Genomic DNA, 144,179 nt, shown 5'->3' with positions numbered 1-144,179 from the left:
CAGATGCATGTTTCTAGGTTGAGGTAGAAGAGCCTCCTCTTCATCGGAACTTGTTTGTTCCTCCCCCTTTGGATCATAATATTTTTCCTCATCAGTGGTCAAGCCATAAGGATCCAAGTCCCCTTAGACCTTGGGATTAGCAAGGTAATATGCCACAAAGCTCTCCCCCTCTGAATCTTGAGAAGACATCTTGCCCTAAATCTACGGCACAAAACAGGCTCGAAACGAAAACAGAGGAAATCTGCGTGATGCAGGGGTCAGACCAAACGGGAGTATATATAACGATTTTTTCAGACCAGAAGGAGTACCCCGCACGAAAACGGAGTCCGGGAGGCGCACGAGGTGGCCACAAGCCCTCACGGCGTGACCAGGTGGTGGGCCCGTGCTGTGTAGGCTTGTCGCCTCCTCGCGCACTTTCCAGACTACTTCCAATTTTTGTATTTTTTCAAATATTCCAAAACGGAGAAAATTCCTACTGGAAAAGTTTTGGACTCTGTTTTCTTACCGAATCGCATAACTCTTCATTTTCGGAGTCTGAAACAGGCTGATAAATATCCCTTAGGTATTCTTCCGGAGTTATGGTATTGATAATATTGCTTTCAACATTTATGGGAGTACCTGAGATATAATGCTTGATTCTCTGCCCATTTACCACTCTCGGACAATTACCTTCCGTGTTGTTGATCTTGATAGCACCGGAACGATATACTTCCTCAACAACATAGGGACCTTCCCATTTAGAGAGAAGCTTGCCTGCAAAGAATCTTAAACGAGAGTTATATAGCAAGACATAATCACCTACATTGAACTCACGCTTTTGTATCCTCTTATCATGCCATCTCTTAACCTTCTCTTTGAACAGCTTGGCATTCTCATATGCCTTAGTTCTCCACTCATCAAGCGAGCTAATATCAAATAACCTCTTCTCACCGCAAGTTTGAAATCAAAGTTGAGCTCTTTGATTGCCCAATAAGCTTTATGCTCTAGCTCAAGAGGTAAATGACATGCTTTACCATACACCATTTTGTACGGAGGCATGCCCATGGGATTCTTATAGGCAGTTCTATAAGCCCACGGTGCATCATTGAGCTTCTTAAACCAATTATTTCTAGACCTGTTCACAGTCTTTTGCAGAATGAGTTTAATCTCTCTATTACTTAGCTCTACTTGACCACTGGACTGAGGGTGATAGGAAGACGCAATTCTATGGTTGACATCATACTTAGCAAGCATTTTACGGAAAGCACCATGAATGAACTGTAAACCACCGTCGGTCATTAGATATCTAGGGACTCCAAATCTAGGGAAGATAACTTCTTTCAGCATCCTGATAGAGGTGTTGTGATCAACACTACTAGTAGGGATAGCTTCTACCCACTTAGTGACGTAATCAACAACAACTAGGATATGAGTATAACCGTTGGATTTTGGAAAAGGTCCCATATAATCAAAGCCCCACACATCAAATGGTTCAATGACAAGTAAATAGTTCGTAGGCATTTCCTGACGTTTGCTAATATTACCTATTCTTTGACATTCGTCACAAGACAAGACAAACTTACGAGCATCCTTGAAGAGAGTGGGCCAATAGAAACATGATTGCAATACCTTGTGTGCAGTTTTATCTCCCGCATGGTGTCCTCTGTAGGCCTCGGAGTGACACTTCTGTAGGATCTGTCCCTGTTGATGTTTAGGTACACAACGTCTAATAACACCATCTACTCCTTCCTTATAAAGGTGAGGATCATCCCAAAAGTAATCTCTCAAGTCAAAGAAGAATTTCTTCTTTTGCTGGTACGTGAAACTAGGTGGTATGTATTTGGCAACGATATAGTTTGCATTATCAGCATACCACGGTGCACTACGTGAAGCATTGATGACATTCAATTGCTCACCGTGAAAGCTATCATCAATAGGTTGTGGGTCATCAAGAACGTTCTCCAACCTAGACAAGTTATCTGCTACTAGGTTATCAGCACCCTTTCTGTCGACAACGTGCAAATCAAATTCTTGTAGCAAGAGAACCCATCTGATAATTCTAGGTTTAGCGTCTTTCTTCTCCATAAGGTACTTAATAGCAGCATGATTAGTGTGAATAGTGACTTTGGAATCAACTATGTAAGACCTGAATTTTCACATGCAAACACGACTGCTAAAAACTCCTTCTCCGTAGTACCATAGTTTCTCTGGGCACTGTCTAGAGTTTTACTAGCGTAGTGAATAACATTCAACTTCTTATCGACTCTTTGCCCTAGAAGAGCACCAACAGCATAATCACTAGCGTCACACATGATCTCAAAAGGTAAGTTCCAATCAGGTGGTTGAACAATAGGTGCAGTTATCAAAGCCCTCTTAAGTATTTCAAAGGCTTCCTCACAATCATCGTCAAAAACAAAAAGAATATCCTTTTGTAAGAGATTGGTAAGAGACCTAGAAATCTTAGAGAAGTCTTTGATGAACCTTCTATAGAAACCAGCATGACCAAGGAAACTTCTTATACCTTTGATATATGTGGGGTATGGCATTTTCTCGATTGCATCAACCTTAGCCTTATCGACTTCAATACCTCTTTTAGAAATTTTATGTCCTAAGACGAAGCCTTCATTAACCATAAAGTGGCACTTCTCCCAATTCAAGACAAGATTGGTGTCTTTACATATCCGTAAGACTCGATCAAGGTTGTTGAGGCAATCATCAAAGGAAGACCCGTAAACAGAAAAGTCATCCATGAAAACCTCGACAATCTTTTCACAAAAGTCAGAGAATATAGCCATCATACATCTTTGAAAGGTGGAAGGTGCATTACATAAGCCAAAAGGCATACGTCTGTAAGCAAAGGTACCGAAAGGGCAGGTGAAAGTGGTTTTCTCCTGATCAGATTGTGCAACTGGTATTTGGGAGACACCAGAATATCCGTCTAGAAAGCAAAAGTGTGTGTGTTTGGACAGCCTTTCTAGCATTTGGTCGATAAAAGGCAAAGGGTAATGATATTTCCTAGTGGCTTTATTCAGTTTCCTAAAATCGATCACCATCCTATAGCGAGTAATAATCCTCTGTGGGATCAATTCATCATTATCATTAGGGACAACGGTAATGCCTCCCTTCTTAGGGACGCAATGCACCGGACTCACCCAATCACTATGAGCAACAGGATAAATGATACCTGCTTCCAGGAGCTTTAGTATTTCTTTTCTCACTACTTCTTTCATCTTAGGATTTAATCTCCTTTGATGATCAGCAACTCGTTTGAAATCAGGATCAGTTTTAATCTTGTGCTTGCATAGAGTAGGACTAATGCCCTTAAGATCATCAAGAGTATATCCAATAGCAGCATGGTGCTTCCTTAGAGTTTTTAGTAACTTCTTTTCTTCATGCTCTGAGAGGCTAGCACTAATTATAACAGGATATATCTCTTTTTCATCAAGATAGGCATACTTAACAGTATCAGGCAACTGTTTAAGCTCGAACACAGGATCACCCTTTGGTGGGGGTGGATCGCCAAGCAGTTCAACATGCAAATTATTCTTAAGGATAGGATATTGTTCTAAGACAACTCTATCTATCTCATCCCTTTCATCCATATGCATATCATTCTCATGCTCAAGAAAGTATTGCTCTAAGGGATCAGTAGGAGGCACGGCAATAGAGGCTAGGGAAATAGTTTCATCCCTACTAGGCAACTCCTTTTCATGAGGTTGTCTACCAGACTTAGAGCAATTGAACTCATGTGACACACCTTCAAAGCCAACAGTGACAGTTTCCTTCTCACAATCAATATGAGCATTGACACTATTGAGAAAGGGTCTACCAAAAATGATGGGACAAAAGCTATCTTGTGCGGTAGCAAGAATGAGGAAATCAGCAGGATACTTCGTTTTACCACACAAGACTTCAACATCCCTAACAATTCCCACAGGGCACATAGTATCTCTATTGGCAAGCTGAATAGTGAAATCAATAGGTTCTATCTCAACAGGTGCAATCTCATATTTGATTTCATCGTATAAGGATTGAGGTATTGCACTAACACTAGCACTCACGTCACATAAACCATGATAACAATGATCTCCTATCTTAACAGAAACCACAGGCATGCCAACAACAGGCCTATGTTTGTCTCTAACGTGAGGTTTAGCAATTCTAGCAGCGTCTTCACAGAAGTGAATATTATGTCCCTCAACATCATCGGACAGAAGATCTTTGATAATAGCAATGCTAGGTTCAACTCTAATTTGCTCAGGGGGTGTAGGTGTTCAACTCTAATATGCTAGGTTCAACTCTAATTTGCTCAGTTGAAGCTTTAGAATGATCCTTTATCCTAACATGGAAAGGTGGTTTCTCAATGTAAGCACTGGGAACAACAGGATCATTATAGGCAATGACTTTCTCTTCAACTGGAGTGGGTTTAACTACATTGACTTCTAAAGGAGGATGATATTTAAACCACTTCTCTTTGGGGAGATCAATATGAGCAGCAAAGGATTCACACAATGAAGCTACTATCTCAGAGTCAAGTCCATACTTAGCACTAAAGTCACAAAAAGTATTTGTCTCAACAAAGGATTTAACGCAATCAACGTGAAATTCATACCTGACTCCTTACCTTCTTCAAGCTCCCAATCTTCAGAGTTGCGTTTAATTCTCTCCAATAAATTCCATTTGAAGTCAATATCTCTCTTCATAAAAGAACCGGTACAAGAAGTGTCAAGCATGGTGTGATCATCATGAGAAAGCCGAGCATAGAAGTTCTGAATGATAATTTCTCTCAGAGCTCATGATTGGGGCATGAATATAACATTGATTTAAGCCTCCCCCAAGCTTGAGCGATGCTTTCTCTGTCATGATGCCAAACATTATAAATATAATTCAGATCACGATGTACTAAATGCATAGGATAAAACTTTTGATGAAATTCCAATTTCAACCGATTGTAGTCCCATGATCCAGTGTCATCACATATCCTATACCATGTCAACGCCTTATCCTTCAAATATAAAGGAAAGACCTTCTTCTTGACCTCATCCTCGGGCAAACCTGCAAGCTTAAATAAACCACAAACTTCATCTACATAGATTAGATGCAAGTCTGGATGTGATGTTCCATCTCCTGTAAAAGGATTAGCCAGCAGTTTCTCAAGCATACCCGAAGGAAATTCAAAGCAAATATTTTCAGTAGGTGCAGCAGGTTGAGGAGAAACTATTTGTGCTTCTGTTCGAGGTGAAGATACCCCGAACAAGCCCCTTAAAGGATTAGTATCCATAGTGACAAGTGAAAATAAATTTCAGCACACTATATGAATGTTTCCTTACCAAGTTCCACTTACCAAAGGCGCTTCACTCCCCGGCAATGGCGCCAGAAAAGAGTCTTGATGACCCACAAGCATAGGGGATCAATCATAGTCCTCTCGATAAGTAAGAGTGTCGAACCCAACGAGGAGCAGAAGGATCTGACAAGTGGTTTTCAGCAAGGTAAAATATGCACGCACTGAAATTGTTGGTCACACGTGATTGTGTGGTGAGATGATTCGTGGCAAGCAACAAGTAACAAAAGTAGCAATGGTGCAGCAAAGTGGCCCAATCCCTTTTGTAGCAAGGGACAAGCCTAGACAAAGTCTTATAGGAGGAAAAACGCTCCCGAGGACACACGGGAATTTATGTCATGCTAGTTTTATCATGTTCATATGATTCGCTTTGTTACTTTGATAGTTTGATATGTGGGTGGACCGGCGCTTGGGTACTGCCCTTACTTGGACAAGCATCCCAAGTTATGATTAACCCCTCTTGCAAGCGTCCACAACTATGAAAGAAGAATTAAGACAAAGTCTAACCATAGCATTAAACTAGTGGATCCAAATCAGCCCCTTACGACGTAACGCATAAACTAGGGTTTAAGCTTCTGTCACTCTAGCAACCCATCATCTACTTACTACTTCCCAATGCCTTCCTCTAGGCCCAAATAATGGTGAAGTGTTATGTAGTCGATGTTCACATAACACCACTAGAGGAAAAACAACATACAACACATCAAAATATCGAACGAATACCAAATTCACATGACTACTACTAGCATGACTTATCCCATGTCCTCTGGAACAAAAGTAACTACTCACAAAGCATAATCATATTCATGACCAGAGAGGTAATGAGTAGCATCAAGGATATGAACATAAACTCTTCCACCAAGTAATCCAACTAGCATCAACTACAAAGAGTAATCAACACTACTAGCAACCTTACAAGTACCAATCGGAGTCGCGAGACGGAGATTGGTTACAAGTCATGAACTAGGGTTTGGAGATGAGATGGTGCTGATGAAGATGTTGATGGTGATGAGTCCCCTCCGATGAGAGGAGTGTTGGTGATGACGATGGCGATGATTTCCCCCTCCGGGAGGGAAGTTTCCTCGGCAGGATCGTCCTGCCGGAGCTCTAGATTGGTTCTTCTCAAGTTCCGCCTCATGGCGGCGGCGAATCCACGAAAAAGCTCATCCCTAATTTTTTTCTGGGCGAAACCCTTCATATAGCAGAAGAAGGGGGCCAGTGGACCAGCAGGCTGCCCACAAGCCCTCATGGCGCGACCTGGGGGTGGCCGCACCGTGCAGGCTTATGGCCACCTGCTGGCGCCCCTCTGGCGCTTCTTCGGCCCAGTAGTTTTTATAAATCCGTAAAAAAAATCCTCGTTGATTTTTACGGCGTTTGGAGTTGCGCAGAATAGGTATCTCAACTTTGCTCCACTTTCAGGCTAGAATTCCAGTTGCCGGCATTCTCCATGTTCATGTAAACCTTGCAAAATAAGAGAGAAAAGGCATAAGTATTGTACCGTGAAGTGAAATAACAGCCCAAGAAGCGATAAATATCAACATGAAAACATGATGCAAAATGGACGTACCAGGTCTCGGCTGGCCAGCTGGCCCGCCGCGAGCCCGACGACCGGCTCCCATCCCACCCGGTTGTACCATCGTACACACACAAGACAAGATGAATGGTCAGAAGCTATGACAGCACCAGTATGTGCTGACATATATAGCCCTACTGCAGCGTGAAGATGGTAGGGTCAGCGAGGCTACGCGGACCCCGACCCTGACCGGGCTAGGCGGTCCTGTAGCCATGTTCCCCTCTGTCGCCTACGCCCTGATGGTTCGGCGCGTCGGCCGCTAATGCACACGGCCGGCGGGCCCCGCGACAAGAGTCAACCGCAGGTGGGCCCCGTAGTCGGCTCAAGAGGCTGGTAGCCGCCCCCACCTCATATCCTACAGTTATCACTGGATCATCTGGGTGCACTATAAAGCCCCATCCCTGCACACCGAGAGAGGCAGGCTCAGGAGGTTCACAACGATTCACACCCACCAGACACACGTAGAACACCATTGGAGGCAGCGAGACTAGCAGCCAGTGCTTTGTCTCCCTCCTCACGAACAGCTCAAGGAGCAACCTTTGTATTGTGATTCCCATATAGTCACACAGGCAGGACTAGAGGTTTTACCTCATCGGAGGACCCTGAACCTGGGTAAACATGCGTCATATGTATTGCGCCTACACCCGTTACCAGACGCCATTGGCGCCCATGGGCCCCAAACCATGAATTAAGCCACCCCATGGCATCTGTACCGGAAATACCACGGCACCGGCTCAAGGTTCAACACTTGTAATCTTTTACACCCCCATAAGAAAACACCAGCCTTCGGGCTCAAGACGTAGGGCTATTACTACTTCCGAGTGGGGCCTGAAGTCGTAAATCCGAGTGCATCCACTGCACCTAGCTAGACTTCGCTCCTTAGTTTGTACCCCTGGTACTATTGTGAGGATCATTCCCATGATAGCCGCTGCCGCCACCTCCCATCAGTCTATCTTCAGAGCTGTACTGACGCATCAACCTTGTTCGGTCTCGTTGTCATCGACGCCACCATGACGCGAGACAACGCCACCATCCTGCACTCGTCCATCGACACACACCCAACACTGAGACTCCGTTGCTCCAGGCCGCTGAGACCTACCGTTGTCGACGCGTTAGATGCAACGCCGCTCCTCCTTTGCGAACACCAACTGCAGCCACTGGTCCCATCCCCTCCACCTGTAGATCCTCTCCACTCCCAACCGATCACCAAGGCCCCTGGCAACACCTCCAAAAACGTCACGACACAAACACGCCGCTACCGCCAAATTCAAAGAGGATTGAAGGTTTTCACCCGGCAGGAGATCGGGGTGGGTAGATTGGGCCCTCTGTTGCGCCTTCATGAAGGAAAGCGACACCCATGGGCGAAGCTGTCGCCGGTCCGGCCAGACCGGCCAAGGTTTCCCTCGTACCCAAGGTACACCACCAGGGCTCACCATCACCGGAGCGTGCAGCCGCAAACCACTGAGACGACGAGAGAGGCAACAAGAGAAAGGGGAACCTCCAGATCTGATGCCGCTGCACCAATCCGCCTAGGATCACCGACCACCTGATCCAATCCCCGGCTGTCCACCTGCCCCGCTGTGCCAGATGAGGAGGCCGACCCAGGGGCCGACGCCCCGGATCCAAGACCCTCCGCCCGAGATCAGGTAGAGCAGAGCTAGTTTGTCGCCACAGCCGCCACTGGGTCACCAAACGGCTGTCACGCCACCGCACTCCAGATGAATGCCGCCATGGCTAGATCAGCGTCGCCGCCATCGATCGGGGCCTCATCCTCGAGATCTGGGATTCTGCGCATTCTAATCCTGAGTGAAAGGGCGACGCCTCCGTCGCCGTCGCACGCGCGGGCTTAGCCTAGCGTCGACCACCAACGAAGAGGGAGGGGAGAGCGGGTAGGAGGAAGGGACCAACGGCAGGTTCTTTTGTCCCCTCGATCGCCCGCTCGGTGGGCGACGGAGGAGCGAGGGGGCTTTCTTCCCTTTGGCAAGATAGATAGACCTCTAAAGATAACCTTTTAATAGTCTCCGAGTAGCAAACCAACATGTGATTGGATGGTTAGAGGGACAGTGGTATCCCCTATCCATGATGATTCAAGTCGTGGTGCTTGCATTATTTCTGAATCTGGCTCAGTCACTCGGAGATGCTCATAGGGATAGGGTGTGCATGTGTGTTCATAAGGGTGAGTGTATGCGCGTGTATGTGAACGATCTCATCTCTATTGTGTTAAAAGAATAGTCTCGGAGTATTAAAAGCGTGTCAACCATCTGATGTTAGCGGGGGGGGGGGGGTGCAACTGGCACGCATACGTAGCCGGTCGATTTCGAATGTCAATCGAACTTGGCACAAAGTCAAATATGCGGTCCCTCTCCAATCCGCTCTGAAATACCTGTACATCATCATTTCAATCGACACAAAAATAGTTGGATTCAACTGTGCAATGGCGCCGCATGCTGGTGTTTTCATGCGGCGGCTCGCATGCACATCCATCACGTAAAGATTCTCTCCAATGCTTGAAATTCAAAAGGTTTTATCTTTAAAACCATTAATTCAATCGATGATCTTTTTTCATCGTTGGCTTTGTCATGATAAGATCTTTGAAACTAGATCCCATGTCGACATGTTTCGATAATTGTTTTCCTTCCGTAATTGCCACATTGTTCTACTCATTTGCTATATTATTAACCACTTACTTGCCCAATAAAAATAACTTAATTGCCATATTTTTAATGTCGCTTCGTGCAAAGATTGTCGATCTCACGTGGTCATACTTATTTTTTTTGCTCGTACTTACCACATTTGTTGCACTTATTTTTCATATTAGTAAGTACTTCCTCCGTCCCAAAATAAATGACTCAAAAATGACTCAATTTTCATTTTTGAGTCACTTATTTTAGGACGAAGGGAGTACTAACTTGTCTGATAAAAAATAACTTAATCACCATATTTTTGGGAAATTACGTATAAATATGACATCTCGACATAATCGAACGGGCAAGCACAAACAACTTTTTTGGAACGATAACGTGCAAAAAATATGACAACTCAACATATTTAAAACCGACGACCACAAAAAATCTTTTTTGTTTTTGGTAATTGTTATAAATACGACAAATCGGCGTAATTAAACTAGCAAGCACACAAAATATTTTTCTGACAAATTGTATGTAAATATGACAAGTTGACATATTTAAAATGGCAAATCAAACCTATGACATACGTTTATATCATGTATAATAAAAACTGCTATAGGCAACAATCATTTATCAAACATGTTCGTCGGATTTAAGCAAGCGTAGTTGCAAAAAATATATACACACGTTTGCCAAGTTAAGTTAATTAAATGTGGCTATTAAGTGTCTCATAATCTAACAACTAAATAATAGTAATCGAACAACTACCGATGAAAAAAAAGTTATCGAAACATGTCGACGTGAGATCTAGTTATGAAGATCTTGTTGCGAGAAAGCTAACGACGAAAACGGGTCGTCAATTGGATTTATAGTTTAAGAGATAAAACTTTTTAAAAATTTAACATTAAAAAAATCTTTGCTGATGTCGTGTTGGTGTACTAGTTTGCATGTATAGATATTGTCTTTCTGTCCCGCGGCACGCCAACGCAGTAGAATTTCCCAAAATAGTTATCTTGTCCGTAGCATATTTCTCTGCTCTGGGGCGGAGCCTTAGATGATGATGACGCGAGCGTTGCAAGAGCATGACGTTGTCTCTGTAGCAGGTTCCAGAAGGCACAGTCGTGCTCAAACCTTTAAAAGCTGGACGTGGGCATAGTTCGATAGGAGACGTTGATGGTGCATGTGATGGCCCCTACTAGTGGGGAGATGTTAGGCGCATCGGGGAAAATGGCGCATCAAGTAAAGCAGGCCACTCATGTACGTGCCGACGGGCATATAAGCCAACCATTTTGATTCCCTTTAGCAATTGAAAAATCACATCGCTAATTTCTTAATACTCTCTCAGTTTCAAAATAAATGTCTTAAATTTAATAAAATTTTATACTAAAACTAATACTCATTTTGAGACGGAAAGAGTATAATTTTTTTAAAGATTTCATTGAAACACTACATATAAATGTATATAGATATATTTTAAAACATAGATTTATTTATTTTGTTTTATAGTACTCCTCTAATGAAATCTTAAAAAAAACTTATACGAATATTTAGGAACATGGCTAATGTGTGCTGCGTATTCTTAAACAAATGACGTGCACGTAGCGGTGCCGTATAAGACAGAGGAGATGTTTCAGCAAATGAACAGATTCTGCAGTAGCACCACGCTCAGTCATAGACAAATGAATAGCATCCCTTAAATAATGATACTGTAAGGGCGACATATGGGGCATGGGTATTTACTTGTGCCGTCAGACAAGATCCGATCTGATGCGCTTGATTCCAAAGATTTGGAGATCACATGCTGGCATGCAGCTTCAATCATTTGGAGTAGCACGTACGTGTATTGACCTCTCCTGTATGGCTGTATCTGCATGCAAATTGTGTGCAAGCTTTGCATGAACAAAAATGAGTGTGCGTTGCTTATCGTGAGCTATATAGTTCAGCAATCCAAGTTCTCCACTGGGTGGGAGAACCCGTCACGGATGATATACCCGGGACCGTATAGAATGATGCTTTCTTGACAAGTGCTCTACTCACAAGTGCTGTTTTCAATCCTATACGTAACGAACGCGTCAAAAGAAAAAAAATCAACTATGTAGCACGGGGTATTAAGTTTTTTTTACATGGTAATATGTGTGCCAATGATAGAAAAAATCAAATTACAAGGTACGTAAACACTGACCTTACAAGACCGAAAAGATAGAATAATCCTATGCAAAATACCATCAGTCTCTTTCCTTCGACGTCACCAAAGCGGCCACCAAAAAAATAGAAGTCAGATCACCTCCTCACCCGAGCTCGACGCGGCTCCATCGCTGATCTGCGGCTTTACGGACCTCCAAAGTAGTTTGCGAGAAGCAAAACCATTGCCGTTGAAATAATCAGACCGGGGCAACATGTCTCCGGACACGCCATCAAACTCCAGATCTGACACCCCCGCACGATGACAGCGTCGGAGGAGGAATCCAGAACTTTCATCCACCGACCACAAACCCAACACAAGATGTACCACCTTCCAGCTGTCACTTGCATAGACAACTGTCTACGCGTATTCCTCAGTGACAAAACCTCACTGCTCCACCATGACGTCGGCCAGAACGCCACAACAACGGGGACGGAGCAGAAGGAAAGACACACCTGATGGAGTCGCCGCCGCCGCCTCGTCGACACCATCCATGAACCCTAGCGTCGTCGATCTAAAGGATCGTCAAACACACGATGCCATCAACTCCGAGACACCGCCATGAAGGACATCGTTGATATGGGAATGAAGCTGAGGCAGATTTATTCGTCCGGGCGCCGCTCCCACCAGCCCAACGACGCACCACGACCTACAGATCCTAATCCTAACTACAGACCTGAGGATCGGGGTCTCCCTCGTGCCGCTCGAGCAGCAACCGAAGGGAGAGGGGCCAACGACTTGACCGGTTGAGATCCGGTGGAAGAAAGTCACACAAACTAAATGTCACCTGAAAATAACAAATGGTGGTATCGAACATAACTTGCATTTACATCAAATTTATTTGAAGTGCAGAGTCAATCATCTGTTCTTTGATTTCATGGATCCACATATGCTCCACTTGATGATTGAGTAGTTGCGCGTTCACGTGATGATTTTGGAGATTCTGATGCATCTACAGAAAGTTCATAAGCCGAACTTCATCTTGAACTTTCGGGATTTCAACTTGTTCTCCGGGTGCTTCAAAATCATTGGTTTGAGCTACACCATCATCCTCATCTTCGACGATCATATTATGCAAAATAACACAACAAGTCATCAATTGTCATAAAGTTTCTGATTTCCACATCAGTGCAGCCCCACACACAATTCTCCAACGCGCTTGCAGCACTCTAAATGCCCTCTTCACATCCTTTCTAGCTGCTCATGCATTGTTGCGAAGTGTTTTTGCTTTCTGCCGTGTGGTTCAGATATGATCTTCACAAACGTAGCCCGCTCAGGCTATATGCCATCGACAAAATAGAATCACATGTTGTAGTATCGGGCGTTGACGGTGTAGTTGCACCGAGGTGATTCCCCATTGCAAAGCCTCCTGAACGTTGGAGATCGTTGAAGTACATTGATGTCGTTGTGAGAACCCGATATTTCAAAGAAAGCATGCCAAATCCATAAGTCATATGATGCCACTATTTCTAGTATGATGGTGGCCTCTTTGGTATACATTCCTCACCGGACGAAGCATCGGAATCCATTGTTTTCCTAAAAAGTTGACCAAAAAATCCAATCAAACATATGTCAAACACATTCAGCGCAAGACAGAGACAGAGAGTTGCCGGACGTACCACAGTATCTTCTGGGCCAGCGACGCGTCCTCCGCGGCGTGGACGGGACAGAAGACTCATCTGACGGAGTTGGCGGAACAGAGGTTAGGAACGACGACGGAGTACGCGCGGCGGCCAGCTGCGCGACGGACGGCGTCGGGAGGAAGAAGACAGCAAAATAACAAATTAATCTCGTTGTTGTGCGGGATGATTTGATGCCATTTATGTTAGGGCCATGCCGTCAGGCCGACGTGCCGGGCGTGCCCGGACTTCCCATATCCGCTTCATATTTGGACTGAATACGAGGGGTGTCAATCAGTCCCGGCTTTTGAGGCCCCTTTAAACGGTCCCTTTGGTTTTTTTTTTGTGACCGGACGACCTATCCAAACGTTTGAGACGGATTAAAGAGTCCGTCTATAGATGCTCTAAAGCGACAACTGGTATTAACAAAGCCACACGAGATTAAGGCCCTGTTTGTTTCAGAAGTCCCAGGACTTTTTTTAGTCCCAACTAAAAAGTTCCTAGTCCCTGCCCGTTTGTTTTTATGAACAAAACAGAGACTAGAGGTCATTAAATAACACGCAAAAAGAACACGCTACCCCTAGTAATATACTAGAAGTTATTAAAAGACATGCTAAAAGTAGGGGCACTATTGGAAAAAGTGCCAAAAAAGTCCCCAAAAGACCCTCCCGTAGGTACTTCTTCCTTTAGTCCCATAATACCCCCTTTTAGTCCCTAAAAGTCCATCCTGTTTGTTTCACATGGGACTAAAAGGAATTTTTTTTAGTCTCTATACCAAAAAGTCCATGGAAACAAACACCCCCTGATTATCTTACCTACTAATAAAGCGCGTACTGCTTCTGTCGTCCGTCGCTGCCTGTTTTAAATTCGCGACCCAGTGTGTTTGGTTCATCTAGCGATCGGCCCCTTTAAATACACCAGATTGACAGTAGCCCGAGTGGCTAGAGCTTTCAACTTTCCCGCACGATACCCAAGTTCGACCCCCACCACCACCGAGTTTCTTCGTTTCTTTTTTCTACTTGATTTCAGGCTGACGTACGTTAGAGCTGCACTGTTGCAACTTCTGTTCAATTTTTTTAATGTTTCTACTTTTGTAGATTCAAATATATTTTTAAATATTTATATCTTTTAAATTCTAACTCTAAATTTCAAAAGTTATATATGAAGTAGCTTTAAAAATATATAGACTTCAAATATAATATTATTTTTTATGATAATTATTTTTGAAATTGTGTTTGCATCCTTAGTTAATACAGTACCCTTTTTATATGAGGCGTTTGAAGAACTTTGGCCCAACTATTTTATTTTTAACGTTTCTATTTTTTGCAGATTCAAATACATTTATATATTCATATCTTCTAAACTCTAACTTCAAATTTCAGAAGTTATATACGAAATAATTTAAAAAATATGTAGATTTCAAATGTAATCTTATCTTTCATGTTAATTATTTCCAAAATAATGTTTACATCCTTAATTAATACCTTTCTTTATATGGGGTACAATGTTTGTGAAAAAAATAAAATTTCATGATTTTGAAAAAAAAAATTGTGTATTATTTTTTGACTGCAATTGAAAAAAAATGTTTGCTAATTCAAAAAAATGTTCAAGCATCTCAAGAAATGTCCTATTTTTTAAAAAACATAATATGATCTGCATCATTGAAGATTATAATTGTTTTTCTTCTTTTGCAACCCACGGCCCCTTTTTGCTAGTCACACTAATCCACCGTAGCTGTAGTACCAAATTTAGCTAGCCTTGCCCAACTTTTTTATGATGTCCACTCAACAAATGCTTTCTCCGGCATGTATCGTGACGAGCACAATTAGCACAAAAGAAGGACGGCAGCGACGGAGCAACCACAGTTCCGTTTGGCCATAAGACAGTCATTCAGACACAGATCGATCTGGCGTTACATATAGGGCCAATCCGTTCCATCGTTTCCCAGGTCCACACATTTTTCATCTTTTTAAGCCACTGGTCGATCGAGTGCTCGACTCAGTCTCTCCGTACCGTACGTGCGTCCACCAAGGCATGGCCGGCGAGAGCGACGACCGGGGCGCCGCGCGCGCGCCGCATGTGGCGCTACTCTCGTCGCCGGGCATGGGTCACGTGGTGCCGGTGGCCGAGCTGGCGCGGCGGCTGCACGCGGAGCACGGCTTCACGGCCACCGTCGTCACCTACGCCAGCTCCGACTCCGCGGCGCAGCGCGCGTTCCTGGCATCCCTCCCGCCGGCCGTCGGCTCCGCGTCCCTCCCGGCCGTCCCGCTCGACGACCTCGTCGCCGCCGGCGCCGCCATCGAGACGCTGCTCTCCGTCGAGGCCCAGCGCTCTGTGCCGGCGCTGGCCAATCTCCTAGAGGGCCTCGGGAAGGACGGCAGCCTCGTCGCCTTCGTGGCGGACCTCTTCGGCGCCGACACGCTGCGCGCGGCGCGCGACGTCGGCGTGCCGGCGTACCTCTTCTTCCCGTCCAACCTCCTGATGCTCTCCCTCATGCTCCACCTCCCGCGCCTCGACACCGAGCTGGACGGCCAGTTCCGTGACCAGACAGAGCCCATAAGGCTGCCCGGCTGCGTGGCCGTGCCCGGCGCCGACATCCTGCAGCCGCTCCAGGACAGGACCAGCGACGCCTACCGCTGGATGGTGCACCACGGTGAGAGGTACCGCGACGCGGACGGCATACTTGTGAACACCTTCGACGCCATCGAGCCGAACGCGGCGGCGATCCTCCGGCAGCCCGAGCAAGGGCGTCCGCCGGTGTACCCAGTTGGGCCGGTCATACGGCAGCCTGACGACGGCGACGACGATGCCACCGGCTGTATCAGGTGGCTCGACGCGCAGCCCGACAAGTCGGTGTTGTTCGTCTCGTTCGGCAGCGGAGGCGCGCTCTCCGCGGCGCAGATGGACGAGCTGGCGCGCGGGCTGGAGCTCTCCGGACAACGGTTTCTGTGGATCGTGAGGAGCCCCACCGACAGCGGGGCCGACCCGGGTGCCAACTACTACGACGGGTCGAAGAGCAAGGACTATCCACTCAAGTTCCTGCCATCTGGGTTCCTTGAGAGGACCAAGGAGGTGGGCCTGGTGGTTCCATCCTGGGCCCCGCAGGTCAGGGTCCTCGGCCACCGGGCCACGGGAGCCATGTTAACGCATTGTGGATGGAACTCGGTGTTAGAGAGCGTAATGCACGGCGTTTCGATGATCGTGTGGCCTCTATACGCCGAGCAGAGACAGAATGCCGTGATGTTACATGAAGAAACCAAGATAGCACTAAGACCAAAGGTTCGAGGAGCAGATGGACTGATTCTTGGCGAAGACATCATGAAGGTTGTGAATGATATGATGACCAGTGAAGAAGGGGATGCGATGCGTATGAAGATGACAGAGCTCCAGAAGGCGGCGAGGGGTGGACTGACGGCAAATGGCATGTCACACAAGACACTTACCGAGGTGGTGAGGAAGTGGAAGGGAGGTGCATGACGATGCCATTTATCAAGGCCATCAGAGTCGTTAAAAGGGTTGATGTACGAGACCAATTGTGTGTTGTATATTCTCACATAACTCATAAAGCGTTTCGTCTGAAAAGGATGCGAAGCAAGCAACGATGATTATGTTATTATTCAGTGTAAATTTGGTTACATATCTTGTAATGTCAAGTTACCAATTGATTCTTTTTCATACAAACACAATATGTATTGATAACTAAGTAGCAAAGTATAAAATCACTCATAGGAAATATACAACATGCTATGATGTTAGTTTTCATACACCCCATATAGTAAGACAATTAATATATGTGCATACAACAAAGTATTATTTCAACCACTCGGTTATATTGCTTCATCCGTGCCGCCCATTCATGAGATATCTCTCATGTTCTTTCTCTAGTGTGGATCACATTGAACTAGATCAAGCATCTACGGGTTCCAAGTTGATAAAAGTCCATGCATTGACATTGAGATTTAATATATTCCCTTTTACTTGAACATATGGTCTTAAATTAGGGTTTATACTTAGCTCGTGTACCCATCAACCTTTACTTTACTTCAAGCATGACTATGTGCACCCACCAACCTTTACTTTACTTCAAACATGACTATAGATTCTCTTGTAAAAGATGTGCTCCACTACCTTTGTATTTATATGTGCTCTCCTAACAATGCTGAATTTGAGAGAGAACAATGGGAACTAGTAGTAGTTGTATGTGCACATCATGTTGGGAATGGGAGGCGTCGGGGAACACACATCCTCCAGCTCGTACCAAGACTGTTGATCATAGTAGTACATCACATGGCACGAAGGAACTGAATGTGGAAGGGCAATTGAGTGATGGAGTATGGTTGGAAACTGAGTTGTTCGCAGAGCAAGCACAACACTTGATTGTGGTGTTGTCATTACTCGGTGTGGTGGAGGGTATTGGAGCGACACACAAAGGATAGAGAGGTTGTGCCGAGGTAGTGGGCGGTAGGTCACTACTGCAGGATTGTCCAAAGGCGATACTACAATAAAAGACTCTTTGATGAAACTATGTGTGATGCATTAATCGCAAACGGTGCTATAAAAACTATCAAAAAGATGCAAAACATTTGTGATGGCAGAGACATCAAACACAATTCAGATTAGAATTGCGTGTGCGATGAGTAACATACGGTTCACTCCAATTAGCTGTTTGCGATGAGGCAGAACAACAGAAACGGGCATCCAGATGAAGGTGTGTGCGATATACAGCATACAGTTCACTCGTATGAACTGATTGGGATTAGGTAACACAAAAGAAACGTTCAGCCAGATCAAAGGTGTGTGCGATATACGACATACCATCAGTGGTGGACCCAGGAATTAAAGTTAGCTGGGGAAACATTTAATGTCTAATCTTTTCCCGGTACAAATGCAAGTCTATTCAACCAAAACTCATCGCATTCAACAACAAAAGAATTTAAAAAGCTCTTAAAAACTAGTAAAATGCTAACATGGACTCTTGCCGCTTGAAATGCTCGCTTATGCCAAATATGATCCCATAATTCCAATTTCCAAACGTGGCCGACAAAATTATGAATACATTAGCACAAGTGTGATGAGAGATGTATATTTGATATGGTCATATGATGGTAACTGGGTGGTAGTATACCTTTAAGATGTAATTGCATAATGAACACGAGCTTGTGGAGGTAGATGACCTCAATGGCTCTTCAAGGCATGAAAATGGATCATAATATGTTTATCACTAGTTTTAGCAAATATCTCGCGCTCAACAAAGCAAACCATCTAATCATTAAGCCAATCATCGCCCATCTCGTTTCGAAGATCCATCTTTATAATATTCATGGCTGCAAAAACCCTCTCAACTAATGCATTTGCCACGGGTAAGATCAATGCAAGTCTGATGGACCGATAAACCAAAGAAAATAAAATATGTTGTCTACTTGGAACCAACGTGAGAGCAAGAGAACTCAAACTATCGCAAGCCAAGAATTCAGTACTTCTTTTCATCACATCAATATATATGTTGAGTTGATCAGTCAACAGATAACGCTCTTGTGAAGATAAATCAATAGAGTAAATATTTGCAAGCTCAACTAGCTTATCATGATCAAAGTTTCTAAATGGGTCTCTAGGATCAAGGCAAGCAATGCACTCCAACAAGCGTGTAGAAGCTTCACTAAAACGATTATTCATCTCATCTATGTTTCTATCCAACACCTCAATGAATATAGTTACCTTGTAATCATGGATACAAGTAACCATTTTGCGTGATTTTCTTGGGTAACCCCTTGCTGAAATGTTATCATCCATATTGGGCACTATTAAGAGAGGCTCCCATCCGTCATCTCTCAACTTTTGTAATAGAGTTTTCACTCACACAATCATATTCATAGCACACACTATATTCTGATCTTTTTGTTGCAATGTTTGTGACAAATCATTGGTTAAACCAAGCACTCGAAGCACCAAATGCAAGATAAATGCTTGTGACAAATCATTGGTTAAACCAAGCACTCAAAGCATCAAATGCAAGATAAGAACAAATTCAAAAAATTCCATGTTTATCATCAAGCCAGAAGCCCAACCTCTATCATCTGCATCTGCTCCATCAAGAGAAATACCATGTAGCACTTGAACCACGGAATCTCACATTTGATAGATCCGGATTAGAGTCTTGTGTTGTGACCCCCATCGTGTATCACCGGGTCTTGCTAAACTTGTCTCTTGATGTTGGCATTTTCCACACAAAACCTCCCCATGCTCTAACTGTACAACCAGGTTGTCATGATGCTTCTGCAACAATGCATCTCTGTTTTTACACAAGGCACTTACCTACAAGAAAAGAGTAAGTGCGGTTAGAATTAAGAAGTAAAAAGCACTAACCATGTTGACATAAGCTATAAGAAGTAAGAAGCACTAACCATGTTGACGATCTTATTTGTATGGCCAAAGAAATCACTAACAACTAGAGCCCCCTTGAGAACAGCAACAACCACCAATTGAAGTTGGTGGGAAAAAAATGCACATAAAAAGCATACGGGTTGACATCCAGCCAAACACCCCACACCTTTCGACAAATATCCCTTCTCATTTCATCTCTAATTTCTGGAGTTGCATACTTCTCAATTTTCTTGCGTCTGCGGATCGAAATCCACATTAGCTAAAATAAATGATGGAGGAATGCCCTACAACATCAAATGGCACCAATTTCTTATTCAACATTCCAAGTTTCCAATTCCAACTAACATATCAAAGGAAGAATGCAAGAAGACTGGAAGAGGATACCTGCTTCTGCTGGTCGTCGGTTCCATGTGGTCGCTTCCGTTTGGTTGATCTGGCCATTGAAGTTGCTGCATGTGCCACTCGTGCAGCTTCTTCGACAGAAGTAGCCTCAGCCTCGGCTTCTTCGAGTTTGGCCGCAGTGGCTAGACCTACCAAATCCACATCCTCACTGGAATCCATCACTAGTAGTCTAGCACCGCCCCCACTGCCGCCCCTCGTCGCTGGCCCGACCTCTAGCACTAGCACGCCACACCTTGTCGCTGGCCCGACCTCCAGACTGCAACAGTTGTAGTGCAGGTGCACCACCGCCCCCAAATGCCGCCCCCGCCGCTGTCCCGACTCGCAGCAGTAGTAGCACTACAACAACATCCCCGCCGGTCGTCGCAGGCAGCAGATACGAAATCTGGCCCCAGCGCCCGGGAACCCTGGCCTCTGGCGACTGGCGGCGGCGCACGCAGTAGTCTGGATTGAGCATTGCATTTCTCTCAATCCTGTGTAAGTCCGGATCAAGTGTTTCTGAGATGGACATGTAGACAAAAAGCCCAGCCAACCGGCCCAAATCACTTCTTACCGCTTGAGAAAAGTATCATTTTCCGCCTCAAATCCTACCCGATAGACCGATTTCTCCCCCAAGTCTAAACCCGGATCAATCACCCCCTCAACTTTCTAAAACCGGTTCTAGAAAGTTGAGGGGTGATTGATCCGGTTTTAGACTTGAGGGGGAAATCGGTCCATCGGGCATGATTTGAGGGGGAAACAATAATTTTCTTTTACCGCTTCGTCCCTTCGTCGCTGGGTGCCGCGCATCCTCCCTCGCGAACAAAACGCCGCTGCCGCTAGATTTCTACAGATTTCGCCGCTGGTGGTAAAATAGGTAGGTAGGGGGAGACCCGGCGCCGCTGGCGACCCGGGGCGGCCGCCCCAGCTCACCCCAATGGTGGGTCCGCCACTGCATACAGTCACTTCGATAAACTTTTTGCGTTGAGCCAAGAGAACAGAAATGGTTCAAATTAACAAGATGTACTAATAAGAAAATGATTGCACAACCAAATTAAACATCCAATTACATACATGGCTAGTACACACATGACATTTCCACACACCAAAATAAACTATTACATGCATAATTAACCCAAATAAATGATCATCTAATCATCATCTACTTCTTCTTGTGACGCTTGCCGCCACTGCTCTACTAGGATAAACGGAACAATATTATTTACTGTGAATAGTGTGCTTTGTTGGTAGGAACACAAGTATATATATATATATATATATATATATATATATATATATATGGATCATAGCCTTGGGCGAGCAATGTGCCCGCACGCATCGTGCTATCTCGATGTTCTTTCTATGCTAACTTTCCATTAATTGATGGCGTTTTATGAACACGTCAATGTTTCTCGCCATTTCATCACTGGTTTCCTGCCGCCACCCAGAGATATTTGCGCATAAACCTAGGTGGCGCACGACGCGCCGAGGCAACAAGCACAACCAGTAGTACATCCAGCTTTGCATGCCAACCCACGGAAGCACCGCCTCTGCCATCAATCTCCTCGATGAGGAAAACGAGAATGCGCTGAGGGAGTCCAGGAATAAGGGGTCCTCGGGCCGCCGACCTATCTCTATGAGCTGGACTTCTCGGATACTTTAGGCAGCCGATGACATATACAAGGATGATTCCACAAGACTTGATGATTAAGACAAGGACTCATCTACACCGACGTAGCCGACTAGGACTCTTGTTATCCTAGGTCTACTGTGCATTATATAAACCGAGGCCAGGCAAGTCGATAGAGAATCTCATATTCATATGATCTTTACTCTTAGGGTTTAGACCACAACAAACGATCTTGAGGTAGATCAATTATGTACTCGATACTACATCATCAATACAATAAAAACAAGACGTAGGGTTTTACCTCCATCAAGAGGGACCGAACCTGGATAAAATATCGGCTCCATCGATCCAAGATCCACATTCCGTACCCCCTACCCGAGATCCTCTCATTTTGACGTCGACATTGGTACTTTCATTGAGAGTTCCGCCGTTTTAGCGACAGAAGGATTGATGGCTCGTTTGCAGATTGATTGCAGTTTTTTCCTGGATAGTGAGTTTTTGTTCATCGCCGATTCTTCGAGCGTCGCTTTGACGATTGGTTGGGTGGAATTGTGCATAATTGTTTCTACAACAACCCTGCAAAATTTCGTCGTGTTCCAATGGAGGAATCTCCGGCGATCTTCGGTATACCGGAGCCGTGTCGAATTTGGAGGGGAATCTGGATGAGTTTAGCGCAATGGATCAAGTATCCATCTCGGACATCTGTTAGAAAATCCCACCGCTCAACGGCTGCAGAATTCCTATATAGATCACCCTTCAAAATTTCAGCCCGATCCGATCGTCTAAATCCGGAAAACATCCGATGAGTACAACGAATTTTGGATCTATTTTCGAATCCAACCCGAGTTCATATTTCTTCATGAACGGGCTTTTGGACATCCTTTTTGAAGAAAGTTTTTAAGATATTATGTTTTGTTCTAAAACACATGCCCATAAATTTTAAGCCTTTTTTCAAGGTAATCTTCACCATTACGCTGGTGTTAAACCGGTCCGACAACGTTGCTCCACGACTATCGGCCTGCAGTAGACAGATCATCACTTTGTTGAGCCGAGGTCAATCTCATAAAATCAACACCTCTGCGATCCGACCAAGAGTTCGACATTGCGAGGAACGGATAATCTCGTCGCCCATGGGTTGCATGGGTCGGATGCGCCACTGCTTCATCAAGCCAGCATTGATCGCGTCACCAATTTCTCGCTTCTTCAAGCGAACGTTCAACATGTCGACCTGCCTCGACACGTCGGCTCGCATGAGGGCTCTAGCGCCACCTTACCGGACTATTACGTCACCTCGGCCAAACCGGGGGCTTCGTCATCTCTTCATCAACCTACTGCAGGGACTTCGACGTCATCGGCCAACTGATACGTCCATTTTGCATCATGCTTTTATGTTGACATTTATCGCTTTATGGGTTTTTATTACACTTCACGGTACAATACTTATGCCTTTTCTCTCTTATTTTATAAGGTTTACATGAAGAGGGAGAATGCCGGCAGCTGGAATTCTGGTCTGTAAAAGCAGCAAGTTTGAGACACCTATTCTGTGCAACTTCAAAAGTCGTGAAAATCAACGAGGAAATATTTTTGATTTTATTAAAAATACAGGGCGGAAGAAGTACCAGAAGGGAGCCACCAGGAGGCCACAAGCGTGCCAGGCGCGACCACCCCCTGGTCGCGCCTAGGTGGCTTGTGGGCCCCCTGTTGCCCCTTTGACTCCTATCTTTTTCTATAAGGAGGGTTTCATTCCAGAAAAAATCAGAAGGATGCTTTCGGGAGGAATCGCCGCAGCCACGAGGCGGAACTTGAGCAGAACCAATCTAGAGCTCCGGCAGGGCCGTCCTGCCGGGGAAACTTCCCTCCCGGAGGGGGAAATCGTCGCCATCGTCATCACCAACACTCCTCTCATCGGAGGGGACTCATCACCATCAACATCTTCATCAGCACCATCTCATGTCCAAACCCTAGTTCATCTCTTCTAACCAATCTCCGTCTCGCGACTCCGATTGGTACTTGTAAGATTGCTAGTAGTATTAATTACTCTTTGTAGTTGATGCTAGTTAGATTACTCGGTGGAAGATTATATGTTCAGATCCTTGATGCTATTCAATACCTCTCTGGTCATGAACATAATTATGCTTTGTGAGTAGTCACTTTTGTTCCTGAGGACATGGGATAAGTCTTGCTATAAGTAGTTATGTGAATTTGGTATTCGTTCGATATTTTGATGCGTTGTATGTTGTTTTTCCTCTAGTGGTGTTATGTGAACGTCGACTACATAACACTTCACCAATATTTGGGCCTAGAGGAAGGCATTGGGAAGTAATAAGTAGATGATGGGTTGCTAGAGTGACAGAAGCTTAAACCCTAGTTTATGGGTTGCTTCGTAAGGGGCTGATTTGGATCCACTAGTTTAATGCTATGGTTAGACTTTGTCTTAATTCTTCTTTTGTAGTTGCAGATGCTTGCGAGAGGGGTTAATCATAAGTGGGATGTTTGTCCAAGTAAGGGCAGCACCCAAGCACAGGTCCACCCACATATCAAATTATCAAAGTAGCGAATGCGAATCATATGAACATGATGAAAACTAGCTTGACAGAAATTCCCGTGAGTCCTCGGGAGTGCTTTACCTCCTATAAGAGTTTGTCCAGGCTTGTCCCTTGCTACAAAAGGGATTGGGCCACTTTGCTGCACCTTTGTTATTATTGTTACTTGCTACTTGCTACGAATCATCTTATCACACAACTATCTGTTACCGATAATTTCAGTGCTTGCAGAGAATACCTTGCTGAAAACCACTTGTCAGTTCCTTCTGCTCCTCGTTGGGTTCGACACTCTTACTTATCGAAAGGACTACGATAGATCCCCTACACTTGTGGGTCATCAAGACTCTTTTCTAGCGCCGTTGCCGGGGAGTGAAGCGCCTTTGGTAAGTGGAATTTGGTAAGGAAACATTTATATAGTGTGCTGAAATTTATTGTCACTTGTCACTATGTTAACTAATCCTTTGAGGAGCTTGTTCGGGGTATCTTCACCTCGAACGGAAGCACAAGGAGTTGATCCTCAACCTGCTGCACCTACTGAAAATATTTGTTATGAAATTCCTTCGGGTATGCTAGAGAAAATGTTGGCTAATCCTTTTACAGGAGATGGAACATCACATCCCGACTTGCATCGAATCTATGTAGATGAAGTTTGTGGTTTATTTAAGCTTGCAGGTATGCCCGGGGGTGAGGTCAAGAAGAAGGTATTTCCCTTATCTTTGGGGGATAAAGCATTGACATGGTATAGGCTATGTGATGATACTGGATCATGGAACTACAACCGATTGAAATTGGAATTTCATCAAAAGTTTTATCCTATGCATTTGGTACATCGTGATCGGAATTATATTTATAATTTTTGGCCTCGTTATGGAGAAATTATCGCTCAAGCTTGGGGGAGGCTTAAGTCAATGTTATATTCATGCCCCAACCATGAGCTCTCGAGATAAATTATTATTCACAACTTCTATGCTCGGCTTTCTCATGACAATCACACCATGCTTGACACTTCTTGTACCGGTTCTTTTATGAAGAGAGATATTGACTTCAAATGGAATTTATTGGAAAGAATTAAACGCAACTCTGAAGATTGGGAGTTTAATGAAGGTAAGGAGTCAGGTATGAATCTCAAGTTCGATTGCGTTAAATCCTTTGTTGTAACAAATACTTTTTGTGATTTTAGCACTAAACATGGACTTGACTCTGAGATAGTAGCTTCATTATGTGAATCATTTGCTGCTCACATTAATCTCCCTAAAGAGAAGTGGTTTAAATATCATCCTCCTTTAGAAGTCAATGTATTTAAACCCAATCCAGTTGAAGAGAAAGTCATTGCTTATAATGATCCTATTGTTCCTAGTGCTTACATTGAGAAACCACCTTTCCCTGTTAGAATAAAGGATCATTCTAACGCTTCAACTGTGATATGTAGGGGCTACATTAGAACACCTACACCCCCTGAGTAAATTAGAGTTGAACCTAGCATTGCTATTATCAAAGATCTCCTGTCCGACAATGTTGATGGGCATGATATTCACTTCCGTGAAGATGCTGCTAGAATTGCTAAACCCCATGCTAGAGACAAACATAGGCATGTTGTTGGCACGCCTCTTGTTTCTGTTAAGACAGGAGATCATTGTTATCATGGTTTACGTGACATGGGTGCTAGTGTTAGTGCAATACCTCAATCTTGATATGATGAAATTAAAGACGAGATTGCACCTATCGAGATGGAACCTATTGATGTCACTATTCAGCTTGCCAATAGAGATACTATCTGCCCTTTGGGAATTGTTAGAGATGTTGAAGTCTTGTGTGGTAAAACTAAGTATCCTGCTGATTTTCTCGTTCTTGCTACCACACAAGATAGCTTTTGTCCCATCATATTTGGCAGACCCTTCCTCAATACTGTCAATGCTCATATTGGCTATGAGAAGCAAACTGTCAATGTTGGCTTTGAAGGTGTGTCACATGAGTTCAATTTCTCCAAGTTTGGTAGACAACCTCATGAAAAAGAATTGTCTAGTAAGGATGAAATTATTGCCCTAGCTTCTATTGTTGTGCCTCCTACTGATCCTTTAGAGCAATACTTGTTTGAGCATGAAAATGATATGCATATGGATGAAAGGAATGAGATAGATAGAGTTATCTTTGAACAACATCCTATCCTTAAGAATAATTTGCATGTTGAACTGCTTGGAGATCCACCCCCACCAAAGGGTGATCCTGTGTTCAAGCTTAAACAGTTGCCTGATACTCTTAAGTATCCTTATCTTGATGAAAAAGAGATATATCCTGTTATTATTAGTGCTAGCCTTTCAGAGCATGAAGAAAAGAAATTATTGAAAACTCAGAGGAAGCACCATGCTGCTATTGGATATACTCTTGACGATCTTAAGGGCATTAGTCCCACTCTATGCCAGCACAAAATTAAAACCGATCCTGATTCCAAACCAGTTGCCGATCATCTACGGAGATTAAATCCTAAGATGAAAGAGGTAGTAAGAAAAGAAATACTAAAGCTCCTCGAAGCAGGTATTATCTATCATGTTGCTCATAGTGATTGGTTAAGTCCAGTGCATTGCGACCCTAAGAAGGGAGGTATTACCGTTGTCCCTAATGATAAAAATGAATTGATCCCACAGAGGATTATTACTGGCTATAGGATGGTGATTGATTTTAGGAAATTGAATGAAGCCACTAGGAAAGATGATTACCCTTGCCCTTTTATTGAGCAAATGCTAGAAAGATTGTCTAAACACACACACTTCTGCTTTCTAGATGGTTATTCTGGTTTCTCCCAAATACCAGTTGCACAATCTGATCAGGAGAAAACCACTTTTACCTGCACTTTCGGTACCTTTGCTTACAGACGTATGCCTTTTGGCTTATGTAATGCACCTGCTACCTTTCAAAGATGTATGGTGGCTATATTATCTGACTTTTCTGAAAAGATTGTTGAGGTTTTCATGGATGACTTCTTCGTTTATGGGTCTTCTTTTGATGATTGCCTCAGCAACCTTGATCGAGTCTTGCAGAGATGTAAAGATACCAACCTTGTCCTGAACTGGGAGAGGTGCTACTTTATGGTTAATGAAGGCATCGTCTTAGGAAATAAAATTTCTGAAAGAGGTATTGAAGTCGATAAGGCTAAGGTTGATGCGATCGAGAAAATGCCATGCCCTACATACATTAATGGTATAAGAAGTTTCCTTGGTCATGCTGGTTTCTATAGAAGGTTCATTAAAGACTTCTCTAAGATTTCTAGTCCTCTTACCAATCTCTTGCAAAAGGATATTCCATTTGTTTTTGATGATGATTGTGAAGAAGCATTTGAAATACTTAAGAAGGCCTTGATAACTACACCTATTGTTCAACCACCTGATTGGAACCTATCTTTTGAAATTATGTGTGATGCTAGTGATTATGTTGTTGGTGCTATTCTAGGACAAAGAGTTGACAAGAAATTGAATGTTATTCATTATGCTAGTAAAAAACTCTAGACAATGCCCAAAGAAACTATGCTACTACCAAAAAGGAATTTTTAGCAATCGTGTTTGCATGTGAAAAGTTCAGATCTTACATTGTTGATTCCAAGGTTACTATTCACACTGATCATGCTGCTATTAAGTATCTCATGGAAAAGAAAGATGCTAAACCTAGACTTATCAGATGGGTTCTCTTGCTACATGAATTTGATTTGCATGTTGTTGATAGGAAGGGTGCTGAGAACCCCGTAGTAGATAACTTGTCTTGGTTGGAGAGTGTTCTTGATGACCCACAACCTATTGATGATAGCTTCCCTATTGAGCAATTGAATGTCATCAAGGCTTCACGTAGTAGACCTTGGTATGCTGATTATGCAAATTATATTGTTTCCAAGTATATACCACCTAGTTTCACATACCAGCAAAAGAAGAAATTCTTCTTTGATTTGAGACATTACTTTTGGGATGATCCTCACCTTTATAAGGAAGGAGTATATGGTGTTATTAGACATTGTGTACCTGAGCATGAACAGGGACAGATCCTACAGAAGTGTCACTCCGAGGCCTACGGAGGACACCATGCGGGATATAGAACTGCACATAAGGTATTGCAATCAGGTTTCTATTGGCCTACTCTCTTCAAGGATGCCCGTAAGTTTGTCTTGTCTTGTGATGAATGTCAAAGAATAGGTAATATCAGTAAACGTCAGGAAATGCCTATGAACTATTCACTTGTCATTGAACCATTTGATGTTTGGGGTTTTGATTATATGGGACCTTTTCCAAAGTCCAACAGGTATACTCATATCCTAGTTGTTGTTGATTACGTTACTAAGTGGGTAGAAGCTATCCCAACTATTAGTGCTGATCACAACACCTCTATTAGGATGCTTAAAGAAGTTATTTTCCCTAGATTTGGAGTCCCTAGATATTTAATGACTAATGGTGGTTCACATTTTATTCATGGTGCTTTCTGTAAAACGCCTGCTAAGTATGATATCAACCATATAATTGCATCTCCCTATCATCCTTAGTCCAGTGGTCAAGTAGAGCTAAGTAATAAAGAGATTAAACTAATTCTGCAAAAGACTGTTAATAGGTCTAGAAATAATTGGTCTAAGAAGCTTGATGATGCACTGTGGGCTTATAGAACTGTTTATAATAATCCCATGGGCATATCTCCGGACAAAATGGTTTACGGTAAAGCATGTCATTTACCTCTTGAGCTAGAGCATAAGGCTTATTGGGCAATCAAAGAGCTCAACTTTGATTTCAAACTTGCCGGCGAGAAGAGGTTATTTGATATTAGCTCACTTGATGAATGGAGAACTCAGGCATATGAAAATGCCAAGTTGTTCAAAGAAAAGGTTAAGAGGTGGCATGATAAAAGGATACAAAAACGTGAGTTCAATGTAGGTGATTATGTCTTGCTATACAATTCTCGTTTAAGATTTTTTGCAAGCAAGCTTCTCTCTAAATGGGAAGGTCCTTACATTGTTGAGGAAGCATATCGTTCCGGTGCTATCAAGATCAACAACACGGAAGGTAATTTTCCGAGAGTGGTAAATGGGCAAAGAAGCAAGCATTATATCTCAGGTACTCCCATAAATGTTGAAAGCAATATTATCAATACCATAACTCTTGAGGAGTACATAAGGGATATTTATTAGCATGTTACAGACTCCAAAAACGAAGAGGTATGTGATTCGGTAAGTAAACCGACTCCAAAACTTTTCCAGTAGCAATTTTTCTCCGTTTTGGAATTTTTAGAAAAATAGAAAATTTTAAAGTAGTCTGGAAAGCGCACGAGGAGGCGACAAGCCTGCCAGGCGTGGCCTAACCCCTGGGCGCGCCTGGGTGGCTTGTGGGCACCTTGTGTGCCTCCCGGACTCCATTTTCTTGCGAGTACTCCTTTTGGTCAGGAAAAATTCAATATATATTCTCCCGAAAGGTCAGACCCTCGTATCACGCAAATATCCTTTATTTTTTGTTTCGATCCTGTTTCTACTGCATATTTAGAGCATGATGTCTTCTCAAGATTCAGAGGGGGAGAGCTATGTGGACGATTACGTTGCTAACCCCAAGGTCCATGGGGACTTGGATCATTATGGTTGGACCACTGATGAGGAAGAAGATTAGGATCCCAAGGGGAAGGAAGGAACAAGTTCCGATGAAGAGGAGTCTCCTTTACCCGAGTCTGGAAACACACGTGTGGAGTTCAAGAAGTCAAGCCTCCCTGACTCAAAGAAGAAGCCTAAGATTTTGTTTACCCCTTCTCGTCTTTTGTAGGAGAGTAAGCAAGAATTATGCCAAAGGGTGTTGAGGCTTGAAGAGGAAATTAACGATCTGAAGGAGCAGAATTTTGTGCTCAAGAGGAAATTAAACAAGTTCAAGAACACTGCAACAACTCCACCACCATCACCATCGAAGGAAGACAACTAAGCACGGGTATGGGCACTCCCCTTGGTTTGTGCCAAGCTTGGGGGAGTTGCCCCAGTATCGTATCACCATCACATCTTTTGCCTTTACCTTTTTCTTAGTTCGATCCTTTTTGGTTTTATCTTTCTCTAGTAGAATAAAGTTCTTAGTGTTCTAGGCTTGAGTTTTGCTTTGTGTCACCACCATTGTATTCGAGCTCGTGAGTCATATAATAAAGAGTGTTTTAGTTAAGGGCCTTGCTTCATGCCATGATCTAAAGGAAAGAATAATAAAAGAACAAAAGCATGAAAGATCATGTAATGATCTTATGGGAAGTGATGACTTCACATATAAAAAGAATGTTGATTGAAACTTGTTGTGGGTGGACAAACGTAGACCTTGGTCATTGTTGCATTTAATAGGAAGTAATAAAGAAAGAGAGGTTCACATATTAATGTATCATCTTGGGAATCATCTATGATTGTGAACACATATTTAAACTATTACATGCTTAGAAGTAGATGTTGGACAAGGAAGACAACATAATGAATTATGTTTGCTTGGTTCCGAACAATGTTATATGACTAGAGATCCCTTAGCATATGACGCTTGCTTCCACCTCATATCAGCCAAAACTTCCGCACTAAGTAGAGATACTACTTGTGCATCCATAAACCTTCAACCCAGTTTTTCCATGAGAGTCCACCATACGTACCTATGGATTGAATAAGATCCCTCAAGTAAGTTGTCATCGGTGCAAGCAATAAAAATTGCTCCCTAAATATGTATGATCTATTAGTGTGTGGAAAATAAGCTTTGTACGAACCTGTGATGAGGAAGTCATAAAAGCGACAGGCTGCATAATAAAGTTCTTTATCACAGAAGGCAATATAAAGTGACGTTCCTTCACACTAAGAGGTCACACATCCAAACCTCAAAAGCGCATGACAACCTCTGCTTTCCTCTGCGAAGGGCCTATCTTGTACCTTTACTTTTTATCCTTAAAAGAGTCATGGTGATCGACACCAATTCCTTATTTCGCCTTTATCTTGGCTAACGTCATATGCTAGGGAAATATCTATATTCATATGTCAACTTGGAAGTAAGAATTCATGAATTGTTATTGTTGACATTACTCTTGAGGTAAGTAGTTGGGAGGCGAAACTATAAGCCTCTATCTTTCTGTGGGTCCAACTGAAACTTTGATCTCATGAGTACCACATGAGTTTTAGAAATTGTAGAAGATGAAAGGATGATTGAGTATGTGGATTAGCTTTACAAGCTCTTATTTGACTCTTTCCGATGTTATGATAAATTACAATTGCCTCAATGACTAAAGGCTATTGGTTGTTAATTGTCAATAAGGTTCTTGACCCTTACTTTACCTTGTGAAGGAATTGTCACTTTAGCATAAGAGTTTATATTATGCTATTGCTGTTTTAATTATGATCATGATGCGTGCATGTCCGTATTGTGTTTTATCGACACCTCTATCTCCAAACATGTGGGCATATTTATTGATCTCGGCTTCCGCTTGAGGACAAGCGAGGTCTAAGCTTGGGAGAATTGATACATACATTTTTGCATCATGCTCTTATGTTGATATTTATCGCTTTATGGGTTGTTATTACACTTCACGGTACAATACTTATGCCTTTTCTCTCTTATTTTATTAGGTTTACATGAAGAGGGAGAATGCCGGCAGCTGGAATTCTGGTCTGAAAAAGGAGCAAGTTTGAGACACCTATTCTGCGCAGCTCCAAAAGTCGTGAAAATCAACGAGGAATTATTTTGGATTTTATAAAAAATACTGTGCGGAAGAAATACCAGAGGGGAGCCACCAGGAGGCCACAAGCCTGCCAGGCGCGACCTACCCCCCCTGGCCGCGCCTAGGTGGCTTGTGGGCCCCCTGTTGCCCCTCTGGCTCCCATCTTTTGCTATAAGGAGGGTTTCGTTCCAGAAAAAATCAGAAGGAGGCTTTCAGGAGGAATCGCCGCCGCCACGAGGCGGAACTTGAGCAGGACCAATCTAGAGCTCCGACAGGGCCGTCCTGTCGGGGAAACTTCCCTCCCAGAGGGGAAATAGTCGCCATCGTCATCACCAACACTCCTCTCATCGGAGGGGACTCATCACCAGCAACATCTTCATCAACACCATCTCATCTCCAAACCGTAGTTCATCTCTTGTAACCAATCTCCGTCTCGCGACTCCGATTGGTACTTGTAAGGTTGCTAGTAGTGTTAATTACTCTTTGTAGTTGATGCTAGTTGGATTATTTGGTGGAAGATTATATGTTCAGATCCTTGATGCTATTCAATACCTCTCTGGTCATGAACATAATTATGCTTTGTGAGTAGTCACTTCTGTTCCTGAGGACATGGGATAAGTCTTGCTATAAGTAGTCATGTGAATTTGGTATTCGTTCGATATTTTGATGCGTTGTATGTTGTTTTTCCTCTAGTGGTAAGTAGATGATGGGTTGCTAGAGTGACAGAAGCTTAAACCTAGTTTATGCGTTGTTTCGTAAGGGGCTGATTTGGATCCACTAGTTTCATGCTATGGTTAGACTTTGTCTTAATTCTTCTTTTGTAGTTGCGGATGCTTGCGAGAGGGGTTAATCATAAGTGGGATGTTTTTCCAAGTAAGGGCAGCACCCAAGCACCGGTCCACCCACATATCAAATTATCAAAGTAGTGAACGCGAATCATATGAACATGATGAAAATTAGCTTGACAGAAATTCCCATGTGTCCTCGGGAGCGCTTTACCTCCTATAAGAGTTTGTCCAGGCATGTCCCTTGCTACAAAAGGGATTGGGCCACTTTGCTGCACCTTTGTTACTATTGTTACTTGCTACTTTCTACGAATCATCTTATCACACAACTATCTGTTACCGATAATTTCAGTGCTTGCAGAGAATACCTTGCTGAAAACCAGTTGTTAGTTCCTTCCGCTCCTCGTTGGGTTCGGCACTCTTACTTATCGAAAGGACTATGATAGATCCCCTACACTTGTGGGTCATCACCGACCAACTTCGTCACCTTGGTTGGACTGAGGGCTTCGCCTCGCCACATCAGTCGTGCCGCATCGCGATTTCATCAAGCGGATCTCTTCACTCGGGAACCTCGGCGATGAGGCTATATTTTTTCTAATTATTTACTTCACTTAAGTTCATTAAGTATTGGATTATTATTATTATTTTATATTACTTTTGGCTTGCACTATTTTATGTGCGCACGTGACCGGCTCCGGTTGCGTTAGACAGTCACCTTGGCACGCCGACGTCGTTGTCACGCCTCCGTTAACCGAATTGCGTCGTCGATATGGTCGACTAATGTGGGGGCTTCACCGTCGCACTACCGAACTACTCTATCTCCTTGGCTGCACCTCGTGTTTCGCCTCGGCTCTTCCGAAGTGTTGTGTTGTCACTTCCACTAGTTGAAAAAGGGTCTTTCGGCCGAAGACAAAAAGACCATTAGCCCCGGTTCAATCGAAAACCGGGACCAATGCCAGGCATTGGTCCCGGTTCAGTTTGCCAGGGCATTGGTCCCGGTTCGGTTCATCTCATTAGTCCCAGTTCTGGGAAAAACCCGGGACTAAAGATCCAGCGACTGCCATGTGGCGTGCCGCGGAACATTAGTCCCGGTTTTTTAGCCAGAACCGGGACCAAATTGTAGTCTATTAGTCCCGGTTTTAGACAAAAACTGGGACTAAAGTGCTGCCTATGTATACCCTTTCCCCTGCCACCCTCTCCTCAGTTTTTTGGTTGTTGAGGTGTGCATGCCATGCTCTTGCCACCCTTCTAGTTCATGCACATGAGGTGTTCGATGAAATGCCCGAGCCACACTACTTAAGCTTTCTCCTCTCCATGCTCGACCTCGAAACTCCATTTTCCTCAATATTTGTCTAGGTTTGGCCATGCACCAACTACACAAGTGTCCCGTGCCCATCCTCACCTTTGTCGATCGCCCGCGCCGATCTCGTCGCGAGCACCACCGTGGTGAGCCTCTTGTTCTTGTCTTCTTTTTAAAAGAAAATAAAATTCTTACTTGGATGATTTAGATACATACTTGTATAAATTACTTACTTTCATTAGTTTTTGTTATTATATAGTGCGATGGTTTTCGTATCCGCCTCCGTCGGCCCTCGTCCTGTCTATGATTAGGATGTGGTATATATTATCTTTTATAACTATTTGTTTTATTTAGTGTTTATGACAATTATGATGACCAACGTGACATATATTTTTTAATATAGGAGGTATGTGAACCGGAAATTCCAACCCACATAGAAATTCTTGTCGAGAAGTTAATTTTGGTTGAAAAAGAAAACAAATACTTGAAGGAAAAATTGAAAATAATTGAGGAGAAGAATATGGAACTGGAGGTGCATGTCACCGATGTCATTGATGATCGCAAGATGAGGATCGATGCGATGCGGTTGAAGATGGATGCAATGCGCTTGAAGATGGATGAAATGCTCTTGAAGATTAGGAATATTAGAAAATATGCCATTGATAAAGAGTCTTGGTATCATTATGCTGTTGAGTCAATTGTTACCTTAGTTGCGATTTTGATCGCATTTGTTGTTGCATTTAAATGTTTTACATAGTTGTATGTTGTTTTATGAAAGAACTTTATATATTTATTTTTTGCAATAATAACATTTTATCGCTACTGTGCTTTGCTTTTAATGTGATGATGAACTTGTATTAATTTGGTCATATGTTCTGCAATGGTTTTTTGATATACTTAATTTCATAATAGAGATGAACCGCCAATGGATGTACGGTGACCAACGCACTTCGGAGTATATTACGAACCGGGACTAATGCCCGAGTCACACTTAAGTTCAAACAAAATGGTATCCTCGACCGAGGTTAGCAACCTTATCCTTTTCATTTGTAATTGATACAAAAATATTGCATGTGTCAATGTACGGTGGTCATTTCACTATTCATGTATGATGCCAGATCGATGCACAAAAGCGATTGATGTACGGCGAACGACGCGGTTCTGGATTTATTGCAGGCCTGCATAATCGATGTGGCTGAGGCAAACAAAGTGGATAATTTTATGCATTGTCCATGTGTTGGCCGTCCAAACGTGAAGGAGTACTCTAGCTCGAAAAACATTCATCTCCACTTGCTTCAGAGAGGTTTCATGCCCACATATTATTGTTGGACCATGTACGGAGAAAGAGGGGTTAGGACGGAAGACAATGAAGAAGAAGATGATGATGACAACTATCCTATGTTCACTGAAGAATACGGTGATACTACAATGGAAGACAATGAAGAAGGAGGAGGTGAAGAACAACCGGCATCAGATGAGCCCGCTGATGGTCTTGGTTGGGTCATTTCTGATGCAAAGAGAGAATGCAATACAGAAAAGGAGAAGCTGAAATTGGAGGCCATGCTAAAGGATCATAAAAAGTTGTTGTACCCAAATTGCAAAGATGGCAACACAAAGCTTGGTACCACACTGGAACTGTTGAAATGGAAGGCAGAAACTGGTTTATCTTACAAGGGATTTGAGAAGTTACTGAAAATATTGAAGCCGAAGCTTCCAAAGGATAATGAATTGCCCGAGACTACGTACGAAGCAAAGAAGGCTATCTGCCCTCTTGGATTAGATGTGCAGAAGATACATGCATGCATTAACAACTGCATCCTATACCGCGGTGAGAAGTACGAGAATATGGATAAATGTCTGGTATGCACTGCATGTCGGTACAAGATCAAACAAGATGACCCTGGTGATTTTGAGGGCGATGACAAGCCCCCAGGAAGAAGGTTCCTGCTAAGGTTATGTGGTATGCTCCTATAACACCACGGTTGAAACGTCTGTTCACAAACAATGAGCATGACAAGTTGATGCGATGGCACAAAGACGAGCGTAAGAAAGACGGGAAAAAGTTGAGACACCTCGCAGATGGGTCGCAGTGGAGGAAAATCGAGAGGGAGTGGCCGGACTTTGCATATGACCCAAGGAACTTATGGCTTGGTCTAAGTACAGACGGCATGAATCCTTTTGGGGAGCAGAGCTGCAGTCACAGCACCTAGCCCGTGACTCTATGTATCTACAACCTTCCTCCTTGGTTGTGCATGAAGTGGAAGTTCATTATGATGCTAGTGCTCATCCAAGGACCGAAGAAACCCGGCAACGCCATTGATGTGTACCTAAGGCCATTAGTTGATGAACTTTTGCAGTTGTGGGCCAAACCAGGTGTACGTGTGTGGGATGAGCACAAACAACAGGAATTTGACCTACGACCATTGTTGTTCGTAACCATCAATTATTGGCCTGCTCTTAGTAACATTTCAGGATAGTCAAACAAGGGATACAATGCATGCACACACTTTTTATATAAGACTAAAGGTACATATTTGGAAAAATCTAAGAAGGTTGTCTACGTGGGGTGTCGTCAATTTCTTCCGACCAATCATCCCGTAAGGAAGAAAGGCAAGCATTTCAACGGTGAGGCAGATCACCGGAAGAGGCCTAACCTCCCTACTGGTGATGAGTTATTGGCTATGGTCAAGGATTTGGATCAAATAGTAATCTTTGGAAAGGGTCCTGGCGGTCAATCTGTTCCGAAAGTCGACGTTACCGGACACGTGCCCATGTGGAAAAAGAAATCTCTATTTTGGGAGCTACCCTATTGGAAACACCTAGAGGTCGGGTCTTCAATCGACGTGATGCACGTGACGCAGAATCTTTGCGTGAACTTGCTAGGCTTCCTGGGAGTGTAAGGAAAGACAAAAGATACAACAGAAGCACGGGAGGAACAACAATGTATGAAAGACCCATATGACAAGAAGACTGATAAAGTGCGTCAATACTTAAGCAGCTATGCTCTTACCAAAGCAGAGAAGGAAATCTTTTTTGAATGCCTGAGCAGTACGAAGGTCCCCGCTGGCTTCTCGTCTAATATAAAGGGAATAATAAATATGGCAGAGAAAAAATTCCAGAACCTGAAGTCTCATGATTGCCACGTGATTATGACACAGTTGCTTCCGGTTGCATTGAGGGGGCTTCTACCGAAAAATGCTCGATTACCCATTATGAAGCTATGTGCATTCCTCAATGCAATATCTCAGAAGGTAATCGATTGAGAACGTGTGGAAAGGCTGCAGAAGGATGTGGTCCAATGTCTTGTCAGTTTTGAGTTGGTGTTCCCCCCGTCCTTCTTCAATATCATGACGCATCTCCTAGTTCACCTAGTCGATGAGATTTCCATTCTCGGTCCTATATTTCTACACAATATGTTCCCCTTCGAGAGGTTCATGGGAGTCTTAAAGAAATATGTTCATAACCGTGCTAGGCCAGAAGGAAGCATCTCCAAGGGCTATGGAATAGAGGAGGTCATTGGGTTCTGTGTATACTTTCTTCCTGACCTTAAGCCGATTGGTGTTCCTGAATCACGGCATGAGGGGTGACTGAGTTGAAAAGGCACACTAGGAACGAAAGCAACAATATGTAGGGATGGGCATTCTTTCACTCAAGCACACTACACAGTTCTCAAAAGTTCCACCTTCGTTGCTTCATATATCGAGGAGCAGAAGAATTTTGTACGCTCCGAGTTCCCGGGGAAGGCTATCTCCTTGATTGGAGAAAAACACATGGATACTTTCGACAGTTGGTTGCGAGCACGTCTCATGAATGACAAAACTGTTGGAGATCAACTCTACTTGTTGGCCGCGTCACCTTCTTCGATTGTATTACATTTCCAAGTGTACGAGATAAACGGGAATGCATTTTACACAACCGCCCAAGATAAAAAGAGCACCAACCAAAATAGTTGTGTCCGCTATGATGCGACAGACGAGAATGGGAAAAGGACACATACTATGGTTACATAGAGGAGATATGGGAACTTGACTACAGACCTACTTTTAGGGTCCCTTTGTTTCGGTGTAGTTGGGTGAACATGAATGGAGAAGGGGTAAAGGTAGACCAGTTGTACGGAATGACAACAGTTCATCTCAAGAATCTTGGTTACAGAGACGAGCCATTCGTCCTAGCCAATGATGTGGCTCAGGTTCTCTACATGAAATACATGTCCTCCAGACCGAAAAAATAAGCAAATGAATACATCGGACGATGAGCCAAAGCGTCACATAGTTCTTTCAGGGAAAAGAAACATCATGGGGGATCAAGGACAAGACAAACATGTCAGCAGATTATAATAAGTTTGATGAAATTCCGCCCTTCATAGTGAGAATTGACCCAAACATGCCGTTAAATAATGAAGATGCTCCATGGTTACGGCCAAAGCGATCATAGGCAAGGGATCGAAATATAAATCTATGTAATGTATTAAACTTTATGTGATGTGTACTAATGTATTAAACTTTATGTGATGTGTACTAATGATACTTTGTGATATGCCTTTGAATGGTGCATTTTGAACACACAAAAAGTATGGAGTTCAAATAAGTTCAAAAAAATAAAATCCCTTTGTAACAGATGACTTCTCGTTCGAAACCGTGATACTTCGAGAGAGATTGTCCGTTTTATACACGAAGTGCATCCAGTTTTTGTCGTAACCCTCTCAACTTTTTAGCACATGCTATGTGGGTGAAATAATGATACCATGCCAACTATCAATATTTTCAGAGTTCATTTGTAGTGCTTTTCAATTTCAGGGTCAACTAGCTCAATAAAATAAGTAAATGCACGGAAAATACAAAATGAAATCAGAAATTTCATAAAGTTTTTTTGTTAAAATATTTAATAGAAAACAAAAAAAGAGTCAACTAAAAAGAATCAACTAAAACATTAACTAAAATGAATGAATTAAAAATAATCAACTAAAATTATGAAAGTGCTTATTTGTTAGAAAAAATTAAATAAAACATTAACTAAAAAAAACAAAAACAAAATCAACTCAAACGAATTTTCATAAAGTTTTTTGGTTAAAATCTTTAATAGAAAACTAAAGTAGAAGATAAAAAAAATATTTAATAGCAAAAAATTAAAGTAAAGTTATTCACAAATTTCAAAGAATTCAAATTTTAAAACTAAATATTTAGCTGTAAGCAGAAAAAAACAAAATAAATAAAGCAAAGAACAAAACAAAAATAATGGAAAAAATGAAAATATATGAGAATTTATAGAGAAAATTTAACCTAAATTCAAAGTGAGCTTACTTTGAATTTAAGTTGAATTTTGTCTTTAAATTCACATATATTTTCAATTTTTAAATTTAGATTGCGTTTAGGCCCATAAGCCTGCTTTAGAGAGGAGCTCGAAAGAGCACGCGCATCAGTGCTTATAAAGCACTGCCAGCGGTCCTCGCTAGGCGATGTGGGACTAAAGATTTGCACTGCGTCGTGCCGGAGCCAGCCCAGGCCTTTAGTCCCGGGTCGTGGCTCGAACCGGGGCTAAAGACCCCCTTTAGTCCCAGGTCGAGCCACGTCCCGGGACTAAAGACCCTTGCTTCCCGCCCCTCCGTCTACCGAAAATTGGTCTTTAGTCCCGGGTCGTGGCTCGACCCGGCACTAAAGGGGGTCTTTAGTCCCGGTTCGAGCCACGACCTGGGACTAAAGCTCCGGCTATATAAGCGGGAGTTGGAAATTTCCAACCCAACTCACCGCAGTTCGATCGTCTTCCTCTCGTCTCGCTCGCATGCAACCGGACAAACTCGCATGCCACCAGGCTGCGCGCCGTTGCTGTCGCCCCTGCCGTCCTCCTCACCGTCGCCATCGCCCTTGTCGTCCTCCTCGCCGTCGCCGTAAGCGTCGTTGCCCCTGCCGTACCTCCTCGCCGTCGTCACCGTTGCGCGTCCTGCCGCCATCCTCCTCGCCATCACCATCGCCCTGCCGTCCTCCTCTTCGGCGCCAGACCTCCCCGCCGGTGAGCCTCTCTCCTCTCCTCTCCTCTCGATCGATCGTCGATCGACATGCATGTGTATATGCTTAATTGTTTAATGAGTGTTTTTGTAGATTATATGTATGTGCTTAATTGTTTTGTATATAGATGCAATTAGTGTTTTTGTAGATTATTGCTTAATTTTGCTATTGTATATGCTTAAGTGTTATTTAGGGTTAGTGTTTTGTAGATTATTGCTTAATTAGTGTGTTGTAGAATATTTGGTGAAATTAGGGGTAGGTAGGTTAGTAGTGTTAAATAGGTTAGCTAGTGTTAATTACTGTTAATTAGTTAGTTTAGGGTCTCTTAGTTTAATTAGTAGATTAATTAACTTATTTATAGATTAGGTAGATGCTTAATTAGTAGATTAGGTTATTTATGTTATTTTCTCGTTATGTAAATTTGTGTTATTAGAGTTAGGTAGTTAATTAGTGTTAGCTAGTTTAGGGTTATGTAAATTTAAGTAAGTTAGTTTAGGGTCTTTTAGTTTAGGTCACTTAAATCACTACAAAATTCACTTAAATCTACAATCTACAAATTAATCTACAATCTACAAATATCACTTAAATCACTACAAAAATCACTTAAGCATATAAATGCTTAAGTGATATTTGTAGTGATTTAAGTGATATTTGTAAATTCTAGAATATTTGTAGATTGTAGATTTTACATGTTTAAGTGAATTTTCTTTTAGGTGTAGGTTAATCTAGAGAAAACAACATTGTTAGCTAGTGTTAATTAATAATGGATTTATCAAGACTGCCACATTATGTATGTGCACAAAAGTTGATTCAATTTTTTTATCTTATCTATGTAACCTAGCTAGCTAGATTCTATATGTCACGTTGTTTGTCAAAGTATTGAAGAAATCCATGGCTTCATCATTACCTGGTAGTAACAGACGCATGGCGCTATCAAGCTCTCCAAAGTTGTTTTGGAACGGAGTTCCTGATAGAATAATTCGCTTTTTGGTACGAAGTTTAGCAAAGTCCTTTCAAATAGCGATATTCGGATGCCTCTTTTTGAACTTCGTACCAAAAAGCTAATTATCCTATTCGGAATTCCGTTACTAATCAACTTTGTAAAGCTTCATAGCATCACTCGCCTCTCACTACTAGGTAATGATGAAGTCATGGTCCATGGCTTCATCATTACCTGTTAATAAGAGACACATGCGCTATCAAGCTTTAGAAAGTTGTTCTGGAACGGAGTTCTTGATAGAATAATTCGCTTTTTGGTATGAAGTTCAGCAAAGTCCTTCCAAATAGTGATATTCGGATGGCTCTTTTTGAACTGCGTACCAAAAAGCTAATTATCCTATTCGGAATTTCATTACAAAACAACTTTGTAAAGCTTCATAGCATCATGTGCCTATTACTACTAGGTAATGATGAAGTCATGGTTTTCTTGAATCCTTTTACAGTAGACAATGTGACATATAGAAGAAGGGTAGATGAGATCACGAAAAATATGGATCATTTTCTACACATCCAGAATGTCGCCATTTTGTTAAATCCCTTAAAGGTTAAGAAAATCCTTTAGACATATTTTAGAGTATAGGTTCACTCATTTTGCACCATATGTAGTTTTCTGGGTCTTATATTTTGGAACGGAGGGATTACAAGTTTAGAAAAGTTTATTAAATAGTAGGAATCTAAATAGTAGGACATACGATGCCCGGCCCGCATCCTCGTCATCGACTCGGTGGCGACCACCTTCTTGATAGGCGCCAGCATGTGCGGGACTGGGCTCCGCCGGGCTGGCACTGGGAGGAGTTACCTTCCGGGGCGCGCAGCTTGGTGAGGAAACAGGCTCCCGTCGTCGACCCGGAGCTTTTTTGGTGGCGGTCGCGGGGGCCACTTTCGGTGCCTAGGTTACCGGCCCCCGAGGAGGACATACGTCGCCGTGTCAGGGAGGGGGACGAGCACGTCCGTCGGTACATAGAGGCGTTGGATGCCAGGTTCTCCAGTACCTGGCAGGTTCTTTAGGGATCTCACCCAAGCTATGATGCGGTGATGGTCCCTGCTCTTTGGGTGTCCACCGCCCTCGCCTCAGTACAGCGACGGCTCTTTGTTGGTTGATTAGTTATATATTATTCGATGTATTACTGTATTCGAGAGATGTATTATTTATGTATTCCAGATTATATATTCAACAATATTAAGTGGATTATTTGATGATGCATTAATTAGTTGGGGAACATTGCATGGGAAACAAAAAATTTCCTACGCACACGAAGAGCTATCATGGTGATGTCCATCTACGAGAGGAGATTTGGATCTACGTACCCTTGTAGATCGCACAACAGGAAGCGTTAAGAACCGAGGTTGATGTAGTGGAGCCTATTACCGTCCCTCAAACCGTCCCACGAACCGTCCCGCGATCCATCCCACGAACCGTCCCACGATCTGTCCCACGATCCGTTCCGATCTAGCGCCGAACGGACGGCACCTCCGCGTTCAGCACACGTATAACTCGATGATGATCTTGGCCATCTTGATCCATCAAGAGATATGGTGAAGTAGATGATTTCTCCGGTAGCGTGATGGTGCGCTGGTGTTGGTGATGAACTATTCGTGCAGGGCTCCGCCTGAGCTCCGCAGAAATCTAATCTAGAGGAAGAACTACAAGGTGTAAGTTTGAGTTGCACGTGGCAAAGTTGTGTCTCAAAAGCCCTAAACCTCTAGTATATATAGGAGCAGGGGAGAGGCAGCCTTGGGCAGCCTTAGCCCACCAAGGAGTCCTCCTTGGGTCGGCCGAAGTGGGAGAGAGGGAGGAGTCCTTCTCCAATGCCACTTGGATTAGGACTCCTTCCTTAGTTTCCCACCTCTTTTGGATTTTCCACTTTTTCCTCATGGACTTTCCTTGGATGACTTTGTCAGCACATTATAACTTATTGTGCATCCAATAAACCCATGTGGACCCCTTGGGGCGTGGTGGGCCCACCCAGTGGGCCCCCCAAACCCATTCGTCACTCCCGGTACAGTGCGGGTAATGCCCGAAAACTTTCCGGAATCAAAACACCAACTTCCTATATATCAATCTTCGTTTCTGGACCATTCCGGAAACCCTTGTGACATCCGTCATCTCATCCGGGACTCCGAACAACCTTCGGTCACCAACACATATAACTCAACTATACTAAAACACCATCGAACCTTAAGTGTGCAGACCTTGCGGGTTCGAGAACTATGTAGACATGAACCGAGACACTCCTCGGTCAATATCCAATAACGGGAAATGGATGCCCATATTGGATCCTACATATTCTACGAAGATCTTATCGGTTGAACCTGTGTGCCAATGATTCATATAATCCCGTATGTCATTCCCTTTGTCCTTCGGTATGTTACATGCCCGGGATTTGATCGTCGGCATCCGTATTCCTATTTCAATCTCGTTACCAGCAAGTCTCACTCGTTCCGTAATACAAGATCCCGTGACTTACACTTAGTCACATTGCTTGCAAGGCTTGTTTGTGATGTTGTATTACCGAGTGGGCCCCGAGATACCTCTCCGTCACAAAGAGTGACAAATCCAAGTGTTGATCCATACCAACTCAACGGACACCTTCGGAGATACCTGTAGAGCACCTGTATAGTCACCCAGTTAAGTTGCGACATTTGATACACACAAGCTATTCCTCCGGTGACAATGAGTTATATGATCTCATGGTCGTAGGAATAAATACTTGACACATAGAAAACAATAGCAACAAAATAACAGGATCACATGCTATGTTTATAATTTGGGTCTTGTCCATCACATGATTCTCCTAATGATGTGATCCCTATATAAAATGACAACACTTGCCTATGGACAGGAAACCTTGACCATCTTTGATCAACGAACTAGTCAACTAGAGGCTCACTAGGGACAGTGTGTTTTCTAAGCATCCACACATGTATTTGAGTTTCCAATCAATACAATTATAGCATGGATAATAAATGATTATTATGAACAAGGAAATATAATAATAACTAATTTATTATTTCCTCTACGGCATATTTCCAACAGTCTCCCACTACTAGAGTCAATAATCTAGTTCACATCACCATGTAATTTTAACGAATCCAACACCCATATAGTTCTGGGGTTTGATCACGTCTTGTTAGTGAGGGAGGTTTTAGTCAACGGTTCTGAATCTTTCAGATCCGTGTGTGCTTAACAAATCTTTATATCATCTTATAGATGTTTCTACTACGTGCTATTCGGAAATACTCTAAATATCAACTCTACTATACGAATCCGTTTTACTACTCATAGTTATTCGGATTAGTGTCAAAGCTTGCATCGACGTAACCCTTTATGACGAACTCTTTAAGCACCTCCACAATCGAGAAAAAAAATCCTTAGTCCACTAGTTACTAAGGATAACTTTGACCACTGTTTTAGTGATTCAATCATGGATCACTCCTTGTACCCCTTGGCAAACTCATGGCAAGGCACACATTAGGTGCGGCACACATCATTGCATACTTTAGAGTCTACGACTAAGGCATAGGGGATGACCTTCGTCCTTTCTCTTTTTTCTGCCGTGGTCGGGCTTTTGAGTCTTACTCAAATTCACACCTTACAACACAGCCAAGAACTCCTTTGCTGATCTATTTTGAACTCCTTCAAAAACTTGTGAAGGCATGCATTTCATTTGAAAGTTCTATTTAGCATTTTGATCTATCTCCATAGATCTTGATGCTCAATGTTCAAGTATCTCTATCCAGGTCTTCCTTTGAAAAACCCCTTTCAAACAACCTTTATGCTTTACAGAAATTCTAGATTACTTCCGATCAACAATATGTCAACCACATATACTTTATCAGAAATACTATAGTGCCCCCACTCAATTCATTGGAAATACAAGTTTCTCATAAACCTTGTACAAACCCAAAAGCTTTGATCATCTCATCAAAGCGTATATTCCTACTCCGACATGCTTGCACCAGTCCATAGAAGGATCGCAGGAGCTTGCATACTTGTTAGCATCCTTAGGATCGACGAAACTTTCTGGTTGTATCACATACAACCTTTCCTCAAGGAAATCGTCAAGGAAACAATGTTTTGACATCCTATGTGCAATATTTCATAAATAATGCAGCAACTACTAACATAACTCCAACAGACTTTTAGCATCGCTACGAATGAGAAAGTCTCATCATAGTCAACTCTTTGATCTTGTCGAAAACATCTTTGCGACAAGTCAAGCTTTTCTTAATGGTGACTTTTCACCATCATCGTCTGTCTTCCTTTCAAAGATCCATCTTTACTTAATAGTCTTACTACCATCAAGTAGTTCTTCCAAAGTCCACACTTTGTCTTCATACATGGATCCTCTCTCGGATTTCATGGCCTCCATCCATTTGTCGGAATCCGGGCCCACCATCGCTTCTCCATAGCTCGTAGGTTCATTGTTGTTCAATGCTACAGCAACAAACAACAGCGCCAGAAATTGGCACGTTGACGGAGACTTGGCTTGCGCTGGTTTTTCCCTTGAAGAGGAAAGGGTGATGCAACACAGGAGCAGTAAGTATTTCCCTCAGTTTGAGAACCAAGGTATAAATCCAGTAGGAGAATCGCGTCAAGTCGAGAGTACGTGCGCAAACACAAAGAGCTCGCACCCAACGCTATAAAGGGGTTGTCAATCCCTTCAAGATTGATTGCAAAGTGAGATCTGAAGGCGAAAAGTGCAACGAAGTAAAAGTGTAAGGCTGAAAATATGATGTGAAGTAGACCCGGGGGCCATAGTGTTCACTAGAGGCTTCTCTCAAAATAGCAAATATTACGGTGGGTGAACAAATTACTGTCGAGCAATTGATAGAACTGCGCAAAGTTATGACGATATCTAAGGCAATGATCATACATATAGGCATCACGTCCGAGACAAGTAGACCGATACTTTCAGTATCTACTACTATTACTCCACACATCGACCGCTATCCAGCATGCATCTAGTGTATTGACTTCATGAAGAACAGAGTAACGCCTTAAGCAAGATGACATGATGTAGAGGGATAAACTCAAACCAATGATGAAAACCCCATCTTTTTACCCTTGATGACAACAACATGATGCGTGCCTCGTTACCCCTTCTGTCACAGGGTGAGGTCACCACACGGTATGAACCCAAAACCAAGCACTTCTCCCATTGCAAGAATCATAGATCAAGTTGGCCAAACAAAACCCACAACTCGAAGAGAATTACAAGGATATGAAATCATGCATATAAGAGATCAGAAGAAACTCAAATAAGATTCATAGATAATCTGATCATAAATCCACAATTAATCGGATCTCGACAAACACACCGCAAAAGAAGATTACATCGGATAGATCTCCAGCAAGATCATGGAGCACTTTGTATTGAGGATCCAAGACAGAGAAGAAGCCATCTAGCTACTAGCAATGGACCCGTAGGTCTATGGTGAACTACTCACGCATCATCGGAGAGGTCATGGTGTTGATGAAGAAGCCCTCCATATCCGAATCCCCCTCCGGCAGGGCACCAGAACGTGCCCCAGATGGGATCTTGCGGAGACAGAAGCTTGCGGCGGCGGAAAAGTATTTTCGTGGCTCTCCTTATTTTTTCTGGGATTTTAGGGAATATATAGCCGAAGGAGCTAGGGCAGAGGAGGCCCAGGGAGCCCACAAGCCTAGGAGGTGCGGCCCCCCTGGCCGCGCCATGAGGGCTTGTGGGGTCCCTGGTGACCCTCTGCCTTGGTTCTCAAGTCTCCCGATCGTCTTCTGTTTCGGAAAAAATCTTTTCGGAAGTTTTATTCCGTTTGGACACCGTTTAAAATCCTGCTCTGGAAAGGGTCAAAAACACGGAAAAACAGGAACTGACACTTGGCACTGAGTTAATAGGTTAGTCCCAAAAAATATATAAAAGGCATACAAAACATCCAAAGTTTGACAAGATAATAGCACGAAACCATCAAAAATTATAGATACGTTGGAGATGTATCAAGCATCCCCAAGATTAACTCCTGCTCGTCCTCGAGTAGGGAAGTGATAAAGACTGAATTTTTGATGTGGAATGCTACCTAGCATAGTTGTCCTTTGTAACTTCTTTGATGTGACATGAATGTTCAGATCCGTAAGATTCAAAACAATAGTTTGCTATTGACATGAAAACAATAATACTTCAAGCAAACTAGCAAGGTAATCATGAACTTTTGAAATAACAAGGCCAAAGAAAGTTATCCCTACAACTAATTTAAATCATGCACAACCCCGATATTGGCCAAGTAATTGTTTTCGCACTCTTACTTTCTCAAACCTTTTACAACTATCATGCAATACATGAGCGTGAGCCATGGATATAGCATTATATGTGGAATAGAGTGTGGTGGTGGTTGTGAGACAAAAAAAGGAGAGATGGTCACATTGACTCGGCGTATCAAAGGGTTATGGATATGCCCATTAATAGATATCAATGTGAATGAGTAGGGATTGCCATACAAAGGATGCACTAGAGCTATAAGTATGTGAAAGCTCAAAAGGAGAACTAGTGGGTGTGCATCCAACTTGCTTGCTCACAAAGACCTAGGGTAATTTGAGGAGGCCCATCATTGGAATATACAAGCCAAGTTATATAATAAAGATTCCCACTAGCATATGGTGGTGACGAAACGAGAGGCTCTCAATCGTGAAGAACATGGTGCTATTATGAAGCACAAGTGTGGAAAAAGATAATAGCATTGTCCCTTCTCTCTTCTTTTTTTTATTTGGGCTCTTTGGCATCTTTTTCTCCCCTTTTTTTGGTGGGAAACTTTGGCCTCATTTTTTTATTTACTCACATGGGACAATGCTCTAATAATGAAGATCATCACACTTTTATTTACTCACAACTCAAATCTCGGAACGATGATGACTCTATAGGAAATGCCTCCGGCAGTGTACCGGGATGTGCAACGATCTAGCTTGGTGTATGATGTTGAAACATCTCGCTAGCTATCTTACGATCATGCAATGGCAATATGAGAGTGACGACACGTCATGAGACGAAACGGTGGGAGTTGTATGGCAATATATATCGGAATGGCTATGAAAATGCCATAGTAGGTAGGTATGGTGGCTGTTTTGAAGAAGGCATATGGTGGGTTTGTGCACCGGCGAAAATTTGCGCGGTACTAGAGAGGATAGCAATGGTGGAAGGTGAAATTGCATCTACACCATGGACTCACATTAGTCATGAAGAACTCACATACTTGTTGCGAAAGTTTTTATTAGTAATCGAAACAAAGTGCTAAACACATACTCCTAGGGGAAGGGTTGGTAGGTGTTAACCATCGCGCGATCCCGACCGCAACACAAAGGATGACAATCAATAGATCAATTATGCTCCTACTTCCTAACATAGAGGTTCACCATACGTGCATGTTACGGGAATGAGTAACCTCAACTCAAGTATTTCTAGATACACAACACCCTACTAACATAACTCTTAATATTACAAAATCCGCGTCTCAAAACTAATTGAGAGGAATCAAACTTCTCTTTCTACTCAATGCACATGAAGATGAAAGTTTTTGTATCCTCTTTGGGTACCTATCACCTTTGGGACTACTTTCATAGCACAAGCCAACTACCAAGTTACGCACCGCCGTGCTCTAAAAGGTCTAAGTGAAGCACATAGAGCAAAATTACCTAGCTCAAAAGATATAAGTGAAGCACGATGAGCATTCTAGCAAAATCACGATGAGTACATGTCTCTCTCAAAAGGTGTGCATCAAGGATGATTGTCACACAACAAAAATAAAAGACTCCTACGATACAATATGCTCCAAACAAAACACATATCATGTGGTGAATAAAAATATAGCTCCAAGTAATGTTACCGATGGATTGAAGACGAAAGAGGGATGCCTTCCCGGGGCATCCCCAAGCTTCGCCTTTTTGGTGTCCTTGAATTTGGCTTGGGATGCCTTGGGCATCCCCAAGCTTGAGATCTTTCCACTCTTTATCCCTTTGTCCATGAGAACATCACCCAAAACTTGAAAACTTCACAACACAAAACTTAAACAGAAACTCGTGATATCATTAGCATAAGAAAAAAAACCACCAACTCTTTAGGTACTATAGTAATCTTGATTTCTATTTATATTGATGTTAGATTACTTTATTCTCACTTTTCCATGGCTAGTTACCCCCGATACTATCCATAGTTTCATCGAAACAAGCAACCAAAGAATGGCGTCTCTCTCCCACCTCCCCGGGCGGCGACCCAATGGCGATCTGGAAGTCTAGCCGGCATCTCATCCACCCTTGCCGCCCCTCTGCTCAGGTGAACCTTCTCTACCCTTCTCTCGCGGCTGGTCATGGCCTGCATGGGGGGTTCCACGTTGGATCTGGATTTCTCGCATGGATTGGCTTTCTCTCATGAGGTTTATCGCCACTCGGGTTTTACGGTGCACCCTATGAAGCATCGTCGCCCCTTCATTATGGTGATCTCCTTTGGTCGTCACGTGTTCCGGCTATCGCCTGACACACTGGCTGCAGCTCTGGAATCGGTGATTGGTGGTTCGGCTATCGAGTTTCGAGTTTCTCAAATCACAGATTCGGTTTTCTCTTTCAAGGTCTCATGCATGCAAGTTGGTTTTCACATTCTGGAATTGCGTTCTTTCAAGTGCTCAAATTTTAAGTGCTTCTTCCATCTTTGGGGACATGGAGGTCCTAATTGGCGTCGGGAATTTGCTCTCTGGAAGAAGCAATGTGATGCCGAGTGGATTATTGTGAGCCCTTCCAAGCGGAGGGCTTCTCTAGGTCTGATGGCCATGCATTCCAGACCACTTAAGTCTTCTCTCAAATCTGGATCTTCTGTTCGTAAGAAGCTATCTTTTGCATCCCTTCAACAATATGAGGTTTGCAAGGGCTATAGGTACCCTGTTTCCCATGATGAAGTAGTCACTCTTGAGCAAGCTGGTTATTCGGTGCCTACCCCTGAACGTGTCATCATCTCTGCACCACCGCCGGCGGAACTCCGGTGGACGGTAGCCACGCCGCACATTACGTTTGGCACAGTTCCTGGCCAAGTTTCATCCCCCGGTTCTCCCGGCGAAAATTTTCAAACTGCCAAAATTTTTGGAACTTCCCACGTGCAGCAAAAGGATACAGCTAATCCAGCCGAGATTCAGGGCTCTTTCAATAGTGGGAATCAATCATCGGGGGCAAGCTTGGATTCTGGACAAATCTCCTGTCTTATTAATGAGCCTGCTAAGGGTTTTTCATCCTCTGGGCCTGATACTAATTCCATGATGGATATTCCTTCTTCTCAGGAGGCCCATACGACCTTTGACGAGCTTATTAATAGTATGGTTGAGGATATCTTTGCTTGCTCTATTTGCAACGCTCGGGGCCATCTAGCCGCAAACTGTACGGCTTCGCCTGGCTACTCTGACAGCACGGTGGGCCACGCACGATCTAGAGGAGCCTCTTTTATGCGTAATAATTGTCTTACTTGGAACTGTAAGAGACCCATCACCTCCCCTGTCGCTGATATCTCGGGAACTGCTGATACCCTTGGCGAAACAGCAACCCCTGTGAAGCAGTTCCGTCCTGTCTCATCGCCGTCGCCTCCTCGAACTCCCTCGGCGACACCACCGGTCACTCCGCCACCGCCACCAGCAATGGCAAACTTCGAGCTTGATCCAGAGTTCTTCCTCCCGCCTGGTCACAACATCATTGATGGAGGGGTTGACCGGCTGCCGCGGACCTACACCACGCCGGCAGTACCCATCATCAGGCGCCACGAGCGCTTCGTCATCGCCATAGTTCATCCAGCGCCGCCTGCCGACGAGGTGATTCAGGTACGACAAGAAGTCGCTGCCCTTCTCCTGCATCAAGGATTCCATGTACGGTCTGCTCAACCCTGGATGGAGGGAGTGGGTTTGTTTGAGCTCCGGGATGCTGCGGAGAGTTATGCTACAGTCCACATGGTGCCGCAGCCTCTTGCAAACTCGGTGGTGCACTTCATACGTCATGATCATGGTCTCGGCTTCCGCGGCCAAGAGGGTTTTCGTCAAGGCTACCTCATGCTTCTGGGGGTACCATTGGATTTCCGCAACACCGAAGATCTCAGGGCGGCTGTTAACACCTTTGGGGAGTTTCATCATTGGGTCCATGACGACCCATATTTGGTTCGTTCTATTGTTTTTGCCGCCTTCCCAGAAGACCGGTTAGTACCTCGCAGTATCAGTTTCTCAGAATATTCTGCTTGGGGTCGCGCAAAGGTGTCCTGGTCTGCTCCTGTGTACATTTTGGGTACGATGGCTGCAGAGATTCTCCCCAATGATGAGGATCCGATGCCTCTCAATGGCAACCCTCATCCGCTCCCCGGGCAGCTTGTTCATGACAATCTGCAATTTGCTTTGCCCCCATATCCTGCACTAGGATGGAATGCGGTGCCACTCGCCCCTGGAGATCCTGGGCCTGCCGCTGCGGATGCTGAAGACGGTGGCTGGGGGCTGCCGCCCGTTGATCTTGAGGCAGGAGGCTGGGGTCAACCGCCTGCTGATGGAGGAGGCTGGGAACAGGCTGCGGCACCTGCTGCGCCCGCCGATGCGCCTGCTGTTGATCCAGTTCAAGACCAGGAATCAATGGTGATTGATCAGCCGAGTCCCTCCTCCTCGGACTCGGTGCACGAATTGGTGGACCTTGATCCACAGCAGGGTCAGAGGGCGGAGGAACCGGTCGCTCAAGAACTGCCAGTGCATCTTCCTGATGCCGCTAATGTTGCTATTGATGATGCTGATACTGCTGCTCTTGCTGATGCCCCGGACAATGCTGCTGTGCCGGAGGCTGGTGCTGCTGGTCATGATGCTGGTCGGGACAATGGGGCTGAGCTGGAGGAAGAAGAGCCTAGGCTGGAGGAGGTGCACGATACAAACCCTCTGGCGATGGTTCTCTACAAACCCCCTCCACCCGCTCAGTCCAACCTCCTTGTCGGGGCGTCTAGGGTTTCATATGGGCCTCCGTTGCCCCCAGTGATGTCCTGGGCACACACTTTTGATAATCTGATGGGCCCTGCTGCTGCTATGCATATATCTCGTCAGTTCCAGCTGCCAATCCTTGAGCCCATCCTGATCCCCAAGCGATCCTGGGACGTGGCTTTTGATGCTGATACTCCAGGACCTTCACTGTCGGACCCTGCTTCTGCCTCGCTCTCACTACAGGAGGTAACCCCTATCAGCCCAGCTTCTTCTTCAGAGGACTTATCCTTCCGCTCTCCTGCTCCATCCAAGAAGGGGTCCCGCAAGAAGGCCACCCCGGTGGTGGACTCCTCGGTGAGGCGGTCTACTCGTGGCTTAATCAAGCGCGACGGCTTCAAGCCAATTCTGCAAGAGCTACCTGCACACATCCCCAAGAAAAGGAAGCCGAAAGCCAAGCCTATGTCCTCAACGTCACATGAGCCTGAAGATGTACCTCCTGCCACTCCTATCCCAGTGATCCAGGAGGTAGGGCAGTCATTGGGCATAGCCCCGGAGAAGCTCACGGTGGATCGACTTATGGAAGATCCTGCTGACTCTCCACCCACATCTTCTGATGTTTAATCCGCCCATGTTAAGCTGTTACTGTACCGGTTTTATGTATTGTCGAACTTCTGCTGTCTTTTGGTGCTTGAAACTTCGGTTGCAGTGGCTATTACATAGCCTTGCTTTTGCTATATCTCTAATTTGCAATGGATAGTCGTTCCACGAGGAGTTGGCGTGTGCTGTGCTGGAATGTGCGTGGCCTCATTTCGGATCATAGACAACGGGCAGTCCGTAACAAAATCGATGAGAGCCTTGCTGCGGTGGTCTGCTTGCAGGAAACAAAGATGCAGTCTATCGAGTTTCGAGCAGTTAAAGGTTTCTGCCCCAAACGTTTTGATCAATTTGCTTACTCCCCTTCCAGGGGTGCATCAGGAGGGCTCATCACCCTTTGGAACTCTTCCATTCTCACTGGTCACTTAGCACAGTGCACCCCATATGGCTTGATCACCTCCTTTACCTCAAATCACACAGGTGATTCATGGACTTTGGTTAATGTCTACGGACCATGTCAAGGGGAGGCACGTGATCTTTTTGTGAGCTGGCTTTACAATCTTCATATCCCCACTGGGGCTAACTGGCTACTCCTTGGGGACTTTAATTTCATTAGATCTCCTGACAACAGAAACCTCCCTGGGGCTGATGTAAATGACATGTTCATCTTCAATGAAATTATTGGGCATTTGGGATTATTGGAGCTTCCCATCAAAGGTAGATCCTACACTTGGTCCAATATGCAGGACACCCCTCTTTTGGAGCAGCTGGACTAGTTCTTTACATCCACCAACTGGATCTCCTCTTATCCTCTCACCCAAGTGCTCCCTCTAGCAAAGACTGCATCTGATCATGTGCCTTGTGTGGTCACTGTTAACACCTCCATCCCCAAATGCAACTTATTTCGTTTTGAGAACTACTGGGTTGAAATGGAGGGCTTCATCGAATGTGTGCAACAATCATGGCTCATTCCTTCAAGAAAGACTCACATCTCTGCTATTATCATGGATAAGATGAAGCATCTTAGGCAGGCTCTGAAGAAATGGCAGACGTCTCTGTCTCAGTTAAAACATCTTATTTCCAGATGCAATCAAGTGGTGCTATGCTTGGATGAGCTTGAAGAGCTGAGGTACTTATTCAGGCCGGAAGCTAATTTCAGGAAAATTGTCAAATTGCATTTGGAACATCTGCTTCACCTTCAGTGTTTATACTGGAAGAAGAGGGCCACTATTCGATTTGTTAAAGTTGGTGAGGAAAACACTAAGTTCTTTCATGCTATGTCCACTGAACGGTATAGGAAGAATTCCATTGCCTCTCTCAAGTTAAATGATGGTTCTATTATCTCTGGTCATGATCAAATTGCTGCATGCTTCTGGGCATCTTTCAAAGATCGAATGGGAACTTCTCTTGGCATTAATATGGCATTTGACTTAGACTCCCTACTGGATGAAGTTCAGGGACTAGACATTCTCACAGAACCTTTTTCCAAGTCTGAAATGGATAAAACTGTGCATGATATGCCTACTGACAAAGCTCCAGGGCCTGATGGTTTCAATGGGCTTTTTTTCAAGAAATGCTGGCACATTATCTCCCCTGAGTTTTATCAGCTTGCTGCTGAATTTCATGCTGGCCATGCCCAGCTGGTAAACATGAATTCTTCCTATATTACACTCATTCCCAAAAATAGGTCACCTGAACATGTGGGAGATTACAGACCAATATCTCTTACTCGAACGGGTCTTAAATTTTTGTCAAAAATGCTTGCCAATCGGCTACAATTGCAGATTGTTAAATGTCTTCACAAGAATCAGTACGGTTTTATCAAATCTAGGACTATTCAGGATTGTGTGGGCTGGACTCTTGAGTATCTGCACCAATGTCATCAATCCAAGAAGCCTATAGTTATCCTTAAGCTGGATTTTGAAAAGGCATTTGATTCTGTGGAGCATGAATTCATCTTCCAGATTCTTAAATCCAAGGGCTTCAATGATCGATGGATCCTTTGGGTTAGGCAGCTTCTAGCCTCTGGATCTTCTTCAGTACTAATCAATGGTGTGCCTGGGAAGAAGTTCATGTGTAAAAAAGGTGTCAGACAGGGAGATCCTTTGTCCCCATTGCTGTTTGCTATTGCTGCTGACTTTCTACAAACTCTGGTGAATCAACTGCTGGTGGATGGACTGATCCAGTTGCCTATACCTACCCATGATAAAGATTACCCTATAGTGCAATATGCTGATGATACTCTCATCATCCTACCAGCTGACAAATCACATTTGTTGCAGCTTAAGAAAATGCTTTTGCTTTTCTCTCAGTCCAGTGGATTACAGGTGAATTATCACAAATCTGCACTCCTACCTGTCAACACTCCTTCTCAGCATCTGCAGGACCTGGCAGACTCCATTGGTTGTAAAGTGGGATCTCTACCCTTCACATATCTAGGACTGCCTGTTGGAACAACTAAACCTCGAATCATTGATCTCATGCCTCTGGTGGATAAAATGGAAAGAAGGCTCAGTGCTAGTTCCTCTTTTCTTGCTCAGGGGGGCAGACTGCAATATGTAAACTCAGCACTATCTGTTGTTCCCCTTTTCTTCCTATGCAGCCTGGATATACCACCAGGTATACTGAAGCAATTGGAGCGGATTCAACGGCAATGTCTATGGAGAAGAAATGGGAATGATCATGCACCCTCTCTTGCTGCTTGGCCCCTGGTGTGCAGGCCTAAAAATAAAGGGGGGTTAGGGATTGTGAATTTTGCCGTTCAGAATGAAGCTCTCCTGCTCAGACATGCTGATAAATTCCTTAATCATGCTGATATCCCTTGGGTTCATCTGATTTGGAACACTTACTATCATAACACTGTACCTCAGGGTACTGCACTTTGTGGCTCCTTTTGGTGGAAAGACATCTGCAAACGTCTTGACCAATTCAGATCTGTTACCTATGTTTTGCCTAATAAGGGTGATTCCTTCTTGTTTTGGTCTGATTCCTGGTTACTTGGCAAATCCACTATGCCATTGGCAGCTAGATTCCAACGATTGTTCTCCTTTGTGGCTGACCCTTTCTGCACAGCTCAAGAAGTCTTTGCTGCTTTTTCTGAGGACCGTATGCTATCTATGTTTCACCTCCCACTGTCTGCTCAAGCTTATCAGGAACTGACTGTTGTCCAATCTTTACTTCTGGACCTGGACCTTGATCATCAGGCCTTTGACAGATGGGTATGGCGTAAGGATGCTAAGGTCTACACACCTAAGGCCTACTATGCTCATGTTCATAGCAGTATTGTACCTAACCCTCTGCTTAACTGGATCTGGAAAAGCTGCTGTACCATGAAAGTTAAGATGTTTGCCTGGATGCTCATTATGGACAGGCTAAACACACAGGACATGCTGGAAAGGCGTCACTGGAAGGTTTCTGACTCTACTCTCTGTGTGTTATGCCATGACCGAGTCAAGGAAGACAGAGACCATTTATTCTTCACATGCCTATTCAGCACCAGGGTTTGGAACTACCTAGAGATCACTTGGCACGGGTCATCTATGTGGACTGCTACTGCTGCAGCTAGAAAGAACTTCCCTCATCCATTCTTTGCTGAGGTTGTTTTCACTGCCTGTTGGAATATCTGGACTACCAGAAATGCAAAGGTCTTCAACCAGGAACAACCAAAGTTCAGGAAATGGAGAGCTGGATTTATTCATGACATTTCTTTGTTAGCTCATAGAATTAAGGCTAGTTTCAGGGATGATCTCCTTAAGTGGATTTCCTTTTTGCCTCCTTGAGGTCTGTATCCCTCTGCTCCTCCCCCCTCTGTACATTCTACAACCTCTCTTGTACATACAGTTTTCATAGTTGCAATACAGAAAATGGCTGTGGGGGGTTTTCCCTACAGTAGCCGGTCAAAAAAAAGCAACCAACTCAACAAAAACAGAATATATCAAAAACAGACCAGTTTGTAGAAATCTGTATACTTCGTATACTTTTGGTACCTCACAAATTCTGAAAACTTACGACTTCCTGGGAAAAAGGCATATAAACCAGAAGCAAAAAGAATCAACTCAAAAGCTCTTTTTGAATAAAAATGAAAAATAATCTCGTGAGCGAAAAGTTTATGTCTTTTTCCAGCAGGATCAAACAACCATCACCAAGACTAGTCATAAAGGTTTTTCTTGGCTCAGACACAAAAAGAAACAAAAAAGACACTATCATAACAGAATTATGATGGTGTGGACGCAACAAAACAGAAAGAAAAAGATAAATTCATTGGGTTGCGTCCCAACAAGCGCTATTGTTTAACACCCTTAGCTAGGCATAAAGCGATAGAATCATGTATCATCGTCTATGGTGCTCAAACCATAAGTAGCCCTCATCATGGATTCATAAGGTAGTCTTATTTTCTTTCTAGGAAAATGCTCCATGCCCTTCTTTAAAGGAAATTGAAATCTAATATTCCCTTCCTTCATATCGATGATAGCACCGATAGTCCTTAGGAAAGGTCTACCAAGAATGATAGGGCATGTAGGATTGCAATCAATGTCAAGCACAATGAAATCCACAAGTACATAGTTCCTATTTGCAATAATGAGAACATCATTGATCCTTCCCATGGGTTTCTTGACAGTAGAATCCACAAGATGCAAATAAAGAGAACACTCAATCTCATTAAAACCCAGAACATCACATAAAGACTTTGGAATCGCGGAAACACTAGCACCCAAATCACACAAAGCATTGCATTCATAGTTTTTGATTTTGATTTTGATAGTAGGTTCCCACTCATCATGAAGATTTCTAGGGATAGAAACTTCCAATTCAAGTTTCTCTTCAAGAGATTTTATCATAGCTCCGACGATATGATCGGTAAAGGCCTTGTTTTGGCTATAAGCGTGTGGAGAGTTTAGCGTGGATTGCATCAAGGAAATGCATTCAATCAAGGACCAACTATCATAACTGAATTCCTTGAAATCCAAAGTAGTAATTTCATTACTACTCAAGGTTTTAATATCTTCTACTCCACTTTCAATGCTTTTAGCATCAAGATAGATGGACTCCGAATCATTGGGGCGTTTTTCAACCAAAGTGGATTCATATCCAGCCCCATCATCATTAGGTTTGACACTAGAAAATAAAGATTCAATGGGAGTCACACCAAGCACTTTAAGATCTTCGTGATTCTTATCACGAGAACACGCCTTTTTAAGCCATTTATGTCTAGCACGAATTTGGGCGGTTCTTTCTTTGATCTCACTCATGGAAACACGCATAGCTTTCAAAGTTTCATCCATACTGATCTTGGGAGGAGCACATCTAACTTTGAAAGCATCAATATCACTAGACATTCTATCAACGCTCCTAGCCAAATCGTCAATTTTCAGTAGTTTTTCCTCTATGGCCGCATTGAAAATCTTTTGTGAGTTGATAAGCTCTTTGATATTACTCTAAAAGCATTGTTGTTGCCAAAATTATTCCTACCAACAAAATTAACGTCCAAGCTAGCGTTGCTACTCTCAATCAAGGAAGACAAGGGCATATCATTAGGATCTAAAGGAGCACTTCTACTAGCAACCAAATTCATTAACTCATCCATCTTAGCACTTAACGAGTTAATTTCTTCTATACCGTGTACCTTTTTTACTAGTAGGTGACCTTTTAGTGTGCCACTGAGAGTAGTTCGTCATGATATTGTCTAGGAGTTTTGTGGCTTATCCTAACGTGATTTCCCTGATCGTTCCACCTCAGGCGGAGTCCAAGATATTTCTAGAAGTGAAATTCAAGCCAGCATAAAAGATTTGTATAATCATCCAAAGACTCAAGCCATGAGCGGGACAATTTCTAATCATTAATTTCATTCTCTCCCAAGATTGTGCAACATGTTCATGATCAAGTTGCTTAAAATTCATGATATCATTACGGAGAGAGATAATCTTAGCCGGCCGAAAATACTTGGATATATAAGCATCTTTGCACTTGTTCCAAGAATCAATACTATTTTTGGGCAAAGACGAAAACCAAGTTTTTCCTCGATCTCGCAACGAGAAAGGAAAAAAGCTTCAATTTAATCACATCATTATCCACATATTTCTTATTTTGCATATGGCAAAGCTCAATTAAGGTATTAAGATGGGATGCGACATCTTCACTAGGAAGGTCCGAGAATTGCTCTTTCATAACAAGATTCAACAAAGCAGCATTGATTTCGTATGATTCCGCACTAGTGGCGGGAGCAATCGGAGTACTAATAAACTCATTATTATTAGTATTCGAGAAGTCACAAAGTTTGGTGTTTTCAGTCATGGTGACTTCAGCAAGCAAGCAAGCACACAAGCGAACAGAAAGCAAGCGAGAGAAAAGGGCAAACGAAAAAGGCAAATATTTTTGTAAATTTTTGTTTTTCAGAAGTGAGGGAGAGGAAAACGAGAGGAAAATAAATAAATGCAAGAGATGAGTTTGTGACACTTACTTGGATGAGTTCTTGACTTGATCCTCCCCGGCAACGGCGCCAGAAATTCTTCTGCTACAGCAACAGACAACAGCGCCAGAAATTGGCACACTGACGGAGACTTGGCTTGCGCTGGTTTTTCCCTTGAAGAGGAAAGGGTGATGCAGCACATGAGCAGTAAGTATTTCCCTCAGTTTGAGAACCAAGGTATCAATCCAGTAGGAGAATCGCGTCAAGTCCAGAGTATGTGCGCAAACACAAAAGACCTCGCACCCAACGCTATAAAGGGGTTGTCAATCCCTTCAAGATTGATTGCAAAGTGTGATCTGAAGGCGAAAAGTCCAACGAAGTAAAAGTGTAAGGCTGAAAATATGATGTGAAGTAGACCCGGGGGCCATAGTGTTCACTAGAGGCTTCTCTCAAAATAGCAAATATTACGGTGGGTGAACAAATTACTGTCGAGCAATTGATAGAACCGCAAAGTTATGACGATATCTAAGGCAATGATCATACATATAGGCATCACATCCGAGACAAGTAGACCGATACTTTCTGCATCTACTATTATTACTCCACACATCGACCGCTATCCAGCATGCATCTAGTGTATTGAGTTCATGATGAACAGAGTAATGCCTTAAGCAAGATGACATGATCTAGAGGGATAAACTCAAACCAATGATGAAAACCCCATCTTTTTACCCTTGATGGCAACAACACAATGCGTGCCTCGCTACCCCTTCTGTCACTGGGTGAGGTCACCGCACGGTATGAACCCGAAACCAAGCACTTCTCCCATTGTAAGAATCATAGATCAAGTTGTCCAAACAAAACCCACAACTCGAAAAGAATTACAAGGATATGAAATCATGCATATAACAGATCAGAAGAAACTTGTAGCGACCCGACTCAAAACGAGTCAAGCCTCTGTGTTTCTGTGCCATCCCTAGATTAGTATGGTGGCACACACTGTACATAAATGTATATATCAAAGTGCAATCACATGTAAATAACGTTAAATTGATATATACCTCAAAATCTCAGCGGAAACAGTCAAAGGGAGTGGAGTCCCAAATAACACCAACGGCGGGTTGAGTGCGGACCGTAACCCTGAATCATACTCTTACTCATCGAAGAAAGTATCTGCAACATAAGACGTTGCAGCCGTGTAGGTCAGCATATGGAATATGCCGACAAGTCACAAAAGAGAAAGGTAAAATATCATCTATACTATATGCATATGTGGCAGGAGGGGCTGTAAGTTTTTAGCGGAAAGCAAAGTTTTCTCCTACAACAAGAGAGGGGCTAAAAGCAAAATATTACTACGTAGTTGGTTGTTAATGAGATGGTTCCACCAACCAGTTCTCATACCCAAGTTATCAATATTACCCACATCAAATATATATATATAATGGTGTTGAGAATTCCTGATAGTTTCAGTTCCTTTGGCTCAAGTTGTCCATGACCGTGGACACAGCTAATCGATTAGGTTTGAGTACTCTGCAGAGTTTTTCACACGTTCCCCACAAGATTTGATCGCCTCCGTGCATGTCCTTACACTTCACGGTGTTTGAAGACCGGATGATCAAAACATGGTCTTTCAACGGGTTCCTTTGATCCTCTGTCGGTGCCCATCCAATCCTACCGTTCTTCTACATCTCGTAGCACCGCCTGTCCAGAGTCACCACGTTGTCCAACGAAGCCAGAGCCCATAATGACTTGTGGCTGTGCAGGTAAGCCTCGGGTCTAGAAAATATCCGTTCGTCTCTTTGAGCCTGGGTGAAGCTTTCCGCAAGATGTCATGGCGCTTCCCCATGCATCCCGGGTCGTCCACTGGTTTTTCCTGGGAGCCCATCTAAACCGTCCTTCACCCAGAGGTATATTTTGTTCTGAGGTCTTGCAAGTCTTGGAGTCTTCATGTCTTGATTATTAAGTTCTCACAACACTCATGGTAAACACTCAATCAAAACTCCGTCTACTAGGAGCATAGCAAAATAACGTCCCGGCCAAAGTAACAAGGGGGTGGGTGCCTACCACATGATACTACATCAAGAGCCAAAATTTCCAAGTACCTACTTTGCATGCAATTGGATGAAGAAAGGTATAACTACAATGCATATAAAACATAGGTAATAATATGATCAACGTGACTTGCCTAGTGAGGTTGATGAAGAAGAATTATCGCTCTCGGGAAATACGTGATAGAACTATCCGTCACTTTCGATGAAATCTATATAATCAAACATAGTATTCACATAAGCACTCACACTAGCAATCATTCTAGCAATCAAATAACAAACAACAATAAAAGTTGATGCAATCAAAATCAATAAGAGAGAGCGAATAAGAATCCAAAGGAAACTTCAAAGAAAACTAGGGAGTCTTCTACTACATCAAACACTAAATAGTTTTTGTTCTAACTAGAAAATAAAACACTAAAATAGTAAAATAACAGAGAATAAAATATAAATTTAACTAAGATAAAATAAAGTATTTTTCATTAAACTATTTGAAAGTATTTTCAAATGGGAGTAAACTAGTAGGGAAATCAATTGCAAGTTATTAGAGAACTAGAATTGATTTCATGATAACAAATAAAAATAAAATTTTGTTTTTGTTGAAAACCTACTGTTATCTAACAGAAAAAAATATAAACTTTCTCAAATACGAAAGAAAATAATTTAAAAACAATTATGGAAAAATAAATAGCCATAATCCTAAAAGAACTAAAATAGAATCTGTTTTAGTAAAAACCCCAAGTAAAAATATTTAAAAAAAACTTGAAACTTAAACTACGGAAAGATATGATCAATAGGAAACAGTAGCAAAAATAATTAATTTAAAAGCTATTTTTAAACTCCCGGTATAAGTAAAACAAGATTTAAAGAAAATCTGTTCTAATTCAAATTTTATAAATCCAAACATAGACAAATTATATGTTTTCAGAAACTAACAGAAAATTGTGATCTAACGCAAAAAGAATCAACTTCATTGGATTTGTAGATTGAAATTTATAAGGAAAACAAAATCAGAACTGGTTTTGTTACGGAAATAAAAACAGAAAAGAAATCTGATGACGTGGCAAGATCGGATTGGCGGCATCCGTGCGCTGCTAAAACTAACTAACAAACGGCCGCTATGTAGGAAAAACGATTCGGTTCACTTAACTGGTTGACCGGTTCTTTAAGAAAAACCGAAAGGGTACGTTCCTCTAATTCTACACCGTTGGATCTAGATCTAAAGGTAAACAACCAAAAAAATAAAAACATGGAGGTGAGGGAGTTTCTCACCGTTGCTGGCAGGGAAGGGGGCTTCTCCGACGAGGTGGGCTGCTCCGGCGAGGGGTGTGGTCGCCGGCAGGGTGAGGGCGGCGGAGGAGGGGGGTTCGACGCTTGGGGAAGGGGGGCCTCCTCGCGAGGTAGAGCGCGGCTCATGGTGGCTCTTGTTGGCCTGGCAGGGAGAGACTCCGGTGAGGATGGGGTCCTGCAGGGAGAGAGGCGACGAGGTAAGGGGCGGGGTCGACGTGGGGTGCAGCGGGGGTGTAGGGGGGGTGGCGACAGGGGGTACCAGGGAGGTGGGGAGAGGTTGTGGCGCTGTGGGAAGCTCCTGTAGGGCTAGCTCCGACGAGGTCTCGCAGGGAGGCGTGGAGGCGGCGGATCAGAGTGGTAGCGGGGAAAATGGAACGAGGAGAGGCGTGGCTTTAAATTGAGGGGCTCGGGAGGCGCTGGGATGGAAGGGAGAGGGAGGTCGGGAAGGGAGGATTTCCTGTCTCCATGGCTAAGGAAGTTCCTCGCAGGAGGAAGAACGTGAGGAAGAAGAACATACTTGTTGGGCCAGTTTTGGAAAGGCTTTAATGGGCCAGCGATTAAATTCTATTTAAACGAGATTTCTTTCTTATTTTCAAAAACAGGAAAGTAAACGATTAAAAGGAAACCAAATAAATTCGGAATAAATAGTTTTTATATACTAAAATTATCAGAAAAATAAAATATAAATGATGGACATTTTTCCACGGCCAAAATAAAAACTTAAAAAAATGTTTTTCAGAAAATCCCGAAAAGCTTTATTTATTTTTGCAAATATTTTCTAAAGTAAAATTTTGTTTTCTTGGCTCAAAATATTTCAATAAATGCCCCTGGTTTTGGAGGGTCATGTTCCTCCTCTCTTTTTCGTTTGACAGAATATTATTTCCCGGCATTTCTTGAGTGGAGGGAAAATAGAATTGCAAATCAAAATCGAAAGAAATTCAAATGCCACCTTCATTCAAATTCTTTATAGTTGAAGAAGTCATGTCATCTTCTCTCATTAATTTTAAATGGATGAATTTGAATTCACTGGAAAAGGGGAAAGTCATTTTATTCCCTCTCATTCAAAAGTTTTGAAAAGTTTCAAATTTCACTCAACTTTCAATCACTCAAACAAACAACCAAACAATCTAATAATTTTATTAACATTCCAAAATTTGGGATGTTACAAAACTCAAATAAGATTCATAGATAATCTGATCATAAATCCACAATTCATCGGATCTCGACAAACACACCGCAAAAGAAGGTTACATCGGATAGATCTCCATGAAGATCATGGAGAACTTTGTATTGAAGATCCAAGAGAGAGAAGAAGCCATCTAGCTACTAGCTATGGACCCGTAGGTCTATGGTGAACTACTCACGCATCATTGGAGAGGTCATGGTGTTGATGAAGAAGCCCTCCGTATCCGAATCCCCCCTCCGGCAGGGCACCAGAACGTGCCCCAGATGGGATTTTGCGGAGACAAAAGCTTGCGGCGGCAGATAAGTATTTTCGTGGCTCTCCTGATTTTTTCTGGGATTTTACGGAACATATAGGCGAGGGAGCTAGGGCAGAGGAGGCCGAGGGAGCCCACAAGCCTGGGAGGCGCGGCCCCCCTGGCCGCTCCATGAGGGCTTGTGGGGTCCCTGGTAACCCTCTGCCTTGGTTCTCAAGTCTCCCGATCGTCTTCTATTTCGAAAAAAAATCTTTTCGAAAGTTTTATTCCGTTTGGACCCCGTTTAAAATCCTCCTCTAAAAAGGGTCGAAAACACGGAAAAAACAGGACTTGGCACTTGGCACCGAGTTAATAGGTTAGTCCCAAAAAATATATAAAAGGCATACAAAACATCCAAAGTTTGACAAGATAATAACATGAAACCATATAAAATTATAGATACATTGGAGACGTATCGTTCAACAACATGACCTCCAAGACAGGGTTACCGTACCACTCTATAGTAGTACGTGACCTTGTCGACCTACGAGGTTTGTAGTAACTTGATCCGAAGCTCTAATGATCACCATCATCATCTTCCACTTCAATTGGTGTAGGCGCCACAGGAACATCTTCTTACGCCGTGCTACACACTGGTTGAAGTGACGGTTCACTAACCTCATCAAGTTCCACCACCCTCTGATACGTCCATTTTGCATCATGCTTTCATGTTGATATTTATTGCTTTTTGGGCTGTTATATTACTTGTGGTACCATATTTATGCCTTTTCTCTCTTATTTTGCAAGGTTTATTTGAAGAGGGAGAATTCAGGCAGCTGGAATTCTGGACTGGAAAAGGAGCAAATCCTAGTCCACTATTCTGCACATCTCCAAATGCCGTGAAAATTTACGTGGATTTTTTCTTGAATATATTAAAAATACTGGGTGAAAGAACTATCGGAGGGGGGCCACCAGGGCTCCACAAGCTTGCCCACCACCACCACCCCCCTGGTGGTGCAGGGCAGGCTTGTGGGCTGCCTAACGGCCCACTAGCCCCCCTCTTTTGGTATATGAAGCGCCTGGTCTGGAAAAAAATCAATAGGGAGCTTTTTCTTGGTTTCGCCGCTGCCACGAGGCGGAACTTGAGCAGATCCAATCTAGAGCTCCGGCAGGACGATCCTGCCAGGGAAACTTCCCTCCCGGAGGGGGAAATCGTCGCCGTCGTCATCACCAACACTCCTCTCGTCGGAGGGGAGGCATCTTCATCAGCACCATCTCCTCTCCAATCCATAGTTCATCTCTTGTAGCCAATATTCGTCTCGCAACTCCGATTGGTACTTGTAAGGTTGCTAGTAGTGTTGATTACTCTTTGTAGTTGATGCTAGTTGGATTACTTGGTGGAAGAGTTTATGTTCAGATCCTTGATGCTATTCATTACACCTTTGGTCATGATTATGATTATGTCTTGTGAGTAGTTACTTTTGTTCCTGAGGACATGGGATAAGTCATGCTGATAATAGTCATGTGAATTTGATATTCGTTCGGTATTTTGATATGTTGTATGTTGTTTTTCCTCTAGTGGTGTTATGTGAACGTCGACTACATAACACTTCACCATATTTGGGCCTAGCGGAAGGCATTAGGAAGTAGTAAGTAGATGATGGGTTGCTGGAGTGACAGAAGCTTAAACCCCAGTCAATGTGTTGCTTCGTGAGGGGCTGATTTGGATCCACTAGTTTAATGCTTTGGTTAGACTTTGTCTTAATTCTTCTTTTGTAGTTGCGGATGCTTGCGAGAGGGGTTAATCATAAGTGGGATGCTTGTCCAAGTAAGGGCAGTACCCAAGCGCCGGTCCACCCACATATCAAACTTTCAAAGTAAGGAACGCGAATCATATGAACATGATGAAACTAGCATGACAGAAATTCCCGTGTGTCCTCGGGGGCGTTTTTCCTCCTATAAGACTTTGTTCAGGCTTGTCCCTTGCTACAAAAGGGATTGGGCCACATGCTGCACCGTTGCTACTACTTGTTACTTGTTACTCTTTGCTTGCTATGTTTCACCTCGCTACACAATCACTTGTTACCGCTACTTTCAGTGCTTGCAGTTATTAGCTTGCTGAATTCCGTTTATCAGAGCCTTCTGCTCCTCGTTGGGTTCGACACTCTTACTTATCGAAAGGACTACGATTGATCCCCTATACTTGTGGGTCATCAAGACTCTTTTCTGGCGCCGTTGCCGGGGAGTGAGTTGCCTTTGGTAAGTGGAAATTGGTAAGGAAACATTTATATACTATGCTGAAATTTATTGTCATTTGTCACTATGGAAACTGTTTCTTTGAGGAGTTTGTTCGGGGTATCTTCACCATGAACGTAAGCACGAGGAGTTGCTCCTCAACCTGAGGTACCTACTGAAAATATCTTTTATGAAATTCCTTTGGGTATGCTTGAGAGACTGCCGGCTAATCCTTTTACAGGAGATGGATCTTCACATCCACACTTGCATCTAATCTATGTAGATGAAGTTTGTGGTTTATTTAAGCTTGCAGGTTTGCCCGAGGATGAGGTAAATAAGAAAGTCTTTCCTTTATCTTTGAAGGATAAGGTGTTGACATGGTATAGGCTATGTGATGACACTTGATCATGGGGCTACAATCGGTTGAAATTGGAATTTCATCAAAAGTTCTATCCTGTGCATTTAGTGCATCGTGATCGGAACTTTATTTATAACTTTTGGCCTCGTGACAGGGAAAGCATAGCTCAAGCTTGGGGGAGGCTTAAATCAATACTATATTCATGCCCCAATCATGAGCTCTCGAGAGAAATCGTCACTCAAAACTTTTATGCTCGGCTTTCTCATGAAGATCGTACCATGCTTGACACTTCTTGTGCCGGTTCTTTTACGAAGAAGGATATTGATCAAAAGTGGAATTTATTGGAGAGAATCAAATGCAACTCTGAAGATTGGGAGCTGGAGGAAGGTAAGGAGTCAGGTATGAATTTCCAGTTTGATTGCGTTAAATCTTTTGTTGAGACAAACACCTCTAGAGATTTTAGCGCTATATAGGGACTTGACCCTGAGATAGTAGCTTCTCTATGTGAATCTTTTGCTGCTCATGTTGATCTTCCCAAAGAGAAGTGGTTTAAATATCATCCTCCTGTAGAAAGCAACATAGCCAAAACCAATCTAGTTGAGGAGAAAATCATAGCTTTTAGTGATCCCGTTGTTCCTTGTGCTTACACTAAGAAACCACCATACCCTGATAGGATAAAGGATTATTCTAAATCTCCAACTATGATACGTAGGGGTTACATTAGATCACTTGCACCCCCTGAGGAGATTAGAGTTGAAGCTAGTGTTGCTATTATCAAAGATCTCTTAGCCGAAGACATAGATGGGCATGTTATCAAATTCTGTGAGGACTCCGCTAGAATTGCTAAACCTCACGCGAAAGACAAACACAGACCTGTAGTTGGCCTGCCCGTTGTTTCTGTTAAGATAGGAGATCACTTTTACCATGGTTTATGTGATATGGGAGCTAGTCTTAGTGCAATACCCTCTATATGATGAAAGCAAAGATGAGATTGCACCTGCTGAGTTAGAACCTATTGATGTCACTATTACGCTAGCTAATAGAGACACTATCTGCCCTGTGGGAATTGTGAGAGACGTAGAAGTCCTGTGTGGTAAGACAAAGTATCCTACTGATTTCCTCGTCCTTGGTACTGCACAAGATAGCTTTTGTCCCATCATATTTGGTAGACCCTTTCTCAACACTGTCAATGCTCACATTGATTGCATTAAGCAGACTGTCATAGTAAGTTTCGAGGGTGTGTCTCATGAATTTAACTTCTCCAAGTTTGGAAGACAAACCCATGAAAGAGAGTCGTCTGGTAGAGTTGAAATCATTGCTCTTGCCTCTATTGCCGTACCTCCTACGGATCCTTTAGAGCAATATCTGCTTGAGCATGAAAATGATATGCATATGGAGGAGAGAGATGAGATAGATAAAATTGTCTTAGAACAATATCCTACTCTCAAGAATAATCTGCCTGTTGAACTGATTGGGGATCCTCCCCCACCAAAGGGTGATCCTGTGTTCGAGCTTAAACAGTTGCCTGATACTCTTAAGTATGCCTATCTTGATGAGAAGGAGATATATCCTGTCATTATTAGTGCTCTCCTCTCAGAGCGCGAAGAGAAGAAGTTACTAAAAACTCTGAGCAAGCACCGCGCTGCTATTGGATATACTCTTGATGATCTTAAGGGTATTAGTCCTACTCTATGTCAGCACAAGATTAAATCCGATCATGACTTTAAACCAGTTGCTGATCATCAAAGGAGATTAAATCCTAAGATGAAAGAGGTCGCTAGAAAAGAAATATTAAAGCTTATGGAAGCAGGAATCATTTATCCTATTGCTCATAGTGATTGGGTAAGTACAGTACATTGCGTACCTAAGAAGGGAGGTATCACCGTTGTTCCTAATGATAAGGATGAACTAATCCCACAAAGGATTATTACCGGTTATAGAATGGTGATAGACTTCCGGAAACTGAACAAGGCAACCAGGAAAGATCATTATCCTTTGTCGTTCATCGACCAAATGCTAGAAAGGCTATCAAAACACACACACTTCTGCTTTCTAGACGGTTATTCAGGTTTCTCGCAAATACCTGTTGCACAATCTGATCAAGAGAAAACCACTTTCACCTGCCCTTTCGGTACCTTTGCCTATACACGTATGCCTTTTGGCTTTTGTAATGCACCTGCCACCTTCCAAAGATGTATGATGCTATATTCTCTGACTTTTGTGAAAATATTGTCGAGGTTTTCATGGATGAATTCTCCGTTTACAGGTCTTCCTTTGATGATTGCCTCAGCAACCTTGATCGAGTCTTACAGAGATGCGAAGAAACCAACTTTGTCTTGAATTGGGAGAAGTGTCACTTTATTGTTAATGAAGGTATCGTCTTAGGACACAAAATTTCTGAGAGAGGCATTGAAGTTGATAAGGCTAAGGTTGATGCAATTGAGAAAATGCCTTTCCCCACAGATATCAGAGGTATACGAAGTTTCCTAGGTCATGCTGGTTCCTATAGAAGGTTCATTAAAGACTTCGCTAAGATTTCTAGGCCTCTTACCAACCTCTTGCAGAAGGATGTTCCTTTTGTCTTTGATGAGGATTGTGAGGAAGCTTTCAAAATACTTAAGAAGGCTTTGATAACTGCTCCTATTGTTCAACCACCGGACTAGAACTTGCTCTTTGAAATCATGTGTGACGCTAGTGATTATGTTGTTGGTGCTGTTCTAGGACAAAGAGTTGACAAGAAGTTGAATGTCATTCACTACGCTAGTAAAACTCTAGACAGTGCCCAAAGAAACTATGCCACTACGGAGAAGGAATTTTTAGCAGTCGTGTTTGCATGTGAAAAGTTCAGATCTTACATAGTTGACTCCAAAGTCACTATTCACTCTGATCATGCTGCTATTAAGTACCTCATGGAGAAGAAGGATGCTAAGCCTAGGCTGATGAGATGGGTTCTCCTGCTACAGGAATTTGATTTGCACGTCGTTGACCGAAAGGGTGCTGATAACCCTGTAGCAGATAACTTGTCTAGGCTAGAGAATGTCCTTGATGACCCACTAACTATTGATGACAACTTTCCTGATGAGCAATTAAATGCCATCCGCACTTCACATAGTGCACCGTGGTATGCCGATTATGCAAACTATATCGTAGCCAAATACATACCACCCAGTTTCGCCTATCAACAAAAGAAGAAATTCTTCTTTGATTTGAGACACTACTTTTGGGATGATCCTCGCCTTTATAAGGAAGGAGTAGATGGTGTTATTAGACGTTGTGTGCCTGAACATGAACAGGGACATATCCTGCAAAAGTGTCATTCCGAAGCCTACGGAGGACACCATGCTGGAGATGGAACTGCCCATAAGGTATTGCAATCTGGTTTCTATTGGCCCACTCTCTTCAAAGATGCTCGTAAGTTTGTCTTGTCTTGTGATGAATGCCAAAGGATAGGGAACATCAGTAAGCGTCAAAAGATGCCTATGAACTATTCACTTGTCATTGAACCATTTGATGTCTAGGGCTTCGATTATATGGGACCCTTCCCGAGTTCCAATGGGTATACTCACATCTTAGTTGCTGTGGATTACATTACTAAGTGGGTAGAAGCTATCCCCACTAAAAATGTTGATCACCACACCTCTATTAAGATGCTTAAAGAAGTCATTTTCCCAAGATTTGGAGTCCCTAGATACTTGAAGACTGATGGCGGCTCACACTTCATTCATGGTGTTTTCCGCAAGATGCTAGCTAAGTATGATGTCAACCATAGAGTTGCATCTCCTTATCATCCTCAGTCTAGTGGTCAAGTGGAGTTGAGTAATAGGGAGATCAAGTTGATCCTATAAAAGACCGTCAATAGATCTCGAAAGAACTGGTCTAGCAAACTTGACGATGCACTATGGGCTTATAGGACTGCTTATAAGAATCCCATGTGCATGTCACCGTATAAAATGGTCTATGGTAAGGCCTGTCATTTACCTCTTGAGCTGGAACACAAAGCTTATTGGGCAATCAAAGAGCTCAACTTTGATTTCAAACTTGCCGGTGAGAAGCGGTTGTTTGATATCAGCTCGTTAGATGAATGGAGAGCCCAGGCATATGAGAATGCCAGGTTGTTCAAGGAAAAGGTTAAGAGATGGCACGACAAACGAATACAGAAACGAGAGTTCAATGCAGGTGATTATGTCCTGCTATACAATTCTCGTTTGAGATTCTTTGCAGGCAAGCTTCTCTCTAAATGGGAAAGTCCCTATGTTGTCGAGGAAGTATATCGTTCCGGTGCCATCAAAATCAATAACACGGAAGGAAGTTTTCCTAGAGTGGTAAATGGGCAAAGAATCAAGCATTACATCTCTTGTACTCCCATAAATGTTGAGACCAATATCATCAATGTCATAACTCCAGAGGAGTACAAAAGGGATGTTTATCAGCCTGTTTCAGACCTTGAAAACGAAGATGTATCTGTTTCGGCAAGAAATTGGACTCCGATACTTTTCCAATAGGAAATTTCCTCCGTTTTGGAATTTTTGGAAAATTAGAAAAATAAAAAGCAGTCCGGAGAGCGAACGAGGCGGCCACAAGCCCTGCCACCGCCCCCTACCCCCTGGTGGCGGAGGGCAAGTTTGTGGGCACCTCGTGTGCCTCTCGGACTCCGTTTTCTTGCGGAGGACTCCTTCTGACCCAGAAAAAATCAATATATAGTCGCCCGAAGGTTTTGATCTTCGAATTGCGTAGTTTTCCTTTGTTTTCGTTTCGAGCTTGCTCTGCCGCGGATCTAGGTCAAGATGTCTTCTCAAGATTCAGAGGGAGCAGAACTTTTTGCTCAAGTGGAAATTAGATAAGCTCAAGACTGCTCCAACAACACCACCATCACCACCAAAGGAATACAACTAAGCATTGGTATGGGCAATCCCCTTGGCTTTTGCCAAGCTTGGGGGAGTTGCCCTGGTATCGTATCACCTTTATATCTTTTGCTTTTACCTTTGTTTTAGTTCTTTCCTTTTTAGTTTTTATTTATTCTTTTAGAGGAATAAGTCTTTAGTTTTTAGTTTGAGCCTTTTGCTTTTGTCTCTCCCCCGATGTATTCGAGCTTACGAGCTATATAATAAAGAGTGTATTAGTTAAGGGCTTTGCTTTGTGCCATGATCAAAAAGTATGAAAAGAATGATAGCATGAAAGATCATGAGACGATCTTATGGAAAGTGATAACTTCACTTATGACACGTATGATGATTCAAACTTGTTGAGAATAAATCAACATAGACATTAGTGATTGTTGCAATTAATAAGAAGTAATAAGGAAAGAGAGGTTCACATATAAATATATCACCTTAGACACTTTTTACAATTGTGAGCACTCACCAAACTATTGCATGCCTAGGAGTAGATGTTGGACAAGGAAGACAACATAATGAATTGTGTTTGCTTGGTTCCAAACAATGTTATATGATTAGAGATCCCTTAGCATGTGACGATTGCTTCGACCTCATATTAGCCAAAACTCCCGCACCAAGTAGAGATACTACTTGTGCATCCATAAACCTCCAACCAGTTTTGCCATCAGAGTCCACCATACCAACCTATGGATTGATTAAGATCCCTCAAGTAAGTTGTCATCGGTGCAAGCAATAAAAATTGCTCTCTAATATGTATGATCTATTAGTGTGTGGAAAATAAGCTTTGTACGAACCTGTGATGAGGAAGACATAAAAGCGACAGACTGCATAATAAAGTTCTTTGTCACAGGAGGCAATATAAAGTGACGTTCCTCCGCACTAAGAGGACACGCATTCAAACCTCAAAAGCGCATGACAACCTCTGCTTCCCTCTGCGAAGGGCCTATCTTGTACCTTTACTTTTTACCCTTGTAAGAGTCATGGTGATCTTCACCAATTCCCTTTTTGCCTTTGTGTTGGCTACTGTCACATGCTTGGGGAAGATCTATATTCATATGTCAACTTGGAGTTGAGTACTTATGCTTTATTATTGTTGACTTTACCCTTGAGGTAAACCGTTGGGAGGCAAAACTATAAGCCCCTATCTTCCTCTATGTTCAGCTGAAACTTTGACACCATGAGTACCACGTGAGTTGTAACAATTGTGGAAAACAATAGAGATGATTGAGTATGTGGGTTTGCCTTACAAGCTCTTATTTGACTCTTTCTGATGTTGTGATAAATTGCAATTGCTTCAATGACTATGGACTATTGTTGGTTACTTCTCGGTAAGGTTTTTGCCTCATGCTTTGCTTTGTGAAAGAATTGTTACTTTCCCATAAGAATCTTTATGATGTATTGCTGTTCTATGTGTGATCATGATGCCCTCATGTCTGTATTATGTTTTATCGACACCTTCGTCCCCAAACATGTGGACATGTTTATGGAACTTGGTTTTCGCTTGAGGACAAGCGAGGTCTAAGCTTGGGGGAGTTGATACGTCCATTTTGCATCATGCTTTCATGTTGATATTTATTGCTTTTTGGGCTGTTATATTACTTGTGGTACCATATTTATGCCTTTTCTCTCTTATTTTGCAAGTTTTATTTGAAGAGGGAGAATTCAGGCAGCTGGAATTCTGGACTGGAAAAGGAGCAAATCCTAGTCCACTATTCTGCACATCTCCAAATGCCGTGAAAATTTACGTGGATTTTTTCTTGAATATATTAAAAATACTGGGTGAAAGAACTATCGGAGGGGGGCCACCAGGGCTCCACAAGCTTGCCCACCACCACCACCCCCCTGGTGGCGCAGGGCAGGCTTGTGGGCTGCCTGACGGCCCACTAGCCCCCCTCTTTTGCTATATGAAGCGCCTGGTCTGGAAAAAAATCAATAGGGAGCTTTTTCTTGGTTTCGCCGCTGCCACGAGGCGGAACTTGAGCAGATCCAATCTAGAGCTCCGATAGGACGATCCTGCCAGGGAAACTTCCCTCCCGGAGGGGGAAATCGTCGCCGTCGTCATCACCAACACTCCTCTCGTCGGAGGGGAGGCATCTTCATCAACATCTTCATTAGCACCATCTCCTCTCCAATCCCTAGTTCATCTCTTGTAGCCAATCTTCGTCTCGCAACTCCGATTGGTACTTGTAAGGTTGCTAGTAGTATTGATTACTCTTTGTAGTTGATGCTAGTTGGATTACTTGGTGGAAGAGTTTATGTTCAGATCCTTGATGCTATTCATTACACCTCTGGTCATGATTATGATTATGTCTTGTGAGTAGTTACTTTTGTTCCTGAGGACATGGGATAAGTCATGCTCATAATAGTCATGTGAATTTGATATTCGTTCGGTATTTTGATATGTTGTATGTTGTTTTTCCTCTAGTGGTGTTATGTGAATGTCGACTACATAACACTTCACCATATTTGGGCCTAGAGGAAGGCATTGGGAAGTAGTAAGTAGATGATGGGTTGCTGGAGTGACAGAAGCTTAAACCTCAGTCTATGCGTTGCTTCGTGAGGGGCTGATTTGGATCCACTAGTTTAATGCTATGGTTAGACTTTGTCTTAATTCTTCTTTTGTAGTTGCGGATGCTTGCGAGAGAGGTTAATCATAAGTGGGATGCTTGTCCAAGTAAGGGCAGTACCCAAGCGCCGGTGCACCCACATATCAAACTATCAAAGTAACGAACGTGAATCATATGAACATGATGAAACTAGCATGACAAAAATTCTCGTGTGTCCTCGGGGGCGTTTTTCCTCCTATAAGACTTTGTTCAGGCTTGTCCCTTGCTACAAAAGGGATTGGGCCACTTGCTGCACCGTTGCTACTACTTGTTACTTGTTACTCTTTGCTTGCTACGGTTCACCTCGCTACACAATCACTTGTTACCGCTACTTTCAGTGCTTGCAGTTATTACCTTGCTGAAATCCGTTTATCAGAGCCTTCTGCTCCTCGTTGGGTTCGACACTCTTACTTATCGAAAGGACTACGATTGATCCCCTATACTTGTGGGTCATCACCCTTCCACTCAGTTCTTTCGAGAGAAACCTTTCCTCAAGAAAGGACCGGTTTCTAGAAACAAACACTTTGCTTCCGGATCTGAGATAGGAGATGTATCCAACTGTTTTGGATATCCTATGAAGATGCATTTATCCGCTTTGGGTTCGATCGTATCATACTGAAACTTTTTCACATAAGCATCGCAACCCCAAACTTTCAAGAAACGGCAGCTTAAGTTTCTCCAAACCATAATCTATACGGAAATACGCGGTGCCCTATTTAAAGTGAATGCGTTTGTCTCTATTGCATACCCCATAAACAATACTGGCAATTTGATAAGAGACATCATAGTATGCACCATATCAAATAGGGCGTGGCAATGACGTTTAGACACACCATCATACTATGGTGTTCTTGGTGGCCTGCATTTGTGAAACAATTTCCACATTGTCTTAACTGTGTACCAAAAACTCGCAACTCAGATATTCATCTCTATGATCATATCGTAGACAGTTTATCCTCTTGTCATGAAGATCTTCACTCTTAAATAGCTTTTAACTTTTCAATATTTCAGACTTGTGATTCATCAAGTAAATACTCCGTATCTACTAAAATCGTCCGTGAAGTAAGAACATAACGATATCCACTACGTGCCTCAGCACTCATTGGACTACACACATCAAAAATGTATTACTACCAACAAGTTAATCTCTTGTTTCATGTGGCATGATTTGCATGTCTAAAGTGATTCAAAATCAAGTGAGTCCAAACAATCCATCTCTATGGAGCTTCTTCATGCATTTATACCAACAGGTATGGTTTGCATGTCTCAAACGTTTCGAAAATGAGTGAGTACAAAGATCCATCAGCATGGAGCTTCTTCATGCAAATTTATACCAACATGACTCAAGTGGCAGTGCCACAACTAAGTGGTACTATCATTATTACTTTGTATCTTTTGGCACCAATATTATGAACATGTGTAACACTACGATCGAGATTCAATAAACCATTGAGGGTAATTATTCAAGCAAATAGAATAACTATTATTCTCTTTAAATGAATAATCGTATTGCAATAAACACGATCCAATCATGTTCATGCTCAACGCAAACACCAAATAACAATTATTTAGGTTTTACCCCCAATCCCGATGATAGAGGGAGCGTGCAATGTTTGATCACATCAACCTTGGAAACACTTCCATCACGTATCGTCACCTCGCTTTTAGCTTGTATCCCTTTATACCGTAGCTTTTATTTCAAGTTACTAATCACTTAGCAACCGAACCGGTATCCAATACCCTCGTGCTAATGGGAGTACTAGTAAAGTACACATCAATATTATCTATATCAAATATACTTCCATCGAATTTGCTAGCCTTCTTATCTACCAAGTATCTAGGGTAGCTCCGCATCAGTGACCGTTCCCCTCATAACAGAAGCACTTAGTCTCGGGTTTGGGTTCAATCTTGGGTTTCTTCATTAGAGTAGCAACTGGTTTTCTGTTTCTTGAAGTATCCCTTCGAGCCCTTTCCCTTCTTGAAACTAGTGGTTTTACTAACCATCAACAATTGATGCTCCTTCTTGATTTCTACTTTTGAAGTGCCTAACATTGCGAATCGCTCAAGGGTCATCATATCTATCCTTGATATGTTATAGTTCATCACGAAGCTCTAGTAGCTTAGTGGCAGTGACTTTTGGAGAACCATCACTATCTCATCTGGAAGATTAACTCCCACTTGATTCAAGCGATTGATGTACTCACACAATCTGAGAACATGCTCAACGATTTGAGCTTTTCTCCTTTTACTTTGTAGACAAAGAATCTTGTCGGAGGTCTCATACCTCTCAACAAGGGCACGAGCATGAAATCTCAATTTCATCTCTTAGAACATCTCATATGTTCCATGATGTTTCAAAACGTCTTCGGCTCCTTGCTTCTAAGCTATTAAGTATTTATGCACTGAACTATCACGTAGTCATCAAAAACATGTATGTAAGATGTTCGCAACATCCACAGACGATGCTCGAGGTGTAGCACACCGAGTAGTTCATTAAGGATATAAGCCTTCTGCGCAGCAATGAGGACAATCCTCAGTTTTACGGACTCTGTCCGCAAAGTTGCTACTATCAACTTTCAACTAAAATTTCTCTAGGAACATATAAAAACAGTAGAGCTGTAACGCAAGCTACATCGTAATTCGCAAATACCATTAGACTATATTCATGATAATTAGTTCAATTAATCATATTACTTAAGAACTCCCACTCAAAAAATACATCCCTTTAGTCATTTGAGTGGTGCATGATCCAAATCCACTAACTCAAGTCCGATCATCACGTGAGTTGAGAATAGTTTCACTGGTAAGCATCTCTATGCTAATCATATCAACTATACGATTCATGCTCGATCTTTCGGTCTCATGTGTTCCGAGTCCATGTATGCACATGCTAGGCTCGTCAAGTTTAACCCGAGTGTTCCGCGTGTGCAACTGTTTTCCACCCATTGTATGTGAACGTTGAGTCTATCACACCCGATCATCACGTGGTGTCTCGAAACGACGAACTGTCGCAACGGTGCAGAGTCGGGGAGAACACAATTTTATCTTGAAATTTTAGTGAGAGATCACCTTATAATGCTACCATCGTTCTAAGCAAAATAAGGTGCATAAAAGGATTAACATCACATGCAATTCATAAGTGACATGATATGGCCATCATCTTGTGCTTCTTGATCTCCATCACCAAAGCACCGGCATGATATTCTTGTCACCGGCGCCACACCATGATCTCCATCATCGTGTCGCCATCGAGGTTGTCGTGCTATCTATGATATTACTACTAAAGCTATGACCTAGCAATATAGTAAACGCATCTGCAAACACAAACTTTAGTTTAAAGACAACCCTATGGCTCCTGCCGGTTGCCGTAGCATCGACGTGCAAGTCGATATTAACTATTACAACATGATCATCTCATACATCCAATATATCACATCACGTCATTGGCCATATCATATCACAAGCATACCCTACAAAAACAAGTTAGACGTCCTCTAATTTGTTGTTGCATGTTTTACGTGGCTGCTATGGGTATCTAGTATGATCGCATCTTACTTACGCAAAAACCACAACGGAGATGTGCAAATTGCTATTTAACCTCTCCAAGGACCGCCTCAGTCAAAATCAATTCAACTAAAGTTGAAGAAACCGACACCCGCCAGTCATCTTTATGCAATGAGGTTGCATGTCAATCGATGAAACCTGTCTCTCGTAAGCGTACGAGTTATGTCGGTCCGGGCCGCTTCAATCCAACAATACCGCTGAATCGAGAAAAGACTAAGGAGGGCAGCAAATCGAACATCACCATGCACAAAACCTTTTGTGTTCTACTCGAGATAAAATCTACGCATGAACCTAGCTCATGATGCCACTGTTGGGGAACGTTGCATGGGAAACAAAAAATTTCCTACACACACGAAGACCTATCATGGTGATGACCATCTACGAGAGGAGATTTGGATCTACGTACCCTTGTAGATCGCACAACACGAAGCGTTAAGAAACGCGGTTGATGTAGTGGAACGTATTCACTCCCTCGAACAGTCCCACGAACCGTCCCGCGAACCTTCCCACGAACCGTCCCGCGATCCGTCCCACGATCCATTCCGGTCTAGCGCCGAACGGACGACACCTCCGCGTTCAGCACACGTACAGCTCAATGACGATCTCCGCCACCTTGATCGAGCAAGAGAGACGGAGAAGTATATGAGTTCTCCGGCAGCGTGACGGCGCGCTCGTGTTGGTGATGAACTATTCCTGCAGGGCTTCGCCCGAGCTCCGCAGAAATCTAATCTAGAGGAAGAACTACGAGGTGTAGGTTTGAGTTGCACGTGGCAAAGTTGTGTATCAAAAGCCCTAAACCTCTAGTATATATATGAGGATGGGAGAGGAAGACTTGGGCAGCCTTGGCACACCAAGGTGTCGTCCTTGGGTCGGTCAAAGTGGGAGAGAGGGAGGAGTCCTTCTCCAATCGCACTTGGATTAGGACTCCTTCCTTATTTTCCCAACTCTTTTGGATTTTCCACTTTTTCCTCATGGGATTTCCTTGGATGACCTTGTCATCCCATTATATAATATTGTGCATCCAATAAACCCATGTGGACCCCTTGGGGCATGGTGGGCCCACCCAGTGGGCCCCCGGAACCCATTCGTCACTCCCGGTACACTGTCGGTTATGCCCAAAAACTTTCCGGAATCCAAACACCAACTTCCTATATATCAATGTTCATTTCCGCACCATTCCGGAAACCCTCATGACGTCCGTGATCTCATCCGAGACTCCGAACAACCTTCGGTCACCAACACATATAACTCATCTATACTAAAACACCATCGAACCTTAAGTGTGCAGACCCTGCGGGTTCGAGAACTATGTAGACATGACCCGAGACACTCCTCGGTCAATATCCAATAGCGGGACATGGATGACCATATTGGATCCTACATATTCTATGAAGATCTTATCGGTTGAACCTCTGTGTGCCAAGGATTCATATAATCCCGTTTGTCATTCCCTTTGTCCTTCGGTATGTTACTTGCCCGAGATTTGTTCGTCGGCATCCGTATACCTGTTTCAATCTCGTTACCGGCAAGTCTATTTACTCGTTCCATAATACAAGATCTCGTGACTTACACTTAGTCACATTTCTTGCAAGGCTTGTTTGTGATGTTCTATTACCGAGTGGGCCCCGAGATACCTCTCCGTCACATGGAGTGACAAATCCCAGTCTTGATCCATACTAACTCAACGGACACCTTCGGAGATACCTGTAGAGCACCTTTATAGTCACCCAGTTACTTTGCGATGTTTGATACACACAAGGTATTCCTCCGGTGACAGTGATTTATATGATCTCATGGTCATAGGAATAAATACTTGACACGCAGAAAACAATAGCAACAAAATAACACGATCACATGCTACGTTTATAATTTGGGTCCTGTCGATCACATGATTCTCCTAATGATGTGATCCCGTTATCAAGTGACAACACTTGCCTATGGCTAGGAAACCTTGACCATCTTTGATCAACGAACTAGTCAACTAGAGGCTCACTAGGGACAGTGTGTTGTCTATGCATCCACACATGTATTTGAGTTTCCAATCAATACAATTCTAGCATGGATAATAAACGATTATTATGAACAAGGAAATATAATAATAACTAATTTATTATTGCCTCTAGGGCATATTTCCAGTAGTCTCCCACTTGCACTAGAGTCAATAATCTAGTTCACATCACCATGTGATTTTAACGAACCCAACACCCATATAGTTCTGGGGTTTGATCATGTCTTGCTAGTGAGAGAGGTTTTAGTCAACGGTTCTGAATCTTTCAGATCCGTGTGTGCTTTACAAATCTTTATGTCATCTTATACATGCTGCTACTACATGCTATTCAGAAATACTCCAAATATCTACTCTACTATGGATCCAATACGCGGCAGAGACGAATATCACGAAGACGTGATGCATGGTGTCATCCTCGGGGATGATATTTTAGTTCGCGATGTCGATGTCACCAATCAATCTCTGAACGAGTCCGGTGAGGGAGATGAGTCTCTCAACACACGAGGTAGAAGCTCCGGTGAGGTAGACGCCCACGCCTCGGGCGAGGGAGGAATCGGCGGCTCTAATGAGGAAGAAGCCAACGAGGGAGAAGCCGACCGCTTCGGCGAGGTGCATATATATATATATATATATATATATATATTAATCCTCTTTTGTCTATATATATATGTTAACGCTCTTTCTTTTATCCCTCCGGATCGAGCAAATCTTCAGTACGGATGAAACGAGGCCCAACCAAGAAGCTGGATGACGGTGAGAGATACAGGATCGAAACAGTCTCAAATGTCGGGTAACCAATTGCTCCCATAGATGTAAAGCAGAAGTTTGTGAAGGCATGCGGAGTTTTTGTTAGGGACCACATCCCTATCACCACTCGAGAATGGATTAAGCCAAGGGAGGAAGGAGTCTCATATGTCGGCACAGTAGAAAAAGAAAACCTTTGGAGAAAGCCCATGCTTCATTTCACCTTGCCGACGCTAGAGGTGGATCCAGATGAGGAGGAGCCAAATGAGGAGGAAATGAAGAGGCGAAAAGAGGCCCTAGAGAAAAAAATTCAAGGAGTGGGCTCTTAAGAAGATGGCCGATCTATTCAGGGGTTGGAAGAAAAAGAATGCACCAGGATTTTATCTTGAAAGATAAGACTCCAGATTTTGATCACGGCTATGAGAAGATTAAAGACTACTGGGCCGAATTTGTGGCATACAAGAAATCGGAGGACGCCTTGAAAAAGTCTACAACAAATAAGACGAATGCAGGTAAGAAGAAGTACCACCATATTATGGGGCCTGGTGGCCACGACGGTAAGATGGCTAAGTGGGAAGAACTTGATGCATCATTTTTGGATAAAAATATCACTCCAGAGCCCTTAAGATGGATCGAACGGGGAAGAAACTGGTTTTACGGGCATGGGGGCTTGTTGGACGCAGAACGGAAGGCAATATATAACCAAAGACACACAAATAATCCCCTACCCATCGAGGAGATTAGACGTGCAGTACAGGATGTTGAAGAGGGACAATTCTTACCTGATAGAGAGAACGACGAGCTCACACGCGCCCTTGGGAATAAGGAACACAAAGGGCGAGCACGAGGCTTACCAGGCTCCCCGCCGTGGATTCTAGCGTTCTCCGAGGAAAGGAAGAGATTTCCTGATAGAAGCCATCAGAGGAGAAAGGAAAAGGAGGCACGTGATAAGGCGATTGAGGCAGATCGGCTGCATAATCTAAAAGAAGCAGTAAAGCAGCTGCAGCTAGATTAAATCGACAGACAACAAGGTCGCGGCCAATCTCAGCGGCTCGTGATAGAAGCTACATCGAATCGGAAAAGCAGTGTCGCTTCCACGCAGGTCCAAGATGATAGTGATGATGCACTAACGACGGATCCTCCTCGTCGCTACCCAGTGGATGATATCACAGAGAGCACACCTTGTGAGATAAAGGTGAAACTTGCTAACTTAAGGTTGACGGTGGCGGTCGGCATGGCCATACCAATTGGACATAATCCAAGTTGGCATTGCTCTCCAGTTCTAGAAGGGTACGTTGTCGTCGTGGTGGATGAAGTGATGAAATATTATGAGGAGCTGCAGCTCGACCACCCTGCACGTGAAGATAGGGATTTGTCTCAACTTGGAGAAGTCAAGAAACAAACTGTTGTATGGCCAAAGGAGGACATCTTGCTTCCAAATTGGATGACAAGGCAACCGACTCCTCATAGCAGCAATCCTTCTTTGCCTCCACCTCACCAGTCTCCAGCGCAACCATCGTCTTCGCCGCCTCACCAGTCTCCAGCGCAACCGTTGTCTTCGCCGCCTCACGAGTCTCCAGCGCTGCCGTCTCCACCGCCCCACCAGCCGTCTCCACCGCCCCATCAGCCGTCTCCATCAACTGAGGATCAGAGCAAAAAGCAGAAATGTACCCCCGTTAATAGTGGCAGCATAAAGAGGATCCGATCACCAAAACGTAAGTTGTCGCCCCTCCCAAAAGTACCTCATAAGAATATGGAGAAGAGACCTTGGGACTATACTTGAGAGGACAATATTAAGAGGGTAGACGCCCAACATCAACAGTGGAAGGCTGAAGTGGCTAACAAGAAGAAACCGAAAGAGCCAGGGTTCCCGGACACCCGAGAACATCACGCCACGTGCGTGAAAATGCTGAAAAACCTTGCAGATCCCCCGCCACCGTTGCCAGTAGACTATGAACGCTCTATTCTCAAGTCGGCTCAGGCTAAAATGCAGCGGTTGAAGAGTAGTACGTCGTGCGGGAAATCAGTCTCCCAGCTCAGACAATAGAAAAACCAATCGTGCCCCCCCCCTCAAAGTGTATTCCGATACTAATGTGTGCTCGAGCGGAGCTGCGGTCCAGTAGAGGAATGATGAAACAACTGGCATCGATCTGGAATTTCTTGCACAATACGGAGAAGCGGCCAAGGATCAAGGCATGTCTATTGATGAGTACTTAAACCATTTGGAGGTATTCACTGACATAGCATACGTGTACTAGTACGGGGCTCCTCTCGTCAAACCTGAGTTAGTCAACGAGCTACCAACAAAAATGCGAAGATTGCATGACTCATACATGCAAGCATGTGCTCAATACGCAAACTCGATATACCTTGCATTTACAAACGAGCATTTCGGGCATGGAGATGGCGTGACAATGATTGAATTAGATGACTTATTTCAGTTATACCAACAAGACGCCCTCGACAAATCTATCATCAGTGCCTATTGTTTGTAAGTATTATTAATTTATGTCATTAAGTCTTACTCAGCTCATTCTTGCATGTATAATCTTACTCATCACTATATTAATTTTGCAGAATGAAGATTCTCGAATGCAAAAGAGGACAAATCTATGACATTGGGTTCATTGACCCATATTTCATTCATCACCAAAGTCTCACAACGAATCCCCGCGAGACAGAGAATAACTTGGTACAAGGGTTAAGGTTTTCCGGTACCAAAAGGGAAATACTATTTCCTTACAACTTCAAGTGAGTGTTACTACACACATTCTATTTTCGCTTACTCGATGTATTATAAGTGTATAATTGACTTGTTATGCATGCGGAGGTTCCACTTTATTTTGTTAATCATTGTACCTGACAAGGGAGAAGTAATAGTCATGGACCCGAAATGCACACCCCTCGCTGAATGGACAAGCATGCAGGAATGACTCGAGAGGTAATTTCAATCATTATGGCACTATACCGGCAACTTCTCGTTCATTTCCTGATAGCAAGGAATTAATATAGAACTCCTTTATTCATTTCCTTTTCTTGGCAGGTCTTGGAAACGGTTCACTGCCAAGGCTCGGGTGATTGGAAGTCAGAGCTTACATTTAAACAAATAGATGTAAGTAACTACTAGCTAGATCTGTGCATCTCTTTATTCTAGTTTCAATACCATTATAATTCTTGATTATGTTTTTGATTGAACTCTCTTCTCATAAAGTGCTTGAGGCAGGAACATGGGAACAATTTATGTGGATACTATGTTTGCCAGTTCATTCACCAGACGACCCATGAGAAGGGCAAAAACTGGGACATAAAAAAATCGAAGTACGATAAACAATACTCACAGCTTTATTTTATTACCGTGAATTGTGTTCGGTTTCATTGATATATATATTGACCCATTCTTTAAATTAGATCGAACGGTTGCGGGACGGTCTTCTACCACACGAACGTGTACGAGCAATTCAAGAGGAAATTGCCGGATTCTTAGATGCAGAGGTCATAGGTGTGAAGGGAAAATATTATTGCCCGTCAATGGAAATGATATGAAATGTTATAGTGTAAAAGAGACATATGTGCATATGTGTAACTCCTCTCTACATTTTGTAATATGTTCGGCAAAGCACGACGGGTGAGATGGTGTAATATATTCGTGACGATGATGTGCAATATAGTTATTATTTTATTGTTGTGTATGTACCATCCAATCTAGTGCAAAATAAGAATTAAAAAGTGCCCAAAATAAATAAATGGGAAAATTGGGGGCAGCAAAATAGCCCCATCCAATTTAGTGCAAAACCCTAAACCCTAAAAATTGCTCAAAAAAAACAGCGACGAATTAGCCCCGGTTCGTAAGACAAACCGCGACTAATACCCCTCCCCCCCCCCCACGCACCCACCCCGCCACGTGGAAGGTATTTAGCCCCGGTTCGGGGCCGAACCGGGGCTAGCATTAGTCCCGGTTCGTGAACCGGGACTAATGGCCCAACCGAACCGGGGCTAAAGGCCCCTTTTCTACTAGTGTTCATCATGTCGAGATCTTCGTCGGCTACCTCGTGACCGGCTTGGGGGCTGTGACCTTGACCCTCCACAAGCTCGAACCTCGTCATCGACACCGAGCACATTAACCAGTTAAGTCGCTTTCATGCTCAACTTTTTTAATTTTTAATTTCTATATGGTTCAACCAGCCATTATATTTGTGTTAAGCAAATAAGTTATTTGTTAAAAACTTAGCTTGTTAAGAGGGTTGTTTGGTAAAAACACTTCATTTACCCATGTTACCTGGGGGCTCTTAAAATTTATATGAGCTGTTTTATAATAAGTGTTTTAGGTCGTTGCAAAGTCTTTTTCTACTGCTCCTTTTTTGACTCGAGTGTGTGGTTGATAGCTGGATTGCATGGTTTCTTTCTAAAGTCGCTCGATTTTAGTTCACTAAAGTAGCCTAAGAGAAACACTCCGTCTTCGGGATATGGAGGTTGGAGGTGAAGGCTGACCCGCTTGAAATCTTGATATTGGATGCGTCATGTTAAAGCACAATGAAAGCACAAACGAATTTTAAGACCAATTTTCGGATTGGCACCAAGAAACTTGATCTAGTTCGGACGTAAAGTTTTTTCTAATGTTTATTGGTTTTCCATGGTTTAGACACTATTAATCTACTTTATGTTTTTCTTTTAAGAGGCATGGCATCCTCATGACCGAGGGCCCTACGTAATAATTCAGCTCGGGAGTTCTTTTATAACCCGCAGCTTGGCATCTTTCCTTCCGACCTACACGCCGGCGTTGGCAAAACGCACATGACATCTGGACTAGTTCCCAAGGAGATTCGATCCTCAGGTTGCTCGACCGCACCCAACTTGAGTCCCAGGGGATACGGCGTGTCTGTAGCATAGCTCTCATAGTACAACGTCAGATGCCTTTAAAGTATCGACAATATAAACGAGGGACTGCAACTAGAGCCAAACCCACACAAAGCCAATGTACTCTGACAAGTCCTCGGAAAAATGTTCACGGATATTGCTTTATATGCATCTGTCTCGAATTGTGTCTTTGGTCAATAGTTGGGTTGCCCAGTGATACGTCTCCGTCGCATCTATAATTTTCGATTGTTTCATGCCAATATTCTACAACTTTCATATACTTTTGGCAACTTTTTATACTATTTTTGCAACTAACATATTGATCCAGTGCCCAGTGCCAGTTTCTGTTTGTTGCATGTTTTTTGTTTCGCAGAATATCCATACCAACGAAGTCCAAACGTAGTAAAACTTACGGAGATTTTTTTTGGAATATTTATGATTTTTGGAAAGAAGAATCAACGCGAGGCGATGCACGGAGTGCCCAAAAGCCCTGTCGCCGCGGCCAGGGGGTGGGCCCACGGCAGGCAGGCTTGTGGCCACTCCTTAAGGTGGTTGGAGCCCTTCTTTCGCTGCAAGAAAGATAATATCAGAAGTATACGGACTATGCAAATTTTTATTCTGGAAGAGCTTTTGAGTTAATTCTTTTTACTGCTGATTGATATGCAAATTTTCCAGATGTTCGTAATTTTTCAGATTTTTTGAGATATCAGAAGTCTACGGAATATACAGATTGCTACAGACTATTCTGTTTTGAGAGATTCTGTTTTCTATGCATTGTTCTCTTATTTTGATGAATCTATGGGTAGTATCGGGGGGTATGAACCATAGTGAAGTTGGATTGCAGTAGATATAATGCTAATATGAATTTAGAATGAGTTCACAACAATACTTGAAGTGGTGATTTATTTTATTATACTAACGGATCTCACGAAGTTTTGTTGAGTTTTGTGTGATTGAAGTTTTCAAGTTTTGGGTGAGAGCACGATGGATGAAGGAATAAGGAGAGGCAAGAGACTAAGCTTGGGGATGCCCGAGGCACCCCAAGGTAATATTCAAGGAAGACTCAAGCATCTAAGCTTGGGATGCCCCGGAAGGCATCCCCTCTTTCGTCTACAATCTATCGGTAATTTTACTCGGAGCTATATTTTAATTCGTCACATGATATGTGCAAATGCTTGGAGCGTATTTTGTGTTTATTTTTCCTTTTTATTTTATCCACCATGCTGGTATGAGATAGTCCTTGGTTGGCTTTATAGAATGCTTCTTGTGCTTCACTTATATCTTTTGAAATTTGGATTGCATGTTTCCCTACACATAGAAAACCGCCATTTGTAGAATGCTCTTTTGCTTCACTTATATTTGTTAGAGCGGGGCATATCTTTTGTAGAAAGAATTAAACTCTCATGCTTCACTTATACCTATTTAGAGAGTTAATAGGAGTTGGTCATTCACATGGTTAGTCATAAAATCCTACATAAAACTTGTAGATCACTGAATATGATATGTTTGATTCCTTGCAACAGTTTTGCGACATGAATATGTGATATTAGAGTCATGCTAGTGAGTAATTGTGTTTTTTTAGAAATACTTGTGTTAAGGTTTGTGATTCCCGTAGCATGCACGTATGGTGAACCGTTATGTGATGAAGTCGGAGCATGATTTATTTATTGATTGTCATCCTTTGTGTGGTGGTCGAGATCGCGCGATGGTTAACTCCTACCAACCTTTCCCCTAGGAGCATGCGTGTAGTACCTTGTTTCGATGACTAATAGACTTTTGCAATAAGTATATGAGTTCTTTATGACTAATGTTGAGTCCATGGATTATACGCACTCTCACCGTTCCACCATTGCTAGCCTCTCTAGTACCGCGCAACTTTCGCCGGTGCATTACACCCACTATATAGCCTCCCTCAAAACAGCCACCATACCTACCTATTATGGCATTTTCATAGCCATTCCGAGATATATTGCCATGCAACTACCACTGTTCCGTCTCATGACTTGTGCCACCACTTCCATATTTCCATTGCATGATCGTAAGATAGCTAGCATGATGTTTCCATGGCTTGTCCGTTTTTCGATGTCATTGCTATGCTAGATCATTGTCACGGTACACTACCGAAGGCATTTCATATAGAGTCATCATTTCTCTAAGTATTGAGTTGTAAGTGTGATGATCATTATTAATGGAGCATTGTCCCATGTGAGGAAATAAAAGAGGCCAGTGAAGCCCATTTACAAAAAACAGGACAAAGATGCCCACCAAAATAAAAAATAAAAAAAAAGAGAGGCCAAAGAGCCCACAAAAAAATGAGAGAAAAGAGAGAAGGGACAATTGCTACTATCCTCTTTCCACACTTGTGCTTCAAAAAACACTATGATCTTCATGACAAAGAGTCTCATATGTTGTCACTTCCATATACTAGTGGGAAATTTTCATTATATAACTTGGCTTGTATATTCCAATGATGGGCTTCCTCAAAATTGCCCTAGGTCTTCGTGAGCAAGCAAGTTGGGCGCACACCCACTAGTTTCTTTTGTGAGCTTTCATACACTTATAAGCTCTAGTGCATATGTTGCGTGGCAATCCCTACTCACTCACATTGATATCTATTGGTGGGCATCTCCATAGCCCGTTGATACGCCTAGTTGATGTGAGACTATCTCCTCCTTTTTGTCTTCTCCACAACCATCATATTCTATTACACCTATAGTGCTACGTCCATGGCTCACGCTCATGTATTGCGTGAAAGTTGAAAAAGTTTGAGAACACTAAAGTATGAAACAATTGCTTGGCTCAAACCGGGGTTGTGCATGATTTAAATACGTTGTGTGGGGAAGATGGAGCATAGCCATACTATATGATTTTTAGGGATAACTTTCTTTGGCCATGATATTTTGGGAAGAAATGATTGCTTTGTTAGTATGCTTGAAATATTATTGTCTTTATGTCAAATGATAGACTGTTGCTTCGAATCACTCGTGTTTTAGTATTCATGCCATGATTAGATTATATGATCAAGATTATGCTAGGTAGCACTCCACATCAAAAATTATCTTTTTTATCATTTACCTACTCGAGGACGAGCAGGCATTAAGCTTGGGGATGCTGATACGTCTCCGTCATATCTATAATTTTTTATTGTTTCATGCCAATATTCTACAACTTTCATATACTTTTGGCAACTTTTTATACTTTTTTTGGGACTAACATATTGATCCAGTGCCAGTTCCTGTTTGTTGCATGTTTTTTGTTTCGCAAAATATCCATACCAAAAGAAGTCCAAACGTAATAAAAACTTACAGGGATTTTTTTGGAATATTTATGATTTTTTGGAAGAAGAATCAACGCGAGGCGATGCACAGAGTGTCCACAAGCCCTGTCGCCGCGGCCAGGGGGTGGGCCCGCGGCAGGCAGGCTTGTGGCCACTTCTTAAAGCGGTTGGAGCCCTTCTTTCGCCGCAAGAAAGATAATATCCGGAAGAAAATCGTGTTAAAATTTCAGCCCAATTGGAGTTACGGATCTACGGGAATTTAAGAAACGGTGAAACGCAGAATCTGAGAGCGCAGAAACAGAAGGACACAGAGAGAGAGAACCAATCTCGGAGGGGCTCTCGCCCCTCCGCCGCCATGGAGACCATGGACCAGAGGGGAAACCCTTCTCCCATCTATGGAGGAGGTCAAGGAAGAAGAAGAAGGAGGGGGGATCTCTCCCCCTCTCTCCCGGCGGCGCCGGAATGCCGCCCGGGACATCATCGTGTGACGGCGATCTACACCAACACCTCCGTCATCTTCACCAACATCTCCATCATCTTCCCCCATCTATATTCAGCGGTTCACTCTCCCGCCACCCGCTGTACCCTTTACTTGAACATGGTTCTTTATGCTACATATTATTATCCAATGATGTGTTGCTATCCTATGATGCCTGAGTAGATTATCGTTGTCCTATCGGTGATTGATGAATTGCTATGATTGGTTTAATTTGCTTGTGGTTATGTTGTTGTCCTTTGGTGCCCATCATATGATCGCGTGCGTGGATCACACCATAGGGTTAGTTGTATGTTGATAGGACTATGTATTGGCGGGCTAGAATGACAGAAGCTTCAAACCTAGCATAGAAATTGATGCATATGGGATTGAAGGGGGACCAATATATCTTATTGCTATGGTTGGGTTTTACCTTAATGAACGTTAGTAGTTGCAGACGCTTGCTAATAGTTCCAATCATAAGTGCATAGAATTCCAAGTAAGGGATGACATGCTAGCAGAGGCCTCTCCCACGTGATACTTGCTATCGATCTAGTAACGTAGTCAATTGCTTAGGGACAATTCCACAACTCCTACCACCACTTTTCCACACTCATTAGACACTCGTAGTTGTTTCTTTATCTAACCAGCCCTAGTTTTATTTACGTGTTCTTTACTTTCTTGCAAGCATATCCTATCACTCCAATAAAGTACTTCTAGTTTCATACTTGTTCTAGGTAAAGCGAACGTAAAGTGTGCGTAGAGTTGTATCGGTGGTCCATAGAACTTGAGGGAATATTTGTCCTACCTTTAGCTCCTCGTTGGGTTCGACACTTTTACTTATTGAGGAAGGCTACAATTGATCCCCTATACTTGTCGGTTATCACCCGACTCCTGTGATTGCCTCCTATATTCCGCTTTGTTCGGCTAGGTGTGCAAAGGGAGAACCATTGTGACTGTACTTCCGATTTGACTAGTCAAGTACCTTAGTGGAGAAAGCCGAAAACTGACAGTCACAATGAGCGCAAGCTGGTCAGCGACCCAATGACTCTATCAAACTATAGAACGATAGAGGTTACCCCGTGGGCCTTACATAAAATTGGCCGAAGTGTTAATGGCTTGACCTTGGTTGACGTCAAACACTAACCAGGGGCTAGTAACTTGCCTCCCCACTTAAAATCTCCTACTACTAAGTGAAAGTTATAAAGCCTGAATATCCGATTGCTTCATTTCCAATAAACACAACCGCTTTCGGGCATTGAGACGTCGGCTAAGGATTGTCTTGTTAGTACGGAAACACCCTGCGTAGTATCTACAAAGGGGTGGAAGGTGACGATGGGCCACTTTCAGATTATAAATAGTCGTAATGGAGTCAAAATAAGAAATAGCATAAAAGCATTGGTATTCAATATGCGAGTTGCCTTCCGTAATCATTGTTATAAAGCCATAAATATGCATTAGTTTGACTTAAGATTTTGGCCAAGCTGAGTTGCCTAGCTCCTTTCCCGATTGTTCGGCTAGGGGTAAAGGGAGCACCTCTCTGATTGTTACTTCCGGGTCATCCGGGTTAGTACCTCAGACTGGGTGAAGCCGAAAGCTAACTATCTTAAGAATATAATTGGTCGGCAGCGACGGAAATGAAAATATCGTTTCATTAAAGACCACAGAGTTCGGGAACATTCCGTGAACTAAATCCTCAATATTTTCATCCCACGTTGATCGGAGTTGAGATTTTGCGATCATGGTCAAACATGATATCCTGGGAAAAGCAACTTATAAATGAACTATTTTTCCTAGAAGATGTTTTTATGTTAAATAAGTAACCTCTCCGCATACCTTTGTTTATAAGACCGTATGGCTGGATTGCCTTGTTTTCCATAAATCTTTGCCCTTATAAAGGCTATATAAAGTAGGACAAACACTCCTCGACTACTGGCCGAGGAGGTCGAATCCGATGGTCGGTCAACAAAGTGTTGTACAATGCGGATCCGAGCATTAATGATGTATAGTACTTGGATACATAGAATCATTACACCTAAATTGTATCAAACGTAACAAAGTTTGTGCCAAACAAATATCGATCCTTAATTCGACCACCCATGCCAAAATTAAGGCTCGGGGGCTACTGCATTGCTCATTCAATGCAGCAAATTCAAAGTGCAATACGGTTTCCGAGGGGATTTGATCCTCAGGTCGGTCGTTCGCATCCATCCTCGGTCTCAAAGGCAACATCACACCTGATAGAAACTTGATTTAATTCGGAATATAATGTTTTTGCTAAAGTTTTTTCATATTGCCGAGCTTATGGCACCTTTAACTTCTTTATATGTTTTTTCTTTCTTGAGGCGGGACATCCACTTGTTCGAGGTGTTCTGCATGGTGATTCTTCTCGGAGAATATATTTTTCTGACCAATAGTTCGACATCTTCCCTGTCGAGCTCCACCTTAGCGTTGTCAAAACACACTTAATGGATGTAATTGTTCCCGAGGAGATACGATCCTAGGATCAGCCATGTTGCCCAACCCAAGTCTTGGGGGCCTACTGGTTATATTGCTCGTTAGAGAATAAATTACACCAACCAGAAAATCTTTTCCGACCCGCGGTTTGGCATCTTTCCTGCCGAGCTGCACCTCAGCGTTGTTAAAACATACACAACCAGTGCAATAAGGTTTCGGAGGAGATTCGATCCTCAGGTTGGTCGGCCACACCCAACCTGAGTCTCCGGGGCTACTGCATATTGCGTTTTAATTCCTAAAGTATGTTGTCGAGCAAGAATTGATCCTCGGGTCGATTTCACGAATCGAATTGAGTCTCACGGGCTATTGGGATCAGCATATTTATTTTTCCTTCAGAAGCATCTCGGGTTTTAGAGTGACTCGCACCTTGAGGGCTACTGGCTATATATCTCGACAGTAGTTGAGGTGCACCACCTCAGAAGCAGTACGACATATAGTTCGACTACGAATGGGTGGCTCCATAAAAGACTATTCTTACATTTAAGCTCGGATGAATTCCTTCAATTTTTCACAGACCAAGGTAATCTATGACACCTCAGATGTCGACCAGCGTTGGAGTTCAGCTACAAAAATACACCTCGAATGCAGTTCGGCGTTGGAGCTCGGACGCTAGAGGAAACCGCCACAAGGCATTAAGAAGATTCGGATACGGAGGGCTTCATCATCAACACCATGACATCTCCGATGATGCGTGAGTAGTTCACCATAGACCTACGGGTCCATAGCTAGTAACTAGATGGCTTCTTCTCTCTCTTGGATCTTCAATACAAAGTTCTCCATGATCTTCATGGAGATCTATCCGATGTAATCTTCTTTTGCGGTGTGTTTGTCGAGATCCGATGAATTGTGTATTTATGATCAGATTATCTATGAATCTTATTTGAGTTTCTTCTGATCTATCTTATGCATGATTTCATATCCTTGTAATCCTCTTCGAGTTGAGGGTTTTGTCTGGCCAACTAGATCTATGATTCTTGCAATGGGAGAAGTGCTTGGTTTTGGGTTCATACCGTGCGGTGACCTCACCCAGTGACAGAAGGGGTAGCGAGGCACGCATCGTATTGTTGTCATCAAGGGTAAAAAGATGGGGTTTTCATCATTGGTTTGACATTATCCCTCTACATCATGTCATCTTGCTTAAGACGTTACTCTGTTCGTCATGAACTCAATACACTAGATGCATGCTGGATAGCGGTCGATGTGTGGAGTAATAGTAGTAGATGCAGAAAGTATCAGTCTACTTGTCTCGGACGTGATGCCTATATGTATGATCATTGCCTTAGATATCGTTATGATTTTGCGCGGTTCTATCAATTGCTCGATAGTAATTTGTTCACCCACCGTAATACTTGCTATTTTGAGAGAAGCCTCTAGTGAACACTATGGCCCCCAGGGTCTACTCCACACCATATTTTCAGCCTTAGACTTTTTACTTCTTTGCACTTTCCGCCTTCAGATCTCACTTTGCAAACAATCTTGAAGGGATTGACAACCCCTTTGAAGCGTTGGGTGCAAGCTTGTTTGTGTTTGCGCAGGTACTCTGGACTTGACGAGACCCTCCTTCTGGATCGATACCTTGGTTCTCAAACTGAGGGAAATACTTACTCCTCCTGTGCTGCATCACCCTTTCCTCTTCAAGGGAAAAACCAACGCAAGCCCAGCCTCTGTCAACGTGTCAATTTCTGGCTTTGTTGTCTGTGGGATAGCAGAAGAATTTTTGGTGCCGTTTTCGGGGAGTAATATCAAGTCAAGAACTCATCCAAGTAGGTGTCTCAAACTCATCTCTTGCATTTACTTTGTTTGCTAGTTGCCTCTCGTTTTCCTCTCCCCGCTAAACCAATTTGCCTTTTTCATTCGTCTTTTCGTTCGCCCTTTTTTCTCGCCTGCTCTTTGTTTTCTTCTGTGCTTGCTTGCTTGCTGAAGTCACCATGAACGAAAACACCAAACTTTGTGACTTCTCGAATACTAATAATAATGATTTTATTAGTACTCCGATTGCTCCCACCACTAGTGCGGAGTCATACGAAATAAATGCCGCTTTGCTGAATCTTGTTATGAAAGAGAAATTCTCTGGCCATCCTAGTGAAGATGTTGCATATCATATCAATACCTTCATTGAGCTTTGTGATATGCAAAAGAAAAAATATGTGGATAATGACGTGATTAAATTGAAGCTTTTTGCTTTCTCGTTGCGAGATCGCGCAAAAACATGGTTTTCTTCTTTGCCCAAAAATAGTATCGATTCTTGGGATAAGTGCAAAGATTTTTATATATCCAAGTATTTTCCGCCGACTAAGATCATCTCTCTCCGTAATGATACCATTGTCACATCCCTGACACCCTAAGCAAGTTAGCTTTGTGCTCACGTTTTCTTTGCATTGCATCTAGGAAATTTTCAACAAGAACAAAGCAAGTGATGAAGGAAAATGCTAAAACCCTAGCCACTTCTCAAAATAAAGGAAAATTCAAACTAGTTAAAATCAATGAACCCAAAATGGCCTCAAGAAAAGTTTAGTCTTTCTGATAAATCATGAAAGTAAATGAGCAATGAAGAAAACCATTTTCTTGACACTTTAAGCATTTTAATTAAATGCAAAAAGCTACTGGTTTCAAGTTTAAAATTTGAAATCAGAAACTTTAAGCTTTCAAAAATGTTGAAAACTTTAGGAATGGTTGGAAATATTCCAACAAATATTCTCGGGTGTTCAACACAGCTTTTAAAAACTAATTGGGAGCTGAAATAATTAGTAAATCAATGTGAGTAATTAAAACAGAAACAAAACAGAAAGAAAATGAGAAAAATCTTACCTGACGCTCACCTGGCCCGGCCCATCTTCTTCCTGTCGTCTTCCTCCCCCGCCAGTGGGCAGCAGGAGGTGGCCGCCGCGTACTTCGGCGCGGCCATGCACCTGTGCGCCTGCCTGGCCACCGCTTCGCGCTGGCAAGCACGGGGATAACCTCCCCGAGCTCGTAGCTATCCATCCCCGTGCTCATTCTCCCCCTCTGCCTCGTTTCTTTCTGCCGCCATTGGAGCCCGAGCAGAGCGCGAGCTCGCCGTCGTTCTAGCCTACCCTTCTCCCTCCTGAGCCGCGCAATAGGTCCGCCGCAACTCCCTGAAGCTTTCTAGCCACGAGCCCGACGCCGAGACGCAGTGAAACGACGAGACGCAGTCGTCTTCTTCCTCGGGTCACCGAAGTTCGCCGTCGGCGTTCTTCCTCTCCAGGCCGTCCCCGAGCAAGCTAGCGCCACCACTGCACTCCTCGTGAGCTTGCGCATCTTTCCCCTAAGATCTCCCCGTCGATCCCCTCCTCTAGGCCTAGTTCCATCGGAGCCCGACGAGATCCGCCGCTGCAGCTCGTCGCCAATAGCCCTCCGGTGATCAGCTCGTCCTTGTGAGTCCACCAACAGCTTCAGGCCGTCGCGTAGATGCCGTAGGAGCTGAGTCCCGTGCGTAGCTCCCTCTGTATCGATGACCCCGATGACGCCCGAACTTTGGCCGCCGCCAAGCTCGTCGCCGGCATCATCTCCGCCCAGATCAGCCCTAGCTAAGCGCAAAAATGAACCCGCGGGAGAAGTGTCGTTCCTCTGGTGCTCTCCGCGCAGAGTTTGGCCCCCTGTGTGCCGTTTCCGAGTCCCTCCGCCGTTCTGGTGGTCGCCGGAGGCTCCCCGCCGGCGAGGACGACCTCGCCGCCGGTGGATCTCAGCTGGCCTGAGCCACTGACGTGTGGGGCCAGCCTCTGGGAGTTTAGGAATAATAAAAATAAAATCAAATAAGTTAATAAGTCACTGACATGTGGGTCCAGTGAGATTAATTAGCTAATTAAGTTTAATTTTAATCTAAAACTGACCAGAGACACTAACAAGTGGGTCCCACTGGTCAGGTTTGACTTTCAACGGCCAGTTGGACCTGCTGATGTCATGCTGATGCAATAAAGAGTTTTCTGATTTAAAAGAATTCTAGAAAAGTGTTAAAACTTCTAAAATTCATAGAAATTAATCTGTAACTCCAATGAAAATAATTTGTATATGAAAAAGTATCAGAAAAATTCAAGGAATCTGAATATGTCATTTTCAAACATGTTTGAAAATGTTACAGAACCCAAACATGTAGATTAATGAATAAGTTAATTCTTATAAATACTTTATAAATAGAATTTGGAAACTATTTAAATTTTCACTATGAATGACATGATCAAACACTGTTCTGATTACAAACCAGCAACCTAACATGTCATCCCATGCATGTTAAAGGCAAGTTGATCTGAGCATCAGGTCGAATCAATTAAAATGGTATCCGAGAATACCTCGTTTGAAGTGATATTTGAATTTGATTCAAATCATCTTCAAACCTAATACATGCTAGCTATATTAGTATACCACCTTGCATTCTCATGCCATGCTCATGCATCATCTTGATTGCATATGTTTGTTATTGATTGTTGTCATTCCTTTCGGTAGGCTCCGCTCCCCCGGATTCCACCGAATATCCGTCTGACGGATATTGTCACTCGTCTGAGCAACAAGGCAAGCAACCACTTTTGATCATCCCGATAAATCCCATGTTCTTGCTCCTGCACTTACTTATTGCATTAGGATCAAATGCTTCAAATGCTTTTGCCATGTTAGTTGAACCCACTTCCTTTGCATGACCTATCCTTGTCACAGTAAATAGCTGAACCTTGCAACCTAGCATACCTTGTAGTTGCTTGAGCCATGATGTGCCTTATCCGGCTATGCATGTTATGCCTAGAGGTGTGTATGGTCTGTCATCTGGGAGATGAACAGAATTGTGAGAATGTGTTTGGTAAGCAAAGGTTGTGTGTTGAACCTGATTTGGTAAAGGTACCGGTGAAAGGCTGTGTAGGAGTACATGGCGGGTTGTTTCATTGGAACCGTCCTTAGGAACTGAGTTCCGTGTATGTAATCCAAGACGAGATAGTACCACATGCTGGGCCCTGAAATATGACCCCGCTCGACTTATTAATCGCTTAGTACTCGGTCCAGGAGTTGCAAGTAGTTTCTGGTGTTTATAGTCATGCTGGAGGCCGTGCATGGTGCTGACCTGAGAGGTGGGCTGTGATGCGGTAGGCAGTGGCACGGTGTACCAAGTGGCACCCGGATGGTGGGCTTGGGAACCCTGCGCACATCGTTTGGGGCCATGACGGAAACCTCGGCCGGACTTCTGTACGGGTTACTCTCAGATAGGCGATAAACCTGGACTAGGTACTAGTGTGGTTAACGGTCGTGGCCGACTCCCTCGCTGGGCTTCCGCTTGAAGGTTGCCGAGGTGCATGACGTGCACATGGCGATAAGTGGCGAGAGGGTGTGTGACGAAGTACACCCCTGCAGGGTTATAATCTATTCGAATAGCCGCGTCCGCGGATATGGACTACTTGGAGACATATGTTGTTCATAGATAACTTCAATGGCTACTCATAAAATTGTCAAGATAAGCGTGAGTGTCGTGGACGGCATTTCCGTATGGATACGGAATGATTCCACGATGGTGTATTGTTGTGGTGTTAGTGGACTCGTGTGCGATAAATCAAGTTGTCAAAATTATTTAAAAATGCAAGTTGTGTAGCCACGAGTCAAATGTTGGCTTCACACATGAAACCCCACAATACCTTATTGATACTTTGCATGAGTAGATAGTTATCCTAAAGTCTTGCTGAGTACCTCCGTACTCATGTTTGTTTAATAAATGTTGCAGAGGTTGCTAATGACCCTAATGGAGGGTTATTCATAGACATCGACGACGACAAGTAGCTCGTGTCCCAGCTACGATCTGGCCCTATGTTGGGTCTGTAGTATAGTCCGACCATGTGCCTTCTAGTTGCACATGTCTGTACTCAGACAGTTTTAAACACTTCCGCTGGCTTGTAACTGAATGACTGTTATTATGGGTCGTGAGACCCTTGCTGTGTAATATTATGTGTGTGGCTCTTCCGAGCCACTTAAATAAAGCTTGTATGTTTATGGTTATGTTGTGATGCCATCGATGTATCTATACATATCGGTATGCCATGCGTACGTGTGTCGTACTTGATATGTATGGTGTTCGATTACCTAGCCGTAAACTTTAGTAGCACTCCTTACAGGGAAATGCCCCTTTGTGATCCAACGAGCCATGGTAGCTCGCTACTGCTCCGGACACATTGGTTGACCGGCATGTGTCCTTCTTAGCTACTGTGTCTGTCCCCTTTGGGGAAATGTCACGCGATGTAATGGAGTCCTTGTAGCTTGCTACGACTCGTCTACATTCGCTGGTGACCGACACCTGCTTTGTTGGGTCATGTATGTCTGTCCCTGTGCGGTACTGCCACTTTGGTTTATGACTAGACTTGTCGATCCGGGTTCTTTGACATTGGAATGCTAGCGACACAGTTGCATACGTGAGTCAAAAGACGCAAACGGTCCCGGCTAAGGTAAGGCTGATGCCGTGGGGTTAACCGTGCGTGAGACCGCAAAGGGATGCGATGTGTTACAGGTTGGATTCCTATGCCTTAGGATCGGGGTCCCGACAGCGTTGGTATCAGAGCCTGACTTACTGTAGGATTACTAAGCCAAACTGGTCGAAGTTGAGTCTAGAATTGCTTTAGTTATATATAAGGGAATTGTTTGTGGAAGGGAACGTAAGACTTTTGTTCTCTTCTCAAGTTATTCTATTCTGGTCATCCTCGTCTTTTCTGCGGGAATTAAGGACTAGGTTACTCATCTTCTTCTAGGCTCGTGTTTCTGATCGGTAGATTATAAGACTACGGGTCGAGAGTTATATTGGGTTTCTTTTATCCCTAGGGAAAAGGAAGTAAGTTGATGATCAGAGAATCAACTTGATAGTTGAGTGGTTACGCCATTCCATTTTGGGTTGTCTCAAAATTTATTTTTGAGCATTTATAGTTGTTATGCTGCCCAATTTTGCATTCAGAGCTCTAATGCTTTTGCATTACTCTCTATTTACAGATGCCCGACCGTCCTTCTCGTCAGGTGGTACGTCTGACCAGTTGCATTGATGTACCAGGTCATACGGACATGCTGGTCAGGGTGATGTCGATGTGCGGTTACCGCTGGTACCACGAGTACAAAGTGGAGGAACAGTACCGAGACTTCAACCAGAGCCAGTATATCTGCACTGTTAGGGTATTTCCAGACTACCCTAGAGCTGAGGAGCCAATCCATTGGTCCTATGGGTTGGGAGTCACTGTTGACATGGCAGTACAAGATGCTGCCTATTCAATGCTGACCATTATGAGGGGAGACATGCACTGCTGCAGAATTCAGAGTTCTGCTATGTTCCGGCCTCTCAGCTGGTGAAGAGGGATACCTCAGCGGAGTCTATTTTTATTCTTCTATGGAGGATCCACTACTGCAGTCCACTGTTGAAATGCTAGAGAACAGAGACACGGATGCTCGTGCTCTCCGCATGGAGCTTTATGCTACCCGTGCCCGTCTGTGGACGGCTTTGATGCAGCTGGCACCGGTAGTCCAGACAGGGTACGGAGATATGGAGATGTTGAACCCTGTCAGGACCCATCTCCCGGCCCACGTTGACTGGCCAGCTATAGGAGGAGTCACCCCTCTTTGGGGGCCCCTCTTACCACCAGTCACGGGACCAAGGCCACATCCGTGTCCTTATGGATCCCAGGGATCTCAGGCTACAGTGTTTCCTGATCCGCAGGTTGAGCTTCGAGGTCATGGAGGTAATCTCTATGAGATGTTCTATGCGGATGCCTGAGCTGTGAGCGGAAGGATAGTATGGTAGTAGCCGTACGTTCACAGTCCTGCGTGACTTGTGGAGTATGCCTGTGATGTGAAATGAATTCCGGAGGCCTAGATAAATAATGTATAGGAAGCTTGTAAGCCTCTGATGAGTAGTTTCATAATTTCAGTAGTTTGCTCTTCGGATAAGGTTGTACTGAACTATGTAAGGGTGTGTATGAACCATGGTGTATATATAGCAGTTGCTTGTTACCATGTTGTTCGGATATTCATTTCCACATTCCGTGTGTTCAGTACATTCTTAATCCATAGCTAGTATTGATATGATATTGGTCTAAGTTGTGAGTTTGTTTGTCAGGATGGTGTTCACCAGGCTGAACCGTGCCCCTGCTCATGAGCAGGGCGAGGGTAGTCAAGCGTCGCAGGAAGACCTGCCTCACCCGCCCTCTCTGGCGGAAGTTATGCTTGAGGCAGAGAGAAACAAAAGGGAGACCAACCGACTGTTAGAGCGTATTGAGAAGAATACGGCTCGTCAGCCTAGGAATGCTGCAGTGTCCCTCAACGACTTTGTGAAGCTGAATCCTCCAAAGTTTCACCATTCCGTCGATCCCCTCGACGCTGATGACTGGCTGTGCAGCATCTACGCAAGATTTGCTCTGCGAATGTTTCTGAGGCCGACAAGGTGACCTTTGCGGCTTACTTCCTGGAAGGACCCGCCAATCTGTGGTGGGAGAACTTTGAAGTTATGCGTCCTGCTGAACCAGCAGCCACATGGGCAGACTTCAGTGCAGCCTTTCGTCTGCACCATATTCCAGAGGGCCTGATGGACAGAAAGAGAGAGGAGTTATGTGCCTTCACTCAGGGCAAGTTGACCGTGGATGCCTATAGCCGCGAGTTCGGTAACCTCGCCCGCTATGCAACAGAGGAAGTGTCTACTGACGCCAAGAAGCAAGCAAGATTCCGTAAGGGTCTGAGCCCTGAGCTTCGTCGTGATCTGCGTCTCCACGAGTGTGCAAGCTTTCAAGCCCTGGTCAACAAGGCGATCAGTGCCGAAACTGGTCATACTGACTTTGAAGCCACAAGGAAGCACTCCCGTGACTTTGGCTCATCTTCTGGTTCCGCGTTGCCCAAACGCAGGTTGTGGGTTCCGAACAGTTCTCTGCCACCAAGATACACTCCGAGGCCATCCTACGTGGCGCCTCAGACGAATCAGACCAACCCTCCAGCAAAAATTATGGTGGTCCAGCTAGCAATGCTGCACCACGTGCCAACCAAGTGATATGCTACAAGTGTGGAGAACCAGGGCACTACTCCCGTGAGTGTCCTCAAAATGTGGGTGCCAAGCAACCCGGAAAGTCCGTCGGGCAAGGCAAGTCGGGCAAAGCTTACTATGTGAAGCCAACTCCTGCACGTGGCCGTGTGAACTATGTCTCCGCAGAAGAAGCTGCAGAGGATCCCGACGTCATGCTGGGTATGCTTCTTGTTAATCATCACCCAGCGTCTGTTCTCTTTGACACTAGGTCTTCTCATTCCTTCATTTCAGAAAGTTATGCACAGTTGCATAACATGTCTTTTTGTGATATGCCAATTCCAATGGTTGTCCAAACTCCTGGTAGTAAATGGCAAACCTCTAGGATAACCTATGACAATGAAATTCTAGTAGACAGGCTAGTTTTTCTAGCCTCATTGATAGCCTTGAAATCTTCGGATATTAATATCATCTTGGGTATGGACTGGATGTCAGCTCACTATGCCAAGATTGATACTCATTCTAGAAATGTCCAGCTTACCCATCCCTCGGGTGAGATAGTAAATGTCTCTACTCGAGTTGCCAAATGCCAACTCTATTCCTTAAATGCCAACCCTCTTCCGGAACTTGAAGACATTCCGGTAGTCCGTGACTTTCCGGATGTTTTTCCACAGGAACTGCCAGGAATTCCACCTGACAAAGATGTAGAGTTTGTGATAGATCTTGTTCCGGGAACTGTCCCAATAGCCAGAAGACCATATAAGATGGCACCCCTAGAGCTAGCCGAACTTAAGAAGCAACTAGATGAGGCCTTGAATAAAGGTTTCATCCGTCCATGCTCTTCTCCTTGGGCTTGCCCCGTCCTCTTCGTCAAGAAGAAAGACGGAACGGATCGGATGGTTGTAGATTACCGACCAGTTAATCTGGTCACCATAAAGAACAAGTATCCGCTCCCCAGGATCAACGACCTGTACGATCAGCTCGCTGGGTCCTCAGTCTTCTCCAAAATGGATTTGAGGTTGGGATACCATCAAATCAAGATCAAGAACGGGGACATTCCAAAAACGGCTTTTGTTACTCGTTACGGCCAATACGAGTACACTGTCATGTCCTTCGGTTTAACCAATGCCCCAGCCACCTTCTCTCATTTGTTGAATTCAATCTTCATGGAGTATTTGGATAAATTCGTCGTGGTATACCTCGATGATATTCTCATCTACTCGAAGAACGAACAAGAACATGCCGAGCATCTAAGGCTGGTATTGATGAAACTTCGAGAGCATCGCCTTTATGCCAAGTTTTCAAAATGTGAATTTTGGTTACCAGAAGTGACCTATCTAGGTCACGTAATCTCTGGTAAGGGTATTGCTGTCAATCCCGAGAGAGTTCAAGTTGTCCTTGATTGGACTCAACCTGAATCGGTTAAGCAAGTTAGGAGTTTTCTTGGTCTAGCGAGCTATTGTCGCCGCTTTGTCAAGAATTTCTCCAAGGTTGCAAAGCCTCTAACTGAACTCCTCAAGAAGGATAAAAAAGTTCGAGTGGACACCACAGTGTGAGCATAGTTTTAAGGAACTGAAAAGACGCCTGACTTCCGCACCTGTGTTGCTACCACCAGATTTTTTTAAGGACTTTGTTATCTATTGCGACGCCTCGCAACAAGGATTAGGTTACATTCTCATGCAAAATCGTCATGTGATTGCATACGCATCTCGACAGTTGCGTCCACATGAGGATAATTATCCCACACAAGACCTTGAGCTTGCAGCTGTGGTCCATGCACTAAAAACCTGGCGACATTACCTTTTGGGTAATCGTTGCGAAATATTCACTAATCACCAAAGTCTGAAATATATCTTCACCCAATCGGATTTGAATCTCAGGCAAAGACGGTGGGTTGAGTTGATCTCAGATTACGACTTAGGGATAACTTACACCCCGGGGAAGGCCAATGTTATGGCCGATGCACTAAGTCGTAAATCTTATTGTAACAATTTGATGCTACAACAAGGTCAACCACATCTCTATGAGGACTTTCGGAAGTTGAATCTTCATATTGTTCCTCAAGGATTCCTTTCTACCCTGGTGGCGAAGCCTACCCTTAAGGATCAAATTATAGCTGGCCAAAAGCGTGACAAGGGTATATCACGGATCAAGGAGAATATTTTTAGCGGAAACGCTAAAGAATTTTCCATGAACGATCAAGGTGTGGTGTTCTTCCAGAATCGTCTAGTGGTTCCTAAGAACCCACATCTAAGGCAGTTAATCCTTAAGGAGGATCATGACTCTCCTCTCACCATTCATCCCGGTAGTACTAAGATGTATCAGGACCTACGCCATAGGTTCTGGTGGACTAGGATGAAGAGAGAAATTGCTGAGTTCGTTGCTAACTGCGATGTTTGTCGTTGAGTTAAGGCAGAACATCAAAGGCCTGCTGGCACCCTTCAACCTCTAGCTATTCCTGAATGGAAATGGGATAAAGTTAGCATGGATTTCATTACCGGATTTCCCAAGACCAAGAAAGGAAATAATGCTATCTTTGTGGTCATTGACCGTCTTTCCAAAGTGGCTCATTTTCTTCCCGTTCGTGAGAGTATAACAGCTAGCCAGCTAGCAGAGTTATATATCTCTCGAATAGTGTCTCTTCACGGTTTTCCCCTGGAGATTAACTCGGACCGTGGGAGTATCTTTACTTCTCGCTTCTGGGAAAGTTTTCAGAATGCCATGGGGACTCACTTGTCTTTTAGCCTGCTTTCCATCCCCAATCAAGTGGTCAAGTAGAAAGAGTGAATCAAATCCTAGAAGATATGCTCCGAGCTTGTGTTATATCGTTCGGTATGAATTGGGAGAAGTGCCTTCCATTCGCCGAATTCGCTTATAACATTAGTTATCAATCAAGCTTGGGCAAAGCTCCTTTTGAAGTTCTCTATGGACGAAGATGTCGAACACCTCTTAATTGGTCAGAAACCGGAGAGAGGCAACACTTTGGCCTGGATATGATCCAGGATGCAGAAGAGCAGGTTCGCATTATTCATGAAAAGTTGAAAACAGCCCAGTCTCGTCAAAAGAGCCAATATGATCGTCATCATAAGGCTGTGACCTTTGAAGTTGACGAGAAGGCTTATCTTCGGGTTACACCTTTGAAGGGTACCCATCGATTCGGTATCAAGGGCAAGTTGGCTCCTCGTTACATTGGTCCTTTTCGCATTCTTGCCAAACGAGGAGAAGTTGCCTACCAGTTGGAACTTCCTCCGCATCTATCCAAGGTTCATGATGTTTTCCACGTCTCGCAACTCAGGCGTTGCTTTTCGGAACCTATCCGTGAAGTGGACCACAAAATGCTTGATCTCCAAGATAACCTTTCATACCGAGAATACCCCGTGCGTATTCTTAATCAAGCTGAGCGTACCACTCGACGTCGAAACCTTAAGTTTCTTAAAGTTCAGTGGTCAAATCATTCTGAAAAGGAGGCAACTTGGGAAAGAGAGGATCGTCTCCGACTTGAGTATCCTGCGTTATTCCCGACGACTTCTAAATCTCGGGATGAGATTCTTTTGAGTGGGGGTGAGTTGTCACATCCCTGACACCCTAAGAAAGTTATCTTTGTGCTCATGTTTTATTTGCATTGCATCTAGGAAATTTTCAACAAGAACAAAGCAAGTGATGAAGGAAAATGCTAAAACCCTAGCCACTTCTCAAAATAAAGGAAAATTCAAACTAGTTAAAATCAATGAACCCAAAATGGCCTCAAGAAAAGTTTAGTCTTTCTGATAAATCATGAAAGTAAATGAGCAATGAAGAAAACCATTTTCTTGACACTTTAAGCATTTTAATTAAATGCAAAAAGCTACTGGTTTCAAGTTTAAAATTTGAAATCAGAAACTTTAAGCTTTCAAAAATGTTGAAAACTTTAGGAATGGTTGGAAATATTCCAACAAATATTCTGGGGTGTTCAACATAGCTTTTACAAACTAATTGGGAGCTGAAATAATTAGTAAATCAATGCCAGTAATTAAAACAGAAACAAAACAGAAAGAAAATGAGAAAAATCTTACCTGACGCTCACCTGGCCCGGCCCATCTTCTTCCTATCGTCTTCCTCCCCCGCCAGTGGGCAGCAGGAGGTGGCCGCCGCGTACTCCGGCATGGCCACGCACCTGTGCACCTGCCTGGCCGCCGCTTCGCGCTGGCAAGCACGGGGATAACCTCCCCGAGCTCGTAGCTATCCATCCCCGTGCTCATTCTCCCCCTCTGCCTCGTTTCTTTCTGCCGCCATTGGAGCCCGAGCAGAGCCCGAGCTCGCTGTCGTTCTAGCCTACCCTTCTCCCTCCTGAGCCGCGCAATAGGTCCGCCACAACTCCCTGAAGCTTTCTAGCCACGAGCCCGACGCCGAGACGCAGTCGTCTTCTTCCTCGGGTCACCGAAGTTCGTCGCCGGCGTTCTTCCTCCCCAGGCCGTCCCCGAGCAAGCTAGCGCCACCACTGCACTCCTCGTGAGCTTGCGCATCTTTCCCCTAAGATCTCCCCGTCGATCCCCTCCTCTAGGCCTAGTTCCATCGGAGCCCGACGAGATCCGTCGCTGCAGCTCGTCGCCGGTAGCCCTCCGGTGATCAGCTCGTCCTTGTGAGGCCACCAATAGCTTCAGGCCGTCGCGTAGATGCCGTAGGAGCTGAGTCCCGTGCGTATCTCCCTCTGTACCGATGACCCCGATGACGCCCGAACTTTGGCCGCCGCCAAGCTCGTCGCCGGCATCATCTCCGCCCAGATCAGCCCTAGCTAAGCGCAAAAATGAACCCGCGGGAGAAGTGTCGTTCCTCAGGTGCTCTCCGCGCAGAGTTTGGCCCCCTGTGCGCCGTTTCCGAGCCCCTCCGCCGTTCTGGTGGTCGCCGGAGGCTCCCCGCCGGCGAGGACGACCTCGCCGCCGGTGGATCTCAGCTGGCCTGAGCCACTGACGTGTGGGGCCAGCCTCTGGGAGTTTAGGAATGATAAAAATAAAATCAAATAAGTTAATAAGTCACTGACATGTGGGTCCAGTGAGATTAATTAGCTAATTAAGTTTAATTTTAATCTAAAACTGACCAGAGACACTAACAAGTGGGTCCCACTGGTCAGGTTTGACTTTCAACGGCCAGCTGGACCTGCTGATGTCATGCTGATGCAATAAAGAGTTTTCTGATTTAAAAGAATTCTAGAAAAGTGTTAAAACTTCTAAAATTCATAGAAATTAATCTGTAACTCCAATGAAAATAATTTATATATGAAAAAGTATCAGAAAAATTCAAGGAATCTGAATATGTCATTTTCAAACATGTTTGAAAATGTTACAGAACCCAAACATGTAGATTAATGAATAAGTTAATTCTTATAAATACTTTATAAATAGAATTTGGAAACTATTTAAATTTTCACTATGAATGACATGATCAAACACTGTTCTAATTACAAACCAGCAACCTAACATGTCATCCCATGCATGTTAAAGGCAAGTTGATCTGAGCATCAGGTCGAATCAATTAAAATGGTATCCGAGAATACCTCGTTTGAAGTGATATTTGAATTTGATTCAAATCAACTTCAAACCTAATACATGCTAGCTATATTAGTATACCACCTTGCATTCTCATGCCATGCTCATGCATCATCTTGATTGCATGTGTTTGTTATTGGTTGTTGTCATTCCTTTCGGTAGGCTCCGCTCCCCCGGATTCCACCGAATATCCGTCTGACGGATATTGTCACTCGTCTGAGCAACAAGGCAAGCAACCACTTTTGATCATCCCGATAAATCCCATGTTCTTGCTCCTACACTTATTTATTGCATTAGGATCAAATGCTTCAAATGCTTTTGCCACGTTAGTTGAACCCACTTCCTTTGCATGACCTATCCTTGTCACAGTAAATAGTTGAACCTTGGAACCTAGCATACCTCGTAGTTGCTTGAGCCATGATGTGCCTTATCCTGCTATGCATGCTATGCTTAGAGTTGTGTATGGTCTGTCATCTGGGAGATGAACAGAATTGTGAGAATGTGTTCGGTAAGCAAAGGTTGTGTGTTGAACCTGATTTGGTAAAGGTACCGGTGGAAGGCTGTGTAGGAGTACATGGCGGGTTGTTTCATTGGAACCGTCCTTAGGAACTGAGTTCCGTGTATGTAATCCAAGATGAGATACTACCACATGCTAGGCCCTGAAATATGACCCCGCTCGACTTATTAATCGCTTAGTACTCGGTCCAGGAGTTGCAAGTAGTTTCTGGTGTTTATAGTCATGCTGGAGGCCGTGCATGGTGCTAACCTGAGAGGTGGGCTGTGATGCGGTAGGCAGTGGCACGGTGTACCAAGTGGCACCCGGATGGTGGACTTGGGAACCCTGCGCACATCGTTTGGGGCCGTGACGGAAACCTCGGCCGGACTTCCGTACGGGTTACTCTTAGATAGGCGATAAACCTGGACTAGGTACTAGTGTGGTTAAGGGTCATGGCCGCCTCCCTCGCTGGGCTTCTGCTTGAAGATTGCCGAGGTGCATGACGTGCACATGGAGATAAGTGGAGAGAGCGTGTGTGACGAAGTACACCCCTGCAGGGTTATAATCTATTCGAATAGCCGCGTCCGCGGATATGGACTACTTGGAGACATATGTTGTTCATAGATAACTTCAATGGCTACTCATAAAATTGTCAAGATAAGCGTGAGTGTCATGGACGGCATTTCCGTATGGATACGGAATGATTCCACGATGGTGTATTGTTGTGGTGTTAGTGGACTCGTGTGCGATAAATCAAGTTGTCAAAATTATTTAAAAATGCAAGTTGTCTAGCCACGAGTCAAATGTTGGCTTCACACATGAAACCCCACAATACCTTATTGATACTTTGCATGAGTAGATAGTTATCCTAAAGTCTTGCTGAGTACCTCCGTACTCATGTTTGTTTAATAAATGTTGCAGAGGTTGCTAATGACCCTAATGGAGGGTTATTCATAGACATCGACGACGACAAGTAGCTCGTGTCCCAGCTACGATCTGGCCCTATGTTGGGTCTGTAGTATAGTCCGACCATGTGCCTTCTAGTTGCACATGTCTGTACTCAGACAGTTTTAAACACTTCCGCTGGCTTGTAACTGAATGACTGTTATTATGGGTCGTGAGACCCTTGCTGTGTAATATTATGTGTGTGGCTCTTCCGAGCCACTTAAATAAAGCTTGTATGTTTATGGTTATGTTGTGATGCCATCGATGTATCTATACATATCGGTATGCCATGCGTACGTGTGTCGTACTTGATATGTATGGGGTTCGATTACCTAGCCGTAAACTTTAGTAGAACTCCTTACAGGGAAATGCCCCTTTGTGATCCAACGAGCCATGGTAGCTTGCTACTGCTCCGGACACATTGGTTGACCGGCATGTGTCCTTCTTAGCTACTGTGTCTGTCCCCTTTGGGGAAATGTCACGCGATGTAATGGAGTCCTTGTAGCTTGCTACGACTCGTCTACATTCGTTGGTGACCGACACCTGCTTTGTTGGGTCATGTATGCCTGTCCCTGTGCGGTACTGCCACTTTGGTTTATGACTAGACTTGTCGATTCGGGTTCTTTGACATTGGAATGCTAGCGACACAGTTGCATACATGAGTCAAAAGACGCAAACGGTCCCGGCTAAGGTAAGGTTGCAGCCGTGGGGTTAACCGTGCGTGAGACCGCAAAGGGATGCGATGTGTTACAGGCTGGATTCCTATGGCTTAGGATCGGGGTCCCGACAACCATGAATTTCAAGCAACTTGATCATGAACATGTTGCACAATCTTGGGAGAGAATGAAATTAATGATTAGAAATTGTCCCGCTCATGGCTTGAGTCTTTGGATGATTATTCAAATCTTTTACGTTGGCTTGAATTTCGCTTCTAGAAATATCTTGGACTCCGCTTCAGGTGGAACGTTCATGGAAATCACGTTAGGGGAAGCCACAAAGCTCTTAGACAACATCATGACAAACTACTTTCAGTGGCACACTGAAAGGTCACCTACTAGTAAGAAGGTACACGTTATAGAAGAAATTAACTCGTTGAGTGCTAAGATAGATGAGTTAATGAATTTGGTTGCTAGTAGAAGTGCTCCTTTTGATCCTAATGATATGCCCTTGTCTTCTTTGATTGAGAGTAGCAACGCTAGCTTGGACGTTAATTTTGTTGGTAGGAATAACTTTGGCAACAACAACGCTTTTAGAGGAAACTATGTTCCTAGGCCTTTTCCTAGTAACTCCTCTAATAACTTTGGCAACTCCTACCACAATACTCATGGAAATTACAATAGAATACCCTCTGATCTAGAGAGTAATATCAAATAGTTCATCAACTCTCAAAAGATTTTCAATGCGTCCATAGAGGAAAAACTACTCAAAATTGACGATTTGGCTAAGAGCGTTGATAGAATTTCCTGTGATGTTGATGCTTTAAAAGTTATATGTGCTCCTCCCAAAATCAACATGGATGAAACTTTGAAAGCTATGCGTGTTTCCATGATTGAGAGCCAAGAAAGAACCGCCCAAATTCGTGCTAGACAAGAATAGCTTAAAAAGGCGTGTTCTCATGATGAGAATCACGAAGATCTTAAAGTGCTTGGTGTGACTCCTATTGAATCTTTGTTTTCTTGTGTCAAACCTAATGATTATGAGGCTGGATATGAATCTACTTTGGTTGAAAAGTGCCCCAATGATTCTGAGTCCATCTATCTTGATGCTAAAAGTATTAAAAGTGCAGTAGAAGATGTTAAAACTTTGAGTAGTAATGAAATTACTACCATGGATTTCAAGGAATTCAATTATGATAGTTGCTCCTTGATTGAAGGCATTTCTTTGATGCAATCCATGTTAAACTCTCCACACGCTTATAGCCAAAACAAAGCCTTTACCGATCATATCGTCGAAGCTATGATAAAATCTCTTGAAGAGAAACTTGAATTGGAAGTCTCTATAACTAGAAAGTTTCATGATGACTGGGAACCTACCATCAAAATCAAAACCAAAAACTATGAGTGCAATGCTTTGTGTGATTTGGGTGCTAGTGTTTCTGCGATTACAAAGGCTTTATGTGATGTTCTGGGTTTTAATGAGATTGAAGAGTGTTCTATTAATTTGCATCTTGCTGATTCTACTGTCAAGAAACCCATGGGAAGTATCAATGATGTTCTTATTATTGCAAATATGAACTATGTACCCGTGGATTTCATTGTGCTTGACATTGATTGCAATCCTACATGCCCTATTATTCTTGGTAGACCTTTCCTAAGGACTATCGGTGCTATCATCGATATGAAGGAAGGGAATATTAGATTTCAATTTACTTTAAGGAAGGGCATGGAACACTTTCCTAGAAAGAAAATAAGATTGCCTTATGAATCCATGATGAGGCCACTTATGGTTTGAGCACCAAAGACGACGATACGTGATTCTATCGCTTCTATGCCTAGCTAAGGGCGTAAAACAATAGCGCTTGTTGGGAGGCAACCCAATGAATTTATCTTTTTCTTTCTGTTTTGTTACGTCCACACTTTCATAATTCTGTTGTGATTGTGTTTTTTGTGTTTCTTTTCGTGTTTGAGCCAAGCAAAGCCTTTATGACTAGTCTTGGTAATGGTTATTTGATCTTGCTGGAAAAAGACAGAAACTTTTCGCTCACGAGATGATTTTTCATTTTTATTAAGAAAGAGCTTTTGAGTTTATTATTTTTTCTGCTGATTTATATGCTTTTTTCCCAGGTCGTCGTAATTTTTCAGATTTTTTTAGGTACCAGAAGTATACTAAGTATACAGATTGCTACAGACTGGTCTGTTTTTGATAGATTCTGTTTTTCGTTGAGTTGGTTGCTTGTTTTGATGAAACTATGGTTAGTACCGGGGGGTACTAGCCATGGAAAAGTGAGAATAAAGTAGCCCATCATCAATATAGATAGAATTCAAGTTTTCTACAGTAACAAAAGAAGTGGTAGGTTGTTTTCTTGTACTAATGTTATCACGAGTTTCTGTTTAAGTTTTGTGTTGTGAAGTTTTCAAGTTTTGGGTGATGTTCTCATGGACAAAGAGATAAGGAGTGGAAAGAGATCAAGATTGGGGATGCCCAAGTCATCCCAAGACAAATTCAAGGACACCAAAAAGCCTAAGCTTGGGGATGCCCCGGGAAGGCATCCCCTCTTTCGTCTTCAATCCATCGGTAACATTACTTGGAGCTATATTTTTATTCACCACATGATATGCGTTTTGCTTGGAGCGTCTTGTATCATAGGAGTCTTTTCTTTTTGTTGTGTCACAATCATCCTTGCTTCACACCTTTTTTAGAGAGAGAGACATGCACTCATCGTGATTTTTATGGAATGCTCATAGTGCTTCACTTATATCTTTTGAGCTAGATACTTTTGCTCTTGTGCTTCACTTATATCTTTTGAGCTAGATACTTTTGCTCTTGTGCTTCACTTATATCTTTAGAGCACGGCGGTGCGTGATTTGGTAGTTGGCTTATGCTATGAAAGGAGTCCCAAATGTGATAGGTACCCAAAGAGGATACAAAAACCTCCATCTTCATGTACATTGAATAGAAAGAGAAGTTTTGATTCCTCTCAATTAGTTTTGAGAGGTGGATTCGGTAATATTAAGAGTTATGTTAGTAGGGTGTTGTGAATCTAGAAATACTTGTGTTGAAGTTAGTGATTCCTGTAGCATGCACGTATGGTGAACCGCTATGTTAGGAAGTCGGAGCATAATTGTCACGCCCAAGATGCGAACCTATCCTCAATTTGACACTAAGGCCTCGTCAGGGATAGAAGCGCATCTCGTCGTGTCGCAAGAATGGATATCATTACAAGTACATGTACTGAAAAGAAGAGATATATAAAGAGAGTTGGCTTACACTCGCCACAAGCTACATCAGAGTCACAACAGTACATTACATAAACATCATGAAGAAGAGCACGGTCCGACTACGGACGAAAACAAACGAGAAAAATAAGAACGAGGTCCATCCTTGCTATCCCAGGCTGCCGGCCTGGAACCCATTCTAGATCGATGAAGAAGAAGAAGAAGAAGAAGCAACTCCAAATGAACAATCAACGCGCTCGCATCAAGTAACCTTTACATGTACCTGCAACTGGAGTTGTAGTAATCTGTGAGCCACACGGGACTCAGCAATCTCATTTCCAAAGGTATCAAGACTAGCAAAGCTTAATTGGTGAGGCATGGTTAAGTGGTGAGGTTGCAGCAGCGGCTAAGCATATATTTGGTCGCTAATCTTACGAGTACCAGAAATAAGAGGGGGAAGATCTACGCATAACGGACGTGAACTACTGATGATCAAATGAATGATCCTGAACACCTACCTACGTCAGACATAACCCCACCGTGTCCTCAATCGGAGAAGGAACTCACGAAAGAGACAGTCACGGTTACGCACACAGTTGGCATGTTTTAATTAAGTTAACTTCAAGTTATCTAGAACCAGTGTTAAACAAAGTTTCCACGTTGCCACATAACCGCGGGCACGGCTTTCCGAAAAGATTTAACCCTGCAGGGGTGCTCCAACTAGTCCATCACAAATTACCACAAGCCGCATAGAAATCCTCAATCACGAAGCTCGCGATCTCGTCGAATTCCCTAGTGGAAAACCTCAACTCTGAGATTACCCAAAGCATCACCGGAATCCCGATGCACAAGATATTCCGTCAAAGGTAAAACTAATCCAGAAAGGCCGCCCGACGTGTCGACGATCCCGATAGGAGTCGCGTACCTCGTTCTCAGGACACGGCGGATGAGCTAGACGTCGGGATCGCTAAACCTCCGGGTGACCAGAGGGGCGCCGGACATCGCTCAGGTGAGACCAACACTCATGAGGAGCACTGGCCCGGGGGTTGATTAAATTATCCTCGGGGTCCGGAAAGTCCCTATGCAATTTTATTAGGTGTTTAGGCAAATGTAGTACCAAAGTTGGGCCTTGCCAGACCAGCTTTAATCTAAAACGAATTATCAAGGGGGTCCCCCTAACAACCCCGATCGTGTTAGGAGCGCTCATTTATGGAACATAACACCGGTAGCCGAAACTAAGGGGGCAAAGGTGGAACAAAACACCAGGCTAGAAAGGCCGAGCCTTCCACCTTTTACCAAGTATATAGGTGCATTAAATTAAATAGCATTTAAATATGGTGATATAACAAGGAACCCATGTTATCACATGGAAGCAACTGCACCTGCAACTAGCAACGCTAACACAGGGTTAAGCAAGCGGTAACATAGCCAATCAGTGGTTTGCTAGGTTGAACAGGTTGAAGGTTATCATGGCATTGTTGAGAGGCTGAATTTAACATGTGGTAGGCAACGAGACATAACGACAGAAACAATAAACTAGCATGGTAATGATAGTAATGGTATCTGGGGAAATGATCATCTTGCCTGAGATCCCGCTTGGAAGAAGAATGCCTCCGTGAAGCAAACGAACCGACGTAGTCGAACGGGTCCTCACTATCCGACACGCTTGCGGAACTCTATCGAGACGAAGCAAACCGGAAACACAAATCAACACACGGAATTAACCACACGATGCAAGACACACATGATGCATGAACGGTCTAATGCAAGGCATGACAAATCACACAATCAAACACTACACATTAAGTGAAGTTCAATATGCAACACGTTGTATATTGACGAAACTCCACGTTAATTATTTAGTTCTATCCCGTTTAGATACACGGCAATATAAAATGTGATTAAACATGGCAAGAGGTGAAGCGTAATTAATCTACCTATCGAGGCATTTTAAATGAGGTCGGAAATGACATATAGCATCTCCGAGACGACCTCACCTGTTAATTTACAATTCTGTCCAGATCTGAACTAACATATTTAATTAGTTGTTAAACAGCAAAACAAATGGGTTCACGTGATTCTACGCGTCATTTCAAGCAAACTACACATAGAGATCATCTCCAACGGAGCTACGGATCAAAAGATACAAGCACCGCAAGATATGATGGCATGAATGCAATATGTGTGCAACGACAGTCACGAGCACTTCAAAACATACAAACAGTAAGAGAAAATGAAACTACACGAGATTCTAAGCAAGATTCATGTAGGACACGATCAAATCGGAGGTACAGTTCAAAATCTACAAGCAAAACAAGAAAACACTACAATCTGCCAAAATCAGCCACATAGCATTTTCTACGCCTCACAACTACGAGCTACACAATTCCGATAAACTCAAGCAAGGCATGGCACGGAAGAGGGCAAGAAGCACTACTAAAAACAACTAACAACAACTAACAAGGCATCATGGATCACTAGGAAAAGAAGACACAAAATGGCATCTCACTCACTATTTCAGACTTAGTGAAAATAACACCTCATGAAAATGCAGTTTTCGATCTGAAGCAATATTGACAGCAGGAAAACCTATAGCTACAGGACTCCAAATGGCATGAAAACTTACAGCATGCTAGAGAAACACAAGGGGTACAACTAACTCCATTGGACCAACCTCAAAAGAGCTACAGATCACAAGATACAAGCAAGACAAGACAGCAACAAAATATAACAGAATTCCAGACTTAGAAATATTTCAGCTCCTCCAAAACAGCACTATTTCTAGCAACTTGAGAGCAAGCAAACCACACCTAAACATGCATTTCTATTGCAACTAAAAATACCAGGGGCTAGTCTAAACACCCAAGAACAACTCCTAGTTGACAACTCCGTCAAACGAAGCACGGAGTAAATCCTACGAATTAAACAAAAGGGCATCACGGCAAAATATAGCGCGAACTAACTTGCTCAAAAGCTAAAACTAATTGCACAGAAAAATCCATGGGATTTTTCTACCCCAGAAACATACAAAATATGTGGGGTTGCACAACAAAAAAATGAAGCCACACATAAATGCGGGAAAATAACCTATATACGAGAAAATAAACTAGAGGGAAATCCCTACACGCAAAAATACAAATGACCGCTCTAAAATGCATGGAAAAATGGTTCGTAAAACATGGGCATTTCTAATACGGCATACGAGCTATACGGTCTTGCGCGAAAATTAAATACGGGTCATATCCTATTAGGACAGCACGCATATGTAGGCAAACAGTGGGTCAAACCACATCAAACATTTATGCAAGTTGCAAAAACGGATACTACGCGAAATTCTACACGAAAAACATATACAACTCATCGCGAACGGGTGTACGATTTAAAAGATACACATGTTTTAAATATCGACTATTTACAGGAATTTATTAATTCCTAAAATACCTAAAAAAATAACTACACGGCCTAGTCTATTTACTGATGGGCTATAGGGGCAGGGGTGCAGCTTAGCTACACTTCGCCTAGGCGTAGAAGAAAAGCAGAGAGACGGTGCTGGAGCTGCTCTCCTTGGGCCGGATCTGGCCTGGGCGCTGGAGCTGGGCCGAGGCCTGGTCGCTGGGCCGAGGGAACCAGCGGTGGCGGCCTGGTGGAGCTGGGCCGGGGCGGAGGGGCAGGCCCACGCGGGGCGGAAGCCGAGCGGTGGCTGCGCTCGAGCGAAACGGGAGGGATCTCCTCGTTCTCCCGTGCGAGATCCCGTGGCGGCGGCGGCTGTTGCCGGCGACGCATGGCGACGGCGAGGCGCCGGTAGGGGAGTCCGAGGAACTGGGGCTGCAGGGCGGCGGGGTCGCGGGAGGCCAGATGTGCGCGGGCGGCGGTCGGCACGATGATGCGGTTGGTCGGACCTGGACCTGGCGGCGGCTACAACTCCGGCCGGCTCAGGCGAAGCGGTGCTCCGGCAAGCTGGTGGCATGCGGGAGGGAGCTCCGGCAAGGGCTCGGTAGGGCGGCCTCACGGGGAAGCCAGCAGGAGGAGGCCGATGGCCTGCCATGGCGGTGCTCGGGAGGAACTGCGGGAGCCTCGGGCCTAGATGGGCTCGGGCGGGCCCAATGCGGGCTCCGCGGGCCCGGCGGCTTTAGGTGGGAGGACGTAGCTGGTGGGAGGAGGCTAGGGTTTCGGGGGTAGGCGCGCGGATCCCGAGGCAGAGGGGGTTGGCTGCCTAAAAATGCATAGGGGACTATATATAGACAAATGGGGGCTAGGTTTAGCGAAATTCCGCCCCGGTTTCAACCGCGCGGTCGGATTTGAATAATTCCGAATGCGGGATGGACTAAATGGCCGTGTAGTGTAGATAACCGGAGACGAGATGGAAAACGGGCAGCACGGCAACGATTTTTTTAAAACACCGACAACCGTCCGACGGTAGACCGAATACGGTGCCGCTACGGTCGACCGTTCGGGTACCACACGGACTCCGATCGCGACGAAATTCGACAGGCGGCCTAGCTATAACTAATAAAGACCGCACGTCAAATCTCAACCCGATCAGAGAAAGTTTTAAACACAATTTTAAAACAGGGTTTAAACGTTGCCGCGGGCGCGTGCGAGTGTGGTCGGGCTCAGAACGGACAACGAGGAGAACCGGCAACTACTAACGGATGCAAGTTTTGAAAACTGGCGGCAACGGAGATGTCGATGCAATGCAGATGATGCGAATGATGCAACGATGATGCGACAAAATAAAATAGAGACATGACAAAAATGGAAAGAAGGGGGAATCTTCTGGAACGTCGGCATCGGGCTGTCACAACTCTCCTACACTACAAGAGGATCTCGCCCCGAGATCCAAGAATGAAAGGGGGAGGGATGAGAAAGAACAAGAGGTAAAACTTAGTCGCTTCTTTGACAAACGAGTGAAACCAATGATCCTTGAAGGTAGCAAGGAGATGAGGAATGACATGAGAAAGAAGCCAGAATTCACGGAAAATTTTTGCAGCACTTCGGTAGGAAAATGGGACAAAAAATTCGATAAGATGGAAGAAATAGATAATATTCATAACAAACAGCTAAATAGAACAAGGGAACACCATAATCTTGCTAGAACAAAATAATATACCCAAAAGAGCAATATCACAAAGCCTCCGGAACAATAGAATAGTAACTAACTCATACGGAAGAAGAGAATGAAGAGAGAATGACAACTATCATCACAATAGAATTGAAGAGCCTCCGGACAGAGAATTGACTGAGTAGTTGGAAAACCAACAACAAAAACAAGATACTAGTGGGCTTATGAAAACCATCTCAACAAATATGAGGTGACAAACAACCACTAAAAGGAACAAGGACAGATGAAAGCAAAGATATGAAAACTTCTTACACCGAGAGGATACATTGAGAACTGCGATTAATGACAAGCACCATGATAGCACAATCCATAGGAAAAGCTTTAGGTGAAATCCAAACCAAGATAGCTCAATGAAGAAACCATGAGTTAAGAATAATCTCATGATCAAAGGATTGGTGGGTTTAATTATCTCATACTTGAAAGGAAAACTCTTCGAGGCTCCTACACTAACAAGAATGCTATAATACCACCTCAAAGGATAAAGGAAGAACAATTGCACATATAAATGCAAGAGAAATGATACTTGAGGTTCTCCAACAAGAATCTTGAAGAACACTTGAGGATGGATTGAAACCTTGATGAACCACCAAGAAGGACCTCCGTATACAAAAGAATGATGCAAAGATATCAAGGATGAAAGAATAAGATTATGACCTGCCAAAATTAAGATGAAGCTTCGCAAAGAGATACTCATCTTCGCAAAGAGATACTTGAGAAACTTGGAACTCCGCAAAAGAAAAGCTAAGAACACTTGAGAAAAAGGAATTGACATAATGAGCCGCTCCGGAGAAGAATTCAGATTACTATGAACAAGAATAAGAATTATGTTATGCTTATCCTTCATCAAGTTAAACTAATGACAATCAACAGATTTAGCATACCACTTATTCTACTTGAAAGAACCTTGAAGAAATAGAGAGATAAGCACCACTTGAGGCAAATTTGAAGGAAGGACCGGTAAGAATTCACAATTGAATGGGAACACCACGAATTAATGGATAAATATGAGAATGAAGAGATCATAAGCCACCTGAGAGAATACTAGAACAAGGCACCGGATAATCGAGAGACGAACGAAGAGACAACAATGGAGAAGAATTAGAGAACGAAAGATGCAAGCTCAGAACGAAGAAGTCTTCTGAAATGATGGCCTTCGGAGGATCGAGAATAAAAAAACAACTCAGAAATGCACCGGATAGCCAGGAAGGAATTACCCATGACTGAAAACAATTAAGATGATGGCACAAAGCTGAAATGATGAATCTCCAAGAGAATGGACCAAGATTTGAGAGAAACACTCCTTCGGTCTTGAAAGAAGAGAATGATGAGAAGAACACCACCAGGAATTACTGAGACACTCCGGAATAGAGAAGAATGAAAGGTTGAGCCAAATAAGAGAATTTAATTCAAATAGAACTTGAAGAAGTAATATGACTGATGGAAATCATACTTACGTCATAGTTGAAAAGATTTAGAGGTCTCTGGAAAAGATTACAAGAGCCAGGTAAGATCCTGGAAAAGAACCTGTGGGTTATGGGCCCACTCAAATAAACCACCGTTAGAAAAGATTGAAAGAAAGATTGAATGCACCGGTATAAGAAACTAGATGAGGTTAGCACCTTGAAATAACTGAAGGGTTGAAAAGCAGAACTTCTGAAATATCTTTAACACTCCGGATAGAAAGAGAGAGGAATTAATAAACAAGATAGGCTGAAAGATTTCCAACGTCGGAAAGAATTTAATGGTTGAAAAGGATATGGTGACCATGGATAACTAAAATGAATTCACCGGTAAGGATGACAAGAATGAACAAATATGACACGATTCTCCTGAGAATCTTCATAATGAATCACCGGGTAAGAGAGAAAAGAACACACAGCGGAAGCACAATGAAAAGAAACTCTTGGATGAAAATCCAATCACTGAAGAAAAGGGTGGGAGGGCGGGGAAAAACAAAGACGACTTGGAACAGATGAGATGAACTCCGGCATAAAAGAGAGAATAATCTCGCAAAATTGGAAAGGATAAAATTACTTGAAGAGAGACACACCGGTTGAAAAGAATTGACACAAAACAACTCCGGTTGACAAGAATTGATAAGACAATTGATTGAGCAAAAGGATTAGCATTCACATAAAAATATGAGAACACCTCTTAGGAAAGATCTGAAATCACCACTTGACATCGAAGCAACATGAATTACCATAGTTCAACAAAACAAAGGGTGAGGCTTATGAAACAAGCCAGAACAAACTCATGAGAAAGATTTCGTTCGATATTTTCGTGGACAGGAATCCACTAGATGTCGAACCACAACCTAACATCATGCATTTGTTGGAAGACTATCCTATAAGCAACTACTTGAATTCCCACCTATGAATTCCCGAAATATCTGGTCATGCAATCTGGCACACGGATACAAGGAGTATTTCACATAACTCCTAAACTAACCCGTCACCTGTATCACATCCGTCAACACACAACCAGAATCTCGGACCTTCATCTACTACAGACCCTCGTGATCACAACGATACAAAGTATGGCCGTACTCCCGAACAATCTGCACCAGTACTGGGGACATCGGGGTTATCTCGCCACTACTAGTATTGAAGCAATTACGAACATCCTTCATTCTGAGAGACTAAGAAATCTGAATGATAACTCCCCTGAGACTTAAAGCAGATAGGAGGCACCAAGACAGAACTCCGTCACATCGGCATCATATAGATCCCAATAATATCCGCGTGATCCTAAAAAAAATTGAGTGAGAAGAGGAGTAGAATTAAATTATTACGTCAAGATTCCTCACCAGAGCATAGAAGAGGAGAAAAAAGAATCCTACTCTCCGATATATAACTAGACTCAAAGCAGTTTTTCACTAGACTCGACTCGGCCAAGCTCGATCAATCAAGGGGGCTCCTAGCTCGGTACTGCTCTGATACCAACTTGTCACGCCCAAGATGCGACCCTATCCTCAATTTGACACGAAGGCCTCATCAGGGATAGAAGCGCATCTCGTCGTGTCGCAAGAATGGATATCGTTACAAGTACATGTACTGAAAAGAAGAGCTATATAAAGAGAGTTGGCTTACACTCGCCACAAGCTACATCAGAGTCACAACAGTACATTACATAAACATCATGAAGAAGAGCACGGTCCGACTACGGACGAAAAACAAACGAGAAAAATAAGAACGACGTCCATCCTTGCTATCCCAGGCTGCCGGCCTGGAACCCATTCTAGATCGATGAAGAAGAAGAAGAAGAAGCAACTCCAAATGAACAATCAATGCGCTCGCGTCAAGTAACCTTTACATGTACCTGCAACTGGAGTTGTAGTAATCTGTGAGCCACAGGGGACTCAGAAATCTCATTTCCAAAGGTATCAAGACTAGCAAAGCTTAATGGGTGAGGCATGGTTAAGTGGTGAGGTTGCAGCAACGGCTAAGCATATATTTGGTGGGTAATCTTACGAGTACCAGAAATAAGAGGGGGAAGATCTACGCATAACGGACGTGAACTACTGATGATCAAATGGATGATCCTGAACACCTACCTACGTCAGACATAACCCCACCGTGTCCTCAATCGGAGAAGGAACTCACGAAAGAGACAGTCACGGTTACGCACACAGTTGGCATGTTTTAATTAAGTTAACTTCAAGTTATCTAGAACAAGTGTTAAACAAAGTTTCCACGTTGCCACATAACGGTGGGCACGGCTTTCCGAAAAGATTTAACCCTGCAGGGGTGCTCCAACTAGTCCATCACAAATTACCACAAGCCGCATAGAAATCCTCAATCACGAAGCTCGCGATCTCGTCGAATTCCCTAGTGGAAAACCTCAACTCTGAGATTACCCAAAGCATCACCGGAATCCCGATGCACAAGATATTCCGTCAAAGGTAAAACTAATCCAGCAAGGCCGCCCGACGTGTCGACGATCCCGATAGGAGTCGCATACCTCGTTCTCAGGACACGGCGGATGAGCTAGACGTCGGGATCGCTAAACCTCTGGGTAACCAGAGGGGCGCCGGACATCGCTCAGGTGGGACCAACACTCATGAGGAGCACTGGCCCGGGGGTTGATTAAATTATCCTCGGGGTCCGGTAAGTCCCTATGCAATTTTAATAGGTGTTTAGGCAAATGTAGTACCAAAGTTGGGCCTTGCCAGACCAGCTTTAATCTAAAACGAATTATCAAGGGGGTCCCCATAACAACCCCGATCGTGTTAGGAGCGCTCATTTATGGAACATAACACCGGTAGCCGAAACTAAGGGGGCAAAGGTGGAACAAAACACCAGGCTAGAAAGGCCGAGCCTTCCACCTTTTACCAAGTATATAGGTGCATTAAATTAAATAGCATTTAAATATGGTGATATAACAAGGAACCCATGTTATCACATGGAAGCAACTGCACCTGCAACTAGCAACGCTAACACAGGGTTAAGCAAGCGGTAACATAGCCAATCAGTGGTTTGCTAGGTTGAACAGGTTGAAGGTTATCATGGCATTGTTGAGAGGCTGAATTTAACATGTGGTAGGCAACGAGACATAACGACAGAAACGATAAACTAGCATGGCAATGATAGTAATGGTATCTGGGGAAATGATCATCTTGCCTGAGATCCCGCTAGGAAGAAGAATGCCTCCGTGAAGCAGACGAACCGACGTAGTCGAACGGGTCCTCACTATCCGACACGCTTGCGGAACTCTATCGAGACGAAGCAAACCAGAAACACAAATCAACACACGGAATTAACCACACGATGCAAGACACACATGATGCATGAACGGTCTAATGCAAGGCAAGACAAATCACACAATCAAACACTACACATTAAGTGAAGTTCAATATGCAACACGTTGTATATTGACGAAACTCCACGTTAATTATTTAGTTATATCCCGTTTAGATACACGGCAATATAAAATGTGGTTAAACATGGCAAGAGGTGAAGCGTAATTAATCTACCTATCTAGGCATTTTAAATGAGGTCGGAAATGACATATAGCATCTCCGAGACGACCTCACCTGTTAATTTACAATTCTGTCCAGATCTGAACTAACACATTTAATTAGTTGTTAAACAGCAAAACAAATGGGTTCACGTGATTCTACGCGTCATTTCAAGCAAACTACACATAGAGATCATCTCCAACGGAGCTACGGATCAAAAGATACAAGCACCGCAAGATATGATGGCATGAATGCAATATGTGTGCAACGACGGTCACGAGCACTTCAAAACATACAAACAGCAAGAGAAAATGAAACTACACGAGATTCTAAGCAAGATTCATGTAGGACACGATCAAATCGGTGCTACGGTTCAAAATCTACAAGCAAAACAAGAAAACACTACAATCTGCCAAAATCAGCCACACAGCATTTTCTACGCCCCACAACTACGAGCTACACAACTCCGATAAACTCAAGCAAGGCATGGCACGGAAGAGGGCAAGAAGCACTACTACAAACAACTAACAACAACTAACAAGGCATCGTGGATCACTAGGAAAAGAAGACACAAAATGGCATCTCACTCACTATTTCAGACTTAGTGAAAATAACACCTCATGAAAGTGCAGTTTTCGATCTGAAGCAATATTGACAGCAGCAAAACATATAGCTACAGGACTCCAAATGGCATTAAAACTTACAGCATGCTAGAGAAACACAAGGGGTACAACTAACTCCATTGGACCAACCTCGAAAGAGCTACAGATCACAAGATGCAAGCAAGACAAGACAGCAACAAAATATAACAGAATTCCAGACTTCGAAATATTTCAGCTCCTCCAAAACAGCACTATTTCTAGCAACTTGAGAGCAAGCAAACCACACCTAAACATGCATTTCTATTGCAACTAAAAATACCAGGGGCTAGTCTAAACACCCAAGAACAACTCCCTAGTTGACAACTCCGTCAAACGAAGCACGGAATAAATCCTACGAATTAAACAAAAGGGCATCACGGCAAAATATCGCGCGAACTAACTTGCTCAAAAGCTAAAACTAATGGCACAGAAAAATCCATGGGATTTTTCTACCCCGGAAACATACAAAATATGTGGGGTTGCACAACAAAAAAATGAAGCCACACATAATTGCGGGAAAATAACCTATATACGGGAAAATAAACTAGAGGGAAATCCCTACACGCAAAAATACAAATGACCGCTCTAAAATGCATGGAAAAATGGTCCGTAAAACATGGGCATTTCTAATACGGCATACGAGCTATACGGTCTTGCGCGAAAATTAAATACGGGTCATATCCTATTAGGACAGCACGCATATCTAGGCAAACAGTGGGTCAAACCACATTAAACATTTATGCAAGTTGCAAAAACGGATACTCCGCAAAATTCTACACGAAAAACATATACAACTCACCGCGAACGGGTGTACGGTTTAAAAGATACACGCGTTTTAAATATCGACTATTTACTGGAATTTATTAATTCCTAAAATACCTAAAAAAATAACTACAGGGCCTAATCTATTTACTGATGGGCTATAGGGGCAGGGGCGCAGCTTAGCTACACTTCGCCTAGGCGTAGAAGAAAAGCAGAGAGCCGGTGCTGGAGCTGCTCACCTTGGGCCGGATCTGGCCTGGGTGCTGGAGCTGGGCCGAGACCTGGTCGCTGGGCCGAGGGAACCAGCGGTGGCGGCCTGGTGGAGCTGGGCCGGGGCGGAGGAGCAGGCCCACGCGGGGCGGAAGCCGAGCGGTGGCTACGCTCGAGCGACACAGGAGGGATCTCCTCGTTCTCCCGTGCGAGATCCCGTGGCGGCGGCGGCGGCGGCTGTTGCCGGCGACGCATGGCGGCGGCGAGGCGCCGGTAGGGGAGGACGAGGAACTGGGGCTGCAGGGCGGCGGGGTCGCGGGAGGACAGATGTGCGTGGGCGGCAGTCGGCATGACGATGCGGTTGGTCCGGCCTGGACCTGGCGGCGGCTACAACTCCGGCCAGCTCAGGCGAAGCGGTGCTCCGGCGAGCTAGTGGCATGCGGGAGGGAGCTCCGGCAAGGGCTCGCTAGGGCGGCCTCACGGGGAAGCCAGCAGGAGGAGGCCGATGGCCTACCATGGAGGTGCTCGGGAGGAGCTGCGGGAGCCTCGGGCCCAGATGGGCTCGGGCGGGCCCAATGCGGGCTCCGCGGGCCCGGCGGCTGGAGGTGGGAGGAGGTAGCTGGTGGGAGGAGGCTAGGGTTTCGGGGGTAGGCGCGCGGATCCCGAGGCAGAGGGGGTTGGCTGCCTAAAAATGCATAGGGGACTATATATAGACAAATGGGGGCTAGGTTTAGCAAAATTCCGCCCCGGTTTCAACCGCGCGGTCGGATTTGAATAATTCCGAATGCGGGATGGACTAAATGGCCGTGTAGTGTAGATAACCGTAGACGAGATGGAAAACGGGCAGCACGGCAACGATTTTTTTAAAACACCGACAACCGTCCGACGGTAGACCGAATACGGTGCCGCTACGGTCGACCGTTCGGGTACCACACGGACTCCGATCGCGACGAAATTCGACAGGCGGCCTAGCTATAACTAATAAAGACCGCACGTCAAATCTCAACCCGATCAGAGAAAGTTTTAAACACAATTTTAAAACAGGGTTTAAACGTTGCCGCGGGCGCGTGCGAGTGTGGTCGGGCTCAGAACGGACAACAAGGAGAACCGGCAACTACTAACGGATGCAAGTTTTGAAAACTGGCGGCAACGGAGATGTCGATGCAATGCAGATGATGCGAATGATGCAACGATGATGCGACAAAATAAAATAGAGACACGACAAAAATGGAAAGAAGGGGGAATCTTCTGGAACGTCGGCATCGGGCTGTCACAATAATTGATCTATTGATTGTCATCCTTTGTGTTGAGGTCGGGATCGCGCGATCGTTAACACCTACCAACCCTTCCCCTCGGAGTATGCGTTTAGCACTTTGTTTCGATTACCAATAAAAACTTTTGCAACAAGTATGTGAGTTCTTCATGACTAATGTGAGTCCATGGTATAGATGCACTTTCACCTTCCACCATTGCTAGCCTCTCTAGTGCCGCGCAATTCTCGCCGGTGCACAAACGCACCAAATTCCTTACTCAAAACAGCCACCATACCTACCTACTATGGCATTTTCATAGCCATTCCGAAATATTTTGCCATGCAACTCGCACTGTTCCGTCTCATGACTTGTGCCGCCACTCTCATATTGCCATTGCATGATCGTAAGATAGCTAGCGAGATGTTTCAACGTCATACGCCATGCTAGATCGTTGCACATCCCGGTACACTGTCGGAGGCATTTCCTATGGAGTCATCATCATTGTTATCTTTGAGCTGTGAGTAAATAAAAGTGTGATGATCATCATTATTAGAGCATTGTCCCATGTGAGAAAAAAATGGAGGCCAAAGAGCCCAAAAAAATAGAAAAGAAAAGAAAAAAAAAGAGGCCTAAGAGCCCAAATGAAAAAAGAGACAAAAAGAGAGAAGGGACAATGCTACTATCTTTTTCCACACTTGTGCTTCATGATAGCATCATGTTCTTCATGATTGAGAGCTTCTTGCTTTGTCACTACCATATGCTAGTGGGAATCTTCATTATATAACTTGGCTTGTATATTCCAATGATGGGCTTCCTCAAAATTGCCCTAGGTCTTCGTGAGCAAGCAAGTTGGATGCACACCAACTAGTTCTACTTTTGAGCTTTCACATACTTATAGCTCTAGTGCATCTCTTGTATGGCAATCCCTACTCATTCACATTGATATCTATTACTGGGCATCTCCATAGCCTTTTTGATACGCCTAGTCAATGTGACCATCTCCTCCTTTTTGTCTCACAACCACCACCACACTCTATTCCACCTATAGTGCTATATCCATGGCTCGCGCTCATGTATTGCGTGGTAGTTATAAATTTTTTGAGAAAGTAAGAGTGCGAAAACAATTACTTGGCCAATACCGGGGTTGTGCATGATTTACATTAGTTGTGTGAGGATGATGGAGCATAGCCAGACTATATGATTTTGTAGGGTTAAGTTTCATTGGCCTTGTTATTTTGAAAGTTCATGATTACCTTGCTAGTTTGCTTGAATTATTATTGTTTTTATGTCAATAGCAAACTATTGTTTCGAATCTTACGGATCTGAACATTCATGCCACGTGAAAGAAGTTGCAAAGGACAACTATGCTAGGTAGCATTCCACATCAAAAATTCATTCTTTATCACTTCCCTACTCGAGGACGAGCAGGAGTTAAGCTTGGGGAAGCTTGATGCATCTCCAATGTATCTATAATTTTTGATGGTTTGATGTTATTATCTTGTCAAACTTTGGATGTTTTGTATGCCTTTTATAGATTGTTTGGGACTAACTTATTAACTCGGTGCCAAGTGCCAGTTCCTGTTTTTCCCATGTTTTTGACCCCTTTCAGAGGAGATTTTGAAACGGAGTCCAAACGGAAGAAAATCCCCGAAAAGATTTTTTTGGAATGGAAGAAGATCGGGAAGCTTGGGAGCCAAGGCAGGGGAGCCTCAGAGGCCCCACAAGCCCCCACCCCGCGGCTAGGGGGAGGCCGCACCATCCAGGCTTGTGGGCCCCCTGGACGCCCTTTTCCCTAGGTCTTTCGCCTATATATTCCCATAAATTCCAGAACAATCAGGAGATCATCGAAAGTACTTTTCCGCCACCGCAAGCTTCTCTTTCCGTAAGATCTCATCTGGGGCACGTTCTGGTGCCCTGCCGGAGGGGAGATTCGCATACGGAGGGCTACTTCATCAACACCATGACCTCTCTGATGATGCGTGAGTAGTTCACCATAGACCTACGGGTCCATAGCTAGTAACTAGATGGCTTCTTCTCTCTTTTGGATCTTCAATACAAAGTTCTCCATGATCTTCATGGAGATCTATCCGATGTAATCTTCTTTTGCGGTGTGTTTGTTGAGATCCGATGAATTGTGGATTTATGATCATATTATCTATGAATCTTATTTGAGTTTCTTCTGATCTCTCTTATGCATGGTTTCATATCCTTGTAATTCTCTTCGAGTTGTGGGTTTTGTCTGGCCAACTAGATCTATGATTCTTGCAATGGGAGAAGTGCTTGGTTTTGGGTTCATACCGTGCGGTGATCTCACCCAGTGACAGAAGGGGTAGCGAGGCACGCATCGTGTTGTTGCCATCAAGGGTAAAAAGATGGGGTTTTCATCATTGGTTTGACATTATCCCTCTACATCATGTCATCTTGCTTAAGGCCTTACTCTGTTCGTCATGAACTCAAACACTAGATGCATGCTGGATAGCGGTCGATGTGTGGAGTAATAGTAGTAGATGCAGAAAGTATCGGTCTACTTGTCTCGGACGTGATGCCTATATGTATGATCATTGCCTTGGATATCGTCATGACTTTGCGCGGTTCTATCAATTGCTCGACGGTAATTTGTTCACCCACAGTAATACTTGCTATTTTGAGAGAAGCCTCTAGTGAACACTATGGCCCCCAGAGTCTACTCCACACCATATTTTCAGCCTTACACTTTTTACTTCATTGCACTTTCCGCCTTCAGATCTCACTTTGCAAACAATCTTGAAGGGATTGACAACCCCTTTCAAGCGTTGGGTGCAAGCTTGTTTGTGTTTGCGCAGGTACTCTGGACTTGACGAGACCCTCCTTCTGGATCGATACCTTGGTTCTCAAACTGAGGGAAATACTTACTGCTCCTGTGTTGCATCACCCTTTCCTCTTCAAGGGAAAAACCAACGCAAGCCCAGCCTCTGTCAACGTGTCAATTTCTGGCGCTGTTGTCTGTGGGATAGCAGGGTCCTCGGGCCGCCGACCTATCTCTAGGAGCCGAAGTTTTGGGCTACTTTGGGCAGCCGATGACATATACAAGGAAGATTCCACAAGACTTGGTGATCAAGACAAGGACTCCTCTGCACCGACGTAGCCGACTAGGACTCTTGTTGTCCTAGGCCTACGGTGCATTATATAAACCGAGGCCAGGCTAGTCAATAGACAATCTCATATTCATATGATCTTTACTCTTAGGGTTTAGACCACAACATATGATCTCGAGGTAGATCAACTCTGTGCTTGATACTACATCATCAATATAACAAGAGCATGACATAGGGTTTTACCTCCATCAAGAGGGACCGAACCTAGGTAAACAGCATCTCCATCGTCCCTTGTTACCCATCGATCCAAGATCCACAGTTCGGGATCCCCTACCCAAGATCCGCTGGTTTTGACGCCGATAGGTGCCATGATGTCGACTACGAGAGTTATGTAGGACAGTAGCAATTTTCCCTCAAGTGGACGACCTAACATTTATCAATCAGTGGGAAGTGTAGGATGAAGATGGTCTCTCTCAAGCAACCCTGCAATCAAATACAAGAAATCTCTTGTGTCCCCAACACACCCAATACAAAGGTAAATTGTATAGGTGCACTAGTTCGGCGAAGAGATGGTGATACAAGTGCAATATGGCTGGTAGATATAGGTTTTTGTAATCTGGAAATATAAAAACAGCAAGGTAACAAGTGGCAAACAGCGAGCAAAACGTTGTATTAATACTTGGAAATAAGGCCTAGGGTGCATACTTTCATTAGTGCAATCTCTCAACAATGTTAACATAGTTGTATCCCTCAATGCGCAACAAAGAATCACTCCAAAGTTCCTATCTACTGCAGAACAATAAGATGAAATTGGTGTAGGTAGTAGAACCACCTCAAAGTTATTCTTTCCGATCAATCTATTCAAGAGTTTGTACTAAGATAACATCAAGCTATCATTTCCGTTCAATCTACTCAAGAGTTCGTACTAAGATAACATCAAGATATCCTTTCTGTTCGATTTATCTAAGAGGGCGTACTAGAATAACACTAATGATACATATAAATTGACCCTAATGTCACCTAGATACTCCAATGTCACCTCAAGTATCCGTGGGTAAATTATGCGACATGCATCAAACAATTTCAGAGCTATCATATTCAATCCAACACAAAGAACGTGCAAGGAGCACCCCAAGATTTCTATCGAAGAACATGGTATGAGAATGTCGGGGATATACCCCGCAGTGTAACCCGACTTGAAGTATGACCCGCCAAGGACTTGGCGACTCAGCAGTGACCTGGCAGGACTATTCTCGCCTTTGTGCTGCCAAGCTGGTTTCAAAACGTCGTGGTTGCCTCCACACCTATGTCAACATATCGGTGCAGTGCTCGCGTGAACGAGCCACCCAACAGACGGACGCAAGTCACCGCCTCCATGGTCTGGTTTACATCAACCCGTCGGCGCAGTGTTCGCCTCTACGAGCCGCCTAACAAATGGATGCAAGACGCCATCCTCGCGGTCTGGATGTCATCAACATATCGGTGGAGTGCTCGCATGTACGAGCCACCCAACAGACGGGCGTAAGTCGCCACCTCCATGGTCTGGTTTACATCAACCCATCGGCGCAGTGTTCGCCTCTACGAGCCGCCTAACAAACAGATGCAAGACGCCATCCTCACGGTCCGGATGACATCGACATATCGTGCAATTCTCACTTATAAATCCGCCCAACAGAAGTGCGCAAGCCGCCGTCCCCACGGTCCAATCTACATCAACACATCAGTGGCTTTATATCTCAAAGATGGAGCGTGTACCAGTATCGTTTCTCCACCGACTCATGCCACAGTAAAATATGAAGATTCTCAAGCCGCCTCGTTGAGTCGACTTAAGACTCGGGGGCTACACAGACATGGCTCATCAGATCCAACCAGGCTGAATAATTCAAGAACATCGGGTCATACCAGGCAAGATAACCCGGCCCCGAGGGCTATTGCCTCATTGGCGGGCATTTTAAAGTTGCCCAAGAGGACGAGTCTCCATGATGCGCCATCCAAACATGGGTGTCCTACTTCATTGGCAGGTATTTTAAAGTCGCCCAAGAGGACGAGTCGCCACGATGTGCAGTTCAAACATGGGTGCCCAGCTTAATGGCAAGAATTCATGGTTAAACATGCCTATCTGTGTGATGCTACTCCGAACCCCGTGTACTCCATTTCATGATAAGTCAATCCATATGGACCCTAAACTTACCCAGGTTAAAACATCGATTGGTCGTGAGTGTCGGCTTACAGAAAGCGAGGATACTCCATTTGCCAATAAGCCGTCTTCTTGGTCAAACCTGCCTGTCTACATGATGCTACTCCGAACCCTGTGTACTCTCGATATGTCAATCCAGTTGGACCCTGAACTATCCAGGTTAAAACATCGATTGGTCGAGAGTGGCGGCTTACAGAAAGCGAGGATATTCCATGGGCTATTAAGCTGCCTTCTTTGAAACTTGGTTAAACCTGCATGTTTGCATGATGCTACTCTAAACCCCGTGTACTCTTGATAAGTCATCCATTTGGCCCTGACTTCTAGGTTAAAACATCGATTGGTCATGAGTGCCGGCTTACAGAGAGCGAGGATAAACCAGTGGCTATCAAGCTAGTTTCATTGAAGTAACATTCAAGTCTCATAAACCAGTACTATTTTGTCATATACATGCATCATCTTGCATTGCATCATGCATCATACATACATATCATGTCGGTCTTCAAACCGGGTCAAAGCATAAATTATTGCAGGTACAAATAAATCTTTGAATAGCCAATTTGGCTGGATTTTCATCATGGTTTATCATAACCAGTGTTAATGATTGGGGTTTTTAAGCCAGCTCGGAAGAATTGAATATTGTCGAAGAGCCGCCCTATCACATACAATGCCAGGTGATCTAATTGACTGGCCCTTGGATTTCTTCAACTCGTGCTCTGTAGTAAACTACAACACTTATGGATTTCTCAAACATATGGATTTTCAAGGATATATTTGTCGGGTTACATTGCAACCATGGTCAAGGATTTCTTTTATCACAAAGGCATCATCAGCTCACAGAGTGGATAATGATTTTATTCTACAATGGAAGGAATAGTCCCGAGTCGCTGCAGGCACACAACCCGGAACTTGGGGGCTACATTATTCAAATAAAGATAACATCAAAGTATGGAAGTCCCATGACGCTGCAAGCATGCACCATGACACTTGGGGGCTAATGCAAATTGCTTTTTCAAATCATCACATCATCAATACACCTGGCTATTTCAAGGGAGAACAACGTGGAAATCCCGTGTCGCCGCAAGCAATCGACCCGTCACTTGGGGGCTACACTAATCAGATCATAATTTCTAAAGTCCCAGGTTGCCGCAGGCAAGACAACCCGACCCTTGGGGGCTACAGCATTAAGTTGTTTCACAGATCATGAGGTTCAAATTGAAGACCCGGCACATCACACACTGATGACCCGGCCCTTGGGGGCTACAGGTAATATGGATATATCAAAAAATAGAAGAGCACATTTCATTTCGTCATGGAGGTGAAGTATTCGGAGACCGGCTCAACATCACACAGATTTCTTTATCCCTAATAATTTGATATAGTCAATTGGAGTTCAGTTGTTTGACGGGGCACTACCAATAATCATGACTCGTCATTAGCAATCATGACCCGCCATTGTCAATCATAACCCGCCGAAGCAAGAGAAGTCGGTTCAACATTGTGTGGATTTCTTATTCCCCAAATTTTCATCAAGCCAAAGTATTGGAGGTCGATTCAATGGCATATGTATTTTATTGTGGAGGACACGTACCTGCAAAATGATTGAGGACAGTTCAAAGAACAAACCCAGATTTTTCAAGGAGCCACTTCAGTATATCAAGCCGGCCAGAGGAGCAAGCCGGTCCCTTAACATATTTATTTTTCTTATTTCAGGAGCTTACCATGAATAAATCCAAGTTAACCTGGGGGCTAATGTCGGGCATATACCCCGTAGTGTAACCCGGCTTGAAGGATGACCCGCCAAGGACTTGGCGACTCACCGGCGACTCAGCAGTGACCTGGCAGGCGACTCATACTTGACCCCACATGCGACTTAGATAAATGACGAAGGCCCAAGGCCTGGTGTACACCCTGGCATAAGGCGTCTCATAGAGAGGCCGGGAAGGCCGACCCACAAGAGAAGGCCCAAGAAGATAAAAGACTCCCACAAGAAGGAAACAAGACCCGGATTAGGATTCAAGAGAGACTAGTCCTATTCCTACTCCTAGTAGGACTCTACATGTAAACCTACCCCTTCCACCTATATAAGGAGGGGTAAGGCGCACCAAGAGGGACAAGTTAAGACAAGTTAGATTGAGCCATGACAAGGCCAAGCAATTAGAGATAGACAGATTAGACACCCAGGAGATTAGAGGTGGCGAGTCTACACCCTTGCAATCGAGATCATCATCTTCATCAATGAAACACAAGCAGGACGTAGGCTTTTACCTCCATCGGAGGGGCCGAACCTGGGTAAACTCGCGTCTCTCGATTCCGACCAACCCCTCTCAAGCCACCACATGGTTGTGATGGCCTCACGCCTAAGTCCTTGCACGAGGACATATGCCATGACAAAACCACGATAGAGAATGTGCAATCAACCCCTATGCGTAGTTCCCCAAGATCACCGGAACCCGCAAGTTGATGCCTCAACATATATCAAGTGAATCAATAGAATACCCCAATGTCACTACGGGTATCCCACGCAATATGTACATCAAGTGCTATCATACCAATATGCTCACTCCAACATGACGAGATCTTAAAGGAAAATACACAATTCATCACAAGTAGATGATACGGGAAATAGCTCATATGACCCAACTATATTAACAAAGCCCGTGTTTTTGAGATCGTGCTATCTCAAGAACACGATAGAGAGAGCAAGATTGAACAAATAGCTACTGGTATATACCCTCATCCTCGAGGGTGAACTACTCCCTCCTCGTCATGGTCTCCGCCGGGATGATGAAGATGGCCACCAATGATGCTTTTCCCTCTCCGGCAGGGTACTAGAAACGCTCCAGATTGGTTTTTCGGTGATACAGAGAGTTGCGGCGGCAGAGCGGAAGTTCTCTCTTTATTTGGGGTTTCTGGGATTTATAGGATTTTTCAGCGTTGGAATCACGCACAATGGAGCCACGTGGGCCCCACAAGCCATCAGGGTGCGACCAAGGCCCAGGCCGCGCTGTGTTGGCTTGTGCCTCCTTGGCAGCCCTCCTCTGGTGGTTCTTCGCTCCAACGTTGCTCATATGTTCCAAAAAAAATCATAAAAATAGTTTGAGGCGATTCCGAGAACTTTCATTTTCTGCACAAAAAACAACACCATGGTAATTCTGTTGAAAACACAGTCAGCCCGGGTTAGATCAAAATAAATCATATAAAGTGCACCAATACCTTATAAAGCTATTACAAACATAGGAAAATATGGCATTAATACTTCATAAATTATCGATACGTTGGAGACGTATCACGCCATAGCCCGTTGAGGCCGATGCGCTCCCCGACAACTCGATCGACGAGCTGTTGGGGAACGTACTAATTACAACAAAAAATACGCTTCACAAGGATCTATCTAGGAGAAACCAACAACGAGCAATGGGGTAGAGAAACTTCATACCTTTGAAGATCGCTAAGCGGAAGCGTTACTAGAACGAGGTTGATGGAGTCGTACTCGTAGCGGTTCAGATCACGGTGGATTCCGATCTAAGCGCCGAACAACGGCGCCTCTGTGTTCAACACACGTGCAGCCCGGTGACGACTCCTACGCCTTGATCCAGCAAGGAGAAAGGAGAGGTTGAGGGAGAACTATGGCAGCACCGCGCCGTGGTGACGGTGGAGGTGTGTGGTACTCCGGCAGGGCTTCGCCAAGCGCTACGGAGGATGAGGAGGAGGAGAGGTCGGGCTGCGCCAAGAGGTGGTGAAAACGTGTGTGTCTAGTAGCCCCAAAACCTCACATATATATAGGGGGAGGAGGAGGAGGGTGCTCCACCCCTAGGGTTTCCCTAGGTGGTGCGGCTGCAACCCTAGATGGGGAGGGCCGACGACCAAGTGAAGGAGGGGCGGCACCCTAGGGCTGGGCTTGCCGCCCAAGGCAACCCCACACCCTAGGGTTGGCCCCCTTAGCCCTCTCTTGCGCCTTGGGCTGAGGTGGGAGGTGCACCGGCCCATCTAGGGGCTGGTTCCCTTCCACTCTTGGCCCATGTAGCCTTTCGGGGCTGGTGGCCCTTCCCGGTGGACCCCCGGAACCCTTCCGGTGGTCCCGGTACAATACCGACGATCTCTGAAACTTTTCTGGCGATCAAAACTCCACTTCCTATATATGAATCTTTACCTCTAGACTATTCCAGAACTCCTCATGACATCCGGGATCTCATCCGGGACTCCGAACAACCTTCGGTAACCACATATAATATTCCCATAGTAACCCTAGCATCATCGAACCTTAAGTGTGTAGACTCTACGGGTTCGGGAACCATGCATACATGACCGAGACACCTCTCCAGTCAATAACCAACTGCGGGATCTGGATATCCATGTTGGCTCCCACATGTTCCACGATGATCTCATCGGATGAACCATGATGTCGGCGATTCAATCAATTCCGTATGCAATTCCCTTTGTCTACCGATATGATACTTGCCCGAGATTCCATCGTCGGTATCCCTATACCTTGTTCAATCTCGTTACGGGCAAGTCTCTTTACTCGTTCAGTAGCACATCATCTCGTGGCTAACTCCTTAGTCACATTGAGCTCAGTATGATGATCACTACAACAGGACAGAGCTTTAGTAACACTGTGTTATGTTACTACAGGCCCAAAAACGTGTTACTACGCCATGTAGTAACACATTTTGGAATATGTTCCATTAGACTGTGTTACTAACAGGTGTGCACTGTCACACATAATAGTTGTTACCACATTTTAAATATTGTGTTACTGTTATGTTGTAGTAACATGCATATTATGTGTTACTCAACAGTATGGTAACATCTTATTGTAGCCACAGTAACACCTATAGTAACATACCTACCTAGACCTAGAATATTGATGGTAACATATTTTTGTAACTATAGTAACACAATTCGTAAGACATTTTTTAGCTTCAAAACTAAACTAGTAACATAATATCCAAATATTGTAACACTATAAGTTATATTTGTCAATGCCCTAATAACACAGTTTGTAACTCTAGTAACTCCATGAGTAACACTAGTATATTAGCATCGCAACATAATTAATATATTTATTTTTTATTAAACACAAAATTGGGTACAAATTTTATTGAATAAAAATTTATTCAATAAAATTACCACACTTTATCAAATAATTCATTGTTTTATTATGATTCTTGTCATTATTAAAATGACAGAGAAGCTAAAGCACAACACATACACAAATTGAAAATTTTAAGATAGTTATTACAAATATACAAAAGTTTAGGATTGTACCGATCATAGCGTAATTACATTGCATTAAAATTAATGTAAGTATCTTCACATCATTCAGTAGTATTCCTAACATTTCAAATGGTTAAGAAACACTCATTTGGAAAATATTACATTTTTACATCCATCGACATAAACTATACTTGTTGCTTCTATCTTCAATGGATTAAATGCTTCTTGAATTCATCATGAGCATGAGGATAGGATCCAACCAGAGGAGTTCTGCCATTACTTCATCTTTATGTTCTGAAAAGAACAAAGGAAAGAAACAACCACCTTCACCGTTGCAACCGAAATATTGTATAAGTAAATCAAGAAATGGAAAAACATAACTTTTACCATTGGAAATAGTAGCTCATATAGTCCCGCATGAACAGTAAAATGGGTAAATATAGTAAACAAATTTGAAAAAATCTGAAATTTGTGGGCATGAAACATTGATGTTTTTTCTATATGTGTGCAAAATTTCATGGTGAAATCACATTTGTGGACGTGTGGGCAAAAAAACAAAACCAATACTTCAAAAATAGTGTTTTTGGAAGCATTTTGGAGAATCAATTTGTTTTTTTGTCTACGCCTCCAAGAATGTGATTCCGTTATGAATTTTTGCATGCATGTAGGAAAAACATCAATGTTTCTTGTCACAAAATTTTAGATTTTTTAGTTGTTTTACTATTTTTTCGTATTTTACTGTTCATCCGAGAGCATATGAGCTCAAGCTCACAGTAGCACTTTCGAAGAACTGCAGATAAAAGACATACCCATGCTGCTGGGGCCGTGAGTCATACAGTATGGTCGTATTATAACCTTGATGCCCTCCTCCTTATTATTTGTCCTACAACAAGTACTAGGGTAATAACATGCAGTATAAAATTAATTCAAGTATCTAGAAGTATGTGCATATAAGTGAAATTGACGATCAGAGGAGTATCACAAGTAGAGTTCAGCAATAACAGCTACAGGTTTGACCTGCAATATACCTTGTATAGGAGATGCTCATAACCATCATGAGTACTCAATCATCAATCTTGTGCACCGTGCTGTGAAAAACTCATCTACAAATATATAATGATAAAAGACAAGCTACATACTAAAAAGAAGTTGCATAAGCTTTTCTACTCTTCTTTGTAAGGGATTTCTTCACACACACCCTAGGACCATGGACTGTTGGTTAACAGATTATGTTTTTGTTGAGTTGGTTGCTTATTTTGATGAAACTATGGATAGTATCGGGGGGTATTAGCCATGGAAGATTGAAAGTACAGTAACCCAACATCAAAATAAGTAGAATTTAAGTTTGCTACAGTGCCTAAGGAAGTGCTGGTTTGCTTTCTTATACTAATGATATCACGAGTTTCTGTTTAAGTTTCGTGTTGTGAAGTTTTCAAGTTTTGGGTGAAGTTCTTATGGACCAAGAGATAAAGAGTGGCAAGAGCTCAAGCTTGGGGATGCCCAAGGCACCCCAAGTTGATTCAAGGATGTCGTAAAAGCCTAAGCTTGGGGATGCCCCGGGAAGGCATCCCCTCTTTCGTCTTCAATCCATCGGTAACATTACTTGGGGCTATATTTTTATTCACCACATGTTATGTGTTTTGCTTGGAGCGTCTTGTATCGTAGGAGTCTTTTATTTTTGTTGTGTCACAATCTTCCTTGCTGCACACCTAGAGAGAGACATGCACTCATCGTGATTTTGTCGAGCTTCACTTATATCTTTCGAGCTAGTTGATTTTGCTCTATGTGCTTCACTTATATCTTTTAGAGCATGGAAGCATGTGGCTTGGTAGTTGATCTATGCTATGAAATTAGTCTCAAAAGGGGTAGTTATCCAAAGGGATATGGAAACTTCCACCTTCATGTGCATTGAATAGTAAGAGAAGTTTGATTCATCCCAATTAGTTTTGAGTTGTGGTTGTGGTAATATTTAAGTTGATAGTAAGGTGTTGTGGATCTAGAAATACTTGTGTTGAAGTTAGTGATTCCCGTAGCATGCACGTATGGTGAACCGCTATGTGATGAAGTCTGAGCATGATTAGTCTATTGATTGTCATACTTTGTGTGGTGGTCGGGATCGCGTGATGGTTTATACCTACCAACCCTTCCCCTAGGAGTATGCGTTGAATGCTTTGTTTCGATTACTACTAAAACTTTTGCAATAAGTATATGAGTTCTTCATGACTAATGTTAAGTCCATTGTTTAGATGCACTTTCACCTTCCACCATCACTATCTTCTTAGTGCCGTGCAACTTTCGCCGGTGCACAAAACCCACCATATAGCCTCCCTCAAAACAGCCACCATACCTACCTACTATGGTATTTTCAAAGCCATTCCGAGATATATTGCCATGCAACTACCACCATGACATGTGCCACCACTCCTACATTGCCATTGCATGATCGTAAGATACCTAGCATGATGTTTCCATTAATGTCTATGCCATGCTAGATCATTGTCACGGTACACTACCGAAGGCATTTCATACAGAGTCATGATTGTTCTAAGTTTTGAGTTGTAAGTGTGATGACCATCATTGATGGATCATTGTCCCATGTGAGGAAATAAAAGAGGCCAGCGAAGCCCATATACAAAAAGAGGCCAAAGATGCCCACCAAAAAAAAGAGGCCAAAGAGCCCACCAAAAAAATGAGAGAAAAAGAGAGAAGGGACAATGCTTCTATCCTTCCACACTTGTGCTTATTAAGCACCATGATCTTCATGATTGAGAGTCTCTTGTTTTGTCACCACCATATAGCTAGTGGGAAATTTTCATTATATAACTTGGCTTGTATATTCCAATGATAGGCTTCCTAAAAATTGCCTTAGCTCTTCGTGGGCAAGCAAGTTGGATGCACACCCACTAGTTTTATTTAAGAGCTTTCACATACTCTTAGCTCTAGTGCACCATTTGTATGGCAATCCCTACTCATTCACATTGATATCTATTGATGAGCATCTCCATAGCTCATTGATATGCCTAGTTAATGTGACCATCTTCTCCTTGTTTGTCTTGCAACCTCCACCACATTCCATTCCACTTATAGTGCTAAAACCATGGCTCACGCTCATGTATTGCGTGAGAGTTGAAAAGGTTTGAGAAAGTAAAGGTGTGAAAACAATTACTTGGCCAATACCGGGGTTGTGCATGATTTAAATTCGTTGTGCAAGGATGATAGAGCATAGCCAGACTATATGATTTTGTAGGGATAACTTTCTTTTGGCCTTGTCATTTTGAAAGTTCATGATTACCTTTCTAGTTTGCTTGAATTATTATTGTCTCCACTTCAATAGCAAACTATTGTTTTAAATCTAATGGATCTGAACATTCACGTCACATAAGAGGAGTTACAAAGGACATCTATGCTAGGTAGCATGAAAGCATCAAAAATTCATTCTTTATCACTTCCCCACTCGAGGACAAGCAGGAGTTAAGCTTGGGGATGCTTGATACGTCTCAAACGTATCTATAATTTTTTATGGTTTCATGTTGTTATCTTGTCAACTTTGGATGTTTTACGTACCTTTTATATCTTTTTTGGGACTAACTTATTATTTCAGTGCCAAGTGCCGGTTCGTGTTTTTTCTGTGTTTTTGACTCTTTTCAGATCTGATTTTGGAACGAAGTCCAAACGGAATAAAATCCCCGAAATAATTTTTTCCAGAACAGAAGAAGATCGGGGGACTTGAGGGCCAAGGCAGGAGAGCCACACGGGGCCCACAAGCCCTGTAACCGCCACCAGGGGGCGGCGGCTACCAGGCTTGTGGCCTCCCTGGCGCCCCCTGCCCTAGCTCTTGCGCCTATTTATTCCCTAAAATCCAGAAAAAAAATTAGGGCATCCACGAAAACACTTTTCCACCGCTGCAAGCTTCCGTTTCCGCGAGATCTCATCTCGAGACCCTTCCCGGTGCCCTGTCGGAGGGGACTTTGGAGTTGGAGGGCTTCTACATCAACATAATCGCCTCTCCAATGCCTCGTGAGTAGTCCACTTCAGACCTACGGGTCCGTAGTTAGTAGCTAGATGGCTTCTTCTCTCTCTTGGATCTTCAATACAAAGTTCTCCATGATCTTCATGGAGATCTATCCGATGTAATCCTCTTTGGCGGTGTGTTTGTCGAGATCCGATGAATTGTGGATTTGTGATCAGATTATCTATGTTATATATTTGAGTCTTTGCTGATTTCTTATATGCATGATTTGATATCCTTGTAAGTCTCTCCGAGTCTTGGGTTTTGTTTGGCCAACTAGATCTTTGATTCTTGCAATGGTAGAAGTGCTTGGTTTTGGGTTCATACCGTGTGATGACCTTTCCCAGTGATAGAAGGGGCAGCAAGGCATGCATCGTGTTGTTTCCATCAAGGGTAACAAGATGGGCTTTTATCGTAGATATGAGATTGTCCATCTACATCATGTCATCTTGCTTAAGGCATTACTCTGTTCTTATGAAATTAATACACTAGATGCATGTTGGATAGCGGTCGACGTGTGGAGTAGTAGTAGTAGATGCAGAAAGTATCAGTCTACTTGTGACTCGACGTGCACCTCTCACTGGATAGATACCTTGGTTCTCAAAACTAAGGTAAATACTTACCGCCGATGTGCTACATCACCCTTTCCTCTTCAAGGGAACACCAACGCAAGGCTCCAAGGCCGCGGGGAAATCCTTTGCATATTTGCCAAGGAAGTCCCTATAGGCGTAGCCCGTGACACAAGGATTCCTGGCACTGTTGCCCGGGAAGGTCTGTTGTCGCAGTAGCAGAAGGATTTCTGGCGCTGTTGCCGGGGAGGAGGATCGCTTGCCGAGGAGAGATCAAGTCAAGATCTATCCAAGTAGGTGTCACAAACTCATCTCTTGCATTTACCTTTTTTTGCGAGTTGCCTCTCGTTTTCCTCTCCCCCACTTCACATTTGCCGTTTTCATTTGTCTTTCTCCTTGCCGTTCTCTTTTGCCTGTTTCACTCACTCTCTTCCTGCTCGTTTAGAAGGATTCCTCGCACCGTTGCCAGGGAAGGTCTGTTGTCGCAGTAGCAGCAGTCCTAAAAAGTGTGTGCACTCGTGGAGAAACATAGGACTAATGAATGGGTCAAAAGTAAAATATAGCAATATATTTATGAGCAAGTCAGACAGTGTGAGGGTTATACTAATTAACTATGGACTAAGAACGTATTTAGGTTTGTCATATATTAACTAATTTTTAATCAAGTCTCCTAGCAAATAACAATTTCTCACTGAAAAAGACCCCAATGGAGTTGACCACTTAAGCAAACAGCTTCATCATAGGTTTCGAGAGCTCTACAGACAGGTTATCCCTTGATTACAAATACATTCTAGATATAAACTTAAAAATAAAGGCTTCGGGAAAGGTGGATTCGTTTAACGAGGGCCTACCTCCCTTCAGATGAGACCCCGACGGAGTTCCAATGGAGGACTCAAAACCCTAAAAATGCATTCTAGGTCGATTTTATTTAGAACAATGGCATTGGATTTATCGGTCATCTTGATTGGATCGGTAAAGTGTACACTAATTTATCACAATTATTAATGCTTCAAAAAATTCTATCACAACTTAATAACAAAATCAAGAGATTAAGAAACGTAGGTTCGCAATAGAGGACCAAGATAAGAACGACCAAGGGTACTCTAGCACACATATCTGATTAGTTGGATGACCTACACGTTGATTTTGCGGCACCATATGTTGCTGGATGCTAGCCTCCTCCTGAAAAATAAACTCATGTGAAGGTCTTATTAAACTATGTGAACAGAAATTAAGGTGGCAAATGCAAACCTAGGGAATGAGATCAACGAACCAAATCAAATTCTGAAAAATTGGGCCTCAAAATCAAACCTCACAATGGGAACAAGGTCCGGCAAAGGATCAAAGATACGTCTAGATTTTGGCTAATGGTGAGGGGAGGCATGTAGGGGGCATAAATCCATCATCAGGGAAACAGGATCAATGGCATGGCCGGTGGCGGGATCCCACCAGCGTAGAGGCAATGCCGGGAGCTGCTGGTTGGCGGGAGGCGGCGAGCAGCGCAGGATCTGGCGATGGGGCGCGGCATCCTGGAGCAACGACGAGCGGTAGAAGAATTGAGAGGCAACGGGAGGTGGAGGGTGGCGAGGTGGTTGGAGTACGTCGGTGCCGGCTTGGTGCTGGGGCCCGGCGTAGAGGTGGGGCGACGCGGTCGTCGAAGTACGCCAGTGGCGTCTTGGTGGTGGGGCGACGCGGTCGGGGGCGGCGGCGCGGTGCACGGAGTATGCCGGTGGCGGCTTGGTGCGGGGGCGTCGTGGTCGGGGGCGGCGGCGCGATGATCGGAGTACGCCGGTGGCGGCTTGGTCGTAGGGGCCGGCGCAACAGTGGGGCGACGCGATCGGGAGCGGCGACGCGGTGGTGGGTAGATGAGTATTTCTTTTTCTTGTTCGTGCAGATGAGATAATCACGGGGAATTATTTACCGCTTTTTAATCAGAAGGATCTACTTTTTGTATTGGAGGGTAAAGTAAATATTAGCAGGAATCATTAAAAAAATCCCTCCAGTTGTTTTTTCTTCCGAAATAGTAGTACGTGGCCTCCACCTTCGAGCTCCTCCTCTCCTCCTCCTCGCCCCTCCCCTCCCACCCCGGCCGCCTTCCCCCTCTCCCGCGTCTCCTCCTCCTTTGTCGACCCTCCGTCCTATGCCGACGTCGCCGCCTCCTCCCCGCGCTTCGCCTCCGCCTCCCCGAGATCCGCATGAGCCACCACGTTCGAGTACTCCTACATCACCGTCTTCGACCCGGAGACCGAGACCGAGGCCGTCGCCACCTCCCTCGTCCCCAGACCCGGCTCCACCTACAGGGCTGGCGGGACGGCGGTGGTGAGGAGGACGAGTGCCCAGTCACTCATGGGTGGGACCAGGGCGGACACGAGCGGATGGGAGGAGACGATGGGAGTGCCCGCTTTTGTCCGCCGCGGACCCATTTGTGACCCATATTTGGGTTCAGTTTGGGTCGGCAACGGACACCAGACGGACTTGTTGTCTGTTTGGGTCGCCTAGTTGGGCAAAGTTTTTTATCCGTGCTGACTCAAACGGACAGCGACGGACGAAATGGGTCGCCCCATTGGAGTCGCTCTTAGTGCTTCATTGATGCTTTTAGTTGGAATACTATAATCTTCATGAGTACATGTATTGACGTCAATTTCTTAATTCTATATGATCAATTTAAGGTGTGCATGTATGGTCGTTGAGTCATCCTAAAATTAGCGCCGTGTTTGGTTAATATGGTATTTACCAAAACCATCTCGAAATAGTTCGATATTTATGAAAACCAAACCATGGATCAACACATGATTATGTGTAACTTTCTCTACAATTTGTAACACACTCCCATTAACATATATTAATATGTTACTGTAGCGACATCTATGTAACACATTGCGTGCAACACATAATTACGTGTTACTTAGACGATATTGTCATAACACATTTTCAAGCTTATATTGTATGTGTTACAGTCTGTCTTTGCAACACAAATCATGTGTTACTGGATTTTTGATTGTAACATATTTTACTATGTGTTACATGATTGTGTTACCAAAGCTCTGTTCTCTTGTAGTGGATGCATTACCGAGTGGGCCCAGAGATACCTCTCCGTCACACGGAGTGACAAATCCCAGTATCAATTCGTACCAACCCAACAGACACTTTCGGAGATACCTGTAGTGCACCTTTATAATCACCCAGTTACGTTGTGACGTTTGATACACCCAAATCACTCCTACGGTATCCGGGAGTTGTACAATCTCATGGTCTAAGGAAATGATACTTGACACTAGAAAAGCTTTAGCAGACAAACTACACGATCTTGTGTTATTCTTAGGATTGGGTCTTGTCCATCACATCATTCTCCTAATGATATGATCTCGTTATCAATGACATCCAATATCCATGATCAGGAAACCATGACCATCTATTGATCGACGAGCTAGCCAACTAGAGGCTCACTAGGGACATGTTGTGGTCTATGTATTCACACATGTATTAAGGTTTCTGGTTAATACAATTATAGCATGAATAATAGACAATTATCATGAACAAGGAAATATAATAATAACCAATTTATTATTGCATCTAGGGCATATTTCCAACAGTCTGCCACTTGCACTAGAGTCAATAATATAGTTCACATCACTATGTGATTGCAATGAATCTAACACCCATACAATTCTGGGGTTCGATCATGTCTTGCTTGTGAGAGAGGTTTATTAGTCAACGGGTATGAACCCTTCAGATTCGTGTGTGCTTTACAAATCTCTATGTCATTCTATATATGTTGCTACCACGCACCATTTGGAACTATTCCAAATGACCGCTCCACTATACAAATCTGGTTTACTACTCAGAGTTATCCAGATTAGTGTCAAAGCTTGCATCCACGTAACCCTTTACGACAAACTCTTTAATCACCTCCATAATCGAGAAAAATTCCTTAGTCCACTAGTTACTAAGGATAACTTTGACTACTTTCCAGTGATCCATTCCTGGATCACTCTTGTACCCCTTGACTGACTCATGGCAAGGCACACTTCAGGTACGGTACACAACATAGCATACTATAGAGCCTACAGCTGATGCATAGGGGACGACCTTTGTCCTTTCTCTTTCTTCTGTCGTGGCCGGGCTTTTGAGTCTTACTCAAATTCACACCTTACAACACAGCCAAGAACTTCTTTGCCGATCTATTTTGAACTCCTTCAAAAACTTGTCAAGGCATGCATTTCGTTGAAAGTTCTATTAAGCACTTTGATCTATCTCCATAGATTTTGATGTTCAGTGTTCAAGTAGCTTAATCCAGGTTTTCCTTTGAAAAACTCCTTTCAAACAACCCTTTATGCTTTCCAGAAATTCTACATTATTTCTGATCAACAATATGTCAACCACATATACTCATCAGAAATTCTATACTGCTCCCACTCACTTCTTTGGAAATACAAGTTTCTCATAAACCTTGTATAAACCCAAAAACTTTGATCATCTCATCAAAGTGTACATTCCAACTCCAAGACGCTTGCTCCGGTCCTTAAAAGGGATCGTTGGATCTTTGCATACATGTTAGCATCCTTTAGGATTGACAAAACTGTCCGGTTGTATGACACACAACCTTTCCTCAAGGAAACCATCGAGGAAACTATGTTTTGTACATCCTATGTGCAAGATTTCATAAATGATGCAGCAACTACTAACATAATTCCAACAGACTTTCAGCGTCTCTATGAGTGACAAAGTCTCATCGAAGTCAACTCTTTGAACTTTGTTAGAAACATCTTTGCGACAAGTCGAGCTTTCTTAATGGTGACTTTTCACCACCATCGTGTGTCTTCCTTTTAAAGATCCATCTATAGTTAACAGTCTTACGACCATCAAGTAGTTCTTCAAAAGTCTACAATTTGTTTTCATACATGGATCCTCTCTTGGATTTCATGGCCTCCAGCCATTTGTCGGAATCCGGGCCCATCATCGCTTCTCCATAGCTCGTTGGTTCATTGTTGTCTAGCAACATGTCCTCCAAGATAGGATTCCTGTACCACTCTGGAGTAGTACGCGTCCTTGTCGATCTACGAGGTTTGGTAGTGACTTGATCCGAAGCTTCATGATCATTATCATCAGCTTCCAC

General features: G+C 43.6%; 1 protein-coding gene across 1 annotated transcript; it reads left to right on the top strand.

The window, feature by feature from the left end:
• Nucleotides 1–15,062: 15,062 nt before the first annotated feature.
• Nucleotides 15,063–16,964, top strand: LOC123402040 (UDP-glycosyltransferase 72B1-like). The gene has a single exon (XM_045095899.1). It carries the CDS (start codon nt 15,356–15,358, stop codon nt 16,796–16,798), a length of 1,443 nt encoding a protein of 480 aa, XP_044951834.1. The 5' UTR covers nt 15,063–15,355; the 3' UTR covers nt 16,799–16,964.
• Nucleotides 16,965–144,179: the final 127,215 nt, after the last annotated feature.

The sequence above is a fragment of the Hordeum vulgare genome, chromosome 6H (genome assembly GCF_904849725.1).
Source record: "Hordeum vulgare subsp. vulgare chromosome 6H, MorexV3_pseudomolecules_assembly, whole genome shotgun sequence".
Classification (NCBI taxonomy): domain Eukaryota; kingdom Viridiplantae; phylum Streptophyta; class Magnoliopsida; order Poales; family Poaceae; genus Hordeum; species Hordeum vulgare.
This window is presented reverse-complemented; position numbering and strand designations above follow the sequence as displayed.

Bases quoted from the DNA above. Each gene is read 5' to 3' on its own strand.
- LOC123402040 (XM_045095899.1), top strand. From the start codon at position 15,356: ATGGCCGGCGAGAGCGACGACCGGGGCGCCGCGCGCGCGCCGCATGTG.